General features: G+C 45.1%; 7 protein-coding genes across 12 annotated transcripts in view; 2 read left to right on the top strand and 5 right to left on the bottom strand.

The window, feature by feature from the left end:
* Positions 1 to 17,629: 17,629 nt before the first annotated feature.
* On the bottom strand, positions 17,630 to 20,913 carry LOC136477092 (uncharacterized). Of its 3 annotated transcripts, none has more exons than XM_066475111.1 (11): positions 20,699 to 20,913; positions 20,508 to 20,597; positions 20,208 to 20,303; positions 20,045 to 20,120; positions 19,862 to 19,948; positions 19,654 to 19,739; positions 19,489 to 19,581; positions 19,051 to 19,185; positions 18,710 to 18,815; positions 18,084 to 18,280; positions 17,630 to 17,993 (listed from the first exon to the last, which is right to left on the bottom strand). In XM_066475111.1, the coding sequence occupies exons 1-11, from the start codon at positions 20,762 to 20,764 to the stop codon at positions 17,925 to 17,927; spliced, it is 1,101 nt and encodes a 366-aa protein (XP_066331208.1). In that variant the 5' UTR covers positions 20,765 to 20,913; the 3' UTR covers positions 17,630 to 17,924. The 3 variants fall into 3 exon arrangements, with proteins under 3 accessions (XP_066331208.1, XP_066331209.1, XP_066331210.1); XM_066475112.1 differs by having other exon boundaries at positions 19,862 to 19,942; XM_066475113.1 differs by having other exon boundaries at positions 20,508 to 20,591.
* An 834-nt stretch (positions 20,914 to 21,747) lies between these two features.
* LOC136477091 (peroxisomal membrane protein PMP22-like) lies at positions 21,748 to 23,968 on the bottom strand. The gene is made up of 6 exons (XM_066475110.1): positions 23,684 to 23,968; positions 22,713 to 22,814; positions 22,491 to 22,566; positions 22,217 to 22,287; positions 22,053 to 22,138; positions 21,748 to 21,960 (listed from the first exon to the last, which is right to left on the bottom strand). Exons 1-6 carry the CDS (start codon positions 23,852 to 23,854, stop codon positions 21,903 to 21,905), a joined length of 564 nt encoding a protein of 187 aa, XP_066331207.1. The 5' UTR covers positions 23,855 to 23,968; the 3' UTR covers positions 21,748 to 21,902.
* An 8,640-nt stretch (positions 23,969 to 32,608) lies between these two features.
* LOC136477088 (protein PROTON GRADIENT REGULATION 5, chloroplastic-like) lies at positions 32,609 to 57,342 on the bottom strand. 3 transcript variants are annotated; one of them, XR_010763855.1, is made up of 4 exons: positions 56,836 to 57,342; positions 56,568 to 56,768; positions 56,488 to 56,505; positions 32,609 to 32,816 (listed from the first exon to the last, which is right to left on the bottom strand). XR_010763855.1 is itself a non-coding variant. In XM_066475108.1 (2 exons), the coding sequence occupies exons 1-2, from the start codon at positions 57,112 to 57,114 to the stop codon at positions 56,664 to 56,666; spliced, it is 384 nt and encodes a 127-aa protein (XP_066331205.1). In that variant the 5' UTR covers positions 57,115 to 57,339; the 3' UTR covers positions 56,443 to 56,663. The 3 variants fall into 3 exon arrangements, 1 of the variants encoding a protein (XP_066331205.1); XR_010763854.1 differs by lacking the exon at positions 32,609 to 32,816 and having other exon boundaries at positions 56,443 to 56,505; XM_066475108.1 differs by lacking the exon at positions 32,609 to 32,816 and having other exon boundaries at positions 56,443 to 56,768; positions 56,836 to 57,339.
* A 216-nt stretch (positions 57,343 to 57,558) lies between these two features.
* LOC136477086 (probable inactive histone-lysine N-methyltransferase SUVR2) lies at positions 57,559 to 62,276 on the bottom strand. Of its 2 annotated transcripts, none has more exons than XM_066475105.1 (9): positions 61,890 to 62,276; positions 61,164 to 61,437; positions 60,627 to 61,065; positions 59,156 to 60,189; positions 58,586 to 58,848; positions 58,413 to 58,494; positions 58,280 to 58,330; positions 58,087 to 58,180; positions 57,559 to 57,995 (listed from the first exon to the last, which is right to left on the bottom strand). In XM_066475105.1, exons 2-9 carry the CDS (start codon positions 61,371 to 61,373, stop codon positions 57,961 to 57,963), a joined length of 2,208 nt encoding a protein of 735 aa, XP_066331202.1. In that variant the 5' UTR covers positions 61,374 to 61,437; positions 61,890 to 62,276; the 3' UTR covers positions 57,559 to 57,960. The 2 variants fall into 2 exon arrangements, with proteins under 2 accessions (XP_066331202.1, XP_066331203.1); XM_066475106.1 differs by having other exon boundaries at positions 58,413 to 58,479.
* Positions 62,277 to 62,401: 125 nt separating this feature from the next.
* On the top strand, positions 62,402 to 63,151 carry LOC136477089 (mitochondrial import receptor subunit TOM9-2-like). The gene has a single exon (XM_066475109.1). It carries the CDS (start codon positions 62,481 to 62,483, stop codon positions 62,763 to 62,765), a length of 285 nt encoding a protein of 94 aa, XP_066331206.1. The 5' UTR covers positions 62,402 to 62,480; the 3' UTR covers positions 62,766 to 63,151.
* A 1,013-nt stretch (positions 63,152 to 64,164) lies between these two features.
* Positions 64,165 to 67,428, bottom strand: LOC136477087 (uncharacterized). The gene is made up of 11 exons (XM_066475107.1): positions 67,174 to 67,428; positions 66,898 to 67,065; positions 66,731 to 66,805; positions 66,592 to 66,644; positions 66,338 to 66,488; positions 65,998 to 66,108; positions 65,359 to 65,485; positions 65,135 to 65,235; positions 64,671 to 64,809; positions 64,537 to 64,589; positions 64,165 to 64,415 (listed from the first exon to the last, which is right to left on the bottom strand). Exons 1-11 carry the CDS (start codon positions 67,303 to 67,305, stop codon positions 64,338 to 64,340), a joined length of 1,188 nt encoding a protein of 395 aa, XP_066331204.1. The 5' UTR covers positions 67,306 to 67,428; the 3' UTR covers positions 64,165 to 64,337.
* A 33,557-nt stretch (positions 67,429 to 100,985) lies between these two features.
* LOC136473102 (protein neprosin-like) overlaps positions 100,986 to 107,223 on the top strand; it is a 7,335-nt gene continuing 1,097 nt past the window's right edge. Inside the window, exons 1-4 of the mRNA XM_066470794.1 lie at positions 100,986 to 101,720; positions 101,865 to 102,287; positions 104,575 to 104,748; positions 107,167 to 107,220. Coding sequence (XP_066326891.1) covers positions 101,319 to 101,720; positions 101,865 to 102,287; positions 104,575 to 104,748; positions 107,167 to 107,220 — 1,053 coding nt within the window. The 5' untranslated portion in view covers positions 100,986 to 101,318. The remainder of the gene's footprint in view (positions 101,721 to 101,864; positions 102,288 to 104,574; positions 104,749 to 107,166; positions 107,221 to 107,223) is intronic.

Genomic DNA, 107,223 nt, shown 5'->3' with positions numbered 1-107,223 from the left:
AGTACATGAATTGACCAAGGTAGAAAGTTTGAACCATCATTTTGGAGAAGCACCGGCTCCAACTCGATAGGCGTCGACATCCTTTTCTCACGGCGGTGAAGCTTTAGGTGAGAACTTTGCTCTGATACCAATTGAAAGGACCTAGGATGCCGCCTAGAGGGGGGTGAATAGGCGTTTCTGAAAATTAACACCTTTAAAAGCGGAAACAATTAGAAAGGGGAGTTTCCAAAATGGAAACTCCAAATTAAGAGTACTACCACCCCTCACAAGTTAGCCACAAAGTAAACAAGGTATAAAGAATATATCTAGAAGCTACAACCCTGCAACACCAAGTTAGAACAGAGAATAAATAATTTCAGTGCAGGCAGGAAATACTGGACGTGTCCGGTATGAATACCAGACATGTCCGGTATACACGATTTCTGCAAATCGGCCCCGAACTTGCTCCTTTCGATTTCTATCTTCAAACCAAACTGCAGGCACCTAATGGAGATGACAAAATACACAGAGAACCTGCAGAATAGCTAGAGCAACACAAATATCAAATGAAATGCGAATTTAGACACGATATTTGTTTTACCGAAGTTCGGACTCGTTCGAATCCTACTCTCCGTTGAGGGGGCTGCAGGCGACCCAGCGAAGGTCAGCCCTAGAGGGTACCACGAAGGTCACTCTAGCTGGAGTCTTTTCCAACTCCTTTTCCTCCTTCCACTAATTTGATTCCGAGGCGGCAGAATCGACCGTTACAAACTTTCCGAAGCAACCACAATCTCTCGGTTGCTCTCCGGCGACGCCTAGCCGTCTAGGACCGAAGAGTCCAAGAGTAACAAATGCGAATCACGAGATTGACAATATGCACAAGTGCTCAAGTGGTGGCTTGCTCTCTTTTTCAAATTCTCTCTTAACCCACAAATTGATTTTGCAATTTGGATCACACACTCACTAAGAGAGGGTTTAGGAGAGTTGGCAAGGCTCAAAAACGTGTGTCTATCTCAGCAGAATCAGCAGCCTCCAAAGGTGGAGGCTTGGGGGTATTTATAGCCCCCTTGAAAAACTAGCCGTTTTATAGCCGTTGCAATACCGGACACGTCCGGTATGACTCATACTGCGCCAACGGTAACTAAGTTACAGTGAAGTTATGAGGCGTCGGAACTCCCGAAGAACGCCGGGACTTCCGACTGTCGGAACTCCTGACTTAAGTCGAAACCCCCGACCCTTAGTAATTTTGAAAAACATGTAACTGAGTTAAAGTTAGTGAGGTGTCAGAACTCCCGACATATGTCGGAACTCCCGACCGTCGGAACTCCCGACTTACGTCGGAACTCCCGACCCTCACGGCTTTTGAAAACTAGCCGTTGGCTTCTGGTCATCCATACCGGACACGTCCGGTATGAATACCGAACACATCCGGTATGACCAGGACAGTGAACCCTCCAAGTCGGTCGAAGTGCGACACGTCGGAACTCCCGATCCATGCCAGGACTCCCGACCGTCGGAACTCCCGACGAACCAACCCAAGAACAACAGTTTTACAGCTGCTGGACAAATACCGGACACGTCCGGTATGAATATCGGACACGTCCGGTATTGCCAGACCAGCAAAAAATCAGTTAGCACTTTTGTCGCTCAAATACTTAAAACTCACATGGGTTGGCTTGAGCACTTATGAAACATTATCTATCAACATGATGCATCCCTCTTAATAGTACGGCATACCTATTAAACTCAAGATAAATGGAAATATGAATTTGTACCACTTGAGTTGTTCTTTTTGAATTGATGCCGTCCCTTCCAATCTTCATCAAGTAAGGGTGCTAACATGTTGATGTTGATCTTTTCACTTGAGCATAGCCATCTTGAGCATGTGACTTGATTCCATTCATCAAGTTTGAATAATCCCAAATGTATCAAGTCACTTCCATCAAATACTTGATCATAGATTTGATCCTTCACATCAATATGACCATCTTAGCTTGATTAGTACCTCAACTAAATGCAAGTACTTTCTTCTTCACCCTAGCTAGGTTCTTCGGCCGCCAAGCCGTCGCTTGCCCTTCACCCTTGCTTAGTACCTCGAAGCCTTTCCTTGCTATCTTCACCATCTCAAGCCATCAAGTCACATCTTGTGTTGAATCATCCATTCATATGTATTGTTATCTTTTTCATTTTAATTTAGCAAGCTTCAAATATGAGACCATTCCATATGCAATCCCTTATGTCTCATTAACTAATAATCATGAGCTTGCTTTCACATAGTACATGGAAATCCCACAAGAAATAAGCCTTCACATAAATTCCATTTGCATTGTTGTCTTGTGCTTGAACTAGATTGTTTATACAACAACACGTCATTTTGGCTTTCATTAAGTACCTGTGAGATAACCTATTACCTGTTCACACTTAGCAAACGGGTTAGTCCTTTAATCACGTTGTCATTCAATCATCCAAAACCCACTAAAGGGCTAGATGCACTTTCAAGACCGCGCTAGGACCACAGACCGCTCCACCTTTATAAGCAGAGCCTGGCTTAGCCATCAGTACCACCACTCGATGCACTTTAGCTTGCTTAGCTTTTGCTTTGAGCCAGCTTTTCGCTTAGCCTTCCTCACAACCACTGCCAGAAATGACAGGAGCCTGGGTTAGTAGTTACTACCTGAATATTGAGAGTTTTCCTAGAATCCTACATGTCACCTTGCAAAAGCTTAGAGTCAAAGATTGTCCCGAGTATGAGGGCCGTGAGTATGAGGAGCATGGCACCAAGCGGTGTGAGGTTACCGTCTATATCAGGAAGAGTGAGGAGTTCCCCAACCTCACTGAAGCCTAGAGTGTGACCACAACCGGGTTTAGCTTCATCGACACCTACCAGGTTGTGGCCCGCAAAGCCTTGCGGTACCACTGCTAGATCTATGAGGAGCCCATTGCCCGTACCCCCATGAGGTTCTTTCCACCTTTTGATAGGAATCGACGGGCATGGAGGGCTCGCATGGAAGCTTTGCAAGGGCAGGAAGCGTAAGAAGATAGTCCTACCATGGTGCACTTGACCATGTACCTGCTTGCTCTAGATGAGCAGTATGACAGGTAAGCCTTAGAACTGAGGATCTACCTCTAGCGAGCGAAGGAAGCTGAGATCTTCACCTAGATGCTCTAGGTGCAGCTTGTCAAAGCGCATGCCAGTGCTGCAGCTACTGAGAGCCGAGAGACTGCCATGTTAGAAGCTCTGAAGGAGACTGAAAATCAGTATGTCCATCAGTTGTGTGAGGCCTATCTTGTCACCAGGGCCAAGCGGAGGATGCTAGCTGCTGAAAGGCATAATGCCCCAATCTTGGAAGGGATCCCTATCCACTCGCCAGAAAGAAGAAGAACCGATGTTGTAGTGTCTCCAGCACCTCTACCTTCAGAAGTGTCAAAAGTGGAGCCCTTTATTCCTCTCACTCAGTCATCGCCAAGAGAAGATGCAGATCCATAGCCAGGGCGGTGGAAGAATCCACTGCGCCCGGGAATGAAGATGCATGGCTAGAGTAGCTTAGTTGCCTTAGGATGATGTGCCCATAGTAGTAGTGTTCTTCGTCGCTATTCTCTGGTGTTGTACTCTTGTCGTTGTTGTCATTCGTAGTTATTGAGGTCATCCGACAGTAGGTGAATGTTGTGTCACGAATGGGAGCCTAGATGCCTATATAATGTATCCACATAACATCGTTAGAATGTGCATTTTTGTTTATTTCTCTATGTTTATTGTGTCTATCTACTTTAAGTCTCGTTAGACGTGCTTAAAGCTTTCAAGGGAGATGTTAGGTGGGTTACAAGAGAAGTTGCCATTTAGATACTAGCAGATCCACCGTGACTAGAGAACATTGGACACTGTATCGACTAATTGTGGATGTCTTAGCATAACACTTGAATCTCTTTAAATCAAATCCGTCATTGGATTTGAATTCTTTGTCCCTTGTTGTGAAGGGAACCCTTGTTGTTTGAATCTTCCCTTGCAATACTCCCCTTATTCTATGGTCTATGACCCCACCGCCTTCATGGTGTGTAAGTTAGTAGTAGTTGCCTGGTCAATAGCTTATGGTGCCATGGCAAAATCAAGGGCTCTCTGTGGAACAGCTGTCACATGTGACGCTGCTCGGCACACGCTGGTATCGAGGTTGTTAACCAAGTACCTTTACCAAATTACACCGCCATACCACCTTTGCTACAAATAATTTCCTTGGAAATGTTCAGGTGTTCAAACAAGAAATCCACAATGGGTTGATGCAAAAGTGTTCTCTCAAGGTAAACAAAAGGAGGTGGTTTTGGATGAAGAACATATGATATGGTCTTAGTCTACATGAAAGACAGATGTGGTTGAGTAAGGGAAAGAAAAAGAAGAGTAGAAATGAAAGTTAGCCTCGAGTAGTCAGGAGTGATCGTAGAAGCCTGAGTGGATGTCATGTCCTAAGCCCTATGTTTAGTTGACCGCGCTGCGCATGCCGGGTTAATTCGCTGCATGTCCTATGGACGCCATCTGTGTCGAGCCCTCTAGCTCCCCGTTCTCATGTGGCCGCAGCATCGTGCCGCACTCGCCGTCGTTGTGCACTGTGTGCTTTTCCTTTTCTTGGCATCCGGTCAGCTCTCGACTCTCATGCCTCGTCCCTCGTACTGAACCCCCCCTTCTCCCCTTTCTCTTTTTCTTCTTTTAGGGACATGGCCGCCTGTACGCCAGCCTCATTGAGCGCACCCCCTTATCTCCTCTCCTTTATTTCCCATCCACTTGCTTGTGCAGGGAGTGCACCATGGCTGTGTTATCCCCATAGCAAGAACTATCTGTGTACCCTATTCATGCTACCTCCACTTTTGATGTGTTGCGCCCCACCTCCGTTCACCACTATAAGATGTCCTTGGTCCTTGCTCTTCTTCTCCATCCCCATTTCCCTCACATTCGGAGTAGAGCTATGAGATTCAGTCATCATTCGTGGGACTAGGTTCGTCTATCTGAGGTGATGGTGTAATCTGAGAAGAAGGATTTGGTTTCATCAAAGAAGTTCAAGTTCCCTTTGGTTAGTTGGCCATAGGGTTCACGATATTTGACTTCTCAGTTGACTATTTCTGGATCTGTTGGACCTACACCATGTTTTGGATACTCATTATATTGTTGTTTCTCCATTGCCCTTGTCTACCTCGACTACTAGATTAAGTCTTGGTTGTACTAGGTCGCTGTTAACCATGTATCTCTAAGTCCCTGTGTGGTTTAGCATTCGAAGTTGTATAATCTTTTGTGTAACCTCTGATCTACAGAATGTAATCGTGTTTCCCCTCTGCTGGTTCTTGCTTTGAATCTTGGGACAAGATTCTGTTTAAGGGGGGTTAGTTGTAACACCTCTGGTGTTATGAGCTCATTTAGCACCGAGGTTTAGACCTAACAGGATTTACCAAAACAAGATTATCAGATTTTAAAAATTTAACTTATGTTTAAAAGTGTCAATTTTGGTGAATTATACATTTATACTAAACAATGGATTAATTAGTTCCTAGATGTTTTGTTTCTATGAGTCAGTACGACATATGGACTAGTGTATGAAATACGTAGTTGTTGAAATTGATTCGGTTTAGGCATGTAAAAAATTACAGCAACACACACGCACGCCGTGCACGTACACAACACACTCGTGGATGCATGTGTGCACGCCTAGCCTCATCGCTGCCTTCATGCCATGCCATAGAGTGTGGAGCATGTGCCGCCCTTGCTGCTACCGTGCTGCTCCTGGATTAATGAGAGTTGGCCGAATCGCGCTGCTTTCTTTCTTCCTTTTCTATTTCTGCTTGCCTCTGCCTCTGATTGTCTTTGTCTGCCTTGCTTGCCTCTATTGCTTGCCTTGCCTGCCGCTGTTGTCTACCTCTGTGTCGAGCACCCATGTGTCCATAGTGCCAGCACATGTGCCGCTCAGTCGCGTCACGTCGAGATCAGGCAAGCGCACTTTACAGCACAAGCAACCAAGCTTTCATTGCCGCAGCAGAACTTTTCCTCCTCGCCTCTACTCCCTTTTTACTCTCTCGGTCTCTGCCTCTGTCTGTCAGTCTTGATTGTCCCTAGCTACCTCTCTATACTTTTGCCTGCCCCTATGCCGAGCCAAGCTACTCCGCTCCATCTCCATTGCCCAGTGCCTGAGCCACGCTGTGCCCTAGTGCCACTGTCGCAGCTCCCCACTATGGCCACGCACCTCATGCCCATGTCGCCTAGAGCCACCTAGCCAGCACCGCTGTGCGCCGATGTCATCGGCTTTCCCCTCATGAGCACGTAAAGCTCCCTTGATCTCGTGTTGGAGTCACAGTCCCAGCTCCGGCTCATCCTTTCCACTCTTTGTTTCTCTACTGGTCTCTCATGCCAGGACGCTGTTGTCATGCCTCCTATCGCCGTTGTGTGTGCGTGTGTGCATGCATGCCCCACGGCCATGCTAGACCTCTTACTCCACGACGTTGCCTCTTTCGAGAGCCTCCTCTGTGGTCTGTGCGCCATGGCGTGCTGGTGCTCTGCCATCGTCTGCAGTCACCCGAGCCATCATGCCCATGGCCCGCTGCTCCAGCCAGCCTTCGACAACACCTGTGGCCACTCCCATCACTGGTTCCTTCCTTCACACATGAGTGCACCCTCGCCCCTGGTCCCGCGCTGGACCCACGTTTCCTCGACGCCTAGGCCGCAGCGCCTGGCCACACCGCGGTTCGTCGCTGCCCCACGCCATCTTCCCTCACCATGCATGTGAGACCCATGGCACCATCCCTCTCCAGCGCCTCCTCTGCCCCCATGACCGCCCCTATCACCTGCTATCGAGAGCGCCCGAGCTCGTGCTACTTCACCTCCATCACCGCGCACCGTAGCACCCTCTCCGCGTCGTGCGCCCTCATGCTGCTGGCTACCATTTCCCCACTAGGCTATCGGCCAGCCACAGCCGCTTGCCTCCATGGCTGCTGCTGGTCATGCCACCCATCTCGTCGCCATCCGCGCTAGAGCCGCTTGTCTTCGCGTTGTGTCCGTCCCGTGCCTCCTCTATTTTGAGGAAGGGGAGAAGGGTAAGGATTGAATAGAAAAAAAATGTACGAGGTTCTTATTGCAAACTACGTGACTCTAGCTGGAGTAAGAAGTGCAAGCAGCGCATGACTTGCTGTCTACCTACACATACTTACCGGACGTGGTATGGCTAAGGTAGCAGAATAGCAAACAACTATTTGCAATGATGCTCAAGCCTGGTGGCGACCAAGTGATGAGTCAACCTCAGTATCTCATGATACTCATCACTTGTGTCTCATGGCCAAGAAAAGCAAGAAAAAGAGTAACAAGAAAGATCAAGAAAAGGAGAAAGCACAAGTAGATGATCAAGATGAGAGTGATGTTAAAGTTGAAGACAACTACAACCTTGATTATCTCAACCGCAAAGACAAGTTCATCATCATGAAGATAGTTGAAAAGAATGGTGAGCTTGAAGAAGAGATTGAGAAGCAAGAGCAATCACTTCAAAAGCAAGAATTGTTTCTCATCTCCAAGATAGAACAACTAAAGGCTCTAAGTGAAAGATATGAAAATTTGTCAATTGAGCATGCTTTAGTTACTAACTCCTCTTCTAGTGTTTCTCAACTGAGAAGGAAAACTTTGAGCTCAAGGCAAGGCTAGATGAACTATCAAGCAAGTATAATGTGCTACAAGCAAACTATGTTCATCTAAAGTGCTCTCATGAGGAAGTAGTAGAATCAAGCATTATGCTTGAGGTAGCTCATGAGGTTGTGATGACATCGGTAAAATTTTCTCAACCTCTTACACATTCACTCACTAGTACACCATCTCAATTAAATATTTCTTGTACTAATAAGTGTGCTCCTCAAGAAAGCCAATCTTCGATTGAGCTAAATCTCATAGAAAACATAGAGCTCAAAGAAGAGGTGAAAAGATTAAAGAAAGATGTGATTTGGTTGAAGGGTAAGGAGAAAGCACAACCTTCTCAAGATAACCGTGATAACATGGTGAAGAAGCTTGAGAAGGGTTCAAACCTTGCTTCCTCCAAAGCCCAACAAAAGAATCACATTTCAAGTAAGGCCAACACAACCAAGAGCAAGAAACATGAAAAAAGGTTATGCTATGGTTGTGGATTATATGGACATGAGTGGGCAATGTGTCCACATAAGAGTTGGGCTGACAAGTGTGAAATGGCCGAACAAAAGGCCTCAAACAAGTTGGCCAACCAAAAGAAAAGTGATAAACAAAGCACTTGTCTCATGAGCAAGAAATTGGGGCATCCTACCAAGAAATGCCCAATGTACAAAGAGGCAAGAAAGGAAGCTCAAGTTGCAACTAGAAGATGCTATGGATGTAATGAGGTGGGCCACAAGGTTGATAGATGTCCATACAAGCAAAGCAAGCATAGAGCAAACAAAGGTCGCATATTCTATGCTTGTAGAAGAAAGGGGCATCTAAGCTATGAATGCCCCAATGGTAACGCTCCTAATCTGAACACATTTGTTTATAATGATAAGCTTAGGAAGACCACAAATGGAGTTAGCACTAGCAAGGCGATGTGTTCACCACAAACTAGTGCTAAAGCCATTTGGGTGCCTAAGCACTTGTTGACTAACCGAAAAGGACCCAACAAGAGTTGGGTACCAAAGTGTGCTTAGGTTAATGATGTAGGTACTTGGTGATGAGATGAAGGCTTCAGGGTGGTTGAGCAAGCAATTTGATAATGTTCACTCAATCTATCAACCAATTCTTATCATAATCTCTTATATGGTTGACCCAAAGATAATTTAATGAATATATCATTTACTTTATCTTCACCATTGGTAACAAGTACCTAAACCTTATAGGATAGCCACTTTATTTGTTTTGCGCTCAATAACTCACAAATAGGCATATTTGTGAAAAATTTAAAGTGGCTAATTAGTTTTACTTGACAATTATCATGTTTGCCATATGATGCTTTTAATAGCTCTCTAGTAGAGCAATTCATTTGTTGAGATGCAGGTATACAATAAATAATAGAGCTAAATGAAGAATCACAAGAAGCGAATTATTTGTTTCTGTCCTACACCTATCGGACGTGTCCGGTATTACTATCGGATGTGTCCGATATGGCTAGGGACAGAAAGAAAGTGTTTCTATTTTGTGTATTCCAGACATGTCTGGTATACCTACCAGACATGTCCGGTATTATAGGAACTAGAACACTAATTGGATTGCAACTGAGTCTTTAATCCATATATTTTCATATATCCTCAATTTACTCAGAAGCTTGTGGTTTACCAAATCTAAGTGAATTGTGAGCATCTCTTGAACTCAAATTTAAATATGGCAAATTATTTGGTTGTGGTTCAAAATAGAAGATTGACTCCTAAATTCTTAATAGAATGAAGTGTTAGTTGAAAGTCATTTAAATTACTTAAAGCACTTGTTTAGGGGGAGCTCAATTTTTATTTTGCACCTTGTGGACTAACAAACTTATCTAGCATTCTTTGTAGTCCTTTGGATGAAAAATTGATTTAGTATCTAGCATGATTATCTGACAACTAAGGTCAACATAAAGACTATCAAGCTATATATCTTCTTAGTGGTATTCTTGTGGGCTCAAGGCAAAGGTATGTGTTTACATACATGCATTGTAAGTGCATCTAAGGCCCTTTATATGTTAGAATGTGCATTTGTGTGGCATAGGAGAGATGTTTTTCAAAACCCATAACTAGCATGTGTAGGTGGTGTGAATTTGAAAAACTATTTGAATCTTGGTCTTTGTGACCTAGCCTTGTCATGTGATAATTATAGCTCCCCTTGATCATTTGACTAGCTAATTATATATGACATGGCTTTCTTAAGTCCATAATCTACTATGTCTCACAATATCTCTCTCAAGTAATCAAAATCTATATATGCCAAATATTTGGAAAAGAGAAGTGATACTCATGGAATTTGGATAAGAAAAGTATTTACACCTTATTTGGATCAAGGACATACATGTTTTTGGATCAAGAAATGATAGAGAAGGGGATTGGAATTAAGTAAATGAAATTTGGAAAAAGATCAGCCAGCCCACAAATACCGAACGTGTCTGGTATGCCTACCGGACGTGTCCGGTATGAGCAGGGCTATAAAAATGGTCGGTACCCCTTCGGCCCTGATCCTCTATCTCTTTTTTCTCTCCTCCAAGCCAACGTCGCCACCTTTGTTCCACCATATTGGTGATCAAGTGATTCCACCATGAAAAGGAAGAGAGGGAGATTGGATCAGAGGAGATTTGCATCAAGATCGAAGACTCCGAGACTTGGATTTCCAATCGTATCTTTATTCACTCTCACAAGGTACCCTAATCCTAGACCTCATCCGATCTAAGCAGTTAGGGCATGATTTTAGAATCCCTTCGGTATAGATGCTATATTACCTGTCTAGAAGTAATGCCTAGAGTTTGGATTGGATTGGTTGAAGATTGAGCCAAGGACCCTGGTTAGGGTTGCTGTCCGCTCATACCGGACGTGTCCGGTATGGGACAGCAGAGCAGATTTTGTTCCCTTGTTTCAATCCTCTCAGTGGTTGATTCTTAGGACTAAGTTTAATTGTCTATTGTGTTTTGTGAACCTTTTGACCTAGTTTGGTTAAGGTGATTACAAAGCATAGGATAATCATTCTTATTTCTATATTTCAACTAAAATAAGCTATCATTTGGGCATGTATCTAAAATTTCTTGCAAATCTTTGGATACAGGACAGTAGCTATGAGTGGGAGACAGGAGCCTAGGTCCAAGCATAGGCATGATCCAGCTTTGGAGAAACACAAGAAGGCAAGACAAGAAATGCATCCCATATATAGTCAGCAGGAGCAGGGGAGCAGTAGAGGACTCTCCAGGGCTACTAGAGATGCTCCACAATATAAAGAGGGACACAATAGTTCTTCCTCTAACACAGATACATAGGAGTATAGAGTGGAGCCCAATACTTGAAAGAGGAAGAGCACTGACAGAGATTTAGATGGTGGCAGCTCAAATGATGAGCAAGAGATTGAGGAGGAGCAGGTTGAACCTCCAGCTCAGCACCAGCTAGGTCAAGGTATGCACTATGGTTTACTTGAGCCACATCCACCTAGTGTACCCTCTTATGTCGCCAGAGTTGTCTATCGAGGAAAAGGCATGACCAGAAGGGCATAGATGAAAGAAGGATTGATCCAAAGGGCTTGTCGAGGATTCAGTTTGATCATCGATTTTAGACAGCCTTTCATATGGACTTCTATACCAGTGTGATCCTCGCTAGGAACCCAGTGATTGCTAGGTCTCAGTGGATTGACTGACAGTATGTCAGAGATTTACAGAAGGCCTCCATTGATCATGCTATTGCCATTTGTGAGCATACAGGGGTTTATGAGATTATGGAGTTCCAGCATGACTGGAACATAGAGGTGGTAGCTTAGTTCTATGCCACCCTGTATGTTGAGGAGGATGAGAGGCGTATGCACTGGATGCTTGAGGGCCAGTGGTATAGTGTTGATTATGATACTTTTACAGCTCTACTTGGCTTCTCAGATGATGATCTTCAGAAAGATAGGATCCACATAGAGCAAGTGTTGCCTCTAGAGCAGCTTGCCTACATGTACCCACCAGGGGGTGAGAGAGGAGCAATGGGGAAGGTTCTAGGTCTTCACCCTACTTATAGATACCTGGAGAGGATGTTCAAGAAGATCATTGATTGCAAGGGTGGAGATAAGGGAAACATTATAGATTACTCCAGGAACCTGCTCCACAGGATGGCACCTGATGCATGACCTTTTAGCGTCTTTGACTTCATTTGGTGCGAGATCAGGAGTGTTGGCGAGAGGCCCCTCAAGGGTTGTGGTTTTGCTCCCTACATCATGCACATGTTTGAGCAGGTCATAGGGCATACCTTTGAGTATGATAAGGTACATAAGGCCCTAAAGATTGTTGTAGACTTGCCTGAGGTTGGGGTACCTCCAATAGGACTAGGAGGAAGAGCAGCAACACCAGAGGTAGATTCACCTATAGGTGGTGTAGCAGTAGGACGAGCTTCCCCTCTACCACATGGTCCCTCACGTTCTTCTTCACATCACCATAGTCCTCCTTCTCCTATTCGCAAGATGTTCAGTGCTATCTTTAGGATGTGCAAGGATATACGGACCTATCAGTAGAAGGAGAGGGAGGCTAGGAGGAAGGATACTCGGACTCTGAAGCAGATTGCTTCTAGACTTGAGCTTGATCCTCTTAGGTCACCACTATCAGATGAGGCAGCTAGTGAGCCTAAGACTAAGGAGCAGCAGCAGGGCAGGTACAACATAGAGTTTGCTAAGTTCCTTTAGCGACAGCAGCAGCAGTAGTAGTAGGCTCTAGAGCACCCTGACACTTTACCACTATAGGCTTGGGTGCCTACTCTCTCTCGGCCACATCCCAGTGCTGCAGACGAGTATGCTTCAGACTAGTGGAGTGACCTCACGGGTAGTTTCTATGACCCGTCTGGTGTGGGTGGTTTTTGTCTAGCCGGTGCTACATGCTCAGATGATGAGGATGTTGATAGAGATGAAGATGATGATGAGTGATCACAGAGTTTAGAGACAGCTTGCAGCCCCTTTGTCCTTAGTTTGTCATTGTTGGATCTTTATGGTGATAGATGACAAAGGGGGAGAGAGACTGGTTAAAGCTTCAGGGATACTTGTTTCATTTGCTTATCTTTGTAATTAAAGATATGTACTGTAGGTTGTAGTTTTTGTTTTTTGAGCTTCATTGATGTATCTTGGATTTGAGATAGATTGTATCCTATGAGAGATGAGACTCATTTATGCTTTATCTATGTATCTCTTGAGACATGATCTTTATTTATATATTAGTGGCTTGTGGACTTGAAAAAATGTGTAATGAGTGCTATGTGTGACATACATGTGTTGTATTTATTTCCATAAGAACCATACATGCTAGAATGAAAATATTTGAGGTGATGCCTTTATATTTATTCTTGTGTATATATCTTGTCATATGCATCACGGTTTTACCTTGTCACACACACATGCACTCCACGGATGCAATGATTTAGGGGAAGTCTCCTATATGTTTTAGTATGTGCAATTGACATTTGAGGTCATTTCATGAATTCTAATCACAAGCACATATTAAGGGGGAGCCTCTCATCAATCATTGAACCCAAAAGTTTAAATGTTTATATTCTTTTGTAAGCTTTAATCAAGTTGTCATCAATCACCAAAAAGAGGGAGATTGAAAGTGCATCTAGCCCTTTAGTGGGTTTTGGATGGTTGAATGACAACGTGATTAAAGGTCTAACCTATTTGCTAAGTGTGGACAGGTAATAGGTTATCTCACAGATACTTAATGAAAGCCAAAATGATGCGTTGTTGTATAAAACAATCTAGTTTAAGCACAAGACAACAATGCAAATGGAATTCATGCAAAGGCTTATTTATTGTGGGATTTCCATGTTCTATGTGAAAGCAAGCTCGTAAGAATTAATTAATGAGACATGAGAGATTGCATATGGAATGGTCTCATATTTGAAGCTTGCTAAATTGAAATAAAAAAGGTAACAATACAAATGAATGGTTGATTCAACACAAGATGTGACTTGATGGCTTGAGATGGTGAAAGATAGCAAGGAAAGGCTTTGAGGTACTAAGCAAGGGTGAAAGGCAAGCGACGGCTTGGCGGCTAAAGAACCTAGCTAGGGTGAAGAAGGAAGTACTTGCATTTAGTTGAGGTACTAATTAAGCTACGATGGTCATATTGATGTGGAGGATCAAATCTATATTGGACAAAGTGTTTGAAGTGACTTGATGCATTTGGAGTTGTTCATATTTGATGAATGGAATCAAGTCATGTGCTCAAGATGGCTATGCTCAAGTGACAAGATCAATATCAATATGTTGGCACCCTTACTTGATGAAGATTGAAAGAGACGGCATTAATTCATAAGAGGTCAACTCAAACACTATAAATTCGTTTTTCCTTTAATCTAGAGTTTAATAGGTATGTCATACTATTAAGAGGGATGCATCATGTTGATAGATAATGTTTCATAAGTGCTCAAGCCAACCCATGTGAGTTTTGAGTATTTGAGAGACAAAAGAGCTAACTGATTTCTTGCTGGTTTAGCAATACCGAATGTGTCCGGTATTCATAACGGACATGTCTGGTATTTGCCTAGCAATGGTAAAATTGTTGTTCTCAGGTTGGTTCGTCGGGAGTTCCAACATAAGTCGGGAGTTCCGACGGTCGGGAGTTCCGACAATGGTCGGAAGTTTTGATGTCTCACGCTTTAACTGACTTGGAGAGTTCACTATGGTATTCATACCGGACGTGTCCGATATGGATGACCAGAGGCCAACGGCTAGTTTTCAATTGCCTTGAGAGTCGGGAGTTCTGACGTAAGTTGGGAGTTCTGACGGTCGGAAGCTCCAGCATGAGTCGGGAGTTCCGACAACTCACAAACTCCAACTCAGTTACTTAGTTTTCAAATATGGTGAGGGTCGGGAGTTCCGGTATTCATCGGGAGTTCCGACGCCTCGCATTGGCACTGTAACTTAATTACCGTTGGCGCAGTGTAAGTCATACCAGACGTGTCCGGTATCCAGTATGGCAACGGCTATAAAATGGCTAGTTTTTCCAAGGAGGCTACAAATACCCCCAAGTCTCCACCTTTGGAGGCTGCTGATTCTGCTGATATACACACATGTTTTTGAGCTTGCCAACTCTCCCAACCCTCTCTTAGTGAGTGATTGATAAAATTTGCCAAATCAAATTATGGGTTGAGTGAAATTAAAAAAGAGAGCAATCCAACCACTTGAGCACTTGTGCATATTGTCAATCTCATGATTCGTATTTGTTACTCTTGGACTCTTCGGTCCTAGACAGTTAGACGTCGCCAGAGAGCACCCAAGAGATTGTGGTGTGCCACGGAAAGTTTATAACGGTCGATTCCGCCGCCTCGGAATCAACTAGTGGAAGAAGGAAAAGGAGTTGGAAAAGACTCCGGCTAGAGTGACCTTCGTGGTATCCTTTAGGGATGACCTTCGCTGGGTTGCCCACAGCCCCCTCAACGGAGAGTAGGATTCGAACGAGTCTGAACTTCGGTAAAACAAATATCATGTCTCAATTCGCATTTCATTTGATATTTATGTTGCTCCAGCTCTTATGCAGGCTCTCTGTGTATATTATCATCTCTAGTAGGTGCCTACAGTTTGGTTTGAAGATAGAAATCAAAAGGAGCAAGTTTGGGGCTGATCTGCAGAAATCGTGCATACCGGACACATTCGATTTCATATCGGACACGTCCGGTATTAGAGCTCAGTACTGAAAATATTTATTCTCTGTTCTAACTTTGTGTTGCAGGGTTGTAGCTTTTATATATATTCTTTATACCTTGTTTACTCTGTGGCAAACTTGTGAGGAGTGATACTACACTTAATTTGAAGTTTCTATTTTGGAAACTCTCTTTACTAATTGTTTTCGTATTTAAAGGTGTTAATTTTTAGAAACGCCTATTCACCCCCCTCTAGGCGGCATCCTAGGTCCTTTTTAGTTGATGGTGGATGATCTAAAGATACATATACTAACTTTTGGTTATATTTTACCCAGATAAGCCTCGGTGCATAACCCCTACTCTTCTGCAGTTTAAATTATTATTGTGCATTAAGTTTTAAGGAGTTGGTTGAAACCCACTTTCATATATATATGTATATAATATATATATCTTTATCCTATGAGTCTTACTAGTATGATAGGATCGTGTAGATTGCTATGCTACAGGACTCCGGTCGAAGTCGAGTGATTGTCTGTCACTCGCGAGATATAGGAAAATATATTACTGTATTATTATCACTTGGAAAATATAAATGGTGGAAATGATAAATTGTGACCGGGCAGGGATATGGTTTGGGTATTAGCGAGTGTAAGGGGTTGTGTCGCCGCGGACACAGGGCATAGCTTGGTTACACTGCTTTCCCTGTCTGTGTCGGTTAAGGACCGGTCGTTGCATAAGCCATCGAGGCAAGTCACAGACTTATTATCCCGAGCACATACTTGGGTATGGGCGTTTGGAAGACTTGTTGCTCTCTTATCGTAGGTTCTGGCTCTTTCCGGACCGACTGTCAGTTTTTTTTGTGGAGGAGGTCCTTGCACCGCACTGAGTCCAGGACTCAGGGGCGGGGGCTTGGAATCCCAGTTTGAACGGAGACCTAGGACCCCAGGACAGGAGGGTGATGGGTTGGTCTTGTTTATGCCTTGAGTATAAGCGGGGCGTGTGTTTTTGGGGTACCTAGCTGGGGGCATTGATTCGGGAATCACCGGGCAATCCGGTATAGCTTGTTTTATGCCTAGCACCGTAGTAAGAACTGAAGATAAAAGATAGTAGATAGAAAAAGGAAATCTGATTGCTTACCATCTGCTTGAAAATAGCATAGGTGCTTACATAGAATGGTTAGTTAATGAACCAATATGGCTAATAATAAAAATCGAATATAAGGACGCACGCTTAGTAATACTTCCTGCAATTGCAATAAACCCACAAGCCAGATAGCCTTGCATATCCTTGGAGTCTTTTCTTTTCTCCTGTCAGGTAAGTCTTGCTGAGTACAATTGAGTACTCAGGGTTTTATTCCCATGTTGCAGGTGACAGGTGGATGCTAGAGTTGTCCCTTGTGTGTGGATACCTTCTGGTGGGCTCAGCGAGGATTCCTTTACGCTGTGATCGTAGTTGTTATTTATAACTCTCACCAAATGCTTTTATAAATGAAAGCTTCATAATCGGTCGTCGTAGTTTATATATCAATGTCATGATTAGATATTTATTTCCGCTGTAATTCTGATCACATGTTTATATTCCGTTGTTCAATTAAATTATTTATAACTCTAATAATATGATTATATTCCGCTGTTATAATAATAAATATTATACTCTGATGTTGTATTAAAAGTGATGTAAGAAATGGTTAAGAATGATGTAAGCTTATTTCTCTCATTTGTAATCTTGATGGAAAAATATGGATTTTCAGGTTCTCCCCTAGGGTGTGCCTGACAGAACTGCGTAATTTTGTATTCTCCCTTGAGTGCTTAGTGTCTAATGGAAGACGAGCGCTCCTGAGAGGCATTAGATTAGGCGGTTCTGCCACAATGGAGTCCTAAGCCAAACTAATAATATGAGGAGAGATAGAGGAAGACCGAAATTGATATAGAGGAGGCAATAAAAAGATATTTGAAAGCTTAAGATATACCTAGAGATCTATATTTTAATATGAGTACTTGAAAAGCAGCTATTGAAGTGCCTAAACCGTGACTTGGAGCTCTTGGTGGGTTTAAACTCTAGCTTACCCCAACTTGCTTGGTACTAAAATGTTATGTTATTGTTGTATTCTTTTTTATTAAGTATAATTGATCCTAAACTATCACGAAAATCCAATTTACCTCCCGTGTGGCTGATGTGGTACTACGAAAACCCAAAAAGTTAAGGGCCTAAATATCCAATTTTCCAATTGAAGGAGACAAATTGAAGTTGCACAATATAGTTAGAGAAAAGTAAACGAGCCAACCTGAGCAAACGTCCAGCCCTAGATGCAACGATTTGGTTGCAAGGAAAGCCCACCACCGCGACAGCCACAAACATAGCATGTACACTGTTATTCAAGTTGAAATTCGATTGCAATTGTCACAGAATTATTCGGAAAAGGCAGTAGCATTCTGCAACAATTAATCGTTTGTTCCACTCCTCTGGATTATTTACCGGAACCCAACAGCAAAACAACCCATACAGGCAGCAGTGCAGCACAGATTCAAAAAAAGCACGTAGCACCTAGTATCCCGCTGTACACTGGTTTTGTAAACAGCATAAGAATACATCTCTACAGTCCGAAATCCATCCCATAACTACACAGGCCAAAGTTGAACCACAAGTGGCCGAGAACACCCTTCAAACTAATCAATCTTGACGTTCGAGTACAGGAGGGTATCCCTGGTAAGTGGCATGTTCATAAGCAAGCAAATCTGCATAGATAGCACAGCAGTTTAGGGTATGGACAGCCAAGACAAAATAATATTAATGCAGGAGGGTATGTGAGGAGTTGTTATGCTCACCCCTATGAGAGTTGAAACAAGCAGGATGATCCCTGTAATCCATGCCAAACTCTTTCGAACAAGTGCCACAGAGGCTTCTTTTGTCTTGCTTGCTTCTTCTAGCTGTCTTGAAATGTGCAGTGAAGAAGGTGCGTCGATTATGGATCCTAAGGATGATGAAGACTCCTTTGCGGATATTATCAGCCCAACAATTTTCCCTATTTATTTCGTTGTCACAGCCAAAAACAGATTGTCGTCAGTGTATATGTTATCTCATATTGAATAAAAGGTGCATTAATTTGCAAAAGGTAACAACTGCAATGTTTGAAACAAGGGACTATAAGTTTAAATCCAACTTCATTAGAGACGGATTCTCTGTAGGAAGGACCAATCCCATCTCTGTACAATTCCAAACAAGACACAAGATATGTATGAAGCAACAACAATTTCAAACCTATCGAATGCTATAGTTCTTAATTCATTCAATAGAATAGAGAACAGAACATAACCTACAGTTGCAAAAATAAAAGAAAAATAAAAGAAAAAAAGGCTCGATTGTGAGTAGCACATAAGAGTTGACTACTGGACATTCACAAGAGAGGAAAAGCTTATGTTTCATGTCATATTCGATGGAATTGGTAAACTACCTTTGTATGCTTCATGTAGGGACTGGAATGATTTGGTGACAGCTCTCTGAACTATTTTGGTTGCCTGCATAACAATTTCAGTGGAACCATATTCATTCTCCAGAGCCTACAAAAACCATCAAATTGGTGAGTGCATATCAGTACTAACATAAAGAAATCATATTACAGACTAGAGACACATATTTACATGTTAGTGTACATCAAGGACACAATGGAATTAGATCAGGGGTGGAGTAAACAGGGACAGTGCCAAGGCTTCAGATTAGCCTTTGGTACTCATATAATAGAAATCAGTCACCCAGTTTCAAAATTACAAAGTAACTACTTTGTTGTACAATTACCTTTATCCCTGTGAAGTGGCATTCTAGTAGCTCTGCAGGGTTCACGGCACCTGAGAAATCTTCGTGAACCTGGATTGCCCTTTCAGTAGTCTTAAGAAGGGAAGCCAAGCTGGACACAAATTCCATGTCTGCTTCCTGTAAATAAATGTGTTGCAATGAAGACAGGACTTGAGATGTAAAAAAAATGCAAGCACAGTACTTTTGAAAAAATAATAATAACATAAAATGCAGTAAGATATTTTACCCATATACATACTGCTACATATCATTTCATGGTAATAAATTATGGTATCGCTGTAACAGAAAAAAAATGCAATCCAGAGGTGGAGGGGGGCCAGCATGCTAGCTGTGCACTTGTAGGTAGGAAACATATTCAGTTATGCGGGTTCAGCATGGTAGGTAGGAAGCATTTTTGTGTGCAATAGATGGAATGCTGACCTTATCAAGTAGCAAAGTGAGACTGTTTCCACTCTCCAAGGGAATGACTAGTTTGCCGCTAGACTTCTGATAAGATCCCTCCAACCAGTTTGCCTGAAAAATAATTAACTGATTACAATTTTTAAATAGATAGGTTATGCATCGTGCTACATTTCTCTTACTTACCAAGCTGGAAAGTTCATTATCAAGATTATCTGATCGAGAAAGATCTAGAGATTCATCTGAATGAATGACAATTAAATCATCTGTATCTGCAAAGTAAATAATGGATAAAAAGAATATGTCAACAACAGCAAGAACCCAGAAGTGGGGCATCCAAGCAGAGAGAGATGTACAAATCCACAATAAGAAGGTGCTAGGTAGACAGTTAAACCTGAAAACCCTGTATCAGCGCTGTTTGCACCTTCAATCCTGGTCTTGAAAATGTTGTTGCCTTCAGATACGAAGCTACGAGCTGAGGCTGACACACAAGCAGGAAGGGAAATTTAGTTGCTAGATTAGAATGAACAGAAATCTGTAAATACTGATACAAAGCATTCCAGAATAACTGGCATACCATCGGACCCAGCAATTTGCACAAGGAAAACAGCACGTGGTCTATCAAATGGATTAGGACGAAGCACTTTGTTCAACTGAAAATCACAAAATAAAGAGGCATTCTGGCAGTGTAGGGAGACGCATGTTGAGTTTTCCGGGTTCTAGGATGCAGTTTAAATAACCTTCGAAGAAGAAATCGCTGGTAGCGAGGTTGACGGTGCAAAACCAAGCAAGACAGAAACAGCCGCAGAAACTTCATTTAACGACATTGAAGCGTCCTGAAGTAACACGATGATGCCATGTATATTAGCCAGCAAAATATGACGATCACAGAACGGGAGGTCTGTAGTTGTGTATGTCAGACTAAAATACCCAATGGTAACTAGTGCTTAAAAGTAACTAATCTAGCTATCTATAACGCTCAATGTCAAAACAGATCTAAGCAGATTCGTTGGTTCCTCTTTTTTACTCCTCAAAAGAACCTGGTGGTCGCCTTGCTGGTCCCGCAGGTAGCGGTGCGACGCGGCATCGATGAAGACGGCGGAGGCTTCCCCATGACTCTGCGGCTGCTCCTGCCACCACGCGACACGACAGGACAGGAGGTGAGCACCACCGTCAGCGGCAGGTGGAGACACATCGGGAGGGAAAGAGGAAGAAGAAAGTAAGATCTTACCGGAGCAGCAGCAGCCAAGGCAAGAAAGAGGGCAAGGAGGAGGAGGTGGCAGCGGCAGCGAGCCATGGCCACCGACCTTGCTCGAGAACGATCGGATCGACGAGTGGCAACAGCAAAGATTGGATCTTGAATTGGTGAGACGACGAGAAGAGAGGAAACGAGAGGGGATCGGGGAGACACGACGACGCCACCACCACAAGCGTGCTTTGCTGGGCTTTTTACTTGTTGTTATACTTGTAGAACGGGCCACGACCTCGATGCGTGGGAAGGCCCAGTCCAGTATGTTAAAAGAGGCCGGCATTGTTCGTACTCCCTGCGTCCATGAAAGAACACAACTAAGTTTACAGTTGTTTCTTAAAAAAACTAAGTTTACAGTTACACTAAAAAAACTAAGTTTACAGTAAATAGTATTCGCATTTATGTCTTCAAATCATTTTATCACAAAAGTATATTTCATAATTATCTAATGATATTAATTTGTATCTTAAATATTACTCCCTCAGTTTGGAACGGATTTATGCCAAAACGTCTTATAATTTGGAACGAATTTAGTAGTATTTTTTATAAATCTGATCAAACTTTAAAGCATTTGGTTTATCGAAATACAGAGAATCTTTTCTGAACGGCGGATGTTTTTTTGCAGCTGATAAGCCGGCTAATGATGTTTTGTTATGAGAGAAAAATTCTATAACATGGCTGATAAGCCGAGCTGATAAATTCAAGCGAACAGGGCTGAGAGATGAGGTGGAGAAGCAAACCTACCAGCCATACGTACGACACATGTGTCACACTTTTGAATCTCACACAAAATGTACCTAGAAAAATGTGTTTGTTTTTTCTCTCTAACCATAACGATCATATATGAAGTTGTATTTGAATCGGGTTGAATGCAATCCAATGATTCGATGTGAGGAACATATATGTTTTAGATACAAATTAGAGAGTACATATTCTTTCTGCGCAAACTAAGTTCTAATGGAAGTACATGATGACGACATCGACGAGACGAGCAAACAACATTTTTTTCGAAATGAAGAGAGAACAACAGCTTTCGAAATGAAAAGGAGCAAACTTCTCATGGCAAACAATTCAATTCAGTCCCTCTCCTGCTGGAAAAGAATTCAGGTGTTACAACGGAAGCCTAGAATATATATGGGTTTTTAACTCAGATCATGGCATCCACTCCTAGTATAGATAGCTGCATCTATGCCTTCTTAGTATCTGCGATCGATCTTGCTGCCTTGAGGTTCAAAAATACCGCCCTGTGATAGTAAATTCAAACAAAAGTCAAGCACCATTCTGACAAAGCCAATCGGCATGACAATATGCTAATTGCTAAACAAGTAGGCATTACCAGCAGGATGCGACGAAGCTGTGGAAAAGAACTCGGAGCTGGAGCGGCATGTACTCATAGTTGATCCAACTTACAATTGGCCAGAACTGCAAAAAATAATCCGGAAGTCACTAGAAAATAAACCAAAGATTGAAGCATCAATTTCCCAACCGAAAGCAGCATACCCTCCAAGCTGTCAATTGGACAGATGCATAGTCCTTCTTCACCTTGTTTTTTACTTGTCCAAATGGTCTCCCTGGAATTCATGAAAATTGCAAATACTGATTATTTCTCACAACAGAAAACATGTTCAGGTGTTTCTATACTGTGTGATACAATGTGCAGTTGTCTGTCTGGATCCGGTTTTGAAAGAGTAAGGAAATTTGAACAATGGACAGAAACTTGTTTTATTGGGATTGGGATACACAACGAACTTTCCAGTGGAAATTATATATATACCTTCAACCACCAGACCAAAATACATCATAAACATCATGTTGTTCCATGGAGACGCGGTCAGCTGCTCTACTAAGACCTACACATGACAAATGAGCAAAAAAGCGGTACCTTAGTCATGATGGTCCTTCAGGTTAGGACCTTGGAATAAAAAGGTATAGGAAGTTACATTTGAGAAAGTCAGAAAACACGATGGTTCATCCGGAAAGAAAGACAGATACATACCTTTTTGGCTGTAGTTTCTTTTCCTTTCTTTCCCTTGAAAAACCTGTCCATGAGCTTGTGGAGGAAATGTCCAAAGGGTCCCGCGTATGCAAATCCATATAGCTGTTTGACATCGCCAACAAATGAAAATAAGAACCACTGAATCAGAATTGTGGCAGATGCTATTCAAACAGAATTGCTGATATGTAAATTATGACATTTTTTTGGCACTTGGTCCAGTTGATTGAACTAGTGGTCAGAGAGATGCCAATCTACCATCAGGTTAATCTCTGTGCACAGATATGATCTCATATTCTCACATACTTGGATAATATGAAAGTTTCTTTACACAAGAAAGATACATGACCTAATATACAGGGGGTTGGGGCGGGGGCGGGGATTACTAAATTTGTGTGTGTCGCTGAGCCACAGACTAGCAGGTCACGGCTAAGCTTGATTCTCTGATGTCGAGCAAGGTCTGTCAGTGAGTGAAAATGGAAGTCTAGTTGTTGGTGATCCGTGGATGTATGCAGTAGAAGTTGCTATCAGCCTATATATTTCACATATTGTACTTATCTTTTGGTTTGTAGTGTAATAACCAATCATGTGGATTTTCCAACCCACTAGCAGGCCTACATCAATCATGTGGATTCGCCCGTAACGAAGTAAAGAAAAAACGTATTTTTTGTGTTGAGGGGCCACTCTGACCGTGCTGCTCCAGCTAGGCATAAATTCCACTAACTGCATACAGCATGATCCAAGCAACAAACCTTGTAAGGTAACGATTGACCTGATGTGATAAATGAAATTCAGATGAAAACTACTGAATCGAGTGAGAACACTGGCCGATCTGGATTTCGGGTAGGCGATAAGCAGTTAATCAAATCAATTAAAGCGAGCGTCTGTTGTACTTGTGTAATTCGCAAAAAAAAAAGAACGCCTAAACTGCTCTGGTATGAGACGCAAAGGAAAGGAAAGGAAGAATAGCGCACCGCGATGAGGAGGAGCCTCCTGAGTTGGAGCTTGGAGGCGCCGGAGATCTTCTGGGCGACGGCGTCGCTGCAGCCGGCCAGGACGCCGGAGGTGATGGCCTTGGTGCGCAGCGGGTGCGCCTGCAGCTGCCTCATGTAGGCCTGCCCCGCCATCGCCGCCACCTCAGACATCTTGGATGAATTCGATCAGAGCTCCCCTCCTCCCTCCTCTAGTCGTGTAGACTGGAGAGGCGATGGAGCAAGTCAACTGGAGAAAAGAAGCCAAGAAAAGGAACAGATAGTGGGGGATGCTGCGAACCAGTGAGAGATCTTGACTAGTACTAAGGCCCCGTTTAGTTTACCCCAAAAGCTAATTTTTTTTTTTTTCCAGTACCCGTCACATCAAATCTTGCGGTACATATATGGAGTACTAAATATAGACGAAAAAAAAACTAATTACACAGTTGGACGAGAAATCGCGAGACAAAACTTTTAAACCTAATTAGTCTATAATTAGACATTAATTACCAAATAAAAACGAAAATGCTACCGTACCCAAAACCCAAAAAATTTTGGATCTAAATGGGCCTAATCCAATAGGCACATTTAATCACTGATTTTGACAGGCAGTGCTGCTGTTGACAGCACATTTAATAAGAACATTTTGTTGGGTAGGAGGACTAGTAGTACCGTAGTTGGTGAGTAGTTAATTACCATTGAATTACGAGAGCAGTCAGCAGAGGGAAGTATCGGTCCAATGGATTACCAGCGCTCTTCTTCCCCAATTCCCCGGCAGCAGCCGAGGGGAGTATCGATCCAATAATCTTTTCGACTTGACTTTTCTTTTGTGACCGATTCTTCACCTGATTTTTCTAAGGATAACAATTTCCTTTGTTACACTTCGATAAATTCGTTTAGTAATGCGCTGGGCCACGTCATGATGAAGGATTTTAATGCTATACCACCGTTCCAAATTACATTTCACTTTGGCTTTTGTCATAACCCAAACTTTTTTAGTTTTAATTGATTTTATTTATTGAAAAACACACTAACATCTATCATATCAAGTTACTTTCATTAAATTCTTCACCAAAACTAACGTAAAATTAATTTAGAATAGTGAAATATATAGAAAATTTCTTGACAAATTCCTTTGGAATAAAGGATTGACCTCCCACTAATTCTATGAAATTTCACGAAAGTTTTGTTGTGGGGCATAAAACAAATGTGGTATTAATGAGTTCTAGGGATGAAATCGAATGCCATCTCCCGTTTTCACTTTTACATTTTATTACATAAACGAAATCGAAATCAGGAACGCCAAAAAGGAAACGAAAATGAGAATCACCGAAAACAGATCAATTCGAGCGGAAACGTGTCGACAATGGTCGAATAAAAAAGACAATATGAACGTCAACACATAGAACAAACAAAACATGACTTCACATACTAACCTAACAACCTAGCATGACAACACTACAAACAAATAAATAGTTTTAACTCATACCATAAGGTTCATAAGATGATAAAGTATAAGAGTGCAAAACCATAAGCCCATAACATAACAAGTCAACCACCAGTCTACCATGGTGGTAATGATCATGCGCCCATGATCATAGCTTTTAGTTTTGGTGATTTAGATGGCAACACAAATTTAGGACTAACATGTGCGCTAAAAATGTGTTAGACATGTTGTCATATGTCCTAGGGATGCAAGGTTCAAGTTTGATCAAGATCCAAATTGAAACGGAGAAGAAACGACAAAAGGTTCCTCGACGAAATATGCACTGGATCACTTGATCGGGGCCATTAGGCTCATCGAATCATACGGTGGAGTCTTGTAAGCCGACTAGGAAAATTGTGTCCACTAGATGGTATGGTGAAGAAGAAAATCACCCAATGGATCATCCGGTACACATCAAAGAGCCAGAACAGTTGAAGACCTAAAAGATCAAGGCCACGGGATGATACGGTGTAGCACAGCAATCCGATGGATCATCTGGTGAAGACCAAAGCCATGCCAATTTGAGACCAATGGTCAAATATCTCGTGAAATGATATGCTGGACAACAAAAGGGTAGTTGAAAGCTCTAGTTTAGTTTTGATGAATTGATGAAACTCTAAGTGCTAACCCAGTTTATCAAAGTGATTATGAGATAGGTAGCACATTCCAAGTGGTGAAGCAAATGAAGATCATGACATGATGATAGTGATGCCATGGTAATGATCAAGTGCTTGGACTTGAAAAGAAGAAAGAGAAAAATAAAAGGCTCAAGGCAAAGGTATAAGTGGTAGGAGCCATTTTATTTTGGTGATCTAGACACTTAGTGAGTGTGATCACATTTAGGATCGATAGCCGTACTATTAAGAGGGGTGAAACTCGTATCGAAATGCGGTTATCAAAGTGCCACTAGATACTCTAACACATTGCATATGCATTTAGGATCTAGTGGAGTGCTAACACCCTTGAAAATGTTTGTGAAAATATGCTAGCACATGTGCACAAGGTGATACACTTGGTGGTTGGCACATTTAAGCAAGGGTGAAGAAGATAGAGTTAAAAAGAAGTTAGTCACGCTGGTCACGCAGTGACCGGACGCTGGGGTCCTGCGTCCGGTCAGTGGAAGCAGTGAAGACGCTGGTGTCGGTCTTTGACCGGACGCTGGGTCACTTACTGACCAGACGCTGATGGGGTGCATCCGGTCCTATAGACATGGCAGCACACAGTGAAGAGGGTGACTGACCGGACGCTGGATGAGTCCGATCAAGGGTGACCGGATACGTCCGATCATGAAATTTTGTCTTTGGATGCTTACTGGAAACGACCGGATGTTGGGGTCCTGCGTTCGGTCGATCTGACCGGAGCATCCGGTCACCCCGTGTTGTGCCCAGTGAAGGGGTACAATGGCTTTATTCATGGGGGCTCTCTATTTAATCCCCATGGCTAGCTCTAGCTCACTCTCTTGGCCATTTGTATTGACATAGCAACCTTGTGAGCTTAGCCAAAGCCCTCACACTCATCTCCATCATTTATTCATCATCTTTGTGAGATTGAGAGAGAATCCAAGTGCATTGCTTGAGTGTTTGTATCTAGAGGCACTTGGTGTTCGTGTTTTGCTATGGGATTCGCTTGTTACTCTTGGTGGTTGCCGCCACCTAGATGGCTTGGAGCAGCAAGGATCGTTGAGCGGAGGTTGATGATTATCTCTGGCTCCGACCGTGGTGATTATGAGGGGTTCTTGACCTTTCCCCGGTGGAGAGCCAAAAGGTACTCTAGTGGATTTCTCGTGGCTTGTGTGATCCTCATCTTGTGTTGGTTCTGCGGCACCCTATTGAGGGTTTGGCGTATGATGCCAATTAGCGCGTGAACCTCTAAGTGAGTGAATCGCCACAACAAGGACTAGCTTGCCTATAAGCAAGTGAACCTCGGTAAAAATCTTTGTGTCATCATTTGATTCTGAGGTGATTGGTCTTCATTGGTATTCATTCTTGTGATTGATTGGCTCCTTCCTCGATACGGCAGTATAACCATCTTGCTCACTCTCTTTATATTACCGCAAACTAGTTGTCAAGCTATTTAGTGTAGCTAGTTGTAAGAGCTTGTTAGTTTGGTTAGTGTGGCTCTTTAGTTAGCATTTGAGAGCGCACTAACTTAGTATAGTGATATAGCCATTGTGTGGATAGAAACTATATAAAGTAGAATTGTGGTAGGTAGCTTGCATTTTTAGTAGGCTAGCGCAACACTTGCTTCGCCTTATAATTATCTAACTTGTTTGTTAAGTGTTGTTGTTAAAATTTTTAATAGGCTATTCACCCCCCCCCTCTAGCCATTAGGACCTTTCAAGTGGTATCAGAGCCGAGCTCACCGTGATTTGAGGCTTAACAACCTTCGGTATAAAATGTCTTAAATCAACAACACTAAGAAGCCACCCCAATTTGATGGCTCCAACTATCCCTATTAGAAGGCTAAGATGACAACATATATCAAGTCAATCAATAGAAAGATTTGGAAGGTGGTAGAGACAAAGATTGAGATTGAAGATGAAGAGGCTCCCACCGCCGTCGAAGAAATGCTACTCCAAAATAATGACATTGCTCTTAGTGCCATCCATGATGCTTTGGATGAGAGAACTTTTGAGCAAATCAAGAACATTGAGAGAGCTCATGAGGCGTGGAAGAAATTAGAGAAATCATTTGAGGGCACTCAAGCCGTGAAGGGTGCAAAGGCATACATTCTCAAAGAGAAGCTTGCAAGCTTTAAGATGGAGGATGAGAGTGTGCTGGACATATTCCATAGGCTTCAAGTACTTATTAATGATCTCAAAGCACTTGGAGAAGAGGTGAAGGATAAGGACTTCTCCCACAAGTTCTTGAAATGCTTACCTTCAAGACTTGGCACATTGGTCACTATTCTAGTGAGGAGTGGTTTAGACACCATGACACCAAACCAAGTGTTGAGAGATATAATGACTGATGATACATATAGAGATGATGATGAGAAGGAAGAAAAGAAGGAGAAGAAAGATGAGAAGAGGGATGAGAAGAAGAAGAGTGTGGCATTCAAGGCCACATCATCCAAGGGCAAGACAAAGCAAGATACATCAAGTGAAGATGATGGCTCATGGGATGATGATGATGAGAAGATGCCTCTCTTTGTCAAGAGATTTGGTAAGTTTATGATGAAGAAAGGCTATCGTGCTAGAAGGAATAAATCTTCATCCAAGAACAAGGATGAGTTAAGAAGGTGCTTCAATTGTAGAAGCAAAGATCATCTAGTTGCTCAATGTCCATACAATAGTGACAAAGATGATGACAAGAAGGAAAAGAAAGAGAAGAAGGACAAGATGACCTTCAAGAAGAAGAAGGGTGGTTCATATGTGGTCACTTGGGATAGTGATGCTTCCTCAAGTGATGATGATGAGAGTGATAATGACAAGACCACCAAGAAGAAGGCACTTGCAAGCATTGCTATCAATGAGAAGCATTCCCTCTATGATACTTCATCATGCTTTATGGCTAAGGCCACTAAGATACAAATTTGTGATGATGAAAGTGATGAAGAACATGAAAATGATAGTGATAGTGATGATGATGAACCTACTAAGGATAAACTATTTGACATGCTAGAAGATGCTAAAGAACACTTTAGCATTAAGAGAAGGGAATGTAAAAGCTTGCGTAAGGAACTAAAAGCCCTTAAGCAAGCCTTTGATGAGCTTAATGCATCTCATGAGAGGCTAGATTAAGCCTATGAGAAGCTTAGCAAGGCTCATAAGAAGCTTGAAAAAGCTCATTCCTCTTTGCTTAATGAACAAAATAAAAAGAAGCGTGTTGAGACTTATGATGTAGGCTTAACTTGTGATATAATTGATGAATCATTATCTATGTCTATCATTGTTGCTCTCGCTAACCCTTCTTGTAGTACTTCTACTTTTACCTCATCTAGTAGTGATGGTTTCACTTGTGATGCCTCACTAATGGTTGAGAATGAGAACCTCAAGAAGGAGGTCAATAAGCTCACTCACACCTTGGCTAAGGCCTATGGTGGTGAGGACCGCTTGCTTATATGCTTGGGTAGCCAAAGAGCTTCTCTCTACAAAGAGGGATTGGGCTATATCTCCAAGAAAGGCAGGGCGGCCTTTACTCCTCACAAGACTAGTTTTATGAAAAACAATAGTCGGTTTTGCACTAGTTGCAAGCAAGTTGGTCATATAGAGCAAAAATGCATGAAAAAGAAGCCACAAGCTAATGCATCCTCCATTAACCTTGATTCTTTGTATATACTTACAAAGGGTGTAAATGGTATAAAGGCTAAGTTCATTGGTAAACCATAAATGGGCTCAAAGAAGAAGGTCATTTAGGTACCAAAGAGCTTAGTAACTAACCTTCAAGGACACAAGCAAGTTTGGGTACCTAAAAAGAATTGATCTTTTTTTGTAGGTCAATTACAAAGCCGGAGGAAGGCATTGTGTTCTTGATAGTGGGTGCACTCAACACATGACTAGTAATGCAAGAATGTTCAACTCAATCAATACCAATGGCAATGATGGTTATGATAGTATCACATTTGGTGATAGTATCATATTTGGTGACAATGGCAAAGGCAAGGTCAAAGGGCTTGGTAAGATTGCAATATCCAATGATATGAGCATTTCCAATGTGTTGCTAGTAGAGAGCTTGAATTTCAATTTGCTATCCGTGGCTCAATTATATGATCTTGGATTCAAATGCATATTTGGGGTAGATGATGTAGAGATCATAAGTGTAGATGGCTCTAATTTGATCTTCAAAGGCTTTAGATATGAGAATCTATACTTAGTTGATTTCAATGCTAGTGAAGCTAAATTATCTACATATTTATTCACTAAGTCTAGCATAGGTTGATTATGGCATAGAAGGCTTGGTCATGTTAGAATGAAACAATTGAATAGATTGGTTAAGCATGACTTGGTTAGAGGCTTGAAAGATGTTGTGTTTAAGAAGGATAAGCTTTATAGCTCTTGTCAAGCCGGCAAACAAGTTAGAAACACCCATCCTAAGAAAAGCATGATGAGCACTTGGTGTTTGTGTTTCACTATGGGATTCGCTTGTTACTCTTGGTGGTTGCCGCCACCTAGACGGCTTGGAGCAGCAAGGATCGTCGAGCGAAGGTTGGTGATTGTCTTCGGCTCTGATCGTGGTGATTGTGAGGGGTTCTTGACCTTTCCCCGGCAGAGAGCCAAAAGGTACTCTAGTGGATTTCTCATGGCCTGTGTGATCCTCATCTTGTATTGGTTGTGCGGCATCCTATTGAGGGTTTGGCATGTGATGCCAATTAGCGTGTGAACCTCCAAGTGAGTGAATCTCCACAACGAGGACTAGCTTGTCGGCAAGCAAGTGAACCTCGATAAAAAATCTTTGTGTCATCATTTAATTTCGAGATGATTGATCTTCATTAGTATTCATTTTTGTGATTGATTGGCTCCTTCCTCGACATGGCGGTATAACCATCTTGCTCACTCTCTTTATATTACCGTAAACTAGTTGTCAAGCTCTTTAGTGTAGCTAGTTATGAGAGCTTGTTAGTTTGGTTAGTATGGCTCTTTAGTTAGCATTTGAGAGCATACTAACTTAGTATAGTGATATAGCCATTGTGTGGATAGAAACTATATAAACTAAAATTGTGGTAGGTGGCTTGCATTTTTAGTAGGCTAGCGCAACACTTGCTTCGCCTCATAATTGTCTAACCGGTTTGTTAAATGTTATTGTAGAAATTTTTAATAGGCTACTCATCTTCCTCTAGCCATTAGGACCTTTTAGTAGTTGAGGTGGATGGGGTTATAAATATGGAGTTGCCTCACTTGTTTGAGTGTGTTGAGTGCCCCAAGGCTGTCACAAGTTAGAACAAGTGTTGTTACACTTGATCTAGGGATCCACCCTCTCAAGACATTCAAGATCACATCCAAGGTTAGGATAGATACTATAGTGTACCCTTGTGAGTGTTATGCCTTAAAGCTTGAGAGCTTTGAGTGATAGGGTCGTGTTGCCCTTATATCTTAGCTATCTAGAGCGCTTGAGGTCTTCAATCAAGAACTGAAAGGGAGAAACACACCCTAAAGCACATCAGAGGATAAATGATGACTCTGATCATGTGAGTTTCCTTCATGGTCTACTAAATTAAAGTAGCATTACATGGAGGCTATTTATGGTGGTTGCCCATGCCAATAATTTTGCAAGAGCAAATTCAGTTAAAGTGAAATAGAAATTTCTCTACTAAGGAACTTTTTTGTGCTTCAATTGTCGCTCTAGAATGTCAGACAACTTCAGATTAGACTCGACAAGAGTCTTTTGATTAAGAAGTTTTGTGATTGTTTAACCCTCTCCTTCCAATATTTATATTCATGTGGATGCTCTGTTTGTCAATATGTGTGAAGATATCAGGAGAGACAATTAGCGGTTCACATACTGAAGATGTCAACTTTAACCAATGTAAGTAGTTCCTCTTACATTGCTTCATTATTGTTGTTGTTTATTTGACAATTGATGTACAATATGCAATAGCTAGAAAGGAACAGACTTATCCGTTGAACAAAGAGCTTGCTACTATAACCAACAGCTATCAAGTGAACAAAAATGCAGATGTGTGCATAGACAATGGTGCTACCCCCAAGTGACAAAAAACAACCCTCTTATAGATACACCAATCCTAATCTGTGCTGACTCTATGATGATATTGAGAAACCGAGAATGATTGTACATACTAGTGTTAGCTTATAAAGCATTGTGTTCTTCATGCCATTGCAGGGTGCCCAATGTTCTAGTTAGGTAAGTCCCTGCCTTGATTGGTGACAGTTCTAAGTCCTTTTCGGAATCGACCCTGGACCCAAAGTGCTTGCTTAGAATGAGTCACCTAGACACCCATAGGCATTGGAGGGTCTCTGAAGTGCAATATCCATGTCCTAGTTCTGCATTGCAGATCCACTTCGTGATCTCCACCATCTAAAAGGATTAAGCTCCAATCTAGTGAAGACTGAAGACCCACGTCACCTACAAGATTTAATTTCCGCATTGAGTAGAGTTAGTGATCATGTATAGGTTAAATTAAGACTAAGATTAATTTTCAATAGATTGTCAAGGAATAGCAATGACGAAGAAGTAACTAAGAGGATGAGGATGAGAGAGGGGCTACCAAGTGCCAAGTCTAGCTATGAGTTCATAGCATGGAGGATGATGATGAAGATGACATCGTCTAGAATGCCTCCTCCTACAGCTTTGTTGTCATCATAGAATTAGAAGCCCGGATATTCAAAAATGGGCGATGGAGAAGAGAGGACGAATATTCGACCAGACCACCATCCCGAACTCAGAGCAGGCTGAGGGCGGAGGTGACAACAATGCACGAGCTAAGATTTGTATAACTGATCATCAATCGAATTAATCCTCCTAAGATTTGTATTCATAGTCGTGTGTACGTAATACTATATGCATTATTGACAGGAAGGATGCATCATCTTTAGTGGTTGTGGTTCTGAATGTTGTTGCCTAGTGAATCTGCTTAGTAAGATGCATAGTGCATCATCCAATTGGCAAGAATGCAATGTCCAACATGGAACAGTGATTTCTATAGGAATGAAGCAAGCAAGCAAGCAGCTAGCTGATCGACAACCAAACATCGTGTTACAAAACGGTGCCTACCAACAGACACCTATTCTACAGATGATCTCATCTGTCCAAGCATGCAGTTAGGATTAGAGATTAGATTAGCAGTTAACTTTCCCAAACAGTCATGTCTGTACGGTGTCTGTACGATGTCCGTACAGCGTGACCCTTTACTTGTATATATATATCTAAGAGATCAATGAAAGCGATGATTGTTCCAAAATCTTGTTCATTTTTCATTCACTTTCAACACATTGTCAGCACTGCTCTACTGGACAAGCGAAAGAGAACGACGACGCAAAGGCAACTAAGGCCTCTGAACCATCACCGGTAAGCATGATGAAGATTGACTTACCGTCACATGTTGTTCATCAACTGTTCTTCACCCTTCACCGCATCGGTGGAGTTCGTCGTGGCCCAATCCGCCACCATGGCCACCATGGACAACGCCGCAGCGTCTTCAAGCGCCTTAGGCCTCGTGTTCGCCGCAACATTACCCATGGTCCTTTCAGCCACCTCTTCGACACCGCTGTTCGTGGCTTTCATTCTAATGCAGTCCCTCACCACCGATGGACTCCTGTTCGTGGCCACCATGCTTCTCCTCTGCACGACCTTTGTCTATAGAGCCAGCCACCATCTCCTCGCCTTGGCTTGGACGGTGCTGGGCCCAGCAATGCTACGCCTCCAGCGGTTGAAGCCCTAGTGCCACCAGTTGTGGAAGCCCCGACACCACCCGTTGATGAAGTGGTTGCCGAGCCCATTACCGCATACGTCCCCATGGAGCCGATGTCGTTGGCACCATCACCGCCTCGCTTCTAGTGCGACTTTTACAAGGAGTTCACCTCGATCCCGCACACGCTTGAGTACTCATACCGCTATCGACGCCCACACCAGCCTCTCCGACTCCAGTGGCGATAGGCAACGGCATCCCCCTGCTCGATCCATGGTTTCTAAACACGCGGGCTGCTCCCACGCTTGACGCTGTGAAGATTGAGGAAGAGGAGGATGTGGTCACCAGCCTCGGCATCGACGACATCTTCAACAGCACGGCGAGATCGGGTGTCTCGCCGTACTTTTTCCTTGACAGCGCTGGACCCTCAGCTCCGCCTCCAGCACACACTAAGAGCATAGCCACCACGCCCCCCCCCCCCCACGATTCATTGCCTCCTCGGGCGCAAGTTGGCTGTCGTGGACAGGCGCTCGGGGATCTGTCGGGGGACTTGGAACCCGGCCCTGCTTGGTCTCCCATCGGCGGAGGTGCTCAACATGGCTAGCGGCGGTAGTAGCTTCTACTCCCCGGAGGACGGGGACTCCTCCTCAAACTGAAGACCTGCAGCGGTGGCACAGTAGAGGGCGACGGCGAGGTGGTTTTGCGGTGGCGGCATCCAAAATCGGCAGCGACGGCGAGCGATTAGGGTTTCAACCCTAACTGCCACCCGATCCCCCCTCTTTTATGCGCTGCGCGCGTGGGATGGGCCGACCCAAGGCCGGTGCCCTGGCCTCCCTCCCCTTCCTTGTGCCTGCCCGATTGGGCCAACCTGGGCCCAAAATTGGAAATTGGTTCAATCCCATTTCAATGGCTTAGCTGGCTCTTTATCTTCTTTTTATTTATTTTCAGCATTAATTCGTCAATGACTAAGTTAGTCTCTTATAATTATATGCTGTAAAATTAAGTACAATTATGTTTAGTCGCTGACTTTAACTATAGTTGTACTTGTGATATTTTATCATTGTAAAATATCCATTTATGATATTATTCAAAGTATTTGTCCCTGTATGTATGGCAAATCCAATAAATAATATCCTTTTTATTACTACCATGATCTTGCAAATTATTTATTCATTAATCACTTTTGTAATCGATCATTTTATTTAAGCCCCTTTTATGCTTTTTGACTTTAAAGCACTACGCGCTTAAATAATGGATGCGACATTTTATGTATATTTTCTCATCAATTGTATAACGTGCATGTTCCTTTGTTTGTTGGCCATACACAAGGTAGCACCACTGTTGCTACTGTGGGATCTACACTAAGTAAACACTTAGTGACTATCCTCAATGTGCATACCCAACATCACAAATGAGAACATTTGGTCTACCTCTTTTCACAAAGATGACTACCATTAATTCACATTTCTATTGGCCATACACAAGGTAGCACCATAGTTGTTACTGTGGGATCTACACTAAGTCCATAACTTAGTGACTATCCTCAACGTGCGTACCCAATTCGTTTGCGAATTGACTAAGGTCTACATCATTCTTGATGACTACCTTAAGACGTGTTTATACAACTTGCATAATTACTTGGCATCTACTGTTAATACAGACTATGCCCAATTTGAGGTCTACACTTTTATAGTGACTACCTCCATTATTTTATTATGCACATGAGATCTTTACACCATTAATAATACAAGATTTATCTTGTATCTATCTTGCATCCCATTACAATACACCACAGCATTTTAATAACTTAAAATGTTTTGATGGTTTGCCTCGTGTAGGATCAATTACCGTCAAAGAGTTTGATTTGCTTGCTCTAGATGGCCATAATTATCCCACATGGGTTGTGGACGTAAAGGTTAGTCTTGCGTCCCATGGACTTTATCGAGCTATGTTACCACCCGAAGATGGTGTTGCACCTCTTGATGATCAAAATGTATACACGGCCCTATATCTCATTAGGAGCCATATTCATCCTGATCTTAAGGTTGAATACTTGTTGGAAGAGAACCCACAAAATCTATGGAATTCTCTTAAGCAATGCTACGAACAACAAAAGGCACTTGTCCTGCCTATGGCCAACTATGAGTGGACGCAACTTCGCTTACAGGATTTCAAAACTATGAGTGATTACAACCATGCTGTTCATAGGATTTGCTCAAAGTTGCAATTCTACGAGAAAGAACCTACAGATGCGGATAAAATAGAAAAGACTCTATCTACTATGCTTCCCTCTGAAAGGATTCTTTGACAACAATACCGTGAAAGGCGTTTCCAGGTTTATTCTGAGCTTATACAAACTTTACTTGAGGCCGAAAAACATTCTGAACTTATGGTTTGGAATAATCAGCAGCGCCCCATAGGGTCTGCTCCATTGCCTGAAGTACATGCTTACACTTAGAATAAACCCAAATTTGATGGTGGACTTTCTAAGACCCATCCTCAAGGAAATTCCAAGAAAGGTAAAAAAAACAACACAGACGCAATAAGAAATCTCAAACTCATGTTTCCAACAATGGTAAGAACATTTCCAAACATAGGAATGACAAACCTGTGTGTCAGAAGTGTGGTTGTTATAGCCATACTACAAAGAAATGCCATACCCCAAGTCATCTTATTGATCTCTACTTAAAGTCTATGGGTCATGGACGTGCCGCACCAGGACAGAAGTATAAAGCCCACTTCAACATTCGACCTGACACCACCAGGAATGAGGCTGGTTGTTCGCAACAAGTTCTAATGGAACCAAGCAGCAACAACATACGAGGAGGCGAGGATCTTGCTAATATGAGGAATATGATCGTGGAATATGCATCCAACGACATATTTGGAGACTTTGAATAGGCTCCCAATCTCTTAGATTCTCATGTCTTTATGTCCTAGTGATTACAATAATTAAAATAATTTATGTCCTATATGTTGTAAATATTTAATAATGTCATCACTATTTGGTTTGAATATCCAATAAATGTAATGTAAACATTTGATATTCAATAAATAAAGTATGTATTCTATATATCATCAAAGAGTTTTATATCAAATTCTTTATTTATATATAGTTTCTACGGGGTCAATCTGATAGAGGAGGAATTATGCCTAGTGGACAGTGGTACCACTAATTCTATACTTAGAGAAACAAAGTATTTCCAAACTCTTACAAAAAGACAAGGAAATGTTTTGACAATCGTCGGGCACGATGCTACAATAGTTGGCTATAGTCATGCCACTATTGTACTCCCCATGGGTACCCAAATTACAATTGAGGATGCATTATTGTATCCCGATTCAAAGCGTATCTCGTTAAGTTATAGAGATATCTATCAAAATGGTTTCCATATAGAAACCCGTGATGACAATAATGAGGAAATTCTCCTTGTTACTAAAAATAGCGGATATGGCAAACGAATTGTTAAGAAAATTCCCTCTTTTCCATTTGGATTGTACTACACATACATCAAACACGTACCGCATGTTGCGTACAAGGTAATTTTTCATAATGTTGACGCATTCAAAATTTGGCATGAATGCCTTGGCCATCCTGGTATAGGGATGATGTGAAAAATTATGAGCAATTCTAAAGGTCATGAGTTAAATACTGCTAAATTCCTAAAATCTTCAGATTTTATGTGCACTTATGCGCTACAGGGAAATTGATCGTATGGCCATCGCCCGTTAAGATCCAAAATGAGACACTAAAATTTCTTGAACGCATTCAAGGAGATATTTGTGGCCCCATACAACCAATGTCTAGACTATTCAGGTACTTCATGGTTCTAATAGATGCATCTACTCGATGGTCTCATGTGTGTCTTTTGTCCACACGTAACCATGCATTTGCAAAAATTATTGCTCAAGTTATTAGACTTAGAGCACATCATCCTAAACATCAAATTCAATCAATTCGAATGGACAATGCTGCTGAATTTTCCTCAAAGGCTTTCAACGATTATTGTATGGCTTTGGGAATTCAAGTTTAGCACTCTATCCCATATGTCCATACACAAAATGGTTTAGTAGAATCTCTTATTAAGAGAATTAAACTCATTGCAAGACCGTTATTACAAAATTACAACCTACCAACTTCATGTTGGGGTCATGCAGTCTTACATGCTGCTGACTTGATTCAATTGCGACCAACTGCATATTATGTAGTCACCCCATTGCAATTAGTACATGGGAATATGCCAAATATTTCTCATCTGTGCAAATTCGGTTGCGCTGTATACGTACCGATCTCACTGCCTAAGCGTACTTCTATGGGCCCACATAGGAAACTTGGTATCTATGTGGAATATCAATCTCCATCAATTATCAACTACCTCGAGCCTCTTACAGGGGACTTATTCATGGCCCGATATGCTAACTGCATATTTAATGAGGACCATTTCCCAGCATTAGGGGGAGATTTCAAGTACCAAAATGAATGCCAGGAAATCATCTGGAATGCCCAAGGCATTCTCCCCTCAGATCCACGTACTCTAGAGACTGAACAACAAGTTCAAAAAATCATAAACTTGCAACATATTTGCAAATAACCTGCCAGAAGCATTTACTAATTATAAGGGTGTCACTAAATCCTCTTATCCTGCTCGCAATGCACCCGAAAGAGTGGAGGTACCAATAAAAACCATTCAACTCCCACTTCCAAAGAAGAGGGGGAGAAGTACGACCGCTCCTAAGGATAATGCTACAAGTAAGCGTCCGAGGATATCGAGGGCTAAATCCTCCAAATTAGTAAATCCAAGCCAACCTCAAGTTGGTAGACACCCAATAGTGGATAAAAATCCAACATCAGGACCAAATCCACAACCCGGATTAACAGTGCATCCAAATTCTGATCCTGGGATATTGAAACACCCTAACTCCATAGTTTTGGGAAATGTTGAGTCAAATAATGGGGTGAAAGAAATTTCCATTAATTACATAGATTCTGGAGAATCATACTATCGTAAGACTACTGTTGTCGACATGTACTTCTCCGCAGCAATTGCAGAAATCTTTCTCAATGATCCAGATCCTAAGACCATGGCAGAGTGCAAAAAGCGCTCGGACTGGGCTCAATGGAAAGAAGCAATTCAAGCTGAGATAGCTTCACTCATTAGAAGAGGGGTATTCACATCTGCAATACCTACACCTTCTGAAGTCTTTCCTATAGGCTTTAAATGGGTTTTCATCTAGAAATGGAATGAGAACAATGAGGTGGTGAGATATAAAGCGAGACTACTAGCACAAGGGTTCATGCAGAGACCCGGCATTGATTATAATGAAACATATTCTCCAGTAATGAGTGGAATTACTTTCTGATACTTAATATCATTAGCAGTTCAAAATCATCTATCTATGTAGTTGATGGATATGGTGACAGCATATCTATATGGGTCACTTGATTCGGACATATACATGAAGGTTCCCGATGGAATCCAAATTCTAAATCCAAACACAAATTGCAACATGTATTGTGTAAAACTACAAAAGTCATTATATGGCTTGAAGCAGTCGGGATGAATGTGGTACAACCGACTAAGGAAATTCCTTCTAAAGAAAGGATACTCTAACAATGATGATTGTCCATGTGTTTTCATTAAGAAATCTCGAATGGGATTTTGTATTATATCCGTGTATGTTGATGATTTAAATATCATTGGCAGCCCAAAGGATATAGATGAAGCACGCAAACATCTAAAGAGGGAATTCGAGATGAAGGATTTGGGTAAGACCAAATATTGCCTAGGCTCACAACTTGAGCACCATCCTTCAAGGATTTTAGTGCAGCAATCAACCTATATCCAGAAAATATTAGAGAAATTCAATATGAATAAATCATACCCTAATAAAACCTCGATGGTTGTTCGTTCCTTAGAAATAGGGAAAAATCCATTTAGACCATGGGATATTAGAGAAAAGATGTTGGGACCAGAGATCCCATATCTTAGTGTCATTGACATACTTATGTATCTTGCAAATTGCACCAGGCTTGATATCGCATTTGTAGTAAACTTACTAGTTAGGCATAGTGTGGACCCAACTCGCCGTCATTGGATGGGAGCGAAGTGTATCCTCAGATATCTTAATGGCACAAAGGATCTTGGTTTATTCTTCAAGAAAAATCATGATCCCAGTATGATTCGTTATACTAGTGCAGGTTACTTATCTGATCCTCATAACAGAAAATCCCAAACAGGATTTGTATTCCTACATGGAGGTACAACTATTTCATAGAAGTCTTCTAAGCAGACTCTAACAGCGACCTCTACTAATCATTCTAAAATTATTTCTCTATACGAGGCATCACGAGAATGTGTATGGCTTCATAGAATGATTAACCACATACAACAGTCATGTGGTATTGGTTCAATTGAATCACCTACAATTATCTATGAAGATAATTCTGCTTGTATTACACAGATACAATCAGGTTACATAAAGAGCAATATCACTAAGCATATTGTTCCTAAACTGTTTTATCCCCATGAATTACAAGAAAACAGGGAAATAAACATCTTTGCAAATCAAGTCATGTGATAATCTCGCTGACCTATTTACTAAGTCTTTATCAACTTCTGTGTTTCAAAAATTGGTACATGGAATTGGTATGCGACGACTTCGAGATTTGCCAGAATCAGAGAGAGACATCTCCTAGATGTTGACCTGTACCAGCATCATATTATACTCTTTTCTTTCACAAGTTTTACTTATAAGGTTTCTTGTTAAAGTTTTTAATGAGGTAATATTAACATAAGCATGTGTTATATTTTCTATTTTCCCCACTGGGGCTTTTGTGGAAAATATCAAAGACACATATTGCCCTCACAACTCATACATGGTTTCCCCCTGAAAAGGTTTTTTATGTGAGTTATCCAAGAGGCAATACCAATGATATGTCGTCATATTTTCTCCTAATTTTTCCACTGGGTTTTTACGGGAGTTTTAGCGACATATCACTTTATATTGCTTCTCATATTTTTCCTAAAATGGTTTTTGGGAAGTAATCTATATGTCGTATCTCCTATTTTTTTTCTCCACTAGGGTTTTTAATGGGATACCAATTGTAACACCCTAGGTGTTTGGCTTCCACAAAAGTGCATTTCATTTCATAAACATATGCATCATTTATCTCATCATGCCATTGTCATTGAAACATACATATGCAACATTCGCAATTCTGTTTGTTTCATACTTGATTTGCTTGTGAATGGTAGTAGTGCAACATGTGAATGCAACATGAGTTTCTTATACCTTGAAACATGGCCACATGGTAGGAATGTGGCAAGTTAAAATTGCAACAAAAGTAATGAAACATGTGAAACATGGAATTGCAACATTTGAGTGAATTGATTGTTTTATTGCTTCATCACATGTGATCATTAGAAATTGGTATAGCACTTGTGTAAAGTGGTTGATTATGGTCTAATACACCTTAACTACACTTAGGGTAATTGTTGGGACATTGTTCATGTGGATCAAAATGACAAAAATGCCCTCAAGTGGAGGTTTGACTTTGAATGACCCTTAGAGTGCCACTATTTGACTGATTCAAAAGACCAACTTAGAGACCTTGCATGGCTATGCACCCTTTACCAAAGTTGTAGCCAATTTATCAAGGAACAAAAGTTGTTTTATGATCAACTCATGAAAATGGCTAGAACATGTTCAAACAAGGCCCACAAGTCATATTTCCATGCTGAATTCACACTTAGAAATTTTCTAAGTCCCAGAGTTGATTTAAAGTTTCGTGTACCAATGTTTGGAGGCTTGTATCTCCCTAACCAGGCTGAACCAACTCGAGCTCCAATTGACGAAGTTGTTGTACTCACTTAGGTCTTCAATTTTGTTAACTATACCATGAACCAAATCATCACCGTTTGGGAGTTACGGATCGTCGAATTCGTGTTATCAGTCGTCATCGTAGAACACTGAATCAACGTTTCAGAAAACTGCCAGAGCTCGCCGTGGCCGACTGGCTCAGAAGCTAATTGCCGCGTGGCATGCATGCTCTGCCAATGTCTCCACGTTGCGCATCCAAGCTCCAGATGAAGGCCAGCGCCTGCCTGACCGAGTCGTCTGCTCCATTTGCATCTCTTTCGCCTCCACCGCACGCAGCGGCACGCCGCAGCAGCTCCTCCATTTCTGACCGAGCATCACCGTCGCCTTGCATGCTCGCCACTGCAAAAATGCGTCGGCCATCTTGCCCCTAGCTTCGCCATGATCTCTTCTACCACCTCCACCTTTCAATCGGGTCATTTGAGGCTTGGTAAGGGCGTATTTGCCATTTCTTCCACCGCCGCCATGGTGGGACCTCGCCGGAGTTGGCGCTCCACGAGGCCAACTACCACCACGGCCTTCCCATCCCCTCTCTCCCTTGCACTAGGTACTGTGAATGCTACTAATGCTCGTAGGGTCACCCACTAGGGCCGCGACGCCATCACCTTACCGGAGCCGGCCAAGCTGTGGCCGTGCGCCACCATGATCGTTGCCACCCCTGTAGCCATGGCAATAGCTTCAATAGATGGCACTGTTAGATGCACATGGGTGAGGCAAACACCGTAGCACCGATGACCTCGCCGGAGCTATCACAGTCGACAAGCTACGCCATCGTTCTCTTTCCCTCCCCTGTCTGTCTCGCTGACGTGCGGGGTCCCTTTGTCAGTCGCTGAAGTGGAGGCGGGAGCGAGTTCTAGGCCACCCTGAGTCTGGGTTGCGCCAGCGTGTGCTTCGTGGGCTGTCGTGTCCTTCGGGCCGGCCCAGCAGTAGAGTTAGGGTTTCAAATTCGTTTTGTTTTATTCTTTTCACAGACTTGTGTATATATTCAAAAATATGTATCTCCTGGTTGGTAGATTCAAATGATGTGGTTCCAATTTTATTGAGTTCATGATAATGTCTAGTTTATATTAAAAATATAATTTATGCCATGTTCTGTTATGAAAAATGGAGTTGCTAATTATCTCTTTTAATCATGAAGGAAATAGGGGTAATTATATCTTTTTCTATGTAGCTCCAAATGACATGAAATTTTTATGGTGTACTTCTCATATCATGAATAGCTTGTAGTTAAATTTTCATACATTTTGGACACTGTATGTAGGAGTTAGGAAATTCTCTTGTTTGCATGGATGGATCTTGTGTGAATTTTCATAATTTTTCTATAGATCTAGTAAAGGTAAAATTTGGTGAGTGCTATTCTTATGCTATAATGATGCTAGGAAAAATGTTAAATCTGTTGCTTGACCACTTTTCATTAGGATTTCCTAATTATGCTAGAATAGACATGCCACATGTTATTTTGGATACAGCAAGTTCTGCTTGCCCAATGGCTTTGAAATTTTTATGGTAGTCTATGTGAAGCATGAGATAGTTACTGTAATTTTTGTATATTTTTCTGAATAGTTTTACTATATATTGCTTTAATCACCTAATTAACTAAATAAATTAGAAAAGGGCATTAAATAAATTATTTAGAAGTTAGCACTATACTTTTTGATGTTCCTCTAGTATGTGCAATAAGTTGGTAAACTTGGTTTGATCCAATTATGCTTTTGCATCATCACTAAATAATTAATTTAGTAAACCTGTCATTTCTGGATAGATTTTAGATTTACTTGAATTCGATTTGGTTAACATAAGAATCATGCTTTGATGTTTATAAATGAATTGTAGAGAATTTCATAAGCTTTCCATAATGTCCTCTTGCAAGTCATTTGAATTTATAGAACTCTGGTTATGATTGAATTAAGGAACTACTCGTTGCATGTAAAACCTTAACTTTGATTTAAGTATGCCTTTAGTATTTCCTAAGCTTGTGGTAATGTTCCTAGGTGTTAGGCCTTTAACTGAAGATGAGCATCTTTATCTTAGGTTATTCAAGTTAGGTAAGTTGATCTTGTTCTTCAAGTTAAGTAAGATACATGTTTTAAAGTGATTTGAATAGAGCTATTCTTAATCGGTAAACGAGAGTCCAGTGATGTTTCGTTAAACACTTACTATGATCCATTCATCATGAGCATCATGTCATTCCTTATGCATCCATGATATTTATCTTGGGCATCGGCATGCAATAAGTGTACCGGAAGGTGCAACACTGCTGGAATTCGAGGAACCGAGCGGGGAGCAGCAGCAGCCAACATCAGAGATTCAGGAGGTGCAGCCCACGGGAGAGGTGCCAGACGAGGTCGCCGTTGAGTGCCCGGATCACCGTCCGTGCAACTTTGTGAAAGGCAAGCCCCAGAGCATATTAAGCCTCCTAATTTCTAAAATGCAGTTAAAGTATTAATTGTTACATATATATATTGTTGCATTAAGTTTAGGTGTTGGATGCAAACACTTGCTGCATTGGTTATCCAATCCTTGTCCAGATATTGATACCCTGAATCCTATGTAGCTCTGGTTCGTGTAGTGCTTAGCCCTGCTTAAACGCGGTAGAAGTTGGGTGATTTCCTGTCACCTACGAGATATAGGGATACATATGGCACGGTTGGCTATATTTGCTATCGTGGAAAAGAACCTGTCTTAATTTGAAATGAAGACCGGATGGAGGCTTACCGGTTTGTAGTGACTCCGTCTGTGTCGCTTAAGGACTAAATCTTGGAGCCTTTCCTGTTCATATTGAATGCATGCCTCTCTCTTAGTTGGCCGTGTCTAAAGACCGACCACAAAGCCGAGTAGCTCACCTTAGGCCGGGAGTCGATAAGTATAAAGTACGCCTCAGAAGGGAGCTGTAGGCGTGAGTCCAAGGGCAGGTGATTTAAAAGTCCTGATCGTCCTGGCAGAAGGGTAATCCCTGAGAGCGCTGGTGCTGATCGAACCCACGAATTTGGTTCCTGAGTTGTCCCAAAGGTGACCCATGGCTACCCTTGCAAAGTATGCCAAGGTGAGAGTTAGGAATACCCCCTCAGCTGAGTTGTAATTCGATTCGAGTCACCGTCTCTCCTGGTTAGTGAGAACTTGACGGGCTTATCTCCAAAGTAGATACACTAAATAACATAATGGTTCGAAAATGATGATATGATGATGACAGCCTTATTATACCTGCTATGGTTAATATTGTTTGCTCCTAATAGGTGAGTGCTCTAGTACAGGTGCAAATCTAGTGGACAGGTAAATGATGATAACTTGATGCAAAGTTTAAATTGGTTACTATATTCATAAGCTCTTTTATGCAACTGTGTCCAGCTAGCCCACCTCATAAGCCTTGCATGACCCTTGGTGTCTTTTATTTCTGGTTTTGATGGGTAAGTCTAGCTGAGTACCTTCTCGTACTCAGGGTTTATCTCCCACCTATTGCAGATGATCAATTCTACTTTGGTTGCTGCAAGTATTGCCTTCTCCCGGCTAGGGATGAAGACTAGACCGTTGGGCGCGGTCTCTCATAGTTCTCGTACCTGAAGATGCTTTTGTGAGACATGACTGAGATCTAGCAATGTATTTGAAACTATGAAATTATGTACTAAACTATGTTGCTTCTGCAAATTTGAACTTGGTTTGTAATATTTTATTTGAACTCTGATGGATGTAATCTGAATGCTACTTATGAAATGTTGTAACGAATGATGTGTTGTGTTGAATCACTATGGTCTTGGTTTGTATGTCGAGAGTTGGTTGAAATCCTTCGTGATTTCCGGACTACCGGGATTATGGGAGCTTAAGTACAGGAATTTGATCACTTCGATGATTGTTTTTGTACTTATGTTCTTATGATTTGGTCGGTTCTGTTATAGCTGGTATTAGAGCAAGATTCGACACTAAACATGTCATTTATGTATTTAAAACAAAAGTATTTGTGAAAATTCTAAATTAAATACTAAGTGTTGCTAGTGGTCATATCCCTTATGCCCAAATAAGGACTCTTAGGTGGCTTATTAAAGTACTAACTTGGGGGTTCCTGCTTGTTTCTGTTTCGTTGTCCATACGGCGTGCTATTGTATGGATGCTATCCGCTTGGGTGGTAATGTATGGATCAAAATACCTCTATGCTCTGGTAAGTGGGAGTTGTGAGAGTATGACCGTCCAACCGTCGGTCTAGGGGAGAGTAGTTGTGGTTGCTCGCATACTTACATGTTCGGTCATGTATCTATGAGAGTACTTAAGTGTGGGTATCTTTGTCGGGTAGTTGTGATACTAGAGTATATACATCGGGGGATGTATGTATGAAAGTATTTAGTTTACTGCTTACTTTACATGCCTTTTTGGAAAATTATTGGGCTAAAATGAAATTTTCTGCAGGTACACTAACAATGTATCGTTGTAGATCGATTAGCTACCGTATACGAGAGAACGTATGTATGCCACCATATATTTTGCTAGCCTTTAAACTTTTCTAGGTTTGTGAGGACGTACGAATCATGCATGCATCATGTTCAAACATACATAGCATTTTTGCATTACTCCCTCCTTTAAAATTGATGGTCTTGACTAATTAAATTTCGTATCCCTTAAATGATTCTCCCCTTACGTTGCAACTTTTTGCTACAGATGGCGTGCATGAAATGCACTGCTCGCAAGTCCATCAGAGGCAGGGCACCTCGTCATCGGTTAGCTCCTTGTGAGCCCCGTCCGGAGCCTACTAAGGCGGAAAGGCTGAGGACAGAGCTAGCTCGGGTGACTGCTGAGAGGAGTGTAGCTCAGCACCATTTGGAGCAAGTCACATAGGAATGGGATCAAGAGACCCTAGAGGTTTAGAGGTTGATAGTTGCTCACCGCAACTGTGAATGTATGTTGATTCACGTGCTGAACCAATGGAATGAAGCCTGGCACAAGGAGAATGTGTTGAGAGCGCGACAGGTAGAACTGGAGCAGCAGTTGGTAGCTGCCAAAGAGTACAATGATCATCTCCATGAGGAGGTTCACCTATTACACAGTCAGCTTCACCCTCTCCTACCCCCTGATGATGAGAATGACAATGAGGATGAGATGGGCTCTGGTGTCATCACGGCTGCGGATGATGATGACACTGAGATTAATGGACCTGAAGACATTCCACCTGATGAGGAGGAAGATGAGGAGTTAGAACCTGCTAGTGATGAAGATGGAGGAGAGATCTTCGACACTGACTTCGAGGACGATGCGTAGTTTAGCTTACTACTTAGCTAATGCGCTAGAGCTAGTCTTTTGTTGATCCTCATGCATGAACGGGTAGCTTGTAATAAGTTAATCGTTGGGATGTAATATCGAACCTTAAGTTATCTTTGATGTCAGTTGGAACCTCTATGGCTTGGATGTAACCTATCAAACGTGTTACGCTCCACGTATGTGAGCCTTTGATAATTTCTGTCTGTGTGGTCTATCGATCTCATTGTTGGTTAAGTTCATCGCATTAATGTGTCAATCGATGCGCTTGATGAGTTGTGTGATTGTGATGGATGATTGTGCCTCTATTGATAGTATAAATTCATTTTCTCCATTGGAGTCAGTTTGGCATAATTATACAATTCATCTACAAAATTTCCACATTGTCAGTGCTCATTGGCTATACATTTTACAGATGGCTTATAATCTTCGTCGTGGTCATAGCCTTGGAGATGAGGAACAACCACCTCCTCCACCGCCCACACCAGCTGAGCTAATGCAGACAGTCATCGAAAGTCAGTGCATGCTAGCTGAGGCTATGCACCAATTGGCTAACCGTGATGACCGACATGTCCGCCAGGGACCCAAGCCGAACCAGTATAGCAGCTTTAAGGACTTCATGGACATAAAGCCTCCTATCTTTAGAGAGGCAGAAGAACCATTACAAGCTGATGAATGGTTGAGTACGATAGAGCAAAGGTTTGGATTGCTCCGTTTGACAGAAGGTATGAAGGCCTCGTATGTAGGACACCAGCTCCAAGGCCCTGCAGACATCTGGTGGACCCATCATAGGACCACCTTCCCTGCAAATGTCAAGATAGTTTGGGACCAGTTCTAGATAGCTTTTTGGGGACATTTTATCTCTCCTGGTCTCATGGCCATTAAGCATACCGAGTTCATGAAGCTAACTCAAGGCAACAAGAGTCTTAATGAATACCTCCAGGCATTTAACAACCTGGCGAGGTATGCTCCTGAGTTTGTTGATACTGACGCCAAAAGGATAGCTAGTTTCAAGAGAGGACTTTCCCCTAAACTGATGAAGTCTATGGGCAACTGCAAGTGTGTCACCTTCAATGAGTTTATCAGTGACACCCTGACTCAGGAGAATAATGATAAAATATATGCTACTTCCAAGAACCGTAAAAGAAACTTTGAGGCAGGTGCTTTTTAGTCTAAAGCACCAGTGGTATCCAAAACCCAATATTGTCCACCCAATGCTAATGTCCGGTACCGCCCACCTCAGAAGAAGAATCAAGCCAAAACTAGTTTCCGCAAGGGGTATATAATTTCCTTGCCAAAGAATACCTCTAGGTAGGGTAGCTCCAATGTCCCACCAGCTAACAGGCCGTGCTGGAATTGTAACTAGCCTAGTCACTGGGCTAATAAGTGTCCCTATCCTTCCAAGCAGAATGCTCAGGGAAACGTCTGTCAGGGGCGTGTTCACTACACTACTATGGAGGAAATTCCTGCTGGTGAAGTGGTCACCGCTGGTAAGTTCCTTGTTAATGATCACCCTGCAGTTGTGCTCTTTGATTTGGATGCTTCGCATTCCTTTGTGAGTTCTACTTTTGCATCTAAGCATAAGATGAATGTGATTACAATTGACAAGGGTGGTTATTGTATTAGTGCTGCTAGAAATAATATCATGACTAACCAAGTAGTTAAGGATGTAAAGATTGAGATTGGGGATCAAGAGTTCCTTATGAATCTTGTAGTTCTACCGAGGGTAGGAATCAATGTAATCCTAGGGATGAAGTGGATGAGCAGGAATGGAGTGTTGATCTATACATCAACCCGTGTGGTAATGTTGAGGGATCCTGTGGATAAGAAGGGTTTTCTAGTGCAGTTACCTCATGATATCGCTACCCATAATACAGCCAATGCTACCCTAGCCAAAGCCATTGAAGATATATCGGTTGTCTGTGAGTTTCCAGATGTCTTCCCTAATGACTTGCCTGGATTACCTCTGGACCGTGAAGTAGAATTCGAGATAGAACTCATTCTGAGTACGGCTCCTATTTTTCGAAGGCCCTATAGAATGCCGCCCAATGAGTTGGCTGAGCTGAAGAGTCAGTTAAATGAGCTATTAAAGAAAGGTTTGATTCGGCCTAGTTCTTCTCCTTGGGGTTGTCCAGCTATTTTTGTGAAGAAGAAGGACAAGTCTTTGCGCATGTGCGTAGATTATCGCCCCCTTAATGCTGTTACCATCAAGAACAAATACCCTCTTCCTCGCATCGATATTCTGTTTGATCAGCTCTCCAAAGCTAAGGTATCCTCCAAGATCGATTTGAGGTCTGGCTACCATTAGATCAAAATTTGTCCTGAAGATATACCTAAGATAGCTTTCTCTACTCGATATGGCTTGTTCGAATACCTTGTCATGTCCTTTGGGTTGATAAATGCTCTGGCACACTTTATGTACCTGATGAATTCAGTATTCATGCCGGAATTGGACAAGTTTGTCGTCGTGTTCATTGATGATATCCTTGTATATTCTCAGAATGAAGAAGAACATGCCGAACATCTGAGAATTGTGTTAACTCGATTACGTGACAACCAGCTTTATGCTAAGTTCAGCAAGTGCAAATTCTGGTTGAACAAGATACCTTTTCTAGGTCATGTGTTATCTGGTGATGGAATTTTGGTTGACCCTACTAAGGTGCAAGAAGTCCTTGAGTGGAAGGCACCTACTACGGTCATAGAAGTCCAAAGTTTCCTAGGTTTGGCTAGCTACTATCGTCGCTTTATCCTAGATTTCTCAAAAATTGCCAAGCCCATGACTCGACTACTTCAAAAGGATGAGAAGTTTGTGTGGACTCCGAAGTGTGAAGAGGCTTTCCACACTTTGCGGACCTTACTAACCTCTGCTCCTGTATTGGCACAACCTGACATCGAGAAGCCTTTTAATGTCTATTATGATGCATATGGCACCGGTTTGAGGTGTGTTCTTATGCAGGAGGGCTGAGTCATTGCTTATGCTTCGCGCTAGCTTCGAAAACATGAAGTCAATTATCCTACCCATGACTTAGAGCTAGCCGCGGTTGTACATGCCCTAAAAATTTGGAGACATTACTTGCTAGGTAATGTGTGCAACATCTATACGGACCATAAAAGTCTCAAGTACATCTTTACTCAACCCGAGTTGAACATGCGTCAACGATGATGGTTAGAATTAATCAAAGACTACAACCTTCAAGTGCACTACCATCCTGGTAAGGCAAATGTGGTTGCTAATGCCTTAAGCAGAAAGGCCCATTGCAATTCCTTAGTGAGTGAAGACTTTCATCTGGCACACCTCTTTCATCCTATAGTACTCCACAATATCACTGTAGATTGCTCTCTTAGAAGTCAAATTATCAAACTCTAGAAGACTGATGTGGGCGTGTTTCATATCAAGCGGAAGATGGAAGAGCAAGAGACCAAGCACTTTAGGGTCGATGACAAAGGAATTCTCTGGTTTAATGATAGGCTTGTAGTACCCAAAGACAAAGAACATAGAAATCAAATTATGGCTAAAGCCCATTCTTCTAAATTGTCCATCCATCCTGGTAGTAGTAAAATGTATCAAGATCTCAAGCTGTATTATTGGTGGACCAAGATGAAGAAAGAAATCGCAGCCTATGTGGCAAGGTGTGATAACTATTGTAGAGTCAAGGCTATTCACATGAGGCCTAGATTATTGCAGCCACTCTCTATTCCTGGCTGGAAGTGGGAAGAAATTGTTATGGATTTCATTGTTGGATTACCCACTACCAACAAGGGTTGTGATTCCATCTGGGTTATCGTAGATCGTCTAACCAAATCCGCTCACTTTATTCCGGTCAAGTCTACCTATCAACCTCACAATTATGCTAAGATTTACTTTCAACAAGTGGTACGTCTCCATGGTGTACCCAAATCCATTGTTTTAGATAGAGGACCACAATTCACGGCTCGCTTTTGGGAGTGCTTACATCAGAACCTTGGCACTCATCTAATCCACAATTCTGCCTATCATCCGCAAACATCAGGACAAACTGAGCGTGTTAATCAAATTCTTGAAGACATGCTTAGAGCTTATCTTATCTCTTGCAAAGGCTCTTGGGAGGAATGGTTGCCTCTCGCTGAATTCTCTTATAACAACAGTTATCAAGAGAGTATCAAAATGGCTCCTTTCGAAGCACTTTATGGCCGCAAGTGTAGAACTCCTTTGAACTAGGTGGAACCCAGAGAAAAAAGATTCTATGGTATTAATTTTATAAAAGAAGCCGAAGAGCAAGTCCGAACTATACAGAAGAATATGACTGCCGCTCAGGCTAGACAAAAGAGCTATGCTGACAAGAGAAGAAAACCTATTGAGTTTGAAGTAGGTGATCATGTTTATCTAAAGGTATCCCCTATGAAAGGAGTAAAACATTTTGGAATCAAAAGAAAACTTGAGCCTCGATATGTTGGACCTTACCGCATTATCGAGAAAAGTGGAAGAGTAGCCTATAAACTCGATCTACCATGTGAAATGGGAGCTATATTCCCGGTATTCCATGTGTCTCAGCTGAAGAAGTGTCTTCGTATTCCCGAGGAAAGAATAGCAACGAGGACAATCGAATTGAAATATGATCTTTCTTACAAGGAGAAGCCCGTGCAGGTTCTGGATACTCAAGAAAGAGTGACTCGTAGGTGAGTAGTTAAGTTATACAAGATAGTTTGGAGTAATCATAGTGATCGGGATGCAACATGGGAGCGTGAAGATTATCTAAAGGAGAATTATCCGGCTTTCTATATTAAATGGTACGCTTTCCAAATCTCGGGATGAGATTTTTCTAGGGGGGAAGGTTGTAACACCCTAGGTGTTTGGCTTCCACAAAAGTGCATTTCATTTCATAAACATATGCATCATTTATCTCATCATGCCATTGTCACTGAAACATACATATGCAACATTCGCAATTCTGTTTATTTCATACTTGATTTGCTTGTGAATGGTAGTAGTGCAACATATGAATGCAACATGAGTTTCTTATACCTTGAAACATGGCAACATGGTAGGAATGTGGCAAGTTAAAATTGCAACAAAAGTAATGAAACATGTGAAACATGGAATTGCAACATTTGAGTGAATTGATTATTTTGTTGCTTCATCACATGTGATCATTAGAAATTGGTATAGCACTTGTGTAAAGTGGTTGATTATGGTCTAATACACCTTAACTACACTTAGGGTAATTGTTGGGACATTGTTCATGTGGATCAAAATGACAAAAATGCCCTCAAGTGGAGGTTTGACTTTGAATGACCCTTAGAGTGCCACTATTTGACTGATTCAAAAGACCAACTTAGAGACCTTGCATGGCTGTGCACCCTTTACCAAAGTTGTAGCCAATTTATCAAGGAACAAAAGTTGTTTTATGATAAACTCATGAAAATGGCTAGAACATGTTCAAACAAGGCCCACAAGTCATATTTCCATGCTGAATTCACACTTAGAAAATTCTAAGTCCCAGAGTTGATTTACAGTTTCGTGTACCAATGTTCGGAGGCTTGTATCTCCCTAACTAGGCCGAACCAAATCGAGCTCCAATTGACGAAGTTGTTGTACTCACTTAGGTCTTCAATTTTGTTAACTATACCATGAACCAAATCGCCACCGTTTGGGAGTTACGGATCGTCGAATTCACGCTGTCACTTGTCGTCGTAGAACACTGAATCAACGTTTCAGAAAACTACCAGAGCTCACCGTGGCCGACCGGCTCAGAAGCTGATCGCCACGTGGCGTGCATGCTCTGCCAACGTCTCCACATCACGCGTCCAAGCTCCAGATGAAGGCCAGTGCCTGCCCGACCGAGTCGTCTGCTCCATTTGCATCTCTTTCGCCTCCACCACGCGCAGTGGCATGTCGCAGCAGCTCCTCCATTTCTGATCGAGCATCGCCGTCACCTTGCGTGCTTGCCACTACAAAAACGTGTCGACCATCTTGCCCCTAGCTTCACCGTGATCTCCTCTACCACCTCCACCTTTCAGTCAGGTCATTTGAGGCTTGGTAAGGGCGTATTCGCCATTTCTTCCACCGCCGCCATGGCAGGACCTCATCAGAGTTGGTGCTCCACACGGCCAACTACCACCGTGGCCTTCCCATCCCCTCTCTCCCTTGCGCTAGGTACTGTGAATGCTACTGATGCTCGTAGGGTCACCCACTAGGGCCGCGACGCCGTCACCTCGTCGGAGCCGGCCAAGCCGTGGCCGTGCACCACCATGATCGTCGCCACCCCCTGTAGCCATGGCAATAGCTTCAATAGATGGCACCGTTAGATGCGCATGGGTGAGGCGAACACCGTAGCACCGATGACCTCGCTAGAGCTGTCGCCGTCAACGAGCTACGTCGTCGTCCTCTTTCCCTCCCCGGTCTGTCTCGCTGATGTGCGGGGTCCCTTTGTCAGTCGCTGAAGCGGAGGCGAGAGCGAGTTCTGGGCCACGCCAAGTCTGGGCTGCGCCAGCGTGTGCTTCACGGGCCGCCGTGTCCTTCGGGCCGGCCTAGCAGTAGAGTTAGGGTTTCAAATTCGTTTTGTTTTATTCTTTTCACAGATTTGTGTATATATTACAAAAATATGTATCTCCTGGTTGGTAGATTCAAATGATATGGTTCCAATTTTGTTGAGTTCATGATAATGTCTAGTTTATATTAAAAATATAATTTATGCCATGTTCTGTTATGAAAAATGGAGTTGCTAATTATCTCTTTTAATCATGAAGGAAATAGGGGTAATTATATCTTTTTCTATGTAGCTCCAAATGACATGAAATTTTTATGGTGTACTTCTCATATCATGAATAGCTTGTAGTTAAATTTTCATACATTTTGGACACTGTATGTAGGAGTTAGGAAATTCTCTTGTTTGCATGGATGGATCTTGTGTGAATTTTCATAATTTTTCTATAGATCCAGTAAAGGTAAAATTTGGTGAGTGCTATTCTTATGCTAGAATGATGCTAGGAAAAATGTTAAATCTGTTGCTTGACCACTTTTCATTAGGATTTCCTAATTATGCTAGAATAGACACGCCACATGTTATTTTGGATATAGCAAGTTCTGCTTGCCCAATGACTTTGAAATTTTTATGGTAGTCTATGTGAAGCATGAGATAGTTACTGTAATTTTTGTAGATTTTTCTGAATAGTTTTACTATATATTGCTTTAATCACCTAATTAATTAAATAAATTAGAAAAGGGCATTAAATAAATTATTTAGAAGTTGGCACTATACTTTCTGATGTTCCTCTAGTATGTGCAACAAGTTGGTAAACTTGGTTTGATCCAATTATGTTTTTGCATCATCACTAAATAATTAATTTAGTAAACGTGTCATTTCTGGACAGATTCTAGGTTTACTTGAATTCGATTTGGTTAACATAAGAATCATGCTTTGATGTTTATAAATGAATTGTAGAGAATTTTATAAGCTTTCCATAATGTCCTCTTGCAAGTCATTTGAATTTATAGAACTCTGGTTATGATTGAATTAAGGAACTACTCGTTGCATGTAAAACCTTAACTTTGATTTAAGTATGCCTTTAGTATTTCCTAAGCTTGTGGTAATGTTCCTAGGTGTTAGGCCTTTAACTGAAGATGAGCATCTTTATCATAGGTTATTCAAGTTAGGTAAGTTGATCTTGTTCTTCAAGTTAAGTTAGATACATGTTTTAAAGTGATTTGAATAGAGCTATTCTTAATCGGTAAACGAGTGTCCAGTGATGTTTCGTTAAACACTTACTATGATCCATTCATCATGAGCATCATGTCATTCCTTATGCATCCATGATATTTATCTTGTGCATCGGCATGCAATAGGTGTACCGGAAGGTGCGACACTGCTGGAATTCAAGGAACCGAGCGGGGAGCAGCAGCAGCCAACACCGGAGATTCAGGAGGTGCAGCCCACGGGAGAGGTGCCAGACAAGGTCGCCGTTGAGTGCCCGGATCACCGTCCGTGCAACTTTGTGAAAGGCAAGCCCCGGAGCATATTAAGCCTCCTAATTTCTAAAATGCAGTTAAAGTATTAATTGTTACATATATATATTGTTGCATTAAGTTTAGGTGTTGGATGCAAACACTTGCTGTATTGGTTATCCAATCCTTGTCCAGATATTGATACCCTGAATCCTATGTAGCTCAGGTTTGTGTAGTGCTTAGCCCTGCTTAAACGCGGTAGAAGTCGGGTGATTTCCTGTCACCTACGAGATATAGGGATACATATGGCACGGTTGGCTATATTTGCTATCGTGCAAAAAAACCTGTCTTAATTTGAAATGAAGACCGGATGGAGGCTTACCGGTTTGTAGTGACTCCGTCTGTGTCGCTTAAGGACTGAATCTTGGAGCCTTTCCTGTTCATGTTGAATGTATGCCTCTCTCTTAGGTGGCCGTGTCTGAAGACCGACCACGAAGCCGAGTAGCTCACCTCAGGCCGGGAGTCGATAAGTATAAAGTACGCCTCGGAAGGGAGCTGTAGGCGTGAGTCCAAGGGCAGGTGATTTAAAAGTCCTGATTGTACTGGCAGAAGGGTAATCCCTGAGAGCGCTGGCGCTGATCGAACCCGCGAATTTTATTCCTGAGTTGTCCCAAAGGTGACCCACGGCTACCCTTGCAAAGTATGCCAGGGTGAGAGTTAGGAATACCCCCTCAGCTGAGTTGTAATTCGATTCAAGTCGTCGTCTCTCCCGGTTAGTGAGAACTTGACGGGCTTATCTCCAAAGTAGATACACTAAATAACATAATGGTTCGGAAATGATGATATGATGATGACAGCCTTATTATACCTGCTATGGTTAATATTGTTTGCTCCTAATAAGTGAGTGCTCTAGTACAGGTATAAATCTAGTGGACAGGTAAATGATGATAACTTGATGCGAAGTTTAAATTGGTTACTATATTCATCAGCTCTTTTATGCAACTGTGTCCAGCTAGCCCACCTCATAAGCCTTGCATGACCCTTGGTGTCTTTTATTTCTGGTTTTGACGGGTAAGTCTAGCTGAGTACCTTCTCGTACTCAGGGTTTATCTCCCACCTATTGCAGATGACCAGTTCTACTTTAGTTGCTGCAAGTATTGCCTTCTCCCGGCTGGGATGAAGACTAGACCATTGGACGCGGTCTCTCATAGTTCTCGTACCTGAAGATGCTTTTGTGGGACATGACTGAGATCTAGCAATGTATTTGAAACTATAAAGTTATGTACTAAACTATGTTGCTTCTGCAAATTTGAACTTGGTTTGTAATATTTTATTTGAACTCTGATGGATGTAATCCGAATGCTACTTGTGAAATATTGTAACGAATAATGTGTTGTGTTGAATCACTACGGTTTTGGTTTGTATGTCGAGAGTTGGTTGAAATCCTTCGTGATTTCTGGACTACCGGGATTTTGGGAGCTTAAGTACAGGAATTTGATCACTTCGGTGATTGTTTTTGTACTTACGTTCTTATGATTTGGTTGGTTCTGTTACAGACATAATGATTTATTTAAATCACACTCATATATGCTACTTTCTCCTTATTTTCCTATAAGGTTTAAAGGAGTTTTTATAGCATATCTATACATACATATTCCTTAGATTTTTTCCATAGAGTTTTTCGAGGAATTCAAACATACAGCTACATTGATCTCAAAGAAGATTCGATCAAGAGGGAGTGTTACAAAACGGTGCCTACCAACAGACACCTATTCTACAGATGATCTCATCCGTCCAAGCAAGCAGTTAGGATTAGAGATTAGATTAGCAGTTAACTTTTCCGAACAGTCACGTCCGTACGACGTCCGTACGATGTCCGTACAGCGTGACCCTTCACTTGTATATATATATCTAAGAGATCCATGAAAGCGATGATTGTTTCAAAATCTTGTTCATTTTTCATTCACTTTCAACACATTGGAAGCTGAATTGAAGCATCATCACACCAATGACATGTCCTAGCTACCACTTAATAGAGGATTTGGAACAACGAACAAGGTATCGATTATCATTGTCCGTCACTACTCGATGATGGAGTACTTATATTATTAAGTATATATATGTAGCATCGTCATCGTGGGCGTGAATCAGATAGATCAGGCAAGGAATCCGAGCTTCTCTCCGTTCTTCTTGGCGAGGCGGATGAGGCCCTGCCGCTGCTTGGAGTCGGCGCCGATGGCCTTGCAGAACTCATTGATGACCTGAAGAGGGGGAGATGAGATGACAAGTGACGGAGAGCAGGAACAGGAACCCAAGAGAGCGACCGACCTGCGAGTGCAGCGCGATTGCCTTCCCCCTGAGCTGGTTGAAGCGTTTGCGGCCGACGATGTTGCGCACCACCACCACGAGCGGCGCGAACAGCCCCTTGCCCTCGTTCACGTTGCCCATCATCCGCGCCGGCGACCGAAGCGGCCGCGCGCCGGGCCGGGGCCGCGCCGACACCGACATCGCCAGCACGGAGGTGTAGGAGTGGTGGTCGTCGCCGTACACGGAGCTGGACCACGTCGGGAGAGCTCGCACCCGGGAGAAGGACACAGCCGCCGCCATGCCCTCTGCCCTCGCTCACTCTTGCTAGAGGCTGGGGCTAAGCTTACCGCGGCGAACAGCAACGAGAACGTATACGAGAGAAAAGAGAAGAGCGGAGCTGAAGCTTGGAGGAGTGATCTGGTGGTGGGTGGTGGGTGGTGGTCCGACTACGAGCTAAGGGATGGAAGAAGAGATGGAAGGGGAGGGGAGCCTTGTGGTGAGGAAGAAGCCACACCACACCGGACGAAGTGGCGACACTGCTTGTGGCTGGCTGGCTGGTCTTTCCGCCAAGAAATCGATCTCCAATTCCCACCAGCCGAGAGAGGCTTTGAAATGTCTGGTGGCCTCCCTCTCAGCAACGACTCCAGCAGATGAGGAGTTTCTGGGCAGTAACCAACGGCATCAGCCCTGCTAACACGTCAGACCCTACCTCAGCACGTGTCGGTCTGGCATTGCACAGCCAAGTGGCAACAACTTGTCCACCCCCCAGGCTCCAAGGGCCTATGCTACTCAGCTTCAACAAAATCATTCAGCACAAGCATATAACCCAACATGGCATAGATGCCACGTCATGGTATGTAACTGAACTTGCTGCCCTGTAACAAGATGACATGGACATAATCAAGTATTATTAGGCGTTCTTTCTAGGCCTACTCAATCCCAGGCTAATTTAGATGCCAATATATGGCATAGGTTACTAGTTCGCGTTCGCGTTACTCAGCCTCCGGCAAGGGTCCAAAACATCCGCCCTCATTCCCATATCTACACTAATACTAGCTGAGGTGATGATGCTGCACCATCAAATACGAAACCAAATCTCCCAGCAAAAGTTGATGTGCACATCTCCAACCAAGTCCAGGCTCCCCACTACTTTAGCTTTGCAGCTGCTCTACCCATCCTCCCTGCCAAAAACAAACCATCATACATACATGATTCCACATTTATTACATCCGAATGAAATGCTTCTTTTAAGCACTGAAAATGGCAACATACTTGGATTCTTGGGATCACGGCAATATCTACTCCCGCACATGCATCGGAATGGTTTACTGGGCCCTTCCACATCATCAAAATCAATGCCATAATCCTGAAATCACAATTCCAAACATTTATCTTGTGAAATCAGCACCGTACATGTATGCTAACAGAGGGCCCAAAAACAAAACAAAAAATATATGACACTTACCCATGTTAACTCTTCAAATGCCTCCACTTTCTTGTTCGTGAAAAATGCCAGCTGTGCAACATCAATTATTAAACCATTAGCATGTAGTGCACTTGCTCTTTTCGCAAATCCATTAAGATCGCAGATCACTTACATGGTAATAATGATGATCAGGCGTCTCAACTTCAACAGGAATCTGAACTAAATTTGCATCATAGCATCTAGTCATAGCATGACTGTTACAAAAAACGTAGTGGAAAGCAGAAGGGAAATACACAAATTATGGCACAATATTTACAACAAAAAATGAGCAAGTATCCAACATACCGGTGGTTAATAAATCGTCCGACGTTCCCATAAAATGAACCATCAAGGCTAAGAGCCTCTTCATCCTTCAATACACTTGAACCCCAAGCAGCATCCAGGAGTACTTGATGCATATGCTTACCATTTCTTGCATTTTCAATTGCTCTTTCATGCAATTCAGCACTTGTTAGTACCTCTCCAACATATTCACAGACAAAGGCACCTTTTGGGAGATCCTCCACTGTGCGTACTCCCCAGCCTTTACCCTCGCGTGTAAAGAATACCTATACCATGTAATAATGCTACATAAAGGAACAGTTGTTTATGGAACTGAAGCCCGGATCGCGAGAACAAACAAGAACCATCAACTAGATAAAATTCAAGAATGGAGCAAAGACACATGGTAAATTTTTGTGTTTGGGAAGAACTAAGCAATACACATGATAAGCATATAGCAGCACATAAATGAAGGCATTTAAATGCAATGGCCATCCTTTAGAGAAGACCAGAACCAGCAAATATTGCACATTAATAAGCAGCCGAGGCCTACCATTTAGAAAGGAACATTGCATTGCAAATCTCTTAACATACCTGCAATTTGCATACTATACCACGCTGCGTCACACGGTTTCCACACTGCATGCCACATCCACATTTACTCCAGCATTCTTTAATGAATTTTCTGACAAGATGACCTTTACATGGACCAGGTGAGGCTTCATTCTTAGATCTTTCAAGAGGGCAAACTGTACAGTAGAACCTATGCTGCTCTTGTGGGAAATGATTAACTGAGGTGCATTCGTCAAGGAATGCTGACTTAAGCAGGCCCTCAGGTGTATAGGGGAACTCACCGCCTGTTACTCTTGAACAAGCACATGGAACTGATGCAGACAAACAGTTGCCAAAACAATCCGCACAACAATCTTCATCACCAATCCGAGCAATAGAGATGTTGACACAAGCATTTTGAAACACAAGATTTCTTGAAACATAATAAAAGGATGGAGGGCAGGTCTCGCTGCCAAATTCATTTACTACAGGTACTCTTACCCGCTCTTCCCCTTTGGATATATCAGTAATATCATGGGTTGTCTTTTGCTTAGAATGAGCCAACTCAGGATCCCAAGTAACAAGTGAATTTTGCAAACAATGTTCTGAGGATTCAGGCACCGATGATCCACCAGCCGCATTATCATTTATGCCCACAGCAGCCTCACAAGCGATTGGCTTCACAAAAGGAGCAACTACTTCATTATGCAAGCTGCCATCATTCCTATTAACCTCAGAATGCATGGTGCCCAACTGCACATAAGATTGGCATACCTCACTCATCAGCTTGCCAATAGAAAATTCTGGAGGTAGCACCTTGTATGAGTGAAGGCACTTCTCCTCCACCATTTTGAAAACCTCCTCCATACTAATGGTGAAATTTGAAGAATCCAAGCTGCATTTCAATGACATCTTCACCTCACCATTGGCAGAAGAAGCAACGTCAACTTCCACAAAAGATGTCTCCTTAGTATTTTGAACTGTAGACCCTACCCGATTCTTGCACACTGGGGCTGGTTGCAGGCTCCTGCCAAGACTTTGAGCTTGGTTGACTATGCTGCCTCTTGCACCAGAACCTGAAGTTTGTTTTGCAATGTTCAGTTATCATAGTTTTGCACCAAATAGAAGTTTTAGAAAATATAGGATTTTTGTGTGCTTTGGGAATTGATCAAAATGGCTCTTACACAACATGTTTATAACATTTAGAGTGTGCAATAGGAGGTCTAATGTAACTTTCAGTTTGATTTATACATACATCACATAAACACATGTATAAAATGCACAATTCTGCCGAAACTAAAAAAAAAGAATGATAAATAAAAACATGGACATAGCTGTTGTATAAAAGCAACAGTGTACAACTTGTGAGGTCCTACTGTAGCATTCAGTTTGATTTATAAATGAAGCACATAAACATATGTACAAAATGCACATTCAGCTGAAGCTAAAAGAATGACAAATACAGGCATGGACGCATCTAGTCGTTATAGAACATTGAGAAGACAAACTTTACCTGAAGATCCACCATTGAGCCGTATGGCCTCAGGACCAGCCAGAAAATCTCGATCCGTTAAAGGGTCACCAACACTGACTTCTGCTATATCAATTTGGGGTTCTGGTTTGGGTTCTTTCACGATGAGAGCATTGTCGACAGCTAAAGGATATTCATGGCCAGCAGCGTGTGGCACTACAGTCAAGGACCTAGTTTGCCGACGACTGGCTTGTGGTGAAGCAGGCAGAGCACCTTGGGTTGAAACAGCGGATTGCTGTGGTCCAGGCTCAAATGGCAGCGGCTCTGGCCTGAAATTAGCCGTGCCCATCCTGGGCCTCTTGACCAGGGGTGTTTCATTATCATCTTCACCTGTGTCATCATGACTAGCATAAACATATTGTTGTAGATCATCCCTTGTTGATCCATTTGGCTCCGAGTCCGCATGGGCTGCTTGGGCGCCCTGATACAAAGATCAATAATTTACAGCAGTATGGAGTTAATGGAGAAGAAAGGAAGGTATGAACTGTTGACAAGCGAGGTAGATAGGAGAATGATAACCTGTTGGGAGAGAGAGGTTTGTTTGTTGTCTTGCCTAGCGAAGATGGCATCTGCGAGGGCACGGTAGTGCTCATCCTCAATGGGCTCCCAGTTGTTGTCGAAGGTGGCAAGGAGTTCCTTGAGTACTGGGGTGGCCTGCTTCCTAGAGATACCGAGCTCCTTCATGGCGTCCAACGCCTTCCTGGCCCTTTCCGTGTTTTTGCCGCCCATGTTGGTGTTGATGGCAGAGATGATGAACAGGGATGATGGCGGTTGCTCCCAGTCAGACTGCAGCCTGTGGTGGGCACCATGGGCAAGAAAATGGCTAGCCACTTAACTGGGCAAAATAAACTAGTCTAGTTGCACAAAACACATGGCATTGGAATACAACTACAGTACTAGTACTAGTTGTTGTTGGCAGTAGCTGATGCAAGACGACGGCATGATTTTTTTGCCTCGAAGGAAGACACAAAACCCCCAATGCATGGACTAAATGGTGGCTTAGGTTTTCCGGGCCCAATGCGTGAACTGAATGGTGGCTTAGGTTTTCCGGGCCCAATGCGTGAACTGAATGGTAGCTTAGGGTTTCCGAGAAGCAGCCGAAAGATTAGATCGCACTCGAAATAAAAGGTGACCTGAAGCGCTAGAACAAGCCAATCGGCAGGGGATCAACCACATTCGATTCGCGCGAAGAGAAGATGAATGAATAGTGACGGAGGAGAAGAATAAGAAGGAAGAGAGGCACACCTGTACTTCAACGGACTGGGGTGGACGAGGAACGGGCGGGGGAATGGGAAGGATTATAACTGCAATCAGGAGGGGGAGGCATTCAATCCCCACTCCATCCTACAGCTGCATGCGTGATTCGCTCGCCGATCTCGCAGATTGATTGTCTCTGCCTCCTAGTCCTAGGAAGACGAAGAGGAGGAGAGGCGGAGGAGACGAGGAGGGCTGGGGTTTTCTCTCTCCCTCTGGCGTTTGCTGGGGTTTCTCTCTTCTTCCCAGGTCCCCAAACCAACAAGCGTCAAGGGGGCGAGTGATGAAAGGGGATGGCGAGGCGACGACGAGGAGAAAAGGTGCGTCGATCCCCCTCCCCCGCATCGAGGCTGGGGTCGCCATCACATCGTGATTTGGGCCGGCCCATTAACCATCCGTCCTCCTGAACTGGGCTAAAAGGCCCAATAAAGCTCAACCCAGCCACGAAAGCCCATATCCGATGGGGTCGTTGGGTCGCAAGCATACAATACAAGTAGGAATCCCAGCCCGAGCCCCCGACGCCGAGTTCCTTCATTCCGTGCCACCCACTAAACCCTAGGTCTCTCTCTAGGACTAGGAAGGATGCCGCCGTCTTCGGCTCTCAGCAAGCGCGGCGGAGGCGACGGCGGGGACGGCATCCTGGCCGCCATCTCGCGGTCGCAGGTGGCGGCGCACGGGCGCGAGGCGGCGACCATGGCGAAGAAGCTGCTGCGGAGCACGGGGAAGGCGGCGTGGATCGCGGGGACGACCTTCCTGGTGCTCGTGGTGCCGCTCATCATCGAGATGGACCGGGAGCAGCAGCTCAACGACCTCGAGCTGCAGCAGCAGACGCTCCTCGGCGGGCCGCCGTCGCCGGCAGCCAAGTAGATAGATCCTCCGTGGATCGACCCTTTTGTTCCTCTCTCTGTCCCTCCCTCCCTCTCTCTAGGTGTTTGCTACAATCAAGTTCATGATTCAAGTTGAGAGAAGTTTCAGAGGGAGGGAGCGAGGGAGGGAGTTATCGAGTCGACCTGTTGTCGGTCGGTCGTAATTAAAGAAGAGAGAACCTGTTTGGTTCATGTTCGTTCTCGATGCAACACTAGTTTAGTTCCCTTTCCATTGATTGAAACGGATTGGTGAGATAAGTTGTGCTCGGTCGCTGCTGCTGCTGCCACGCAATGCGATCCTCCGCCTGTGTTTGCACGCTGCGGCTTGCTCTTGTTATACCTGCCTGTGTTAGCGATTTTAATGAATAAATCTGCTTCTTGCTGTTATTCGGTCTGGATCTGGATGATGAAGCAAGCAAAGCAATTTGCGTTGGGTGTACATTTGTTATTGATATGTATGTCATGTCCAATTGTGCTCCTAGGTGCCCTATGCGAAGCTCCTCGACGGCATTGCTTTTTTTGGCCTCACGACTTAGGGAAGCTGCGTTTCTGCTTTCTGAGTTCTGATTGATGAAGCTGGCATGCCATCCTGCAGAATTGATTCCTTTTTCATTCAAAAGCTCTTCTTTGGATGATGAAATGAAATGCTCACTGTTGCATCAAAATTAGTGTATTCAGCGACACGGAATTGAATCAGACACGGAATTGAATCAGCCTTGGTATTGAAATTGCCCACGATTCAAACTTTGTTATTTGGATGACTATTACATTGGCTTTTGGAATCCTATTCTGAATATTGCTTGGTATTGGGGGTCAAATTCCAATTCTGAATTCTTAACCATCCAAACAGCTGCATTTAGAGTTTGCCAATACCAATTCTAAATTCAGATGCTAAATATTTATCTACAATTCTACATCCAAACACGGTTTAAGGCATTTTCACCAACCTTGCCCCACAGTTGCTTCTTGCTGCATCAACAATTCAACGTATGAGCATGTTTACAGACTACAAATCTTTTATAATGTCCTCTCCATCCACTCAAGCATGAAATAATCTATAGACTACAAATCTTTTATAATGTCCCATCCATCCACAAACAATCGTCGGACCTGTTCGTTTCGGCTTATTCGCTCGTATCTGGCTTATAATCCACGGCTTGAACAATGTTTTTCTCTCACACCAAACTAGTCAGCAGTACTTTCAGCCATGGCTTATAAGCCAATTCAGCCAAAACGAACAAGCTGAAGGGTTGGTGAAAATGCCAGCAAGGTTCAAATATTCACATCTATCATATCTAGTTACTTCAAATCAGTCATAAGTGAAAATAATCATTGAGGACTTGCAAAAAAAACGGGGGGGGGGGGGGGGGGGGGGGGGGGGGGGGGGGGGGTTTACTCACATTGTACCGGTTTCAGTCACCAAACATATGAGCATATATTGTGTTATAGATCAAATCAGGGCTTTGCCACAAATGTACCAATACACATATCTTCCTACAATGATAATAACTTCGCAAACAGTAGTTAGTCTTCATCTGCAGTAGTCTCTCTCTGTGGCCACCCTGAATTTTGATCAATAGCCCACCAGACGTTGGTCTGTGCGACGAGGAAGGCTGCTCCGAGCCCCCAAACCTCTGCAACCGCAGCCAGCCTGCAAATTTTGCGTATACAGCAACCACGGAATGCTATGTGTGATTTATTGCCACATTTTCTTTCTTCAAATATTTTCATCTACTAGATAGAAACACTAAAAAAAAATTGAAGTGCCTTACCACTTGCGATGCAAAAGGCAGCATCCTCTCTGGTGGCATGCCAGTGCACAAACCTATCCCCCCAAAATAAGACGATCAGTCCATGTGATAGACTTCAAAACTGTCAAAGCAGTTAGCAATTGCAACCATCTCACCATATAGAACTGCTCCAATGAATGCATCTCCTGCACCAGTTGTATCGATGAGCTCATCGGGTGGTATAACTTCGGCTGTGCCTAGCAGTAACCTGCCACTTATGGACCCTACTTCATCTGCACTTATTCTCAAATTAGCCTGAAAAACAAGGACAGCAGCAGAAACAAATTCGTTACGTAACTTACTATTCAAAATTGTTCAAAATAATCAGTCGTGAATTTAAAACAGACAGCTGCTTTGCCTCCAGGCAATGTGTTAGTCTACAAACAAAAATTTCTATGCGTGTGCTGCCACTTATTTCAGATTAACATTTTGTTATAAACCAAACAACTTCAGCTTTGCAGTGTTTTAGGCTTTCTTTATATATATTAGTGTACTGCAGCTCCGACCCTGTATTCAAGGCTTTAATAAGATGATAAAGGAATAGACCTATGGGAAAGGATGACCATCCCATGTATCATACCTTGGAAGTAATGCAATTTGGTGTCGTAGAACTCTCATCAACTTTCTTCTCTAGAGATTCCAACAGTACCTCTATGTCTATTTTGTCTGCCTCAGAAGCATCTGCAAGGTATGCAGGGAGAAACAGCACTGAACCCATTGCCGGTAGAATGCATAATGGCAGGTAGCCTTGTATTATCGTAAATGCTTGGCTAACACTGACATGCAAAGATAGAGTAAACATACCTATTGTGCTTCTTTCAAGCATTAAGCAACCTTTCTCCCCTAGAGTTACAATAACAAATTTGATCTTCGGTAATCTTGAAAGCATGGAAACCAAACCAACTGGTGTTGATGAGGCTCCTGTCCAGGCCTACAAAATTACATTAGGTGGAAAGAATAAAACCCACAAGATACCAACAAATTAAACCTGCTTAACACATGCCATCAGTTCAAAACATCAGCACGATGGAAATTTGGTTCTCAATCAACAATTGTGGTAATCCAATTGCATATAACCACGCAAAGCTTAACCTACGATGTAACTGCTCCTCTAAGTTAATGACAAAGCCTTACATAGTACATACCAATATAGAATATACTCAAGACGGTGCAAGTTACATAACAAACAGATAGACTAGAGACTACTGTAAAGCAGAGATCAAGCAGGTTTGCATTCCGAATAAATTATACTGGGCCTAATGTCACGGAAAGAAGTAAATAAAGAGAGTAAATTATTGCCTAAGCCAGGGTAAATTTAAGCATCTCCATTTATAATATGGAGAATTTGGTCAAGAATAACAAATTGCTATAAAACTTGACAACAGCCATTGGAAGTGTATTGCGTAGAATTTAGTAGTTATGCTCTTTTGTAATAGAACAAACCTGAGGAAACTTTGCAGAACATACAACATAGGATGCAAAATTAAGAAGCTCATCCAATCCCTCCCTCTTTTTTTCGGCATCGATTAAAATAGGGATTTTTCTTTGACTTGCCTGCACTGGATTGTCCCATAAACAAAGATCAGTCTCAGTAGCAGTGCAGCACAGAGAAAAGGAGAAAATAACCAGATTCTTTTTGTATGACACAATACTGCGGAAGTCACAGATGTGAAAGTGGACAGAACTATAACTAAGCTATTTGGAGCCGCATCTGAAATGGCTATAACAACTGTAGGGATTTATTTGCTGTAGAATGAGATGATGTGGCAGGAAAAAATATTACCTCTTCTGCAACGATTAAAGCAGTCTCATGCAACCGCACATCAAAATAGACCATGTCTGCACCATCTAAAGCGGCAGACAAGTTTTCCTTTGTGAGCTCCTCTGGCAACAGCGGGGGATAACCAGGAGTGTGTATACACGTACGAGTTTTCCTGAGAGGCGAAAGGGGAGTACCCTGGGTAAGCAGTTAAAAAAAAAAGAATATGCATCAGCTATTGAAGAAAAACGCCACTGAGTTTGTCCTTCAGAACTCACGTTTGGTTATCAACAATAATGTAGGTGAAGGGAGAATTCCCATCCTCAGCAACCTGGAAAAAGGAAGCGTCGCATTCTTATAGTAGTATTGAGTGCCGGTAACTCTGTAAGCAATTCTGCATAGTGACATGATGCATACGAGCATGTAGGATGTGTCGATGCCGTCATCTTGCAGCTCCTTGAGGATGTTTCTTCCTTGAGCATCGTTAGATACCTGGATTGGAAGCAAGGCCGTTGACCGACTTAGCTGTTGAGAGGAAAGAGATCTAGTACTATATAGGGAAGGAAGAAGAGTACACTAGTGACCTTGGAAATGATCCTGGGGCGGAGGCCGAGGCGTGCAGCTGCAGTGAGGGCGTTGCCCGTGTTGCCCCCTCCCTGCACCTTGAGGGCGAGGCTGCGGATCTTGTCGTCGGGGTTGGGGAAGGAGGCGACCGTGGCCAGATAGTCTACGGACGCGGCGCCGCAGCCCAGCTGCAGACAACAAAATTGACGGCGGGGAGGTGAGCAGTGAACGGATAAGCAAGGAAGGAGGAGGAGAATCGAATCAGAACTTGTGAAAGGAAGGGATGGAGCACGTACCACGATGGGATTGGGGCTGTCCGCGGTGGAGGCAGAGGCCATGGCGATGGCGACTGGCGGGCGGTGATGGGGAAGAGGACGAGTGTGGAGAGGAGGAGCTGGCAGCTGCAGTGGCAACAAGAAAGCCACCATTTTTGGCTGTTTTCTGTTGCTGCTGACTTGTTGTCGTCGTCGTTTGTTGATTGAATTAATCTTACCAGCAGGAATACAAAAATCGAGAGAGGGTGGAATCGGTGGATGCAGGGGTGGGTGGATGGGTTGCGGTTGGTGATGATGGAATTCGATTTCGATAGATAGATGAGTCGATGACGATGCAACGGCCATGGTATCTCGATCGTCAGTCGTGTTTTTTTCTTTTTCTTTTCTTTTTCGTTTTCTTTTTTTTTTTTACTCCTCTCTTCGCATAGGCTTAGCTACCACACTACAGTACCTTCTCGTCATCTCCATGGATCCAACAGCACCTCCGGGAGGGTGGTGCCAGACCTAATGATTGAGGCCCAGCCCGGCACTGGACTCAGTTGGGCCGGCCCCACACTACAGTAAGCACAAGGCGATTCTCGAGCTGTCGTTGAGCTGGCCGGCCCCTGCTCCTCCGGCGTCATTCCGACGTCGCACAAGAGGTGGGCTACTGTGTAGATTAATTAATACGTGGCATCTACTTGTATGTTTATCAGTTATGATATAGTATTTTTCTCTCATAATAAAACAACATCAATCAACTTATAAGCCACAAAAACAATCAAGCGAAGTCTTCTCCTCCTTCGAGACAATCTCGGATGACATCTGCTTTAGCATGTTTGGTGTTGTTGCTTCTGCTTTGGAGGTTATCAGCTGTTCGGCTGGGATTATTCCCTCGTAAACGATCGTAAATTTTTAGTCGGAACAGTATTTTTCTCTCACACCAAACCAGCCAGCAGTACTTCTTCACGATCCAGCAACAAACAAGCCCAGCCAAACGAACAGGCTTATCTACTTTTGATTCATTTTCTCGTCGGATGGGTCAAAGATGGCTGCACTTCTTGAGGCGTCAGATTCTATTATCATCGGTGATGTAAGGCTTGTTCGTTCAACGTTGTGCATGTCGAGTTTGATATGTTGTTTGTTGTGTCGTTCAAGAACTATGAAGTTTCTTCGTCGAGAAGGGTGTCAGCTTCAAGCTTCAAACTCGACGTGTTCCTCTGCTTCTCCGTGCAACGGTGGTCCGTCGTGTGGTTCATCATCCGATTGCCAACGACGAAGACAACCGGTAGATCTTGCAAGGACTTGAATACATTTTCTGCTTTTCTCAAGGGTGTCTCTGTAAGGAAGCCAATATAATTAGTCTATCATATCTATCTATATCTATACCTTAATAATAAAGAGGCAAAATCCCTTGCCATAAATTTTTTTCGTCCAACTTTAATCTCTAGATTCTGTTTTTTTTTTTGTCTGGTGTATCCGTATATTTTTTTTCTCTTTTTTATCTTTTTCTTCTCTCCCGTATTCACGTTGGGCACGTCCGCCTCTCTTCGTGCGAGAAATCCGACCCGCTCGTAGGCACGCGCAAGCGAACGCCCCCGCCCATTGCATGCGCGCTGCGAAGAAGCAAGCAGCCCCGTGTGTGCCTCACTCCAATTGTCCTTATTAGCTTGATGACATCATGCTTATATCACGTCTAAATAAGTCCATTTCTTTTAAAAAATAAATCAAGATAAATCATCTAAATATAGATATAAATAAAGGCATCCTTAGCCGTCTATCCTAAGATCTATGGCCACGATTAAAAGAATCCGTAACCCTTCGAGGTGGACCGCACCCTCATCCCCCCGCTAGTCCACGGCTCGTGGACTGAGTGCGTAGCATAGTGCTTGCCCATTTATGAATCTAGCCCCTACCTTTATTCTATAGGCACATTCTAAGTTATTCTCTGAGTCTAGTAGAACTAGCCAGCTACCTCTGCTATCTACAGTGAACTACAAATAGACCCTCACCAGATTAAAAATACATCAAAATAATGTTCTAAGTATTTCGTTTTCACAAAAAGTACTACTAATTTCATAATTACTTTAGATGACAATACAAATCAGTTTTTAGTAAAAAAATATTTCCAAAAAAATTTAATGTTTGATCTTTGTGAGCAGATTGCAGATATGCTGTGCTTCAGGCAACAACAATGCTTTAGTGTATCTTTTCGCTTGCACATATACATCATTTTTAATTAAAAACCCAAAAAAATACAAGTACCAAATAATTAAAATTCAAATATTTTGGTGCATGACTAAATTAGTTTGTTTATATTTTTTTACCAGTTTTCTAATATCTTTCTCTCTTGATAACGTTTCCACATATTGATTTATTTGATTTATAAAAAATGAATAACCACACAAGCTTGAATTATTTGTTCTCTAATTACGAAGGAATTGTTCAGCGGCTAGACAATATGTATAGTTTTCGTAATTTGAGTGGACAGACTCGCCTCTCTTCTCCGTGCATCTCCACCAACCAAACATGCAATCCGAGGGTGGTGAGTCTTAAAATTTATTTGATTCACTTAAGGTTGGATTAAGCTCAATTAATCAATTTGATAAACATAGATAGTGATGTCCGAGAATCATACAATAAACTATATGTCGGTGCAGAAAGTGACCAACAAGTAAATATTTGTAGTTTTACCGTACGTTGTGATCGGAGGTGGCCTAACACTCAATAACACAGAGTTTATACTGTTTCAAGCAACGTGCCCTACGTCTAGTTTGAGTCGGTCGGTGACTTTATTCCTGAGCCCAGGTGCTCGAAGTTTGCAGTGGGGTTACAAACGAGAAGGAGAAAGATGGGGAGTACAAGAGGTCCGGTCGAAAGGGCCGAGAGCGATAGGACCGCTATGAGCTAAGTGTTCAAGCGTGTGCTTGAGGTTCGAACCTGCCGGTTCTGTGGTTGTGAACTAGTGAACTTGATCGGTCTAATGAATCTGGAATCACTTGAATGTTGGGAGAGAGCGTATCCCCTTTTATAGATGAAAGAGATGGCGGCTTTATAAGTGAGAGAGAGAGTACGTATGCTTCTAAGTCTTGTTGCCCACACCAGCGGGTACAGGATGATGGTAGACGCCCACAACACTGTTGGATGTCGGATGCACGTGGGAGATTGCGTCGTTTTGTTCGGGTATGGCAGATGTCGGTACCTGGTATACTGTTGATGCCTAGAGGCATGTGAGGAGTTTCACCATGTTCACTCAGTACGATAAATGCTGGCGCCCACAACACTGTCGATGCCCAGAGGCATGTGAGGGAACCTTATCGTATGGGAGTTAATGGCGTCCACAATACTGTAGGAAAAATGTCGGCGCCTACAATACTATTTGTGTCAGGGAGGTTGCAGAGTACTGTTTTCTGCAGGTGTACAGAGTACGGTCCCTGGTATCATGGTTTGACTTGTGCGTCTTGCCTTACTTTCTCCGTTTGTTCCCTGGTCCTTTCCGAGCGGGCGTCCCGATAGGTTGGTCCCAGTCGGCTCTGATTGTGCCAGTCGGAGAAGAGCAGTGAGCAGAGTTTTTGCGTACCCCAGTCAGAGACATAGGGTCAGAGTCGGAAGTAGTGCTTTGGCCAGGCCTTCCGGTCCGAGAGGCTGTCCGGAGATGTGCTGGAGACCAAAGTGAGCCCTCCGGTCAGAAAGGAGGGCCGGAGTCGGAAAACGGGCGTCGCTCCTCCTCGGCCAGACCTTTCGGTCGGTGATTGGATCGCCCTTCTGGCCTGTTGTTCAGATACTTTGGCCGGCCCATAAGTTACGCGTTGTCTGCTTGGGCCGAGCCTTTGTTGGGAAGCCGGTCCGCGAGGGACCCTGGGTTTATGAACCCGACACTATGTGTCCCGTTGCAACGCACTGGTATTTTTGCTAGTGTGAAATAAAAGCTGGTTCCTAAAAAAAGACTGCAAAAACAGAAAATGCAACAAAAAATTAGGGAAAAGTCTTTTTGACTACCTCGCCTATACTCACCTATAAAATAGATAGAGATGTTGGTTCATGCTCAAATTTTATTTTTAAAACCATTTCCTTTTGCAGGCTCACTACCGTCCTACGTGGCCCATCAGTCGTGAGAATGGTAAATTAGAATGCATTAATAGTTCATGGTCAAATGATTTTAAGCTATACATATAATTTTGTGATCCAAGTATTCTTTTAGAAAAAGTTATGCAATTAAAACGTCGCCGTCTCTTCTTCGTGGTCCTACCGTTGTAGAGATAACTTGATAGTTGAGTCGTCCTTTCTCCATGGTGCGTGCGTGTCTGTCTCCAGTACTGGCCACTCCCACCTCTCACCGCCCGTGCGTGTGCAGCAAACCAGGGGTAGTGGTCTGCTCCTTTCGATTTCGCCTACATCACGCACTCATGTCGTAAATCTTAGAACCATGCTCCCATGAACCTTTTTCCTTTCCTGCTTTTGTTTAAGGGTTATCAAAAACAATGTCAATGATATGGCATACTTTATTTCATTTCCTCACTTATATTTAGGGCCTGAGCATCTCCACGAGATTGAGAAAATTTTATCCCCTATATTTGCTTAAAAGGATTGGTTGATGCCAAAATTTGGTTGCCAAAACTTACACAAGTCAAGATTTTAGCAATTATTTGGTTTGGTACCAAGCCAATATCTCGCAATTGGCATGCCAAATTTATGCCAAATATTTTTGTTCAAGTTTTGACAATTTTTTCTTGTCAAATCTTGCGTATGACAAACTTTACTAGCCAACCAATCAGCCCCATAATTCCAAATTGCAGGTGAGGGCTAATGTACCGGAACAAAATTAAAAAAACGTACCTCTTTTATCACGTGGAATCCACATGTTAAAAAATCCCATTTCTTCTTTATTTTTCCCTCTTCTCTGTTTCATCCCCGTCATGCTCTCTCGGTGCCACTACTGGCCACCATGATTTTTCTCAATTGAGGAAAAAATTAAAGAAAGGGGATTGTTTTCTCAATTTCTAGAGAAAAAGGGATTCTTTTCCTCAATCCGGCGTCCGCATTCTCGGCACCGCGCCCCTAACGACGGCAGTGTTCTCAGCACTGTACCCCATCCGTCTGCATTCTCGGCACCGCACCCCTGCCGTCCACGTCCTCGGCACCGCGCCCCCGGCACCACGCCCTCGGGACTGCATTCCCAGTAGGTTGCACCCTCGACGGGCGTGTCCAGGCAGCCATGTCCCCGGCGACCGCGCACACACGTTCCTTCCTATCGAGGACCGAATACTGGGGTACCCAAAGAGGTGGAACTAATAACTATCAAATACTGATGCTTCCGAACAGACAAGAGCGCAACTACACTTCTTGCCCATACGACCGAAGGTTGGCTGCGCCTTGCCCGGCCCCTAAGGGTTGGCTTCGCCTCGCCCGACCCCTAAGGGTTGGCTCTGCCTCGCCCGACCCCCAAGGGCTGGCTCCGTCTCGCCCGACATCCAAGGGCTAGCTCCACCTCGCCCGACGACCGAGGGCTGGCGCCGCCTCGCCTGACGTCTGAGGGCTGGCTCCGCCTCGCCCGACGTTTGAGGGCAGGCTCCGCCCCACCCGACGTCCAAGAGCTGGCGCCGCCTTGCACGACGACCGAGGACTGGCTCCACCTCGCTCGAACCCTGAGGGTTGGACACCGCCTCGCTCGACGTCTGAGGGCAGGCTCCGCCTCACTCGACGCCCAAGGGCTGGCTCCGTCTCGCTCGATGTCCTGGGACAGGCTCCGCCTCGCCCGACGACTGCACCCTACTCCTTCATAATGATAAGCACATGGTAGGATAGGACACTCGAGTCAACCGTAGTACCGAGGACCATGCCCTGCACGCCTGCAGTAAAAGTACCATCAGGATACAACAGGACAGGCGCTTTGAGCCCTTCCAGCCATGACAGAGCCCGAACAGTGTTGTAGGCGCCGAGTTTTTATCTTATAGTGTTGTGGGCGCCGCCATCAGCCCTCAGACGTGGATCCTGACACAAGCATATGACAACCACTACGATCTCGGAGGGAACTCACATCACCTACAGTGACGAACGTATGGTCACTACCTCGTCTGCTCCTCGTAGGGTCATGGCTCGGCACCCGGGCACGCCGCACCGTCCGCTGGAGTAGGATGGGACGTGACCACTTGCTGAACAAAGCCAGAGCACGGCCCTATCAGCATCAGCGAACATGCTATCCCTAGCACCGTCTGCCATGTCAGCAAGGCAAGCCTAAGGGAAAAGGAAGCCCAGCACCTACGAAGGGCATTCTCTACCTCTGGTTTTTCCTCTTTCTCCCATCTATAATCCCTGCTCCCCCTTGGTCTATAAAAGGGAGGGCAGGGCACCCACTAAGGGGGACGGATCAATTCGACACATATCACACATACAGCTGAGTAGCAACCAAGCTCTCAGCGCCCTTTCGATCTTTCTATCAGAGACTTGGGACATGCCCTCTCTCGACCGTTTGTACCCCCTACTACGAACCTTTTTCAGTGCTAATAACATGAGCAGCAGCAAAACTAGATGTAGGGACATTTTGCCCGAACAAATATAAACCTTGTGTCCTTTAGCACACCATCCGGGCCTAATGCACAACAAATATAAATTTACTAGTTAGTGTTTACTCAAAACATCGACAAATGGCGTGTCAGGTAGGGGACCTTTGCGCGTTCCGACGTTAAACATCAGGCCACGGATAGCTAGCCACGGTATCAGCTGGGTCCTAGGCGCACACATGCGCTTTAGGAACCTAGATTTCATCATCATGGTGGGAGGAGAGTTGGCATTGGCTCATGCGGCCATCCAGTCTCTCCCCTACATCGGCCTCAACCACGAGAGGCTTGAGCGCCATCTCAGTGTCTCCCTTGGACCCCAGCATTCTAGGGAGGACCAGCGCCGCCTCACCCCTTCTGATGCCAATGATATGGCATGGTTTTCTGAAGGAGTGTCCCTCTCTCCGGAACACCACATACGAAGTGCCCTGACAGCGCTTCCATTCGATCTCCACAATGCTACGGTGACCGTAAGCCACTTTGTGGCACGACACATGGTCCTACCACCCACGAACAACGAGTTCATGGGGGTGATCGAACACATCACGGAATCACTCCACAACCTCCTCACAGAGGAGCCAGGGTCATCCTCTGGCTTTGACTCCAGCAGGGGGGAGCCATCACCCCTTCCGAGAATGCTTCATGACAGGTACCCCCGAGGAACACGTCGAAAGCATCCTCGCGGAGGAGGCTACCCCGGTGGGCAACCTCAGCAACAAAATCAAAGGGGAGACAGCAACCCCACCTCACATGGGGGTAGAGCAACTGAAAGCCCGATAGTGGGAGATCAAGGAAGCACAACTCCAGCTTGTGCAGGAGTGCGTGGAGCTTGATCGAGAGATTGAACACCGCAGAGACAGTGGGCGCGCACGTGCCATGGCCCGCGATGTAAAACGAAGGGTCATCGCCGATGATGAAGCCTTTCCTTGCTTCGCCCGGGCGAGCTAGAACATTACTGCCGCAACAGCCTTGCTTTTTGTCCTTCCATAGGCCGCAACGCCCGAGGATCATTAGGGCCACCGTGAGATTTGCATGCTGCTCGAGTGTGCGGTGAAGCAGCAGGCAGAGAGCTCGTTGTCTTAGCAACGCGAGCTTGACACTAGCCAGTGCACGCCCTCGGCGTGCCCCGCCAGGGACACGTTAGTCCACTAGGCACCACAAGGTGACAGGCAGTGCGCCGCGGTCCCGGTACATCAGCGTCTCAGCCACAACCACGACGCACGTAGCACCCTCGACGCCCGCAGACGTGCCTACAGCGATCTAAGAGAAGGAGCCCACCACGGCTATCATCCTCGTTGTGGCGAACACTATGAAAGCGGCGAGGACCGGAGCCCGAGCCCTAGCCTGCCAGGCCTTCAGGCCTTCGCCCGGCACATCCTCAACGCTGCCTTCCCGCCAAGGTACCGGCCACCAACCAATATCCTAAAGTACTTTGGGGAAACAAACCCTGGATTATGGCTCGAAGACTATCGGCTTGCCTGCCAAGCTGGTGGTGTAGATAATGACGACTTCATTATCCGCAACCTTCCACTATTCTTAGCTAATTTAGCATGAGCGTGGTTGGAACACCTACCATCCAACGCGATCCAAAGTTGGGCGGATCTGAAGGAGATCTTTGTGGGGAACTTCCAGGGCACATACAACCTCAAGAACTGCCGCTAGAAGGCTGGTGAGACCCTCCATGGGTACATCCAATGCTTCTCCTGGCAGTGCAATGAGCTCCCTAATGTCGTCGATGCCGACGTTATAGGAGCCTTCCTATCTAGGACTACCTGCGAGTCTTTGGTTCATAAGCTAGGATGCAAGGGCCCATGAACCACCAATGAACTCCTAGACATCGCCACTAGCCATGCCTCAAGAGAAGAAGCGGTCGGAGCGATCTTCGATCGTCTCGAGGGCAAGGCAAGGCTGGACGAGGGCACCGGCGAAGGCACCTCTAATCGTTCCACCAAAAGGAAGAATAAGAAGCAAAGGTGTGAGGACTCGCTTGTGGCCGCTGCTGACCGCAAGGGTGGTCGGAAGCCCACAGAGGGCACTCCGAACCACTTCAAAAAATTACTCGAGGGGCTGTGCCCAAACCATGCCTTCTCGGTTAAGCATCTGCTCAAGGACCGCATCCTCATACGGCGGTTCTTGTCCAGAGGCTCCAACAAAGGGGAGCACGGAAAGGGCCCTGCCCCCACCGCAGATGACGCCGAGGAGAAGGACGATGGCTTTCCGACGCCGGATAGTTGCCTTATGATCTTTGGAGGATCAACAGCCTTTGACTCCAAACATCATCAGAAGGTCGCACGTCGCGAGGTCTACATGGCCAAACTAGCCACACCTCCCTTCCTCCAATCGTCAGAGTCTACCATAACCTTCGATTAGACCGACCATCCAGATAGCATACCACACCCAGGAAGATATCTGCTCGTGGTCGACCCGATCATTGGCCTGAAGCAGCTCACAAAAGTACTGATGGATGGAGACAGTGACCTCAACATCATGTATGCCAAGACGCTTGATGTGATGGGCATCGATCGAACGCGCCTCCGTCCAACCTGAGCACCTTTCCACGACATCGTGCCTAGGAAGTAGGCCATGCCACTTGGGCAAATGGATCTGCCCGTTACCTTTGAGGATTAGTTTAATTATAGGACTGAAACCCTCACCTTCGAGGTGGTTGGGTTCCCTAGAACCTTCCATGCCATCCTGGGACATCCATGCTACGCGAAGTTCATGGCCGTCCCCAACTATACATACCTCAAGCTAAAAATGTCGGGCCCCCATGGGGTCATCACCATCGGCACCTCCTTCCAGCGTGCCTATGAGTGCGAGGTCGAGTGCTATGGTCACGCCGCAGCGATCGTCGCCTCTGGGGAGCTCGCCGCCCTCAGGAAGGAGGTCACCAAAGAAGCGCCTGACACCAAGAAGTCGACCGAGTCATTTGAGTCAGCAGAGGGCTCTAAAGAAGTCCTCGTAGACCCTGGGAGCACCGAGGGTAAAACGGTGCGCATTAGTACCACGCTTTCCTCTGAATAGAAAAGCGCGCTCATCGACTTCCTCCGCGGTAACAAAGACATCTTTGTGTGGAAACCCTCGGATATGTCAGGCATTCCTAGGGAGGTCACCGAGCATACCTTGAAGATCCACCTGGGCTCCAAGCCAGTGAAGCAACGCCTACATCACTTCAACGAGGGGAAACGCAAGGCCATCGGTGAAGAGATAGCGAAACTTTCGGCAGCTGGGTTCATTAAGGAAGTATACCACCCAGAGTGGTTAGCCAATCCCGTTCTTGTATAAAAGAAGAGCAGGAAGTGAGGATGTGTGTTGACTATACGGGTCTCAACAAGGCATGCCCAAAGGATCCATTTCCTTTGCCATGCATAAACCAAATAGTTGACTCTACCTCGGGGTGCGAAACTCTCTGCTTCCTTGATGCGTACTCTGCCTACCATCAAATTGTGATGAAAGAGTCTGACCAACTCGCAACATCTTTCATCACCCCCTTCGAATCATTCTACTATGTCTCAATGTCGTTTGGTCTAAAGAACACTGGGGCTTCGTACCAGCGTTGTATGCTCAAGTGTTTCGGGGACCTCATCGGGCCGATTGTTGAGGCCTACGTCGATGACATCATGGTTAAGTTCAAATAGGCTGACCACCTCATTGCTGATCTTGAGCGAGCCTTTGTAAAACTCTGAGCGAATGGCATCAAACTCAATCCCGAGAAGTGTGTTTTCGCGGTCCCGAGGGGTATGCTACTTGGTTTCATTGTCTCTGAACGTGGCATCGAGGCCAACCCAGAGAAGATCTCAGCTATCACTAGGATGGCCCAATTCAGAACATAAAGGGGGTTCAACAAGTTACAGGGTGCCTTGCCGCACTCATCTGATTCATCTCGCGCCTCGGTGAACAAAGTCTCCCCCTTTATCAACTCCTGAAGAAAGCCGACTGCTTCGAATGGACATCCGAGGCCTAGGAGGCACTTGACATGGTCAAACTGCTTCTGACAAAGGCCTTGATCTTGGTAACTCCAACCGATGGAGAATCCCTTCTGCTATACATAGCGGCCACCATGCAAGTGGTCAGCATCGCCCTAGTTGTGGAATGGGAGGAAGAGGGGCACGCCCTCAAGGTGTAGCGCCCTATGTACTTCATCAGCAAGGTACTATCCGACTCTAAGACCCACTACTCCTAAATCTAGAAGCTCTTGTATGCCGTCCTCATCACCAAGAGGAAGCTACGCCACTACTTTGAGTCACATCCAATGATGGTCATGAGGTTGTTCCCTCTCGGCGAGGTCGTACAAAGCCAGGACGCCATGGGTAGAACCACAAAGTGGGCACTCGAGTTGATGGATCAGGGCATCACGTATGCCTCTCGAACGGCGATCAAGTCCCAGGTGCTGGCTGACTTCATCGTGGAATGGACCGAGGTCCAAACACCACTAGAGGTCATCGATCAAGAGTATTGGACGATGTACTTCGATGGATCCCTAATGAAGAAGGGCGTCGGTGTGGGGCTGGTCTTCGGATCGCCCCATGGGGTACGCATGAGGTACATGGTTCATCTCCATTTCCCCTCATCCAATAATGTGGCTGAGTATGAAGCACTCATCAACTGCCTACGCATTGCCATCGAGTTGGGCATTTGACGCCTCAACATCCGAGGCAACTCCCAGCTAGTCGTCAACCAAGTGATGAAGGAGTCAAGCTATCATGACGCCAAGATGGCTACATACTACCAAGAAGTCTAACGGCTAGAGGATAAATTCGATGGCCTCGAACTCAATCACATCCCAAGGCGCCTCAATGAGGCTATCGATGCACTTGCAAAGTTGGCATCCAGCCGAGAGCCGATGCCAACAGGTGTCTTCACCAGTGACTAACACAAGCCCTCGGTGTGCTATGAAGGGTCGAAGTAGGCCAATGATGGTCCATTCGATCCAGCCTTGGGGGCTAACCAACCGACGGCTCCATCTGGCCCCGAGGTCATGGAGCTTGAAGAGGATCCAGCAACAGAGCCCGACCCTCTAGTCAACTGGAGAACACTCTACCTCGACTACCTCCATTGTGACACGCTATTGACAGACAAGACGGAAGCTCGATGACTCACACGTCATGCCAAGTCCTTCGTTCTTGTAGAAGGCGAACTCTACAAATGAAGCCACACCGAGATCCTACTGCTCTGCATCCCCATCGAATAGGGGAAGCATTTGCTGAGCGATATCCACGGTGGGGTCTATGGTCACCACACCGTGCCAAGAACCTTGGTTGGAAACACATTCCGATAAGGCTTCTACTAGCCCACTACAGTAGCCGACACCGAGTAGATCATGCGCACCTACGAAGGGTTTTAGTACTATGCTCGGCAAACTCACCTCCTGGCCTAGGCACTCCAGATGATCCCCATCACGTGGCCCTTCATGGTATGGGGGCTCGATCTGGTTGGGCCTCTTAAGAAGGCGCTCGGAGGATACACCCACTTACTTGTCACCATAGACAAGTTCATAAAATGGATCAAAGCCCAGCCGATCTCCACAATCAAGTCCGAGCAAGCCATACTGTTCTTTCTCGACATTGTCCATCGCTTTGGAGTCCTAAACTCCATCATCACAGACAATGGTACGTAGTTCACCAGAAAAAAGTTCCTTTGATTCTATGATGAATACCACATCCGGGTCGATTGGGCCACTATCATGCACCCCCAAACGAATGGTCAGGTTGAGCGTGCAAATGGCATGGTCCTATAGGGCCTCAAGTCTAGGATCTTCAACCGGTTGAACAAATTTAGTGCACGGTGGGTCACCGAGCTCCCCACAGTACTTTGGAGCCTAAGGACAACTCTCAGCTGAGCCACTGGTTACACGCCTTTCTTCATCGTCTATGGTTCCAAGGCCATCCTCCCAACCGACCTTGACTATGGAGCACCAAGGATCAAAGCATATGACGAACAGGGAGTCGAGGCATCCCACGGAGATGCCATGGACTAGCTAGACGAAGCTCGTGACATCACCCTCCTCCGCTCGACTAAGTACCAGCAGGTGCTGCAACGATACCACAGCCGATGGGTGTGGGACCGAGCCTTCAATGTCGGGGACCTGGTTCACTATCTCGTGCAGAGCAACAAGGACCGCCACAAGCTCTCCCTACCCTAGGAGGGGCCATATGTCGTCACAGAAGTACTCCAATCAGACACCTACAAGCTGAAAACCATCGACGACAAGGTCTTCATCAATGCCTAGAACATTAAGTAGCTATGTTGTTTTTACCCCTAAATAAACGCATACTTTCTCTTATCAGTTTTGTCATCAAAATCCCTGATCTTTCGTGACATCCGACCCCTGCAAGTATGAGGGGTCAGACCTCACTCGGGGGCTGGTATGAGTATGTTTATCTTACAAACATTCTCTATGTTTTCCCTCTTTTCTCATGATAAGTCCTAAGGGTTAGGATTTTAGGAACAAACTCTGAGTATAACTAGTAGGATTGTGGGAAACCCACGCCCCAGCGGCTACGGTCTCCTTGCTCACCACATGATTAGGATTGGCTCACTCGCACTCCGAGCTCTTTGCGACCTTAACTATGGGAAGGGTCAGAAGGCACTGAACCTCTTTAACAAAAATAGGGAGAAGAGCTGAAAAGTTGTTTGCCGTAACAAAATTTAAGAACTTGTTCATTTTTGCACAAATTCATCGCTTACAAAGTGATTTCATCACAAAAAGGGACTGATGTATTCATGAATACAAAAGACTATTCACATGGGGGCTTCCCCACAACTTAAATGATTACATTTTCTGACCAATTCTACTCTAAAATTACTATGGCCACCGCGCCACGCTCTCCATCGGCAACGTCCTACTGCTCCATGGGATCCTTGAGGGCGCCATCATCTGCAACATCGAGCACCACATCGATGACCGTGGTGTCTTCACTAGGATGTCCAGGGACTACGTCATCATGATCAGCCACAACCCTGACAACGACACCTGGATAGGGGGCGCTGCCCATCGAAGAATGGCCGCCATGGCTGATGGATGTCTCTAACATCTCATCAAACTTCATGAACTGGCCGATCTGAGCGGCTGCAAGGGCGAAGCCCCCCATCAACGTAGTCCTAAGTGGCTTCCCCACTGACAAGGCTCGCCCGAAGAAGATTCACCGAAAGAGGTCCCCGTACGGCTCCATCTCGATGAAGGCCTCATAGACAGCGACAAAGTCGGCGACGCGCAGCACCCTCCAGTGCGCCTCCTCCTTCGGCAGAAGCGGCCCCTTCTTGGTGAAGGCAGCCAGCAGCATCTCATCTGCGTTGGATGAACTCCAGCTCAACATCGCACTCCAAATTCATGAACAGATCTATGAGTTCTTCTCTCCCTCACATTACCCTCTCTTACTTAGGAACCGTTGTGACTTGCGAACGCACTCAGCAAAAAGGAAAAAGGAGGAGAGACAGTAGCTCAAGAATAGGTGGAGGAATGGGACAAGAACCCCCTCCCTTCCCCTATTTAAAGAGGAGACATAGCAGTTGGAGAAAGGCGAAGGGTTGGGGCGAGAAACCCTCTCCCTTCCCCCATTCAATGCAGATGTGAATTCGATGCTGATGGGAATTCAAGGGGACATGTCTTGACCAACAGGACACACGTTGCTCAACGAGATGGCGCCTGGTCAAAAGAGACGTGGCCTAGGAATGACCCACCACTACCGCACGCCGGTGCGAGAAACAAGGCACGGGCGCACGTAGGCGGCTCTCCGCTTCCCTAGGCAGGACCTAGAAGGACCCAATGTCGGAACCTCCATCAAGGGGATACCAATGCCCCCCTGGGTCGATCAGACGGCCTAGGCGAATGCTGAATGAACGGCCACCGAAAGATAAGCACCCTTATTTACTTTATGTGTCAATTTTACTACCGATCCTCTGACCCCAGCAATGGTAGGGGCACGGACATCGCTCGGGAGCTACCAAGAGTGTCTACTCATTTAGACATTCTCTTCGCCTGACCCCTCCTTACGTTTTAAAACCGGAAGCACGGTGTGTGGGTTTAAACTTTGAATAAAGCGGGTCTTACCGCTAGACCCTACACCCCAGCGGCTATGGCATTTTTGTTCACCGACGTGATCAAATTCTTCGTCCCCGCACCCCAAGCTTTAGCATCCGCCTTCTTGGGAAGGGTTTGGAGGGGTCTACCTATGGAATCTCTTTCAAGGAGAAGTTGTTAGGTCACCCAAATCAATCAAACGGCTCGGATCGTTGTCGAGAGATAGAAACAAAAAATCGTGATGCTCGTGTAGGTTACGCCGACCCCATCACAGATGTTGAACCCGAACCCCACACGGACATGTCTAGTAAGAGCTTCTCGTCGCTCATGCCACCAAGGTAACATCACTTACCCTTGCTTTTGTTTCCATTATATTGTACATTCATTCCATATATTCAAGCGTTGCATATGCAATTGCCGCATCTCAATGCTTCGCATTGCGTCATGAAGCGATAGTTGCCTCATTCGATATGAGCGACAACTGACTAAGGTTCGAAGGCTAACCCATGAAGGGCTCGAGGGCACCTCATGTCAAACAGAGCCAGGGGAGAAAAACTGAGATGAGCCCCAGCAGCCTTGCCTGACCCTGCTCAGAAGTGGACAGGGGCATCTCGACCTTTCTCGTTCGATTCTAACCTCAAGCCAAACCCATAGAATCTGCATCGAGGAGAGGCCAACGAGCCACCTGAGCCTATCGAATGGCTTAGGCATCTACTGGGAGGTGGGTTAAGAAGTAGTGGAATACCATATGAGGGCTATGCCGACCCCGTCAGCAGATGACGGACCTAGATTCCATACGAACGTGCTCATTAGCGAGCTCATTGAGCGCGACACTCGAGCCGTCGAGGCAAGTGTTGTTAGCTCAGCCCCTCCGATTGTGGAAACTGAGGATAGGGTGACACATGAAACACGGTCAACCCCTATCAGACCCCAATGGTCTCAGGGGCTTGAGTCACCCGATCCTAGATCGAGAGATCGAGGTTCGAAGGCTGGCCCATGAAGTGCCTGAGGCCGCCTTGCATTGAACAAGAGCTAGGAGAGAAAATGCAGATGAGCCTCAACGACCTTTGCCCAACCTATATAGAGGCGGATAGGGTCATCTCAACCTTCTAGTTCAATCCAGCCTCTAGCCGAGCCCATAGAATCCCCATTGAGGGGGAATCTATTGGAAGACGGGTTAAGGAACAATAGAATGCCAACGCTATCGTGAGTGATGGGACCAGATTCCATTTGAACATTGAAAGGATGCCGCCTAGAGGGGGGGTGAATAGGCGTTTCTGAAAATTAACACCTTTAAATACGGAAACAATTAGAAAGGGGAGTTTCCAAAATGGAAACTCCAAATTAAGAGTACTACCACCCCTCACAAGTTAGCTGCAAAGTAAACAAGGTATAAAGAATATATCTAGAAGCTACAACCCTGCAACACCAAGTTAGAACAGAGAATAAATATTTTCAGTGCAGGCAGGAAATACCGGACATGTCCGGTATACACGATTTCTGCAGATCAGCCCCGAACTTGCTCCTTTCGATTTCTATCTTCAAACCAAACTGCAGGCACCTAATGGAGATGACAATATACACAGAGAACCGACAGCACAGCTAGAGCAACACAAATATCAAATGAAATGCGAATTAAGACACGATATTTGTTTTACCGAAGTTCGGACTCATTCGAGTCCTACTCTCCGTTGAGGGGGCTGTGGGCGACCCAGCGAAGGTCAGCCCTAGAGGGTACCACGAAGGTCACTCTAGCCGGAGTCTTTTCCAACTCCTTTTCCTCCTTCCACTAAATGATTCCGAGGTGGCAGAATCGACCGTTACAAACTTTCCGAGGCAACCACAATCTCTCGGTTGCTCTCCGGCGACGCCTAGCCATCTAGGACCAAAGAGTCCAAGAGTAACAAATGCGAATCACGAGATTGACAATATGCATAAGTGCTCAAGTGGTGGCTTGCTCTCTTTTTCAAATTCTTTCTCAACCCACAAATTGATTTTGCAATTTGGATCACACACTCACTAAGAGAGGGTTTAGGAGAGTTGACAAGGCTCAAAAACGTGTGTCTATCTTAGCAGAATCAGCAGCTTCCAAAGGTGGAGGCTTGGGGGTATTTATAGCCCCCTTGAAAAACTAGCCGTTTTATAGCCGTTGCAATACCGGACATGTCTGGTATGCATACCAGACACGTCCGGTATGACTCACACTGCGCCAACGGTAACTAAGTTACAGTGAAGTTGTGAGGTGTCGGAACTCCCGATGAATGCCGGGACTCCCGACTGTCGGAACTCTCGACTCACGTCAGAACTCCCGACCCTCAGCATATTTGAAAAACATGTAACTAAGTTAAGGTTAGTGAGATGTCGGAACTCCCGACGCACGTCGGAACTCCCGACCATCGGAACTCCCGACTTTTGAAAACTAGCCGTTGGCCTCTGGTCATCCATACCGGACACGTCCGGTATGAATACCGGACACGTCCGGTATGACCAGGACAGTGAACCCTCTAAGTCAGTTGAAGTGCGAGACGTCGAAACTCCCGACCCATGCCGGGACTCCCGACCGTCGGAACTCCCGACCTACGTCAGAACTCCCAATGAACCAACCCGAGAACAATAGTTTTATGGCTGCTGGACAAACACCGGCTGGACGAGAACCACCCGCACCAAATGGGTCATAGCCACCAGACCCGTAGAAACCACCACCACCTGTCAGGTCACTCCACCAATCTGTAGCATAGACGTCTGCAGTGCTGGGATGTGGCTGAGAGTGAGTAGGCACACGAGCCTGAAGTGGTAGAGTGTCAGGGTGCTCAGGTGCCTGCTGCTGCTGCTGTCGCTGTATGAACTCAACATACTCTCTATCATATCTAGCCTGCTGCTGCTCCTCAGTCTCAGGCTCACTGGCTGCCTCATCTAATAGAGGAGACCTAGGAGGATCAAGCTCAAGATTAGAAGCAATTTGCTTCAAGGTTCGAGTGTCCTTCCTCCTAGCCTCCCTCTCCTTCTGCTGCCTAGTCTGGATGTCACGGCACATCCCAAATATGGAGCTGAAAAGCCTGTGGATAGGCGAGGGAGAACTGCCACGGCATGAAGTAGAACGTGAAGGAGCACATGGTGAAGGTGAAGCTCCTGCTGGTGCACCACTCCTAGGTGCATCTGCCTCTAGTGCTGCGGCTGCTCCTCCTGGTCCTACTGGAGGTAACCCTGTCTCAGGCAGATCTGCAATAATCTTCAGGGCCTTATGAATCTTATCATACTCGAATGTGTGCCCTGTCACCTGCTCAATCATATGTATGATATAAGGAGCAAAACCACAGCCCTTGAGGGGCCTCTCTCCAACACTCCTGATCTCGAACCAAATAAAGTCAAACACGCTGAAGGGCCAAGCATCAGGTGCCATCCTGTGGAGTAGGTTCCTGGAATAATCTGCAATGTTGCCCTTGTCTCCACCCTTACAGTCAATAGTCTTCCTGAACATCCTGTCTAGGTATCTGTAGGTAGGGTGAAGACCTAGAACCTTCCCCACAGCTCCTCTCTCACCACTAGGAGGATACATATATGCGAGCTGCTTAGGGGGTAACACCTACTCGGTGTGGATCCTGTCCCTCTGGAGATCATCCTCTGAGAAGCCAAGCTGGGCGGCAAAAACATCATAGTCAACACTGTACCACTGGCCCTCAAGCATCCAGTGCATCCGCCGCTCATCCTCCTCAACAAACAGAGTAGCATAGAACTGAGCTACTACCTCTGTGTTCCAGTCATGCTGGAACTCCATGATCTCATAAACCCCAGTGCGCTGGCAAATAGCAATGGCATGATCAACTGAGGCCTTCTACAACTCTCTGATGTACTGCCAGTCAATCCACTGAGACCTGGCAATCACAGGGTTCCTGGTGAGAATCACACTGGAGTAGAAGTCCAGGTGAAAGGCTGTCTAGAAGTGGTGATCGTACTAAACCTTAGGTAAGCTCCTCGGATCAACCCTTCACTCATCTCTAGCCTTCCTAGTCATACCCTTTCCCCTGTAGTCAACTCTAGGAACATAGGAGGGCACATTGGGCAGACATGTCTCAAGAAGACCATAATGCATCCCCTGACCAGGCTGGTGCTGAACTGGAGGAACTGACTCCTCCTCCTCAATCTCCTGCTCCTCATCTGAGCTGTCATCATCTGATCCTCTGTCAGTGCTCTTCCTCTTTCTTTCATCTCTAGACTCCACTCTGAACTCATCAGTGTCTATGTCAGAAGAAGAGCTCCCGGACCCCTCTGCATACTGAACTACTGCACTAGAGGCAGCCCGGGTGGACCTCCTACTGGTCGGCTGAAATCCAGGATGCATATCCTGTCTCGCCTTCTTGTACTTCTCAAGTGCTGGATCATGCCTGTGCTTGGACCTCGGCTCCTGTCGTCCACTCATGGCTGCTGTCCTATATCCAAAGATTTCCAAAGATTTTTAGATACATGGTTTTACAAGGTTTTACAATCACCTCGACACACCATTGTCACAAGGTTTGCAAAACATAGATACAGAAGAAACTGTGCCTAATATACAATTCTAGGATAGCATTTGAATCAAAGGAAGCAGAGAGCCTGCTCTGCTGGGTCATACCGGACACGTCCGGTAGCATACCGGACACGTCCGGTATGGGCAACCAGCAACCCTAACCAGGGTTCCTTGATTCAAACCGGACATGTCTGGTATAAAGAATATATCTAGAAGCTACAACCCTACAACACCAAGTTAGAACAGAGAATAAATATTTTCAGTGCAGGCAGGAAATACCGGACGTGTCCGGTATGAATACCGGACGTGTCTGGTATACACGATTTCTACAGATCAGCCCCGAACTTGCTCCTTTCAATTTCTATCTTCAAACCAAACTGCAGGCACCTAATGGAGATGACAATATACACAGAGAACCTGCAGCACAGCTAGAGCAACACAAATATCAAATGAAATGCGAATTAAGACACGATATTTGTTTTACCAAAGTTCAGACTCGTTCGAGTCCTACTCTCCGTTGAGGGGGCTACGGGCGACTCAGCAAAGGTCAGCCCTAGAGGGTACCACGAAGGTCACTCTAGCCCGAGTCTTTTCCAACTCCTTTTCCTCCTTCCACTAAATGATTCTGAGGCGGCGGAATCAACCGTTACAAACTTTCCGAGGCAACCACAATCTCTCGGTTGCTCTCCAGCGACGCCTAGCCGTCTAGGACCGAAGAGTCCAAGAGTAACAAATGTGAATCACAAGATTGATAATATGCACAAGTGCTCAAGTGGTGGCTTGCTCTCTTTTTCAAATTCTTTCTCAACCCACAAATTGATTTTGCAATTTGGATCACACACTCACTAAGAGAGGGTTTAGGAGAGTTGGCAAGGCTCAAAAACGTGTGTCTATCTCAGCAGAATCAGCAGCTTCCAAAGGTGGAGGCTTGGGGGTATTTATAGCCCCCTTGAAAAACTAGCCGTTTTATAGCCGTTGCAATACCGGACATGTCCGGTATGCATACCGGACACGTTCGGTATGACTCACACTGCGCCAACGGTAACTAAGTTACAGTGAAGTTGTGAGGTGTCGGAACTCCCGATGAATGCCGGGACTCCCGACTGTCGGAACTCTCGACTCACGTCGGAACTCCTGACCCTCAGCATATTTGAAAAACATGTAACTAAGTTAAGGTTAGTGAGATGTCAGAACTCCCGACGCACGTCGGAACTCCCGACCATCGGAACTCCCGACTTTTGAAAACTAGCCGTTGGCCTCTGGTCATCCATACCGGACACGTCCGGTATGACCAGGACAGTGAACCCTCTAAGTCAGTTGAAGTGCGAGACGTCGAAACTCCCGACCCATGCCGGGACTCCCGACCGTCGGAACTCCCGACCTACGTCAGAACTCCCAATGAACCAACCCGAGAACAATAGTTTTTTGGCTGCTGGACAAATACCGGACATGTCCGGTATGAATACCGGACATGTCCGGTATTGCCAGACCAGCAAGAAATCAGTTAGCACTTTTGTCGCTCAAATACTCAAAACTCACATGGGTTGGCTTGAGCACTTATGAAACATTATCTATCAACATGATGCATCCCTCTTAATAGTACGGCATACCTATTAAACTCAAGATAAACAAAAATATGAATTTGTACCACTTGAGTTGTTCTCTTTTGAATTGATGCCATCCCTTTTAATCTTTATCAAGTAAGGGTGCTACCATGTTGATATTGATCTTTTCACTTGAGCTTAGCCATCTTGAGCATGTGACTTGATTCCATTCATCAAGTTTGAATAATCCCAAATGTATCAAGTCACTTCCATCAAATACTTCATTATAGATTTGATCCTTCACATCAATATGACTATCTTGGCTTGATTAGTACCTCAACTAAATGCAAGTACTTTCTTCTTCACCCTAGCTAGGTTCTTCGGCCGCCAAGCCGTCGCTTGCCCTTCACCCTTGCTTAGTACCTTGAAGCCTTTCCTTGCTATCTTCACCATTTCAAGCCATCAAGTCACATCTTGTGTTGAATCATCCATTCATGTATTGTTATCATTTTCATTTCAATCTAGCAAGCTTCAAATATGAGACCAACCCATATGCAATCCCTCATGTCTCATTAACTAATAATCACGAGCTTGCTTTCACATAGTACATGGAAATCCCACAATAATTAAGCCTTAGCATAAATTCCATTTGCATTGTTGTCTTGTGCTTGAACTAGATTGTTTATACAACAACACATCATTTTGGCTTTCATTAAGTACCTGTGAGATAACCTTTTACCTGTCCACACTAAGCAAACGGGTTAGTCCTTTAATCACGTTGCCATTTAATCATCCAAAACCCACTAAAGGGCTAGATGCACTTTCAAACATCCCCTTTAGTGAGCTCATCAAGCGCGTTAGTCGAGCTATCGAGGCAAGTGACGTTGCCTCAACCCCTCCAGTTGCGAAAACCATGGATGGGGCGATAGTCACAAAAACGAGCCATCCCTTGACCGAACCCCCTCCACATGTGGGGGCTTAGGGAAGGCCGAACTTGCAATGAGACCGAACGCACAATCATAGAATGATAGCTAAAATCCTAAGGAAGGGGTACGTGTGAATACAAAAGTAGTTTCGCTATCCTCTCTTCGGTCTCTAGTGACATCTGACCCCTGCAACCGCAAGGGGTCGGACCTCACTTGGGGGCTGATAAAGGTATAAATACCTCCTTTTTTCAAAATAGTCGCTACGTTGGACCTCTTCATCACGTTAAGGTTAGCGGCAAGGTTTGTGGGAACAAATAACTGAGCATGCCTGGTAAGACTGCAAAAAACCCATGCCCTGATGGCTATGGTAACTTTGCTCACCAGCATAATCAAAATTCCCTCTTATACACCTCGGGCCCTACGGCCTTAACAAACAGAAGGGTCGGATTGCATGAGCACCTTTTTCGAATGCAAAAAGGGAAGAAAGCAAGTTCAATCAAACTAAACAAAATTCCAAATTTGTTTAACAAAATGAAGTTGTGAATCTATTTTTAAAAAACAAAAGTGGCAACACTTGTCCACAGATTATAGATAAATGTCCATCAGACTCATTCAACTAACTACCCCTTCTCGGGGAGAACCATATCTTCAATTTCGCTCGCCATGGTTTTTGCAAAAGGAGTCATCATTGCTTATATGTCATCTAGCTCAGAGGGTTCATAACTAGGCACGAAACCAAAACTCATCACCTAAAAATCGATGTTGTCATCGTAATGCGAGCGGACGATGGCGAAGGCTTGGGTGATCCCTGAGCGAAGAGCTTTATTCTCCAACCGGCACACCTGCGCTGTGATATCTACGGTGTGGGCCATGAGTGAGCTGGTCCCCTCGGCCTGCACCACCTATAGGTCATTGTAGACTATGCCTAGGGCAACCTTTAGGATATTGAGCTCGTCACTCTCCACCTGAAGAAGACTCCTCGCCTCAGCGAGATCCATGGCTAGTCCGGCAGTAGCACCCTTGGCCTCTAGCTTTTGGGCTTTTGCGGTCTCTAGCTCGGCCTTAAGGGAGCTGATCCTCTATTGCGCCTTGTCACGCTCTCGGATGGCCTGGTCGTGCTCCCCGCAGGCCACGCCATGCTCTGAGCGGAGACTCTCCATAGTCTGGCATAGCTCATCTTGCTCCTTGCGTAGCCGGGCGACCGTCTCGGTGTCTAGTTTCACCCTATGCTCCAAGGCCATGGACCTCTCCTCGGCCGCCAGCCTAAGATCCCTCTCCTTCTTGGCCTTGGCTAGGAGGTCGATGATCCACTAGCGGGTCTTGACATCCCGCTGGAGCAGCTCATCCCGCTCCTTCCACACTCTGGCAGCCTCCTCTTGATCTTGAAGTGCCCTCTTCGATAGTTCATTAAAAGACTTCTTAGCATCCTCTGCATCCTAGAGGGCCTCGACTGCCCACCATCGAAGATTGTTTGCCTCCACGGCAAGGGGAGTTAGGTCGGCCACCCTCTGTCGGAGTTGGGTGGTCACATCCCTATGCAGCCATGCCTCATTGATGAGGCGGTCCCAATCCTCCTTGTGCTCACAAAGGAACTAGGATTTCTCTCGGCTATGAGCAATAAGAGACTGAAAAAAGATGGTGGTCAAAAAACAAAAATAGATGAAGAAAAAAGAGATCAAGAGGCAAGACCAAGTGAATTCCTGGATGGTGGGAATGATTACGTCTCAAAGGGCACCACAGGCCTAGTTCAGAGCTTCCATCGTGGCCGTGAACCCCTCGCTGAGCTTCTCCCGCTCCGTGCCCTCGGTGGCATCGTCGAGGGTGAAGATTTTCGACGACGGGTGCCATGAACTCACCCATCGGAGCGGGGGCTCATCCTGCATGGGTAGGTGGTGGCCCTCCAATGGCAGGACTAGGGACAACTCCCTACCGGTCTCCTCGGCAACCACCATGGTGTCCGAGGGTCCCTGGGCCATGACCCCCTCGGTCCCGCCCACGGCAGGTGTCGTCTCTAGGGCCACCGGTAGCACAGGACGTGCCGCTACCTCCAGCATCACCACCACAGCTTCTAGCTACGACCCATCCATTGTGGCCACCATCACCTCTGCCTCCTTCGATGGGACCTCGTCCGGCTACGCCATGCCCGCCGTGGTCGACGCAACGGGTGCGGTCGACAGCTCTGACCGCGCCGACATTGGGAGCAGCATCACTTCCATCACTAGTTGAGTGGCAACCTCCGAGGGTGCCCCCTTAGCCTCACCGATGGCTTGACCCACCTAGGGCAAGGGCACCACCATGGGTGGTGATAGACTGGCCGACGAGGCTATGACGCCGGCTCCGCTCTCGCCCAAAACAGGAGCGACATCAGGCGGTGGCCCTCGCCTTGCCTGAAGGGCGATGGTTTTCTTGGGCGCTAGCGCTATAGAAGTGCCCTGTCTAACCCATCTCCCGACATTGCAGAAGAAACAAAAGGCGTGAGTCACTATGAAAAATAGAGAAAAACAAAGAAAAATAGAGAAATGGGCAACTTATGTCGGCGCTGTTGGGCGGTGGAGACGTTTGGGGGGGGGGGACGAACCCCCAGTTCCCTGCTCCTCCTCATTGGGGTGGGACCGTTTTGAGCCCGTCCCCTGCTCCTGGGCCTAGGGGCTTGCCTCCCTCGTATCTAGGGGCACGGCGGCGGAGCCACTCCCCTCTCTCGACACCACGGGCGCGGCGGTGGATCCGCCCGCTCCCGCTGGCTCTTGGGGCATGGCGACGGGTCCACCTGCTCCCACTGGCACCTCAGGCGAGGTGGCAGATCCGCCCACCCTGATGATGCTAAGGACAGGCCGACGGTCTGGCCCATCTCCTCTAGCCTCATAGCCACACGTTCCCTCACATGGAACAAGAAGGGTCCCTGCATTGATGAGTGGGTACCTATCAGCGCATCCTCGCCTCCCAGGTCACCCCACTCAGTGTCTGTGACTACCTCATCATCTTCCTCATTGTCGTCGTCATCGTCATCACTGTCTATCTCCTCTCCTCGGTCCCGTGCCTGCAGCTTCTATTGTTTCTTTTTCCTCTCGACCTCTTTCATCTTCTTTTCCCACTTGGCCACGGTGCGATTTGCCACCATCACGAATGGGTCCTTCGGCAGCGGAGCCGCACGGTCCATAAGGATGAGCCTCTTTGGCTGGTCCTGCTATCTCAATGTCAGCATCAAGGAGTTGAGAGCTCAATTAAAAAGGAGGCACGGGGAAAGAGAATTTACGAAGTCGATGTACCCCAGTTTTGGCCACATTAGGAGGTGCCCTGGCACCAGATACATGAAATCAAGAATGATGCCGGCGTCATCCTTCGAAGGCTCCATCGCCTCCTTCATGCGCTGCGCCACATCGGATGAGGAGAGCGCTTCATCGACAAGCGTCGTCCCATCGAGTGATGCTCCGAGCACCATCATGTACAAGGGGAGCACACGACTCATCAGTGACGCCACCCTCCGCATATGGTAGGCACCGATGATCCCCGACCCCTTTACGCCCCTCTCCTTCAGAATTTAGAGGGCAGTGAGATGGTCCTGGATTTTCTTCTTGTCTTTATCTAGGACCCCCCACATCCTCCATGATTCCGGGACCTCTTCGATGAGGCATCCGGTGAACGCTGGCAATGGGGCAGCTGCGTCGTTCTTGACGTAGAACAAATGCGAACGCCACCCCTTATTGGAGGTCGATAGACGCATCGACTGGTACTCGTTGACCCGGTTGTTGCGGAGCAAGATGCCAGCGCATCCCATCGGCACGCTCAGCTCTCATTTCTTGTCCTACTTCTTCAAGAGAGTGACGGCAAAGAAATACCGCCATAGGTTGAAGTGGGGACTAATCCCCAAGAACCCCTCACACAGGGCGACGAACGCCGTAATGTGCTGGACCCCATTGGCAGTAAAGTGTTGTAGCTCTACCTTGTAGTAATTCAGTAGCCCTCGAAGGAACTTGTGGGTGGGGGTGGTGAATCCCCGCTCATGAAAGCGAGCGAGGGACATGACGTAGCCTTTGGGTGGCGATGACGTGTCTTCATTGCTGGGCAGCCACCACTCCTCGTTGGTGGTCCACGAGCAAAGAAGGCCGCAGAGAACAAGGCCCACCAGGCACTAGAGGGTGACATCGGATCTGCACCACGCCTCCATTAGATGATTGGGGTGGATGAATGCGAGCTTGACGATGGCTGTGATGCAGGTGCGGGAGGCTCAGGCGATTGGTGGCGGAGGTTGTAGACGCAAAGGCGAGGAGGCAAAGTACAGAACCTACGGGCGAACCCTTTGGTTTTATAGGGGCAACAGATGCGAGGAAGGCAACCATCCGCCTAGATCTCCGCGCTTGCCATGATTCGCCACCACGTCACCACACGGGACATGTGCCCCCAATCCCTATCCTTTCCCACCAAAGTCGCGTCGGACGTTTCACTTTCCCGGGCGGACCATGACTCTTTTCCCGTAGAAGGAAATATGGGTCAAAAAGCATTTCTCCGGCCCGCCTGGGCCCAAGAGTTCGAGGGCTGGCCCAATAGTTTCGACGGCTGTCCCAATGAGGGATGGGACGCGAGCGGTCAAAACTCAGGCGCACGAGCCTCAAGGGAGTCTCGATCCGCAATCGAGTCAGGCTGACCCTGGATGAATCCCAACGAACGGCATACCAGGGTTCCCTTTAAGCTATCCAGCTGTCAAAACACCAAATCTCACAACCATACTCGTGAAGGGTCCGAATTACCCATGGGTGATTTTATCCGAATCACCTGGGGGCTCGAGGGCTACACCCGACGGGTGCGCTCACGCGCACCCTCTGGTGAATCGATATACCCCCCAGGCGATTCTATCTGAATCACCCAGGGGCTCGAGGCTACACCCGACGGGTGCGCTCGCGCGCACCCTCTAGCTAATCAAAATACCCCCCGAACGATTCTATCCGAATCACCCCGGGGCTCGGGTGCTACACCCGTCGGGTGCGCTCATGCGCACCCTCTGGCAAGTCAAATCACACCCCGGGTGATTCTATCCGAATCACCTAGGGGCTCGGGGGGCTACTGTCGGGGACCGAATACTAGGGTACCTAAAGAGGTGGAACTAATAACCATCAAACACTGATGCTTCCGAACAGATAAGAGCGCAACTACACTTCTTGCCCATACGACCGAAGGTTGGCTGTGTCTCGCCCGGCCCCTAAGGGTTGGCTCTGCCTCGCCCGACCCCCGAGGGCTGGCTCCGCCTCTCCCAACGACCGAGGGCTGGCGCCGCCTCGCCCGACTCTGAGGGCTGGCTCTGCCTCGCTCGACGTCCGAGGGCAGGCTCCGCCTTGCCCGACGTCCGAGAGCTAGCGTCGCCTCGCCCGATGTCTGAGGGCCGGCTTCGCCTCACCCGACGACCAAGGACTGGGTCCGCCTCGCCCGACGCCCGAGGGCTGGCTCTGCCTCGCCCGATGACCCGGGATAGGTTCCGCCTCACCCGACATCCCGGGGCTGGCTCCGCCTCGTCTGATGACTACACCCTGCTCCTTCATAATGACGAGCAGAGGGTAGGACATGACACTCGATTCAACCGTAGTACCGAGGACCATGACCTACATGCCTACAGGAAAGTACCATCCGGATACGATGGGACGGGCGCTTTAAGCCTTTCCAGGCATGACAGAGCCCGAACAGTGTTGTAGGCGTCAATTTTTGTCTTATAGTGTTGTGGGCGCCGCCATCAGCCCTCGGACGCGGATCCTGACACAAGCATACGACAACCACTACGATCTAGGAGGGAACTCACATCACCTATAGTGATGAATGTATGGTCACTACCCCGTCTACTCCCCGTAGGGTCATGGCTCGGCACCCTGGCACGCCGCACCGTCCGTCGGAGTAGGATGAGACTTGACCACTTGCTGAACGAAGCCAGAGCACAGCCCTATTAGGATCAGCGAACGTGCTATCCCTGACACCGTCTGCCATATCAGCAGGGCTGGCTCAAGGGAAAAGAAAGACCCGACACCTGCGAAGGGCCTTCTCTACCTCTGGTTTTTTCTCTTTCTCCCATCTGTAATCCCTGCTCCCCTTGGTCTATAAAAGGGAGGGCAGGGCACCCCGCTAAGGGGGATGGATCAATTCGACACATATCACACACACAGCTGAGCAGCAACCAAGCTCTCAGCGTCCTTTCGACCTTTCCATCAGAGACTTGGGACCTGTCCCTCTCTCGGCCGTTTGTACCTCCTATTACGAACCTTTTTCAGTGCTAATAACACGAGCAGCAGCAAACTGAACGTAGGGACATTCTGCCCGAACCAGTATAAACCTTGTGTGCTTTAGCACACCATCCGGATCTAACGCGCAATAAATACAAATTTACTAGTTGGTGTTTACTCGAAACACCGACACTCCCCGACTGGGGGCATATCAATCCTTCGTCCATATTGGGTCCACACGTGCGTCATGTTTGTTTGGGTTTGTTTGGCTTATAAGACGTATTTTTTCAGCTCACAAACAGTATTTTTCTCTCACACCAAATCAGTCAATATTACTTTCAGTCATGACTTATCAGTCAAACAAGCCCAAACGAACAGGACGGTGGAAGGTGAAGCTGTGAAAAAGCTACTATTTTAAGCTTCATGCCACCTCAATCTCATGTGTCAACGGGTTTCAGGAGCTTCACCCATGAAGTTATTTGTAAAAAGAGTATTTGACAAAAAAAAAGTTACAATAACACATAAAGTTGTTGGTGAAGCTGTGCCTAACATAGGGTTACACGGGTCTCCAAAATTTTCTAATATGACCCTCTTTAAAAGGATATGTTCTATAAAATTTAAAGTCCAAGGCATCACATCACTTAAGTTGACCTAAGTATATACATCTGGCGGATGAGATGGCTTGGCATCACATCACATGCGTGCACCATCAGTCATGCCACTTCATGTGCATGCTTGGCTTGCTGCTAGGCCAAGGCGGGCAGTGGACTGTGTTAGAAGCATCCATACACGATTAGTTTATGGATGGACTGATCGGATTAGCTAGCTGAGCGGTGAAGGCAGTCTGGTTGTGATTTGATACGTTCTGGATGTATATGCGTACCGAGCTGAGAGCTGTAGTGCGCGCGTCGCGTGCACTGGAAGCCGCGAGCTGTGCGTGCGTCGCGTGCAATGGAAGAAATGCACAAAAGGAAGCACGAAAGCAGAGCATGCAGCTCATCGTCAGCAATGACGGAAACGGAAGGAACAGCACCTTCAGTTTTGTCAGTTCCTCAGCGTTGCGTACTCGCTCCGTTCCATAATAAATGTATTTCTAGAGTGTAATTTTTTTTTCCAAAATAAATATATTTCTACATATAAAACAAACTAACTGTACTTGTCTTTTTTCTACTTTCTCTTTTTCTAAAACGTAATGATTATATCTTTATAGGAGCATATATATATATATATATATATATATATATATATATATATATATATATATATATATATATATAGGGAGAGGCTATTCAGTAGCCAGCTACAGAATAAGTTATTCTGTAGCCATCTCCATTTACCATAATTTTATATACTAATTTACGATAATGTCAATATATATTTACTATAGTTGGGTTACTATAACACACGGGGATATTTACCATAACGTTGTAGTAAACCACTTAGTAAGGAGTTACTATAATCTCATAAATTAACATAGTAATTATCGTAACTCAAAGTGGCTACAGAATAAGTTATTTTGTAGCCAGCTATAGGATAGTAGTTATATATATATATATATATATAACTTCTCACTAACATCGATTTTTTTACCTAAACTCTAGAGGTGCACTTATTTTGGGACGGAGGATGTATGCATTGCATGGCGGCGGCATGCCATCGTCCCTGTGATTGTCCATTTGGTTGTCGGTGTCACACATGCACAGAACACAGGCATGGACGACATGGATATATATGGCCATCGGGCCGGCCCGGCTCGGCACGGCCCGGGCACGGGCCAGGCACGGCCCGCTGGTGTCGGGCCGGCACGGCACGCCGTGCCCCCCGTGCCGTGCCTTACCGGGCCTCGTGCCCCGTTGACAGCCCAAGCACGGCCCCTCGGGCTGAAATTCGGGCCGTGCCGCCAGCACAGCCCGGCCAAAACTTGCGGGCCGTGCCAGCCCACAACCCAAATTGTAGAAAACCACTCATCAGATTCTTAATCAACAGCACATTCATAATTTTGACAAGTCATTCACAGAATCACAAAAACAACTTAACTATTTAACAACTTAACAGCAAGACTCAAACACAACAAAAGACAGAGATTTAAAGATAGAAATGAGCTGTGTGCAATGCTGCCTCATTAAAAACCTTTTTGGGTAAAACTCACCCTTGTGAGAAACCCCAAAAAGGAAAAAAGAGTGCAGCACAGCTCTTATAATGTTCAAATGTTCACAATACAAATACCAGATACAAGCATTATGTCTCAACTCTCAAGCCTCACAGGTCTCAATCTCAACTCTCTCAAACTGAACTCTCAACTCTCAGCTCTCAGGTAGCAGCAGAAGCAGAAGCACTTGCAGATGTGCTAGCAGAAGGAGGCCCAGATCCATCTTCAGGAACATCAAGATACAGATTCTCAAAGGACTCTGCCAGCTCTTGGTTGTCAGTAGAATGTTGAAGTCTTCTATCACCCAGCTCCCAGTCCTTGATGCAAGCAAGCATCTCCACATGTTCAGGCAGAAGTCTTCGGCGCCGCTCCTCAATAATCCTTCCTGTTAAACTGAAACATGATTCTGAAGAGACAGTAGAAATAGGAACAGCCATAATATCTCTTGCCATTATAGAAAGAACAGGATAGGTTAGTTTGTGGTCACGCCACCAGAGAAGCAAATCAAAATCATCCTCATATGCAGTGACATTGTCACTATCCAGATAAGTTGTGAGCTCACAAGCAACAGAGGCAGCAGATTGAGTTGAAGTGGAGACAGAGGCAGGGGGAGGATGACCAACAACAGCTGATGATCCAGGGCCGCCAAAGATCCTTCCCCATGCTTGTTTCCTCTTACCTGAGTTGACTGCAGGATGTACAGGCCTTTGAGACCTTGTAGAACCATACTTGCTGTCATACTTGGCAAATAACTTGTAAATTTCAGTTTTAACATCAGCATAATATTTATTGTAATCAACACCAATGTTCTCTTTAAGTATTACCAGCACATTAAACAAACCTCTCAACTTAGCTCTAGGATCAAGAATGAAAGCAATAGAATATAACAGAGGTATATTTTCCCAATACTTAAGATATTTAAGCTTCATAGGATAGACAACAGCCATTAGATTTTGATCTTTTTCACTTTCATGCAAATGATGAGCAATGTCAAGCATATGGTGCAGAATTAGTGGACTAGTTGGATAGTAAACACCAGATAGAACACATGTTGATTCATAAAATAATTCCAGGAACTCCAATATCTTGGCAGCAATGAGCCAATGTCTTGGAGTCAACAATGTGCAGCCAAAATTTGCATTAATGAACACAGAAAAAACCTCCTTGTAAGGTAGCAAGTGTTTAAGCATAAGGTATGTAGCATTCCATCTCACATCCATATCTAAACCAAACTTTCTAGGTCTAACACCCTGAGCATTGCAATAATTCTTAAACATGGCAATTCTGTGATTAGATGAATTTAAGAAGTTAATAGCAGTTCTAAAATCCTCTGTGTAAGTTTTAAATCTCTTTAAACCAGATTTCACAATTAAATTAATGATATGGCAAGCACAACGCTGATGCATAAGATTATATTTACGCTTATTAGGATCTGATGAAGTAGGTGTCGGATCATAACCTAAATAACATGCAAACATGGGTGTCAAAGTCTCCATTGCCTTAGCATTGGAGGAAGCATTGTCTAGAGTAACAGAATAAATCTTGTCAATCATACCAAATTCCTGAACCACACAAGCAATTTTTTCAGAAATATTCTCACCAGTGTGCTTCACCTCAATCAACCTGAGGCCAATTACCTTTTTTTGTAGCTCCCAATCTGCACTCACATAATGAGCAACTACACTAATGTAGTCCTCCTTAGCATTTCCAGACCATATGTCAGATGTCAAAGCAACAGATGATGCACCAGACAAAACATGATTCTTAAGCATATTACGACGTTCAGTAAATAGAGCACGAAGGTCTCTAGTGGTGGACTGTCTAGACACCCTATGAAACCTAGGGTTATGAGCACGTTGAATGTACTCCTCAAATGCATCTGTATCACCAATACCCAAAGGCAAATCAAGCCTAGCAATCAATCTGCAGAGTTCAGTTCTAGCTACCTCAGGTTTATAATCCTAGTTATGCACAGAACCATCAGGATTGTAAGATAGCCTAGATTGAACCCTATCACGTTGATCAGTTTTCTGCCTACAAGAGTTCTGGTGCCTCTTCAAGTGACCAGTGCCAGCACTAGATCTAGCAGACAAAGTTGACTTACACATCTTACATTTAGCTTTAGTGCAAATCTGTACTCCATTCACAGTCTCAAATATCTCTTCAAAATCATCCCAGACAGGAGATTTACGCTTACCAACCTTACCATTACCACCAGCAGCAGCAACAGATGGAACAGAGTCGTTGGAGTTGGAGCCGACCGGGTTCGCAGACACCGTCGCCCCTTCACCACCGTCGCCGTCTCCGAGATCGACACCGAACAACGCAGCAGCGTCATCACGGATGTCGTCGTCGTTCTCGCCCTCAGGGGCCATGCCAGGCGGAAGCTCGCCATCGTCTTCAGCCATGGCCGCCTCTCCAGCACCATACCTCAACGGTGCGGGTGGCCGCCTTGCTCCTCGCTCTATGCCGCAGCTAGAGCTTGAAGCATCGGCTACCGACCTGCGAAGGAGGAAGGAATAGATCAGTTAGAGATCTCATCAAAAAAAGAAGAAAGATGGGGATTAGGGTTAGCCGGTTAGGGTTAGGGTTAGGTGCTTACCTTCGCAACCGGAGCCCGGTGCCGGAGAAGAAGACGACGACGGCCCCGCGGCCAGAGAAGACGACACAAGGTCAGCAAGGACGGCGAGCGGCGGAGGAGGGACAAACGGGGTCAACAAACTCACATAATCACCGAGATCTAGAGGGGAGAAAGGTAGATGGAGAAGGGAGAGGTAGAGAGGGTGAGGAGCACGCCGGCAGCGGCGGTTCGAGGTCACCGGAGTCGGGGTCGACGACGGCACAGTGGATACGGTCATACGGCGAGGCGAGAGTGCGAGCGGTGGCTGCGGCGCAGTGGACTGGAGAGTGGAGAGCAGGAGAGGAGAGGAGTCAATCGAGTGATTTAGGTTTAGGGTTTGTGAGGGGCGCGGCGCGGGTGCCGGCTGCCTGCCTGCCTCGCGCTTATATGGCAGGGGGCCGGGGAGGCCAGGAGGCCAAAGCGCCGTTGGCCTTGGCCGCTGGGCCGCTAGCAGGCCGCGCGGGAGCCGGGAGCTGCTACCGGGCCGACCTTGGGCCGACGGCCTCTTACCATGCCGGGCCGGGCCAGCCCGCGGGCTTGCGCAACGGCCCAGGCACGGCCTGTAGCTGCGTGCCGGGCCAGCCCGGGCCCAGAGACCCTCGTGCCGGGCCGGACTCGTGTCGGGTCAAATTAGCGGGCCGTGGGCCGGGCTACCGGGCCTCGGGCTGCATGGCCAACTTTGGACATGGACATCTACAAGTCCTGTTGTCTTTGTGCGGCGAGCGTCGATATACGTCCTATTTGTTTGGGTTTGTTTGGCTGATAAGCAATGGCTGAAAGTACTATTGACTGATTTAATATGAGAGAAAAATAATGTTCGTTAACTGATAAGCCATGGTTTATAAGCCAAATACAATCAAGCGAACAGACTGATATAGATAGAGCCTGCTCATACACATCGATCAGCATGTAGGGGCGGACTACGGACTATGGAGGAGCATAGGAAGAGGAGCTAGCAGGAGACTGTGACACAGCATGCACATTAACAGCTTGTTCGTTTGGTCATAAATGATCGTGGATTATAAGTTAAAATATTATTTTTCTTTCACGCCAAAACAGTCAGCATTAATAATTCACTGTCGTTTCGGCCGAAACGAACAGGCTGTAAATTGAGCAAGCGATAGAGGGGTGCGCCTGAGCCTGAGCCTGAGCCTGAGCTGCACCTCGTCATCGTACACCCTTTTCGCTCGATCCTAATATTTTTGTCTCACCGCAAAACAGTCGTAGCGCAGCGCAGACTGTGGCAGCAGAGCATAGTGTGCGCCCAGCCAGCGTCCTTGTGGTGAGGGAGCGCCAGCACCATCAAGCGCTGCCGCCGTGCTGGTTGGTTCCTGTTGAAATGGTAGAATTCAAGGCCTGGCCTGCTCGGTAGGTGAGGGTGGTCGTAACTGGTGGTGGTCAACATCGAATGCCCTCACTCACACACACTCTCACTCTCTGGTCATCGTCTATCTATCGTCAGATCCTCGGTCCTCATCTTGCCTTCTTGAGCTGAGCTGAGGTGACTAGCAGAGGGCCCTCTTCTACTCTTCTTCCTTCTCCCGTTCCGGCCAGTCCCCTTGTTCAACGGTTCAGCCTGCTGAATTGAGTCACCAGTCACCAGACTCACCACCGCCTCTTGATCCATTCCTTGTCCAGTAGTGCAGCAGTGCATCACATTACGACAAATGCAGCTCTCGGCGGACAGCAGGAAGAAGAAGCGGCGGCGGCGGCGGAACCTGCCAGCATGGTCCTGCAGATCTGCTGCCGGCGCCGCTCAAGGTCAGTCTCAGTGCTGCTGCTGCTCTAGCCCCGGTGGCGGCCTCGTGACAACAATCCCGTGCGCATTCTCTCGCTGTTCCGGCGGCGCCTCCTCGTCTGCCGCCTGCGCGCCGGCAGCGGCGGCCGTCCGTGTCGGCACCCAGCAGCACAAGCTGACGATGCTGCTCGTTGCACTCGCGCTCCTCCTCGTCCTCCCTCCTCCTCCAGCTCCATCTCTCGTGGCAGGGGTCTCGGTGTCGCCCGGGAGGATGGCGAGGATCCAGAGCCATCTGGACAGGATCAACAAGACCCCCGTGCGCTCCATCCGGGTAAGAATAAGCAACACGATCTGTCAATGCAACAACAACCGTGTGCTTGTTCCTGTCTGTCGTGTCTCTTGGTTGACGATCATGCATGGCTGATGGAGCCGACGACGGTGGGTTGGTAACTTGGTATTGTTTGTTTCATCTCAGAGCGCGGACGGCGACACCATCGACTGCGTGGCGGCGCACGAGCAGCACGGCCTGGACCATCCGCTCCTCAGGACGCACACCGTCCAGACGGAGCCGCCCGAGGCGCCCATGCCGAGGGGCGGCGGCGGATTCGTCGTCCCAGCCGCGGCTGGCGGTGGCGCTGCGACGACGGCGACGGCGACGAACGGAAGCAGAAGCAGCAGCAGCAGGAACAACGACAGGCATGGCGCGTGGCAGACGTGGCACCACGGCGGGCACTGCCCCAGGGGCACGGTGGCCATCCGGCGGACCACCGCCGAGGACGTGCTGCGCGCCAGGTCCATCTCCCGCTTCAGCCGCAAGAGGAGTCACAGGAACGCGGCGGCCGTCGCCGCCGCACGCGCGGCCAACGCGCCGGACGTCATCACCGGCAATGGCCACGAGGTGAGCCACTGATTTTAATTTACTGCTGCTACTGATAGTCGTAGCTACTACGCATCCAGCTAGATTACCATATTTAGAGATCTCTCATCAAAATCAAGCTAGCTAGCCACTTTATTACTACTACGCTTCCATCGGTGGAGCTGCTGGATCGTCGTCCGTCCGTTAGCGAGTGTTAGCCCTGTTGGCTCGATCTATCAGCTATGCTTTCTCTCCCAACAAAACAGCATTAGCCAATTTATAAGTCATGCTTTGTCTAAATAGTATCAACCAGCTTATAAGCCACGTAAACTATCATACGAACAGAGGTGAGGATTGATCGACCAGTGACGACGCTGGTTTGAACAACCAACGTGTGTAACTCGATGGTACGGTGGCATGCCATGCCTGTTGCCTGTCTGATGAATGGAGAATCAAATTGATTTGTAGCCTGTTCGGAAGGCCGTATCGTATCGTGGATTATTTACTGCTGGCTGATTTGGTGTGAGAGAAAAACATTGTTTCTAGCTAGAAATTTATGATCGTTTACGAACCAGGGAACAGCCTGTTGAATTGCTGATGGATCGGAATCCGATGGGGGAGGAGAGAGCGAGGGCACGCAGTCATGATGAGCGAGTGAGGCCCGGGCGGCTGGCGCGGCGGCGTGGTGGGTGGCGCGCAATAAGTAAGCAATGCAGTATGCAGAGGAGGGAAAGGACGACGCCTGCTGTTTTTCTGCATGCACCGAGCTACTGCAGCAGGAGACGGGGAGGGGGAGGGGGAGAGGAGGCCACGCATGGCATGCCATTACTATTGTTCCCACCAACATTAATTTTAGTCTATCACATCAAATATTTGATACATATATGGAGTATTAAATATAGACTAAAAAATAATTAATTGCACATATTACAACTACTTTATGAAACAAATTTTTTAAGCCTAATTAGCCCCCATGATTTGACAAGAAAAATGCTACAGTAACACATGTTCTAATGACGGATTAATTAGGCTTAATAAATTCGTCTTGCATTTACCGACGGATTCTATAATTTATTTTTTTAATAGTATCCGAACACCTCCCTCATATAACATTCGATGTGATAACCTGAAACTTTACACTCTGGATCTAAACACTACCTCAATTCACATCGGTCGCAGTCCATGGCTGCTTCTTAGGTGGTAGAACTTACTAGCTCTTCGGCTAATGATTTTTTACGGCTGATAAGCCTATTTATTTTGTTACTAGAGAAAAACACTATCTATCATGGTTGATAAGTTGAAGCGAGTATATTACTATCTATCTCGCTAGTACAGTATATTCCTCATTTATGTACTAGTGTATGTTGTTGTTGCTTCGGTGGCATCGTGTATATATATACGTTTTGCTTGATCACTAGCTAGTACGAGCTAGTGATTGCCCGGTTCGGCTTATTTTGTATTTGGCTTGTTCGGTTTTTTTAGCTGAAACAGTATTTTTCTCTTACAACAATTTAGCCCGGAATCATATTTTTCAGTCAGTTTTAGTCAAGTTTGAGACCAGCGAACGGAACCTTGGTCCATACATCTCTGTTAGACGCCGGGGAGTGGCGTGCTCTCGACTCAGAGTGGGTTCAGTGCACCTTTAGTGACGATGGAGCCGGCCATTCGCCCAATCAAGCATGTAAAATGGTCCACGCACTGCTCCAACAATACTCTTCATTCCACGCTATGATGGGTTGCTGAGACAAAAGGCGTGCTGTGGGGAGGGATTATGGGCTCATGGCAAAGGTGGAGTCGTACTGTGTGTCGTAGAGCATGCATGCAGTAAAAGATTGTTCCGGACGGTAACATAGGAGTATGCAGAGGTGAGCGAGTGGGTGGGCATGCATGCAGTAAATGATGGGGTTCGTTGGGCCTGGGCCACCTGCTGCCTGCCTAGTGCCATGCTGCTTAATTACTGTGAAGTGAATTCACTGCATGCACACGTTGTGTCGATCGATCGTCTGTCTTTTGTTCGTTGGTTAGTAATGTTAGCTCGATCGATCGATCGCTAGATCGTCCGTGTAGTATATAGCAGTATATGATGTACATGTACTAGCGGCGGCGGCGGCGGTTTTTTTTCGTCTATATTTAATGCTCCATACACATATCGTAAGATTCGATGTGATGGATACTGTAGCATTTTTTAGGAATTTGGGGTTGGAACTAAACACGCGCATATTATACATACATGCATATTTGTAACCAGCAGTCAGCTTAATTGCTACTAATAATACTGGTATATATAGTATGTATGTAATGATGATATATTTGCATGCGCTGTATGCAGCACGCGATCGCGTACACGGCGCCTTCGCAGCAGCGGGTGTACGGTGCCAAGGCCACCATCAACGTGTGGGATCCGGTCATCCAGGAGTCCAACGGCTTCAGCCTCTCCCAGCTCTGGATCCTCTCCGGCTCCTTCAACGGCTCCGACCTCAACAGCATCGAAGCAGGATGGCAGGTCCGGTTACCAATCCCCTTTTCCATTGCCATGCCATCGATCCCCCCTGTCCCATGCATTGCGCGCAATATCATTAGATTAATTACGAAATGTATTTTTATAATAAATTATTTTAGAGTCGTAAATGTGAATAATATTCACTAGAAATTTAGTTAAACTTAACCATTTTTGATGGCACGCAAACCCTAGTTAGCTAGCTGCTAGTAGTCCAACTGACACTGACATCGATGAACACCGGCGAGTACATGATACATATAAAGTACTAACACTACAGTAGTACGTATATAACAACTGATGAAAACAGGTACCATGTTCTACTATAGTGCTCCTAATTACGTTCTTAATCTCCATATCCTATAGCTAGCTTAGAGCTTACTACGGTCAACCCTGGCAAGTTAAGTTTAATTTGGTCGATTGATGGATCGAGGCCATGGTAGTTGCATCATGCATGCACATGGCCTTCTTAAATGCTTGGATCCATCAGTCGCGCAGAGATCGAGATCCCCGTCGATTATTGAGCATCTCCTCCCGCTCATCGATCGAGCAGCACCTAGCTCGAGGTCAACCCATTCCCATGTGTATCCGCCTGGCTCTGTGCCTCTGCTTGCATGGTTGTCCAGCCAAAATAAGTTATTCTGTAGCCACCTCCATTTACTATAATTTTATATACTAATTTACCATAATGTCAATACATATTTACGATAGTTGGGTTACTATAACACATGGGAATATTTACCATAACGTTATATTAAACCACTTAGTAAGGAGTTACTATAATCTCGTAAATTAACATAGTAATTATCATAACTCAAAGTGGCTACAAAATAAGTTGTTCTGTAGCCAGCTACAGGATAGTAGTTCTATATATATATATATATATATATATATATATATATATATATATATATATATATATATATATATATATATATATATATTCTGAGCTAGACTAGAAAAGCTTGGTCATATTCGGGAGCCACAGCCACATCTCGGTGTCCCGGTACGGTCGAGGCGCCAGAATATATGACTCAACCTATCTGAGTCCAAATCCTGCCATCCTGGTAAGTTAGAAAAAAAAAACTGAAGCAGTTCACTGGCGTCGAAGGATTCAGAGATTTTGGTACGTGGAATTGTTCAGAGCTTCCCGGTTTCCATGGTTGGCAGATTTAGAAGGACGTCCTGAGGAGGCTGACGGACCAGCGGTGACGGCTGAACCAAACGGCCATCATCAGTGCTCAGTGCGGTATTATAATTAGGCGGTCTAGCTAGCTTCGTTGTTCATGATAATTGCCCACATGCATATTTGTGAGGATATGATTTTATTCTCACGCACGCTACGTACCTACCTGCGCTGCAAAACCTTTTTGGTTGCGGCTTGGGAGGGTCACGCATGCAGGGAGTAAATCATTGTGCCAAGCGAAAACGTTTGGCATACTCGTACTACTTGGTCTAAAAACCCCCAATAATTTTAGGTTTGGATTAACTTAAATTTTGTTAAATTTAACAAAATTTATATAAAATAGTATCAACATTTGTATCTCCAAATAGGTTTATTGCAAAAAATATTCTATGATTAGTCTAATGATATTATTATGCATCATAAATATTAGTATTTTTGTAAACTTATCAAAATTTGAGACTAATTCAATCATAAAAAGGAAGTGAGAATTATATTTTTTTTAGGATGAAAGAACTACATAGGTAAAATTGTACTGTGTCCGTCCGTCCATTTGGTTAATTTAATTTGGATTTTCGATTGTTCCCTTGGTTGTGAAGAAAAGGTTGAATTATATATATAAATGTGCTTCCATCCTGGAAAAGGAAATTCTTATTCTGTCCTTAGAGCAACTTCAAGAGTCTCTTTATATCTTTCCTAATTGATAGAAACAGATATTTTGGTGAAAAATATAGTCCAACAACTTTTTTTAATTAGACCTCTAAATATTGTTATCATCCATTCCGGATTTCTCGCTAGCTAAAGATAGAGAGCGAGGTTGTCTATCTGGAGTGTGCACAAGATATAAGCTGCTGGAGGGTAGAAAGATATAGAGAAAGATTTTTATTCAAATAACTCTTCAAATAATGATTTAGAGAGTGGGTTAAGAAAGACTGCTGAGATGCTCCTAGTCAAACTGTTTAGAAAAGAATACCAAGTTACTGACAATCATGACGTCAAATAGGAATACTATAAAACGTATTCTATGACGAATCTAATAAAACTTATCTGGTGCATGTATAATTTAATATTGCTTTTTTCATAAATTTGATCAAACTCAAAAAAAATTTATTTTCGTACTACATTAAAATTACATTCTTTTAGGATAAAGGAAGTAGTAACAATTAATATATTCATATGCCCATAATAATTATTACTGCTATATATCTGAATCTGAAGCTGTGCACGATTTTTCTAGTCAGGTCAGCCCTGAGCTGTACGGGGACAGCAGGCCGAGGCTCTTCACGTACTGGACAGTG

The sequence above is a fragment of the Miscanthus floridulus genome, chromosome 8 (genome assembly GCF_019320115.1).
Source record: "Miscanthus floridulus cultivar M001 chromosome 8, ASM1932011v1, whole genome shotgun sequence".
Lineage (NCBI taxonomy): Eukaryota > Viridiplantae > Streptophyta > Magnoliopsida > Poales > Poaceae > Miscanthus > Miscanthus floridulus.
The sequence above is the reverse complement of the archived record's forward strand: the minus strand, read 5'-3'. Positions and strand labels throughout refer to the sequence as shown.

Excerpts from the sequence above, each read along its gene's own strand:
- LOC136477089 (XM_066475109.1), top strand. The coding sequence starts at position 62,481 with ATGCCGCCGTCTTCGGCTCTCAGCAAGCGCGGCGGAGGCGACGGCGGG.
- LOC136477086 (XM_066475105.1), bottom strand. The coding sequence starts at position 61,373 with ATGGGCGGCAAAAACACGGAAAGGGCCAGGAAGGCGTTGGACGCCATG. Across the intron at positions 58,495-58,585 it reads GGACGATTTATTAACCACCG|TCATGCTATGACTAGATGCT; the intron begins GTATGTTGGATA and ends TTTTTGTAACAG. Across the intron at positions 58,181-58,279 it reads CATTTGAAGAGTTAACATGG|GATTATGGCATTGATTTTGA; the intron begins GTAAGTGTCATA and ends TTGTGATTTCAG.
- LOC136477088 (XM_066475108.1), bottom strand. The coding sequence starts at position 57,114 with ATGGCGGCGGCTGTGTCCTTCTCCCGGGTGCGAGCTCTCCCGACGTGG. Across the intron at positions 56,769-56,835 it reads CAATCGCGCTGCACTCGCAG|GTCATCAATGAGTTCTGCAA; the intron begins GTCGGTCGCTCT and ends CCCCCTCTTCAG.
- LOC136477087 (XM_066475107.1), bottom strand. The coding sequence starts at position 67,305 with ATGGTGGCTTTCTTGTTGCCACTGCAGCTGCCAGCTCCTCCTCTCCAC. Across the intron at positions 66,645-66,730 it reads TCGACACATCCTACATGCTC|GTTGCTGAGGATGGGAATTC; the intron begins GTATGCATCATG and ends TCCTTTTTCCAG. Across the intron at positions 65,236-65,358 it reads GCTTGAAAGAAGCACAATAG|ATGCTTCTGAGGCAGACAAA; the intron begins GTATGTTTACTC and ends CATACCTTGCAG.
- LOC136477092 (XM_066475111.1), bottom strand. The coding sequence starts at position 20,764 with ATGGCTCGCTGCCGCTGCCACCTCCTCCTCCTTGCCCTCTTTCTTGCC. Across the intron at positions 19,740-19,861 it reads CGCTGATACAGGGTTTTCAG|ATACAGATGATTTAATTGTC; the intron begins GTTTAACTGTCT and ends TTTACTTTGCAG. Across the intron at positions 19,582-19,653 it reads ATAATGAACTTTCCAGCTTG|GCAAACTGGTTGGAGGGATC; the intron begins GTAAGTAAGAGA and ends ATTATTTTTCAG.
- LOC136477091 (XM_066475110.1), bottom strand. The coding sequence starts at position 23,854 with ATGTCTGAGGTGGCGGCGATGGCGGGGCAGGCCTACATGAGGCAGCTG. Across the intron at positions 22,139-22,216 it reads TCCAATTGACAGCTTGGAGG|TTCTGGCCAATTGTAAGTTG; the intron begins GTATGCTGCTTT and ends TATTTTTTGCAG. Across the intron at positions 21,961-22,052 it reads AGCTTCGTCGCATCCTGCTG|GGCGGTATTTTTGAACCTCA; the intron begins GTAATGCCTACT and ends TTACTATCACAG.